Here is a 141344-nt window from a genome sequence, read left to right as displayed (position 1 = left end):
GGCACTACGGCCTACTCTTATATCGAATTCCATCTGTCAAGGGATCTTTTACGTCCACGCCAATGTATACACGGGACCTCGGTTTTTCGTCCCATCCGAAAGACTAGACAGCTGTCCTTGTCCGCCTCGAAAAGAATAGAGTCCCTATATATGATATGAACGTAGAAAGGGGATGCGATGGGGCCGGGGTGTGTGTGAGGTATTTGACATTTTCATGTGGCCTCGTCCAGTCGATAAAATCAGTCAGTTAGTTCAGTCGAATAATCCAGTCGAATAATTCAGTCGAATAGTTCAGTCGAATAAACAAGTCGCTCAATATTAAGCAGCGGTGGCAGCGGGCTAAGATAATTAGTAGCAAATCATGCTCGTAGCCATAGCTGAAGGAGCCGGGGGCATGGGGTAGGGACCGGGGGGCTTCCCAACTAGTTTCAAGAAATGAAAAGAAATGAAATGGGGTTTTAACGTCCTACTGTTCTGCTTGGAACTGGGCTTATGAAGACGGGCATACGCCATACACTATGCGATTAGGGAAATTTTGCCCGGACAGCGGCACTACGGCATACTCTTATATCGAATTCCATCTGTCAAGGGATCTTTTACGTCCACGCCAATGTATACACGGGACCTCGGTTTTTCGTCCCACCCGAAAGACTAGACAGCTGTCCTTGTCCGCCTCGAAAAGAATAGAGTCCCTATATATGATATGAACGAAGAAAGGGGGTGGGGTGGGGCGGCGGGGGGGGGGGGCGTGTCGGGATGTGGTATTTGACATTTTCATGTGGCCTCATCCAGTCGATAAAATCAGTCAGTTAGTTCAGTCGAATAATCCAGTCGAATAAACTAGTCAAAAAGTTCGGTCGAATACTTCAGTCGAATAGTTCAGTCGAATAAACAAGTCGCTCAATATTAAGCAGCGGTGGCAGCGGGCTAAGATAATTAGTTGCAAATCATGCTCGTAGCCATGGCTGAAGGAGCCGGGGGCATGGGGTAGGGACTGGGGGGCTTCCCAACTAGTTTCAAGAAATGAAATGGGGTTTTAACGTCCTACTGTTCTGCTTGGAACTGGGCTAATGAAGACGGGCATACGCCATACACTGTGCGATGAGGGAAATTTTGCCCGGACAGCGGCACTACGGCATACTCTTATATCGAATTCCATCTGTCAAGGGATCTTTTACGTCCACGCCAATGTATACACGGGACCTCGGTTTTTCGTCCCATCCGAAAGACTAGACAGCTGTCCTTGTCCGCCTCGAAAAGAATAGAGTCCCTGTATATGATATGAACGAAGAAAGGGGATGGGGTGGGGCGGGGGGGGGGGGTATTTGACATTTTCATGTGGCCTCATCCAGTCGATAAAATCAGTCAGTTAGTTCAGTCGAATAATCCAGTCGAATAAACCAGTCGAATAATTCAGTCGAAAAGTTCAGTCGAATAGTTCAGTCGAATAATTCAGTCGAATAGTTCAGTCGAATAAACAAGTCGCTCAATATTAAGCAGCGGTGGCAGCGGGCTAAGATAATATAGTAGCAAATCATGCTCGTAGACATAGCTGAAGGAGCCGAGGCATGGGGTAGGGACCGGGGGGCTTCCCAACTAGTTTCAAGAAATGAAAAGAAATGAAATGGGGTTTTAACGTCCTACTGTTCTGCTTGGAACTGGGCTTATGAAGACGGGCATACGCCATACACTATGCGATTAGGGAAATTTTGCCCGGACAGCGGCACTACGGCATACTCTTATATCGAATTCCATCTGTCAAGGTATCTTTTACGTCCACGCCAATGTATACACGGGACCTCGGTTTTTCGTCCCATCCGAAAGACTAGACAGCTGTCCTTGTCCGCCTCGAAAAGAATAGAGTCCCTATATATGATATGAACGAAGAAAGGGGGTGGGGCGGGGGGGGTGAGGTATTTGACATTTTCATGTGGCCTCGTCCAGTCGATAAAATCAGTCAGTTAGTTCAGTCGAATAATCCAGTCGAATAAACCAGTCGAATACTTCAGTCGAATACTCCAGTCGAATAATTCAGTCGAATAAACAAGTCGCTCAATATTAAGCAGCGGTGGCAGCGGGCTAAGATAATTAGTAGCAAGTCATGCTCGTAGCCATAGCTGAAGGAGCCGAGGGCATGGGGTAGGGACCGGGGGGCTTCCCAACCGGTTTCAAGAAATGAAAAGAAATGAAATGGGGTTTTAACGTCCTACTGTTCTGCTTGGAACTGGGCTAATGAAGACGGGCATACGCCATACACTTTTCTATGAGGGAAATTTTGCCCGGACAGCGGCACTACGGCCTACTCTTATATCGAATTCCATCTGTCAAAGGATCTTTTACGTCCACGCGAATGTGTACACGGGACCTCGGTTTTTCATCCCATCCGAACGACTAGACAGCTGTCCTTGTCCGCCTCGAAAAGAAGAGAATCCCTATATATGATATGAACGAAGAAAGGGGATGGGGTGGGGCGAGGGGGGTCTGTATTTGACATTTTCATGTGGCCTCGTCCAGTCGATAAAATCAGTCAGTTAGTTCAGTCGAATAATCCAGTCGAATAAACCAGTCGAATAATTCAGTCGAAAAGTTCAGTCGAATACTTCAGTCGAATAATTCAGTCGAATAAACAAGTCGCTCAATATTAAGCAGCGGTGGCAGCGGGCTAAGATAATATAGTAGCAAATCATGCTCGTAGACATAGCTGAAGGAGCCGAGGCATGGGGGTAGGGACCGGGGGGGCTTCCCAACTAGTTTCAAGAAATGAAAAGAAATGAAATGGGGGTTTTAACGTCCTACTGTTCTGCTTGGAACTGGGCTTATGAAGACGGGCATACGCCATACACTATGCGATTAGGGAAATTTTGCCCGGACAGCGGCACTACGGCATAGGAACTGGGCTTATGAAGACGGGCATACGCCATACACTATGCGATTAGGGAAATTTTGCCCGGACAGCGGCACTACGGCATACTCTTATATCGAATTCCGGTAGTGCCGCTGTCCGGGCAAAATTTCCCTCATAGAAAAGTGTATGGCGTATGCCCGTCTTCATTAGCCCAGTTCCAAGCAGAACAGTAGGACGTTAAAACCCCATTTCATTTCTTTTCATTTCTTGAAACCGGTTGGGAAGCCCCCCGGTCCCTACCCCATGCCCTCGGCTCCTTCAGCTATGGCTACGAGCATGACTTGCTACTAATTATCTTAGCCCGCTGCCACCGCTGCTTAATATTGAGCGACTTGTTTATTCGACTGAATTATTCGACTGAAGTATTCGACTGGTTTATTCGACTGGATTATTCGACTGAACTAACTGACTGATTTTATCGACTGGACGAGGCCACATGAAAATGTCAAATACCTCACCCCCCCCCCCCCCGCCCACCCCCCTTTCTTCGTTCATATCATATATAGGGACTCTATTCTTTTCGAGGCGGACAAGGACAGCTGTCTAGTCTTTCGGATGGGACGAAAAACCGAGGTCCCGTGTATACATTGGCGTGGACGTAAAAGATACCTTGACAGATGGAATTCGATATAAGAGTATGCCGTAGTGCCGCTGTCCGGGCAAAATTTCCCTAATCGCATAGTGTATGGCGTATGCCCGTCTTCATAAGCCCAGTTCCAAGCAGAACAGTAGGACGTTAAAACCCCATTTCATTTCTTTTCATTTCTTGAAACTAGTTGGGAAGCCCCCCGGTCCCTACCCCATGCCTCGGCTCCTTCAGCTATGTCTACGAGCATGATTTGCTACTATATTATCTTAGCCCGCTGCCACCGCTGCTTAATATTGAGCGACTTGTTTATTCGACTGAACTATTCGACTGAATTATTCGACTGAACTATTCGACTGAACTTTTCGACTGAATTATTCGACTGGTTTATTCGACTGGATTATTCGACTGAACTAACTGACTGATTTTATCGACTGGATGAGGCCACATGAAAATGTCAAATACCCCCCCCCCCCCGCCCCACCCCATCCCCTTTCTTCGTTCATATCATATACAGGGACTCTATTCTTTTCGAGGCGGACAAGGACAGCTGTCTAGTCTTTCGGGTGGGACGAAAAACCGAGGTCCCGTGTATACATTGGCGTGGACGTAAAAGATCCCTTGACAGATGGAATTCGATATAAGAGTATGCCGTAGTGCCGCTGTCCGGGCAAAATTTCCCTAATCGCATAGTGTATGGCGTATGCCCGTCTTCATAAGCCCAGTTCCAAGCAGAACAGTAGGACGTTAAAACCCCATTTCATTTCTTTTCATTTCTTGAAACTAGTTGGGAAGCCCCCCGGTCCCTACCCCATGCCCCCGGCTCCTTCAGCTATGGCTACGAGCATGATTTGCTACTAATTATCTTAGCCCGCTGCCACCGCTGCTTAATATTGAGCGACTTGTTTATTCGACTGAACTATTCGACTGGATTATTCGACTGAACTAACTGACTGATTTTATCGACTGGACGAGGCCACATGAAAATGTCAAATACCTCACACACACCCCGGCCCCATCGCATCCCCTTTCTACGTTCATATCATATATAGGGACTCTATTCTTTTCGAGGCGGACAAGGACAGCTGTCTAGTCTTTCGGATGGGACGAAAAACCGAGGTCCCGTGTATACATTGGCGTGGACGTAAAAGATCCCTTGACAGATGGAATTCGATATAAGAGTAGGCCGTAGTGCCGCTGTCCGGGCAAAATTTCCCTCATAGCACAGTGTATGGCGTAGGCCCGTCTTCATTAGCAAATCATGCTCGTAGCCATAACTGAAGGATCCGGGGGCATTGGGAAGGGGCCGGGGGGCTTCCCAACTAGTTTCAAGTCTTAAGTGATACATGTACTTTAGATACTAGTATTTTCGCTCCCACGCACAGGGCCCCTCCCATTCCACCAACACCCCGTTTCTATGGTCATATATAGGGACTATTCTTTTCGAGGTGGGGGCCGACAATATATTAGTATCTACTTAAGTACAATTATCTCCTGCGACGGGTGAGGACCAAACCCCGCCCAAGCCCTCGGCTCCTACAGCTATGGCAACGAACATTGAGCTGTTTTTCCGACTGGTTTCATCGACTGAAGTATTTGACTGATTTTATCGACTGAGATATGTGTGGGATTTTATCGTCTGGACGAGGCCACGTTAAAATGTCAGATTTATGTAAGATGAATCATTACTTGGAGATACCTAGGAAACCTATATACTACATGTAATTGGGGATCCGATTTATAGGAAGTTATAAGTTGTTTAATTGTTGCTGTTATGTAGGCACTATTTGCTCCTGAAATAAAGTGTTGAAGATCCAGTCCAAGAATCTGTATTCATTTCTGATCCTAACAGAACACACGTCGAAGAGCTACATTCCCTGCTAGTCAAATTGTACATAATATATTGAAGAAGAAGGCATGGATATCAACTTTATTCTTCCTTCAGCAGCAGTAGCAGCAATAAGAAATCTTGATCAAATATCAGTGTCTTGGAGTCTCAAACAGGGGTTTAAATGGGCTTTAAAAGGGACTTCTCAGAAAATTAATTACCTAGTCCGGAAAAGAAATATCGTTTTTTTGTCCAAATACAAAGGGATAGACAGCGACAGCTGGAATTTTTTGCAAAGGGTGCCCAAAAAGTACAGGTTTCTGTGACCTCCAGTAAAAAGGATGCGGGTGTTCAAAATGTTCTGGATACTAACGATGTATCTTTTTTTAATAACCTTGTGTTAATGGTGTCATCCTGCCAATTGCCATGATAAAGGTTGCAGCCATGCGAGATGTTTCAAGTTTTAGTGCCAAATGCACCAGCCGTCAAGACTCAAGATCACAGATTTAGACATGTTAGGCCTTACAACAGGAATCCTTTGTACAGGAATAGAAATTATTATCGTGAAAATAATTATAGATTATGTTATTTTGAATAATGGAAAAATAAGGATTTTGATTGTATTAATGATTAAAACATGGGGTCATGTTTTTGTTTGAAATAATTTTAAGGTGGATACACATGACTAATGTATAGGTCATATGTTATTTTATTATTGTTTAATTCTATTTTTAATTTCAAATCTATATTTTAACATTCATTAATGCTTGGTTAGTCATTAGAAGCAGACAACAATTAATTTGTCACTCCATATAAATTATGACAGGCTGGCAACTAGAGTGTTTGATCTCTTCAGTTTCTTTAACTATTGTTTTAAATGGCTTAAGACTTAATCCTTCAATAATTATATGCTTATTTCAACACTTTCATAGTAACTAATTTATATAAAAAGACAAGTGTATGTAGGATGAATTATACAGTAGTTGGAGAGACCAACTTAGTTGCAGGACTGATTTATAGGAAGTTATAAGTTATAAGTTGTTTACTTGTTGCTGTTATTTATTTGCTCCTGAAATAAAGTGTTGAAGATCTATTCAAAGAATCTGTAGTCATTTCCAATACTTAGAGAACACACTCCACACTCCCTGAAAGTCGAACTATGTTATGAGCATGAAAGGGCTACTTAATAATATGAAATGAAATGGAGTTTAACGTCCTACTGTTGGGCTAATGAAGACGGACATACGCCATACAGTGTGCCATGAGGGAAATTTTGTCTGGATAGTGCACTACAGCCTACTCTTATATCGAATTCCACCTGTCAAGGAATCTTTTACGTTTATTCCAATGTGTACACAGGACCTCGTTTTGTCATCCCATCCGAATGACTACACAGCTAACCTTGTCAGGCCCTCTGTCCTGCATCACTGACAAAGGGGAATCACACCGGACAATCTGGATGAACTCTTTCGGGCAATGCAGGGATCGAACACCTACATGTAACCTCCAGACTAGCGAGCCGGCGTCTTACCCACTTAATCACTCCCGCTACATAATGAAGTGAAATGGGGTTTAACATCCTTCTGTTGTGCACCGACTAGGCTAATGAAGATGGGCATATGCCATACAGTGTGCTACAAGGGAAATTTTGCCCCGACAGTAGCGCTACAGCCTACTCTTATATATTGAATTCCAACTGCCAAGGGATATTTTACATGCACGCCAATGTGTACATGGGACCTTGGTTTTTCATGCCACCCGAAAGACTAGACAGCTGTAGTTTTTGTCACACCCTCCGTCCTGCCCTACGGACAAGGGGAAACCACCTGGATAAAATCCTGAGGAACTGTCTCCGCCAATACCGAGAACGAACCCGCGACCTCCAGGCTAGCGAACCAGCGCCTTACTCACTTAGCCACTGTTGTTCCAGGCTACTTATTGATCTTGGTTCACTTGGTTAGTCATTAGAAGCAGACAGCAATTAATTTGTCAGTCGATTTAAATAACTAAAGTGGGTGGTCTGTTAAGTTTCTTTTACTATAGTTTAAATGACTTAATCCTTCAATAATTATATGTTTATGTCAATACTTTCATAGTAACTAATTTATATAAAAAGAAAAATGTATGTAAGATGAATTATAGTTGGAGAGACCAGCTGAGGGAACCTATGTACCAGTTGGAGGACCAATTTATAGGAAGATATAAGTTGTTTACTTGTTGCTGTTATTTATTTGCTCTTGAAATAAAGTGTTGAAGATCTATTCGAAAAATCTGTATTCATTTCCGATACTTAGAGAACACACTCGACCAGATACATTCCCTGAAAGTGGAACCGTGTTATGAGCATGAAAGGGCTACTCAATGAAATAAAATGGGCTTTAACGTCCTACTGTTGTGCACCGACTGAGCTAATAAAGTCAGGCATATGCCATACAGGGGATCTTTTACATGCATGCCAATGTGTACATGGGACCTTGGTTTTTCATCCCATCCAAACGACTGCCCCACTGACAGGGGGAAACCACCCGGAAAATCCTGAGGAACTTTTTCGGCCAATACCAGGAACAAACCTCCAGGCTAGCGAGCCAGTGTCTTACTCACTTAGCCACCGTGGCTCCAGGCTACTTATTGTTATCTTAGTTCACTCCAATTAGTGATTCATAAAGTATGGTCCTCCACCATCAAGTCAAGCGACTGCTTTTTTTCGACTGAAATATACACTGAAATATTCGACTTGACGAGGTCACAAAAAAAAACCTGACTCGTCCAATACCCCCAGCCCCTGACTACAGGCCTATGTAGGATTCTATTCACTTAGATGACGGGCCAAAAACATTACTCTCCGTTTAGTACATGTATCAACTAAATACCTAGATCATAAGACTTTTGCCCGAAAAATCTGACTTTAAAGTAGTTGGGAGGGGCGGGGGGTGAAGCCCCTGGCTACGACCATGATTGGGCTATTCTATATTACCTTAGCTCACTGCCACCGATACTTAATATTGAGCGACTGGTTTTATCGACTGGGATATTTGACTGTTTTTTCGCCAGGATTATTCAACTGGTTTTGTTGACTAGATTATTTGACTGGTTTTTTTCAACTGGATTATTTGACTGGTTTTGTTGGCTGAATTATTCGACTGGTTCTGTCAACTGAATTATTTGACTGATTTTATTGTCGAAAAAAGTCAAATATCCCAGTCAATAAAACTATTTTATTGTGGCCTCATCCAGACGATAAAGCCAGTCAAATATCTCAGTCAATAAAACGAGTCAAATAATTCAGTCGATAAAACCAGTCCGATAAAATAAGTCGAATATCTCAGTCGATAAAATAAGTCAAATACCTCAGTCGATAAAACCATGGACCTTATAATACCATGATAAAACCAGTCGAATATCACAGTCAATAAAACAAGTCGAATATCTCAGTCAATAAAACTAGACGAATATCACTGTCGATAAATCCACATCCCAGATCAAGTTGGGTCTTCATACCAGATCAAGTTGACAAAATGTGCTTTTGACAGTTATATGATGAGAAGTTAAAAACAGCCGTTCAATAATAATAAGCAGGAATTGCAGTGAACTAAGATAATACCGAGTAGTTCAGTCATACCCATAGCCATAGCTGTAAAAGAGCCGGGAGCTTGCACCTCCCTCCCCTGCAAAATAGTTTCAAGTTCAATTAATGGGGCAAAAGTAGTCTGATAAATAGGTATTTAGGGCCGGGGATAGCCGAAAAAACAGTCAAATAATCCGGTCGAAAAAAAAATCAAGCAGATAATTCAGTCGAATAATCCAGTCGCTCAATATGACGAGGAAAAACGTAAAGCTTGACTTTATTAAGCAGTGGTGGCAGTAACTAAGATAACAACATGTAGCCTACTCCTCTATAAATCCCTCCACACGGTTGTTTTTATTCCGAAGCGACTAGATACTATGCTGTCATCAATTTTATGCATCGGACACAGACTTAATTCAAGTTGTTTATATTAGTACGGCCATTGTTTTCAGTTGATGACGTCAGTCGTTGACCCTTAACCCTAGATGACGACCTTACTCGCAAAGAGAGGTCAACACGTTGTTTAGGGGATTGCTATTGGAAGGAAAATCTCAATAAAGTTGTGACTTCAACTGTCAGATTTGAACTTGGGGGAAAATAATCAAAATAGACAAAAAACGATGTAATCATATTTGAGTTAGTGCGTTTTTTATTTCAGTCAAACAAACTATTCCCAAATTTTAGCCCAACCATCGACCGAGTTTGTTGACTGGAAATTCTAGTGGTACTTAGGGGTAATTGTCATTCTCGCCGGTTGTTGCCAAGAGTTATCCCTGTGTAGTCTCGGTTAACAGGCCGTAACTAATTCATTCACGACTGGCACTACCGGTCAAAAAGGCCACACTAAGGCTAATTTACTCATCTTTTTAAAAATCTTCAGACGTTAAAAATATTTTATTTGAAATATTCGAATAGCATTTTCTTTCATAATTTATTTACCAGCGACCCAAGACTCATCAAGCATTTTAAAATTGAATTTATCTTCGCTTGGATTCGACCACTAATTCGACACACCTCGGTTAAAACGGAAATACGATTCTATTTTGATGGAGTTGTTATTGATAGGAACTGAAACACTTCGTATCCCGTTTCATGCAATTTTCTTGCAGGGACCCATTAGACCACCCAATTTTCTTACCCGGAAATGCTTTTTTTCTTTCAGAACTCTGTTAGACTACCCAATTTTCTTACCCGGAAATGCTTTTTTTCTTGCAGAACTCTTAGACCACCCAATTTTCTTACCCGGAAATGCTTTTTTTCTTGCAGAACTCCGTTAGACCACCCAATTTTCTTACGCGGAAATGCACTTTTTCATGCACTTTTTTTCGGCTGACAGACCCACCCCACCCCCCAGTTGCTGTTTGCATTTTTTTTTACAGTTGCCCCCTGTTTACTCCACAGTCCTTTGAAACCACAGGTTCTGTGTCGGTTCGTGCACACTTTTCACACGGAACTGTTCTTTGATGTTGAGAGGCAGACACAGTTAGCTGTGCTCTTTGATGTTGAGAGGCGAGCTGTTTCAATAAGTACAACAAAGATAGGTTGCCAGGCAACGAACCATACCCCAACAGCAGCTAAATCGTCCGGGCAGTCAACAAGAGTTGTCGCATATTTTTACTTTTTTCGGTAATGAAACATTTATAATACACTAAAATCTGATTAAGAGCAACAACTCAGAAAACCATTAGAATTTGTTTGGTTTTTATAAAGTTCTGCCCCATGCTAACGTTTTGTATACAAAACTTTTAATACTGTATCATGGATTTAGCTCTTCCAAGTCATAAAAATTCTTTGAAAATCAACATACTTGTTCGTCTCAAGATCTTAAACTCTGTGTATCAATCTGAAGTCAATCGGATATTAACTTTGGCCTCTTAGTGTGGTATGTTATGTCATCAAAACAGCTCCCGTAGGATTTGTATGTTAAAACAGATTTTTTTGTTGTTTTGGGTTGATTAGGGACCAAGCTATCCAAAAATGTTGGGGTTCAATTTTCTGACCCCTTGAGCCCTCTGGGGGGGGGGGGGCATTTTTGAAATCGGGACCCCTCTGAACGAGAACATGGCCAATAATGGTCAATAAGCATGGCCAATAAGCGGGCGGCATGATGAAAAAAACCACCCAGAATGAACTTCAGATACTGAAAATCCAAAGATTATTGGCTGAAATAAATCCGAGTTTGACACTGGAAATTGGTATTTACCACAGGAAGTCAATGGAAACTACTTCCATTCGCTTCAAGTGTATCATAGATGGTGTCAGACTGATAAAATAAAAACCAGAATAAACTTCAGATCATGAAAATCCAAAGATTATTGGCTGAAATCAATCCGCGTTTGACACCGGAAATTGGTATTCCCCACCGGAAGTCAATGAAAACTACTTCCAATCGCTTTAGGTGTACCATAGATGGGATCGGCATGATGAAAAAACACGATAATGAACTTCAGATCATGAAAATCCAACCATTATTGGCGGAGATAGCCATGTCCTCGTTCATAGGGGTCCCGATTTCAAAAATGCCTCTCCCAGGGGGGGTCAAGGGGTCGGAAAATTTGAACCCCAACATTTTTGGATAGCTTGGTCCAAGACCAACCCAAAACAACAAATAAATCAATTTTGGCATACAAATCCTACGGGATGACATGTTATACCACACTATCTAGAGCGTCCACAAGATTTTTCAAGGGCCATAACACTGGCAGTAATTATCAGAAATCGTTGAAAATCAATAGGCCTCTTCGTCTAATGACCTTAAATACTGTGTATAAACATAAAATCAATCAGATATTACCTTTAGCCTCTAGAGTGTTCTCAAGATTTTTCAGAATGATCAAGGGCCATAACTTTGGCAGTAATTATCAGAAATTTTTGAAAATCAATAGGATTCTTTGCCTCGTGACCTCAAACACTGTTTATAAATTCAAAGCATCCACAAGGTTTTTTGAAGTGATCAAGGGCCATAACTCTGGCAGTAATTATTGAAAATCACTGAAAATAAATAGACTTCTTCGTCTCATGACCTTAAACACTGTGTATAAATTTAAAGTCAATCGGATATTAACTTTAGACTCTAGAGAGTCCACAAGATTTTTTTGAAGTGATCAAGAGCCATAACTCTGGCAGTAATTATCAGAAATCGCTGAAAATGAATAGGATTCTTCGTCTCATGACCTTAAACACTGTGTATAAATTTAAAGTCAATAGGATATTAACTTTGGCCTCTAGAGAGTCCACAAGATTTTTTTGAAGTGATCAAGAGCCATAACTCTGGCAGTAATTATCAGAAATCGCTGAAAATGAATAGGCTTCTTCGTCTCATGACCTTAAACACTGTGTATAAATTTAAAGTCAATCGGATATTAACTTTCGCCTCTAGAGCATCCAAAAGATTTTTTGAAGTGATCAAGGGCCATAACTCTGGCAGTAATTATTGGAAATCGCTGAAAATCAATAGGCTTCTTCGTCTCATGACCTTAAACACTGTGTATAAATTTAAGATAGGTTGCCAGGCAACAAAACATACGCCCACAGCAGCTAAATCGTCTGAGCTGTCGACAAGGGTTGTCGAATATTTATTCCTTTGTAGGTAATTGGGGGTCTTTACAAGACAATTCCATACAAATCAGATTATAAATTTTGTTGTTTTGAGGGTTTACAAGGTTCTACAAACTGAAACAAGGGTCTCAACTCTGGAAGTAATCTACAGAAATTGTTGAAATTTGACAGGCTTTTTCGTTTTACTAATTTAAATAATGCATATAAATTTCATACATATCGGATGATAACTTTCATCAATCGAGCATTAACAAGGTTTAACAAAATGAAACAAGGGCAATAACTCTAGAATTAATTATTGTAAATTGCTGAAATTCAATAGGCTTTTTCGTTTCACTAATTTAAATCATGCATATAAATTTCACAAAGATTGGGTGATAACTTTTGGCGTTAGAGCGTTCACAAGGATCAATAAAGTGAAACAAGAGCCATAACTCTAGGCGTAATAAACGGAAATTGCTGAAATTCAATAGGCTTTTTCGTTTCAATAATCTAAATAATGCATATACATTTCACAAAGATTCGGTGATAACTTTTGGTGATGGAGCGTTCACAAGGTTCAATAAAGTGAAACAAGGGCCATAACTCTAAGACGTAATTAACGGAAATTGCTGAAATTCAATAGGCTTTTTCGTCTCACTAATTTAAATAATGCATATAATTTTCAGAAAGATCGAATGATAACTTTTGACGTTAGAGCGTTCACAAGGATCAATAAAGTGAAACAAGGACCATAACTCTAGACGTAATTAACGGAAATTGCTGAAATTCAATAGGCTTCTTCGTTTCAGTAATCTAAATAATGCAAATAAATTTCAGAAAGATCGGATGATAACTTTTGACGTTAGAGCATTCACAAGGATCAATAAAGTGAAACAAGGGCCTTAACTCTAGACGTAATAAACGGAAATTGCTGACATTCAATAGGCTTCTTCGTTTCAGTAATCTAAATAATGCATATAAATTTCAGAAAGATCGGAAGATAACTTTTGGCGTTAGAGCGTTCACAAGGTTCAATAAAGTGAAACAAGGGCCATAACTCTAGACATAATAAACAGAAATTATTGAAATTAAATAGGCTTCTTCATCTCACTAATGTAAACAACATATATTAATTTTAAAACAATTGGATGATAACTTTTGGCGTTAGAGCGTTCACAAGAAATTGTGGACGATGGACGGACGGACCGACAGACGGACGGGGGCGACGGCAATATATGTCCACATTTCAATGTGGGCATATAAAAATCAATCGGATATTAACTTTGGCCTCTAGAGTGTCCACAAGATTTTTTGAAGTGATCAAGGGCCATAACTCTGGCAGTAATTATCGGAAATCGCTGAAAATCAATAGGCTTCTTCGTCCCATGTCCTTAAATACTGTGTATAAATGTAAAGTCAATCGGGTATTGAAGTGATCAAGGGCCATAACTCTGGCAGTAATTATCGGAAATCGCTGAAAATGAATAGGATTCTTCGTCTCATGACCTTAAATACCGTGTATAAATTTAAAGTCAATCGGATATTAACTTTGGTCTCTAGAGCGTCCACAAGATTTTTTGAAGTGATCAAGGGCCATAACTCTGGCAGTAATTATCGGAAATCGCTGAAAATCAATAGGCTTCTTCGTCTCATGGCCTTAAACACTGTATATAAATTTAAAGTCAATCAGATATTAACTTTAGCCTCTAGAGCGTCCACAAGCAATTGTGGACGCCGGAACAACGACAATATAGGACCACATTTCAATGTGGGCGTACAAAAAGGACAATTTTGTAATGTGGGTGAATACTGAGGTATATTCAATTTTGATTTTATTGCAATGGATAAATGTGTGGTTCCCTTTTCGAGCATCTCATTTAAATAAAACTTATTCTATTAACATAATATGTATATATTATATTCATTTCATTTTTTTTCTCATAGGAAATTTCAGCTAGCATCTGAAACGAAAAAACTGTCCAAGTCATTATATTATGTTGTAATGAGAAAAATGTTCAAACAAAAAAATGAACTAGACAAGATAAATAGTATAAGCAATACCATTATTTGTTGTCACATATTGATGTTTATATGTGTTCATAATTAAATGTTTTAATTAAATCGTAACGTATGAATTGTGTGCTTTATTTTTCATCGAATTGGCAACTGGTATTAGCCAAGACATTCGCTGCTACACGCATATTTGCTCCAATAATGATAGTTTGTGGAATTTTATGGGGTTTTAAAAGAAACATAGTCAATGGGTGGAATTTAAAACTGGGCAGGGCGAAGACGGGAAAAAATTATCAAGTTGTTATTCAAATTATTCAAATAAATATAAGGCCAAGAAATACGCGATGACATTGAAAAGGAGAAATGCTTGTGCTACTATGCCGACATTATCACGGCGTACGTGGACTAATGCTAAATCATAGGACTATGATATTTTGCTATAGCATATTCCCCCCCACCCCCCCCAAAAAAAATCTTTATTATTTTTTGTTTGGTTGTTCTTCTTTTTGAATTTGTTAAATTATTAAAAGGAATTTCCAATTCACATAGTAAGAATTTACATTTCTAATTATAATCACCAAACTGACACCAGAGCACGAACTATTTTTTTTTTTTAATAAAATGAATTTTTATTCATTTCTCATACAATTGCCATGTTTAACTTCCTCTAACATTAAACCGAACAGAACTTGCAAGATAAATGATGTTGACTGACACGATAATATAATTGTCTTTCTGTGATATAATAGTGTGAAATGTTCATTGGTTTTATTTCAAAGCAAATTGTGATGTTGCAGATGGGCTCTATTTCAGCTGGTTTCCATGGTGTCTGGTTCCCCAACTTCATTGAACATGTACTCTTCTTGATATTCTTTTAGAAACTGTGTTGATCTAGATTCATCAAGGAATAAACTATAGACTCGCTTTATATCATCGACTTCAACTTCTGTACCCTTGCGTTTTCGACATACAAGGTTAGCTGTGGTAATCAGCTGTATACCATAACGTAAAGATGTTTCCATACCAATACGTGTTAAAACAGTCAACGCATCGTCACTCATTTCTACATCTTCTTCTTCACATCTTATTTTTAAAATTTGTTTAATTTCTTTTTCTGCATAAGGAGAAGTGGAAATAATTAATAATCTGTCAAGCAAATCTATCGGCACACCATGGGGGCTAGTATACTGTGTACCTCGAATTTTAGTGATTCCTCTATTGGTGGCCATAATTAAAATGGGTGCCATATCACTTTCTAAAGCTCTGTTTAGGAAGGAAAAACATTCTATATCCAACATGTGTACTTCATCAATAAATAATACTCCAGGAACAATTTCTGCTTTTCCTTCTTCTCTCCATTCTGCTACTTTAGCATTAATTTGTTCTCTAACCTCTGATTTTATTTCACCAGTATCGCCTGAGAATAGAGCTAGAAAGCCTTGTGTTCTACTGTTAATAACATCTATTTCATGTAATGTCACAGTATGTACAACTTCTTTTCTCTTCTGTAATTCACCTTCTGGACACTGTACAAACTTTGTCTGTGGTCCCATAGCATCATAATCTCTTGCTCGTGTAAATGATCTTCCTAATTTGGTAATTTTACCAGATGCTTTATCAATGGTAATGATATCTCCAGCTTGAACTTTCTCTTTTGTCAATGATTCAATCATTTTCTGGCCCAAATCATATATAGTTTCCATTTCTGTTGTTTTTAATGTCAATTTTCCTACTTTTGCACCAGTTCCTGTTGCTGGTCTGTCTATCTGAATTTCAACAACTTCACCCTCAATAATCTCAGTTTCTTCTTTTATTCTGACACCAATAGATTTACGGAAAGCTTGTGTTAATGCTTCTGTTTTACTCATTTCCAAAGAAAATATTTCACTGCCAGCCATACTGGTGAATGGTGTATCAGCTCCTAAAGCCTGAGCCATGCCCATTGCAATGGCTGTCTTTCCTGTACCAGGTTGGCCAGCAATGAGAATTGCTCGACCAGCAATTTTACCCTCCTTAATCATTTCTAATATAACACCTGCAGCTCGCCTAGCAGCCGCCTGTCCAACCATACCCTGGGATATCGCACGAGCCTCCAATGCATCATCTAACCCAAGTCCACGTATATGGGAATGTGCACCGATTCTTTCTATTCTAGTGACATCTCTAACCTCCTGAACTTTTTCTGCTGTTACCGAAGCCATGTTGTCTAACATAAATATGCGCCCTCTGTTTACTGATCAAGGGAAACAACTCTGGCTTATTTTAATACAGGGCGGACAACACACTGATCCGCAGTGAATATTTGCTTGGCCGCGACAATTACTGATAAGGATGACATTGATGCGGCTTAATGAGCTAGAAATATTAACTTTTTTCCTGCGACAAATTAAATTCTAAAACATTTTTTGTATATATTGGAAAAATAAATAAAGGCGTTTGACGTATTTGTAGGTAAAAATTATTTCCTATTTAGTGTAAATGGGTATTAAAATGACTAAAATGCAGCATTCTCTCCGAAGCAGTTATATGAACCAATGCACGCGTCATTCAGCCAATGATTCACACCGCGTGCTGTGACAGCACGTGTTAAGGCAGTCATCTATGACAGAGGTATTATACGAGACTCGTAATTCTCTGTGAAACAGATTGGGCGGACAAAAGGACACAGCTCAGCAAATATTTATACGCCGTCACCCAGTCTTCCTCTCCCTTTCCCCCCTTTTTGACTTTTTGGTGTAGAATCGAAGAAAAGGGTTTGAAAATACATTTTCTACCAGGTTTTGGTGAATATTCATGACTTTGAGGCGGAAAGATACATGAGTTGAGAGGTTGGTTAGGTTGAAATGTGGGGTCCAAAATTGCATGTTTTCTTGTCTCTACTTCCAGCTTGTGTATCTCAAGTTTTTTATGGTGAACCTCATACGTGCTTTTGGGCAAGAGGTTGCCACATGTTGCTCCATCTGTGGTAAAAAGCGTTCTACCCAACGAAAATTTGGGAAAAAGTTAGAGCCGGTCTAAGAGACGAGAATTAACATTAAAGTCAATGAGCAAATGTTTAGTGATCTGTGGCCTGTCTATATGTGTGACAGGCTGAGACTGATATGCCTTAGTTTTGAAAATATGAAGATTAAACTCTCAGAAAATATGAATAAAATATTTTGAGTACTGAAAAACTAAAAAAAGTTAAATTTAAAAAAAAAAAAAAAATCAAAATTTGGAGAAAAATTGTGATTTTACTGCAAATTTCTCAATTTTCAGTTTTTATTTAATTTCTAATATAGTAAGAAAAATATTTTAATGCCCAATTTTGGCTTATTCAACCTCAGAAAACACAGATACAGTGAACAGTATTGTAATTTCACCAAATTTTGTCTAAAAATCAGGAATATTCACAGAAAATCTTTGGATTCCCCCAATTTCAATGTAGAAATTAATCCTTTCATGACTACTCAAATGAGTCAAAATGTCTAAAATGCCCTGATTTTCATTGCTAATATAACTTAAATGGGATCTACAAGTTTATCAGGTTTAGAAATAGCCCCAGCTTTCCTACAGAAAATTGAAAATTTGTAAAACTGAGTTAATAATGTACAGCAGATGGGTTTGTACAAAATGTTCAAAACAGGGGTTGGCTCAATTTTGCTACTGTTTTACCCAGAACAAGCATTTTTTTCTTTTTTGTAACATTAAATTCTTGCATTTCCTTCACTAGAAAGCAATATTCTAATCTTTCTAGCCATTTTTAACTCCACCATTTCCTTAGGAGAGGTTATAAATGCCCCACCCCACCCTTTTTTATTAATGTGTTTTGAGAGATTTAATTGCACCCGTGCTGACAATTAAATGATAGTAATTGGAATTTGTGGTTGAATTACAGCTAGGAATGTTGTTTTTCACTAATAAATAGCTATTTTGTACATTTCAAAGATTTCTAAGCCTTTTTGTTTAAAGTCAAACTTAGAACCCAGAGACATGTCAGGCCAATGAGACCACACCCTAATATAAAACTGGTGTAGATGTGTAAATGTCAGCTTAATGTTCAATATTTTCTTATCAAAGTCTAGGATTTGTGGTGATTGTTGCATTTATGTTACTTATAGAACAGTTAAATGTTAATATTGCTCCTTTTCAGGCCTCCTTCATCTTGTCAACTCTGTCATAATTACTTTTTGGACTTCATTTTTTCACGCAATTGATGTAAAGGTCCAGACATCTTGCTTCAGCACAAGAATTGCAATAGAGAGTTGTATGGTGCCTCTGAGCCTTGAGATGTTGAAAACATTGAAATTTTCCCAAATTTGTGAAAATTGTGTATTCTGTGACCCTTTTGTTAGAGAGGGGTGGTCATAGACCAAATATGGCAATTTTTTCTTTCATCAAGGCCTATTTTTAACCATAATTCATATTTATTGCACATATATTAGTTTATATGTACATATGGTAGCCAGGGATGGTAAAACATAGCTATTAGACAGATTGCTTTGATGATGTTACTTCTGCAACCAAAGATTAGATTCATTCAGTCAGTGACATATTTAGGGGGTGGCGATACATGTTTAAGTATAGATCTCTAATATTACAATCAATGCAGCTGATTTGTGATTTTTCTGTTTGTATATTGGCCAGGGTTTCTAAAAATATATCCCTTTTCGGTCTGGCTATCTAAAAAGTGGAAAATAATTGTTTTTTTTTGAAAGATGCTACATGTAAATTTTGTACATTTTTCATGACATGGCAGTAAAAAATTATATTTTTGAAAAAAAAATCCAGCTCATGAGTGTTTTTTGTGTAATTTGTTTGTAACTTGTCTAATTTTTTCACAGAACTCAAATACTGCCTTTAATAAGAAAGATTTTTAAATTTTAGCACAAAAGGCCCATGGACCTGAGATGCACTACTGTACATAAAGCGGCATGTATACTTAAAGGGCCATCATTTTTGCAGTTATTCTTTGATTTTGATTTCCTTTCACCAGTATGTTACCAGAACATATGGGAAGCATATAAAAAAGACTTTTTGTGATACCTGAAGTTTTACCCCTAAATAGGACACAGCTCAGCAAATATTTCTACGCCGTCACCCACGAATGTAGGGCGAAAGTTATTTATAGTCTTTCTTTCCCTTTCCCTTTTCCCCCCTTTTGCATGGCGATTTTTGTTGACTTTTTGGTGTAGAATCGAAGAAAAGGGTTTGAAAATACATTTTCTACCAGGTTTTGGTGAATATTCATGATTTTAAGGCGGAAGGATACAAGAGTTGAGAGGTTGGTTAAGTTGAAACGTAGGGTCCAAAATTGCATGTTTTCTTGTCTCTACTTCCAGCTTGTGTATCTCAAGTTTTTCATGGTGAACCTCATACGTGCTTTTGGACAAGCGGTTGCCACATGTTGCTCCATCTGTGGTAGAAAGCGTTCTACCCAACGAAAATTTGGGAAAAAGTTAGAGCCGGTCTAAGAGATGAGAATTAACATTAAAGTCAATGAGCAAATGTTTAGTGATCTGTGGCCAAAAACCTGAAAAAACAGGAACTTGCTTAAACTTCTTGCTTAATACTTATTAATAGCAATAAAAAGAAAAAGGACGAACTATACGCTTCGCTGATCACCAACTTGTAACAACGTTGACCTAGATGTTATATAACTGCTGCCAGACTTTATTAGGGGCAATAAATGGACACTCAATTCCATTGTAACTGTATAATGTGTATTATAAACCAAAGGTAAATTTATAGATTTCAGAACAGGACAATAATATTCCAAATACATTCACTGTCTTGTTATATGATGACTTTGGTTTAATAAAATTTAAAATTCGTCATGACTCTGTAAGTTAATAACGATGTGTTGTGTATCCTATTTTATTTAAAAACTGTAATTTGTCAGCGACACAAACGCCTCAATGGATTATGTACATAAGCTATAGATATTTTAATTACATCAAAGGTGTATTAGAAATTACTGTTGATCTGAAATAGTTTCTTTTTATACGCCCACATTTTCATGTGGACGTATTATGCCTTTGCCCCAGTCCGTCCGTCCAAAATTGTTTGTGGACTCTCTACAGGTCACAATTCTTATCCGATTTCGACGAAACTTGAAATATAGGTTTATTCCCAAAAGATCTCGGCTGCTTTTGATATTGGCATGTATCGGATCGAAACTTCATGGATTATGGCCCCTGTTTGTACGAAAAATCACGTTTTTAGCTTGTGGACCCTATAGAGGTCACAATTTTTATCCGATTTTGTTTAAACTTGAAATGTAAGTTTATAACCCAAAGATCTCAGTTCCTTTCGCTATTTGCGCATATCGGACAGTAACTTCCTGAATTATGGCCCCTGATTGTACGAAAAATCACGTTTTTAGCTTGTGGACCCTATAGAAGTCATAATTTTTATCCGATTTAAAAAAACGTTCTATTATATCACCGTTACACCCTAAGGATGACTGAGTTCGAATTTCGTGAAAATCGGCCCAAAATTGACAGACAAAATGGCAGCCGTTCGTTCCCAAATAGCGTAAGAATATGGTATATCAAGGTTGTGGACCCTATAGGGGTCACAATTTTTATCCGATTTTGTTGAAACTTGAAATGTAAGTTTATAACCCAAAGATCTCAGTTCCTTTCGATATTTGCGCATATCGGACAGTAACTTCCTAAATTATGGCCCCTGATTGTACGAAAAATCACGTTTTTAGCTTGTGGACCCTATAGAGGTCATAATTTTTATCCGATTTAAAAAAACGTTCTATTATATCACCGTTTCACCCTAAGGACGACTGAGTTTGAATTTCGTGAAAATCGGCCCAAAATTGACAGACAAAATGGCTGCCGTTCTTTCTCAAATAGCGTAAAAATATGGTATATCAAGGTTGTGGACCCTAAAGAGGTCACAATTTTTATCCGATTTTGTTGAAACTTGAAATGTAAGTTTATAACCCAAAGATCTCGGTTCCTTTCGATATTCACGCATATCGAATTGTAATTTCCTGAATTATGGCCCTTGATTGTAGGAAAAATCACTTTCTTGTTAGCTTGTTCTCTATCCATCTCTCGAAAATGTGGGCGTATCCTGCCTGGCAGCCGCTGATTAAACAAGCGGTTGCCATGCAAGATATGCCCACATTTTGCAAGAGATGGACAGAGAACAAGCTCAAAAAAAGAAGTGATTTTTTCGTACAATCAAGGGCCATAATTCAGGAAGTTATGATCCAATATGTGCGAATATCGAAAGGAACCAAGATCTTTGGGTTATAAATATGTATTTCAAGTTTCATCAAAATCGGATCAAAATTGTGACCTCTATAGGGTCCACAACCTTGATATACCATATTTTTACGCTATTTGAGAACGAACGACGGCCATTTTGTCTGTCAATTTTGGGCCAATTTTCACGAAATTCGAACTCAGTCGACCCTAGGGTGTAACGGTGATATAATAATACGTTTTTTTATATCGGATAAAAATTATGACCTCTACAGGGTCCACAAGCTAAAAATGAGATTTTTCGTACAATCAGGGGCCATAACTCAGGAAGTTATGGGCCGATATATGCAAATATCGAAAGGATCCAAGATCTTTGTTTTATAAACTTACATTTCAAGTTTCAACAAAATCGGATAAAAATTGTGACCTCTTTAGGGTCCACAACCTTGATATACCATATTTTTACGCTATTTGAGAACGAACGGCAGCCATTTTGTCTGTCAATTTTGGGCCGATTTACACGAAATTCAAACTCGGTCGTCCTTAGGGTGTAACGGTGATATAATAGTACGGGTTTTTAAATTGGATAAAAATTATGACTTCTACAGGGTACACAAGCTAAAAACGCGATTTTTTGTACAATCAGGGGCCATAATTCAGGAAGTTACAGTCCGATATGCGCGAATATCGAAAGGAACCGAGATCTTTGGGTTATAAACTTATATTTCAAGTTTCAACAAAATCGTATAAAAATTGTGACCTCTATAGGGTCCACAACCTTGATATACCATATTTTTACGCTATTTGAGAACGAACGGCGGCCATTTTGTCTGTCAATTTTGGGTCGATTTTCACGAAATTCGACCTCAGTCGTCTTTAGGGTGTAACGGTGATATAATAATAGGGTTTTTTAAATCAGATAAAAATTATGACTTCTATAGGGTCCAATATGCGGGAATATCGAAAGGAACTGAGATCTTTGGGTTACAAACTTACATTTCAAGTTTCAACAAAATCGGATAAAAATTGTGACCTCTATAGGGTCCACAAGCTAAAAACGTGATTTTTCGTACAAACAGGGGCCATAATCCATGAAGTTTCGATCCGATACATGCCAATATCGAAAGCAGCCAAGATTTTTTTGGGATAAAGCTATATTTCAAGTTTCGTCAAAATTGGACAAGAATTGTGACTTGTAGAGAGTCCACAAACAAATTGTGGACAGACGGACGTCCGGACGGACAGGGGCGACGACAATATACGTCCACATGAAAATGTGGGCGTATAAAAATTCATAACGTGGAACTCAATATAGAATAATAAATAGCCAGAAATATTGAAAATGAAGCTATATAGGTTTAAAACTATGACTTTAAAATATAGTGAATATGTCGAAATGGGTAACTGCAGCAATAAATTATTATTGCCTAATTATATAAACATATTCCTATAAAGGTAGAGGCCTAATTCTTTCAGGCAATTTAACGTGTCGATGTGAATAGAATACATAACAAATATAGTGAAATTTACTGAAATATACATGACAAACCATCTCTTTATGCAAAAACTTTGGTGTGCATCATTATTTTTTTTTATGAGTTATCACATTGTTAATGCCCCACGCCCCCTTTATGTTTATAATATTTTCTCTGATTGTAACAGCTTTAAGTGATTTCTCGGTATCATTTAAAATAACAAGTCTTAATTGCTCTGCAAAAGGAGATCAAACGTTATGAATGGGATTTAGACAAAAGGGAAACATATTTACGCATATACTTGAAGACTTTCTGTTTCAAATCTATGTTGTATTATTCATCTGTTTTATGTGATTTATTTTTGATATACGGACACATATTTAATATTCCATATTGTTCATACTGTATTAACAGGCCTTTAACAAATAGATCATGCTATAACCCTATTCTAAACCCGTATCCATGATTTGTTTTACGTCAAGTTTTTAGATTTCGAAGCGCACACAATTAAGCAGAATTGGCAGTAAAAAAAAAATTAAAAATTACTACGGCTTATTATGAAAATCGTTTCAAATAAAGCAACCGAAATAAAAAAAAAGACACCAAAGTGATTTCCAAAGGCGATTGCATGCTTTTAGAATAGAACAAGCTAGGCGACACATGGAGCCGTGCCTAGTCCGTGCTTTCGATTTATACATGAAACGGATGCGGGACCGAGAGTTAGATTTCTTTACGTTTGACTAATTGTCCAAGAAGGGTCATCTGACTAATTGTCCAAGAGGGGTCATCTAAGCTGTTGAAAGAAGGGAACCAAACATACCCTAATGCGAATATATCGGGAAGACGTCATGTAAATTGGCGAAAAGCTGTTTTGTATGAAAATATGATTACAATATAATATCTGCTTCGAAAACAGATTGGTTAATCTGATAACAATGGCGATTAGAATATATCGGATAATCAAATTGGGGTTGGTTATGATATCAGGAAATGACGGTACTGCGTGTGATCAATTTTAAGATACAAGCATTTATATAGTGGTACGCACGATAATTTGTAAACAAATTAAACCCACAAAAAAGATCAAATATATAAATAACTGCAGTCCGACTATGGTACGAAGTACAAAACACGTAGTATTCATCAAGAAATGAAATACGTATAAGAAAGGATATACGTACCTATCCCACGTATAAATCCATGTATAAAGACCTACACTTAACAAAGACCGATCTGCGTAAAACACACGGTCGAACAAAAAATCGCACGGTAAATTAGATTTAACACCTACGCGTCAGATAAAGCCTGCTGGTCCTTGATAAATCACCTTTGCTGCAGTTATAACATGCTTTCGGGAAAACTCACCAAACAAAGAATACACACCGTGTCGGTCGTTTTTAACCCGTTCGCTAATTAACACACCAGTACAGAAAACGCACCGTCGCCAAGATTATCACCCCTAGCGATAATTATATCCCCTTTCAGTCAATTTCTCACACCTGTTAATTAACACACTGTACCTACAGAGTTTAGCCTCTTCGTATTAGATTTGTTGCGATAATTAGAATTTTACCGATATTGGTACAAACTTACTAAAAAGCGAGAAATTTGTACTGTAAACGTACGAATCCCACCTTTACTACTTCTCAGTGTCAGCAGTGAATATTCACTTGGCTCCTTGAGAGGAATGACATCGGTGCGGATTAATTAGCTCGCAATATTAACTTTGTTCCTTCTGCAAATTTAATTCTAGAACATTTATTTTTAAGTATTAGAAAAATAGATATAGGTGTTTGAAGTATATCTAGATAAAAAAATATTTCCTATTTAATGTAATGGGTATATAAAATGAGTAATTAAGGGTACCATATTTACATCTCCATGGCTTCGAACAGTTTATGCTACGATGTGGGGTCTTACTTATCAATTAAATACCAGTTGTTTCAAAGTCTCGACCAATCAAATTGCTTATCATTCTGTTTACCCTCTGCAGAAAATTTCTTTATCGAACTTAGTCAAGGTATTGATGTGATGAAACCATGCACCAAGTTTCATCACTCTCACTTAATTCGAACTCCATCAAGGCATCGACCTAATAAACACCTACACCAAGTTTAGAAGGAGAGTTATTGTTTCCCAAAGAGTGCGACGGGCGGACAGACAGAGAGAGAGGCGGGCGCTTTCTTCGAAAGGCGGGGGACAATAACAAAAGTCAGACATATAGATCTTTTTCATATTTGACACAGGGCCGTAAGTAGACCAGAGCAATGTGAATGAGGGGGCGGGAAGTGTTCTCAGGGGTTCTGTTAAAATGATGGACAATGTATTGTAGTGAACTGGATCTCTTGATAGAGCGGATTACTGTTGTAGAGTGGGCCCGGTGTGGCAGTTTCAAATGGTCCTTGGTGTGTGATTACCGTTTGGCGCATGCGCAGTTGTAGGAGTCACCCCACACCGTTACAGACGCGGTGTGCATTGACTCCTCGTGATAGGATTTCTCCTAAGATGTTCTTACGGTCAAATCAATATATTATAGACTATTTTATATTTACAATATTACCACTAAAAGAGGATGCAAATTGACGATCTTTATTATTATTATTTAGTATATATACCCGTCCACAATGCGAACATTCTCTCTTGTATTTGGGCTGTCTACATGCATGTTTGAATGTACGTATGGGATGGTGTAATAAATCTATATTTATGTTAAAGAAATCGGAATAAGAAATTCCATACTTTTATATTTGTGTTAAATGAAGCCACGAAATTGATAATTTCAAGCCAATCATCAATTTGTATGGTTTCCACTGATCGTACGTGTGTAGAACGACTAACCACTAAAAAAAACCAACGGCAACAAATCACGAACGAAGTATCAATTTCAAGCCAATCAACTTAGATCCGTTGATCGTGTAACTACTGATCACTAAAACAACAGCTAATCACGTCAACAAGTATTTTATTAATGACAAAACTCTAATCAAGTACATGATATATTTTTTCCTGTACTGACCAGTGGTCAGGAACCAACTCGCAATGCAGGAAGTAGATAGTTTCGTTGTTAAGGCAAACATCAGTTTCGGACATGCGCAAGTGCCCAGGAGAAAACACACACCAGGAGTCAACTCAAACTATCACACCGGCTCTATCCGTTAGTTCCGTTGAGGGTTCACTACTGTAGAGGTGTTGGAGTAGCCAACCAAGCAGCTGGCTCAGAAAGACTAACGCCAGAATAATCAGCAACCATAGTGCTCCGTGGTCAGTCCTTATCTCAAATTTTCTTCCATACAAATACGGCTTGAAATATTTTACGAAATGTACTACAGCCAAGAGTTCCCTTCTGTTTACACAGTAAAACCGAGATTTTTTGGAGATAGACCTATCTTTCAAGTTTCGTCAAAATAGGATAAAAATTGTGGTCTGTAGTGTCCACAAACAAATTGTGGACTGACGTACAGGGGTGACGGCATAATACGTCCACATGAAAATCTCAGCGTATAAAAATGAAAAACCAAAGATCCGTTGATAAATAACCGAGATATGGGCAGTCTAACAGTAACAGTCTAAGATTATTTTTTGTCACATCCATAAAACACTTCCTGTTTGTCAAAAATGACCCAAGTCTCTCAGAAATTCGCCCGTGTATCTATTATCGCTGGTTACTCCAGTCAGTCATATAGAAGGATAACTTGTGTTTTCCTTTTGCTTTCCTCACTCCCGTTTCTCCAACTCTTTGTTACGCATATATCGTAGCAATGATCCCTGTGTTAAAATTATTTTTGGAACGTGTTTAACCAATTCCATCACATATGTGATAACGGCTGATACCAATATTGCCCTTTAATAAATAGTTTAATTTTACTTTGTATTTTGTCAATGAATAAGCTCTTGCATTGCATAAAAGCCTATTACTTTCTTGAAATGTTGTATACAGGTTACTACTGCAGATAGGTTGCCCGGCAACGAAACATACGCTCACAGCAGCTAAATCGTCTGATCAGTCAACATGAGTGTTGCATATTTTTACTTTTGTTGGTAATGAAACATTTATAATACACTAAAATCTGATTAAGAGTAACAAGTCATTAAGTAATTATCAGAAAATCCTTAGAATTTGTTTGACCCATGCTAACGTTTAGTATACAAAACATTTAATACCATGGATTTAGCTGTTCAAGTTACCAAAAATCATTGAAAATCAATATACTTGTTCATCTCAAGACCTTAAATTCTGTGTATCAATCTTAAGTCAATCGAAACGATAATAAATAGGCGTAAACACGGTGTATAAATATAAAATCAATCAGATAATAACTATGGTCTCTAAAGCATCCACAAGATTTCTCAAAGTGATCAAGGGCCATAACTCTGGCAGTAATTATCGGAAATCGTTGAAAACCAATAGGTTTCTTCGTCTGATGACCTTAATAAATTTAAGGTCAATCGGATATTAACTTTAGTCTCTAGAGCATCCACAAGATTTTTCAAAGTGATCAAGGGCCATAACTCTGGCAGTAATTATCATAAATCGTTGAAAATCAATAGGCCTCTTCGTCTAATGACCTTAAACACTGTGTATAAACATAAAATCAATCAGATATTACCTTTAGCCTCTAGAGTGTTCTCAAGATTTTTCAGAATGATCAAGGGCCATAGCTCTAGCAGTAATTATTGGAAATCAAGGGCCATAACTCTGGCAGTAATTATCGGAAATCAGTGAAAATCAATAGGATTCCTCATCCCATGACCTTAAACAATGTGTATAAATTGCTTGTGGACGCTCTAGAGGCTAAAGTTAATATCTGATTGACTTAAAATTTATACACAGTGTTTAAGGTCATGAGACGAAGAAACCTATTGATTTACGATAATTACCGACAGAGTTATGGCCTCTGATCACTTTGAAAAATCTTGTGGCCGCTCTAGAGGTTAAAGTTAATATCCGATTGACTTTGAATTTATACACAGTGTTTAAGGTCATGAGACGAAGAAGCCTAGTGATTTTTACCGATTTCCGATAATTACTGCCAGAGTTATGGCCCTTGATCATGTTGAAAAATTGTGGACGCTGGACGGGGGTGACAACAATATACGACCACATTTCAATGTGGGTGTATAAAAATGATATAGCACAGGTTGCAATTCTGATGAATTGTAGTTCACAATAAGCCATTTACGTTAGAATAGTTTTGCCCACACCAAGAATTAGACTATTTGTTGCAGACAGTTTAGTCTGTCTTTGTCTGTCTGAAATGAAATAAAATGGGGTTTAACATCCTACTGCTCTGTTTCGATTGGGCTAATGAAGCTGGTCATACACCATGCAGGGTGCTATGAGGGAAATTTAGCCAGGGCAGCGGCACCTATGGCCTACACTTACATCAAATTCCAACTGCCAAGGGATCTTTTACGTGCATGCCAATGTATGCACGGGTCCTCGGTTTTTCCGTGCCATCCGATTGACTAGACAGCTGACCTTATTAGGCCCACCGTCCTGCACCCTTTGTCTGGCTGCAACAATCTGGTGAGAAAAATAATCTGACCAGTTCCTCGTCACTGAATTATAACCTATTTTTATTATCATATATCATTATAAATATCTGGAGTTTGCAGTGAAATAAATGCATAATTACAATCAAATACTACCTGTCATGTTTGCATGTCACAATTGTTCAACAGTTCTGTTCATATCAATAAATTTCATTCCTTATATGAATAATATCAACTATTTAAGCACTAATTACTCTGAATACCACACTTCACAGATTCACTAAACACACCTAAAACATCATTCAGCTTACATCTCATCCAAACTAAATAATCATCATTTTTTATAATGGAATTTATGGAATGACTAGTTATATTTGGTAAAATATAAGATGATGTTGTATTAGATTTGACATGATAAAACCATAAATCATATGACAAAGATTCCTGAACTAAATACTGTATATTCCATGGTATGTTCCAACTTATTGATGCTTTATGTTCTCGAATAGTGCACTTAATGTTAGAAACTGTACCTGGTACTAACTGGTTCCTGTTACCGGTATATGATTTTGATTCAGATTTTAAAAGTGCTGATTGAATTAATTGTATGATTTCTGGTATGTGAACTATAGTGTCTTGATAAATATGAAACAACCAAGAAGGATCATCACAGCATAAATGTTTGGGAACTTCTTTTTGATCCATGATTTCTTGTTGGTTTTCTAAATGCTGTATTCCTCCTAATGCTGGTGACCAATCAGGATGCATCTGAGTATTATTAATATGTGTATTAACCCAAGATTTATAGACTATTCCCATGTTAGGCAACTCTGCTAATGTCTTATATGGTGTGTAGTGCGATGGATTGATCGCAAAGGGAAACAACTCCATTAAAATACTACCCGGTAGCAGAAATGCAGCTGTCACTAATAATGAACCGTGCATTCCTATAATACCCTTAGAATGATGAACAATATTCACAATCTCTTCAAGAGAATGAGTTTCTAAGCTAACTGACATAACTCGCAATCCTATTTTCTGAGCTACTGCTACACTTAGATCCATTTCATTTATGATGAGTCGATTGTTTTTCCTAGATATTAGCACTAAATACTGACCAATGTTACAGAGTGGACAGTCACTGTTTATATTGGCTAGAATGTAGTTAATAGATTGATGAATATGAAATCCAGTCACAGATGTATCTAAAGGTCCTTGTGGTTCATGAAATCCATATTGGTACCAAGTTGTTAATTTTGAAATTCCAACATAAGCATCATTAAAACAGACCATTTCACTCATTTGTTGAATCGCTTCTCGTGTTAGCAGATTATGATTTGAAAATATATTATACATCAATAAAGAATCTTCGTCTTCTTCTAATCCATCCATTGCAACAAGCTGAATATCAAACTTTTGATGAAGATTTGAATCACTAGTCGTTATAAAGTTTGTAGAATTATTAGTATTAAATGAGATTTGTTTAAGTGTATGATGAAGTGGTAATATATCATCGTGTATAACATGCATAACATTATCAAGTTTAAAACGATTAAATATTAAACTAATAGGCTTTATCCACTTGATTGTAAAATTATTTATTGCATGACTGGGTAAAGTAGTCAGTGAAAAGTAATGTAAATTATGGTTCGCAACTGAAGACATGTCTAATATATTCATAAAGTTATTTTCGAGGGGAAGATTTTCGTGAAAACTATTTTTATCTTGAAAGAAAATAAAATCCTTGTGTTTTGTATGATAGCACAGATTGTGGAAATGGCAGATTCTGTCTTTGGTACTGGCTCCATGGCACCAAACAGAAGTATATGGGGTGGGTGTCACTTTACTTTCACTTATAGGTTGCTTTTCTTGTACCTCTGATGGATTAACAATAGCTTCTGGGTGCTGTTGATTGGTGTGTGAGGTGCTTGGTAAAATATATTTTGATGTTGATTCAGAAATCAAAACCTTTTCTTCAGACCTTGGAGTAAATTGTGTTCCTGTATAATCATTGACCAATTCATCAGTCAAATAATCATCACTACCACTAGTCATAAGATTATCAAAATACTCCATTTCTTTTGTATTATCAAATTTGTTCAGATTATCTCCTAATCCTAATCTGACTTCCATTGTTTCTTCTTCCAGGTATTTATTATGAAATTGATTCGATTCTGTGCCATGGCTCTTAAAACCAGGTTGTTTACCTTCAATGTGGTTTGTACATGATTCATATAATATTTCTAATTCTTCATATTGGTAACTGATGTAGAGGTATTTACGTATTAATGTAGCAATAACAGCTGCACATACAGCATGGGTTATCAGATGGAAGCTCATACTATATTTATATAATGGTCACATCACAACTAAACTGCCATTATTACCAACTCCTACACATCTGAAAGTGATATCAGAATCATGTTAATAATTTTAACTCATTTGGCTAAAGTTAAAGTTAATGTTAAGTCAATTAACCATTGAAGCATTTAAATTTATGTGTACCCAAAACCCATTAGTACTGCCATGACTACTGTCTACATTACATGGATGACAAATCACAAGTTTTCTTACATACTCAGGAACTACAAATATCAAGAACGTTTTTTAAAAAAAAATATAATAATTATATATTCAATTCCATTTCAACATAATGCCTAAAGTATCCATAAAGATAGGTTGCCAGGCAACAAAACATATTTCGACTATACTGTAACTAAGGAATCCAGGAGATCCATAAAATCTGTTGACTTTGAATTTTGAAGTAGCCTAAATGAAAAGCATAAGCTAACTGTATCATACAAGGTGAGTTGACAAAATTCTAAGACATAATAAGGACAATAACTCTCAGAGTAATTATCAGAAAGTGTTGTGATTGTTATTCATTGCAATAATCAAAACAATACAGGCTTTATAATTTTAAGTAGATCAGATGATGACTTTTAAACAATTCTACATTGTTTAAAAGACTCATAACAATAACACTAGCAGTAATAAATAAGCTTACATAAATATATTTCATTGTGGCCATATAAAAAATGGATTGATTTTAGAATCTGTCCACTAAACATTTTTTAGCACTACAATTATATAAACACAGATCAGGCAGGTAGCCTACATTTAATACTCTCAGTAGCGGACAGATTCTGTTTTTTAATGAATAAAAGAGCCATTTTAAGAAGGGTAGGCCTAAACTTTTTTTGTTAGCCTAATCTTTGTCGGTCATTAACTTGATTAAGATCACTGGAATGCATGACTATAGACGTTTCATCTTTTGATCTTTCAAATTTGTAAACAAAGCAACTCTTTTCAACCTAGCTACTATACTGATACATGTTTTAAGAACACTAGTTCAGCTTTGAACGTAGGTTTCATTACACTTGCCACGTGAAATTATGTAGGCCTACAATGTAAAGGAACATTTTAGTGAGCAAATAAGACCTTGCTTACCTCCCTCTCCAGTCAGTATGTGAAATCTAAATATAGGGTACCGGTAACACATAAATTTATGTAACTTGGCCATTTATGACAAAACAAAATTTAGGTAAGCAGGGGGGAAACAATTGGAATGTTTGCAAAATTGAGAATCTTCAGTCATTTATTGTTTTGCCTAGCCCAATTACAGTCAAATTTTTTCACAAATTCCAATTTTGATTCACCTGATATGGCCGATATACGTAAATTTGTGCGTTACCCTATATTTAGATTTCAAGCACGATACTAGATCTTCCCGATCTGAGAAATATCTTTGATTCTTTCCGTGTTTATACCCACAATTCTAACCCTAACCCTTCAGAATAGTTTTAGCCACAATCCAACACTGTTACAGCTTCAATTTGTACGTTTGACATGTAATTTATAAACCTAACCTGAACCCTAACCCTAGAGAAAGATATTTCTCAGATCATACAAAGATCTAGTATTGTGCAGATTTCAATGGTTTCTGCCAAGCTGTTTAGCAGAATGGGACGTATTTTTAAAACAGCATGTTGTGTCGCACATCTATAGCGTGGTAAGCCAGGTCTTATTTTCTCAATAAACTAAAATAAAATATTCTTTTACATTGTACAGGTGTTCAAATAGTTACCATACTTGTAACGTTAAACTGTGTGTTTAACGTTACAATTGATACAGTCTAAGACTCCTTACGCAAGTTCAAATAGGTTCAAACGCACAATTGTCAGCACATATCATTACAGTTTGTATTGGAATAAGTAATTCTATGACAAATAGTGAAGACACTGGCCAGTTGAAATTTCGCGTAGCAGTTGGGTTTCTTCAAATCAAATAATTATGCGGTAATTAAGGCTTCACCTTTATTTCAATGGGAAGTGATTTATTATATGTTAAGCTATGTGCAGTACGGTTTTGGGTCAGTTTATGTGTAAATTAAGGGAGCTGTAGGCCAGTAACCTTTTTGTAGTCATTTGACTAAAAAACTTGCGCAAGGGAACTCTGTAGGACGAGCCACTACTGTGGCTGGTGTAAGGCGGAAGACATCAGTAGTGGAAACATTTCTATTTCTACAATTTCTAGTGTTCAAACGGACTGACACGCAACCGTTTAGCACTAGCAGTAAAAAGTTCCCCAGTAAGATTTACTGGAACTGAAATTTTTTTGACAAAGAGTCAATAGGCCGGTTCCCCTGAACGTACTGGGCGAGTGTAACGAGAACTTACGTTCACACATACAGCTGAACTAGAAGAACACAACTTAGAAGATAGGTTATCAATTTCCGACTTCATTAGAATAATTAGCCCAGTCGGAGCAGAAAAGTAGGACGTGTCTTGAAATTTTATCTTCTATACCAGATTCTTACTATATATCAAACAGACTCCCGTATACTTTCTTTAAAAAGCTAATACGTTTATGCAGAAAACAATCAGATATTGAGATAACTCATTCACCGATGATGGAGGCAGACATGTTTGTTGACATCCCGGGTGAAGGTCACCTGTATCGCGTTCGATTACTTGCTTCGGGCTTACTCGACCAAGATCCTCGAGTACACTTAGACATGCGCAGCTCAGTTCTGCGATAGAATGTGCCTTTGGGCAACTGAAAGGACACTGGGTGACCTTTTCTAACTCCTGGAAACGTTGCACCAAGTTGTAGAATCATTAAAATAAACACAACACTACTGTGGAATGGAAATATGGTATTTTTAATCGGAGCAAAGTGTCAACAATAATTCTTCCGTCGCCTAAATTTAATCTTCAAATATAACTTCGATCAAAAAATTTATTTGCTGCCATGTTGAATAATTGAATTATGGGATACTTCCCAAAGTAACCGGCTCCTTGGGGCCAAAGCCGTGTATAGATAAAGTTGCGACAACTGTGAAGCCAGGAATTTCATATGACGTCATGCAAATATGACGTCAATTGTACAAAGACGCCATCTTGGGTCCCAAGTAACTCTACCAACCCATTATTATTATTATTATTATTACAGCATATTTATAGTGCACCCTTTCATATAACATGTTCAGGGGCACTTTACAAAGTGACAATGTAAATCACACATAAACAACAAGATTATGGGCATGTTAACGATTGTATACAGAGTCAGTTAAAAGCCTGATTAAATAAATGTGTTTTAAGTTGTTTTTTAAAAGAATATAGAGATGTCATGTACAACATCTTAAACTAAATAGTAGATTATTCCATAAAACAGGTGCTTGATAACTAAAAGAGGCTGACCATAAGAGACTAGTTGACAGTTTTGGGCTTTAAAAGTAGTTTATCTGATGTACGTAATGTTCGGCCAGGTGTATAAAGTTCTAAAAGATCTGAGAGGTAAACAGGAGCTAAATTATTTAAACATTTAAAAGTAAGTAATAAAATCTTAAAATCAATTCGATATTTAACAGTTACCAGTGTAAATTATATAAAACAGGAGTTATGTGGTCACATTTCTTAGTTAAAGTAACAAGTCTAGCCGCAGTATTCTGTACTTTTTGTAATTTATCTATAAGCTTTAAAGGTAAACCAACTAAAAGTGAATTAAAGTTATCTAATCGAGAAGTGACCAGAGAATTAACAAGTGACTTAGTGGCCTCTACAGTTACACATTTACGTATTTTACCTATGTTTCTAATATTAAAATAGCACAATTTACAAATATTATTTACTTGAGCTCCCATCAGCATAAAACTATCAAAGATAGCGCCAATATTACGAGCAGAATAAGATGAAAATATATCACAATTACCAATTACAACAGGGGGGTTATCTTGTGCAGATTTACTTAATTGATGCCTTGAGCCTAATAACAAATATTCGGTTTTATCATCATTCAATTTTAGAAAGTTCTTTGACATCCATTTTCTAATTTCACTAATACAGTTCTCAAGTTGCAAGTTTGATAAATTGAAAGAAGATGGACAATTAGGTGTAAATGAAATATATAATTGAGTATCATCGGCATACAAATGAAAGCTGAGACCATATTTTCTGACAATATCTCCTAATGGTGACGTATAGAGGGTAAATAAAATCGGACCAAGAACAGAACCTTGGGGAACCCCAGATGACAAAACAGATTCAGACGACGATTTGCAATTAACAATACACTGTTTTCTACCCACAAGATAGCTCTCTAAAAGATTTTTTGCAGAGCCACAAATACCGAATTTAAATTGAAGTCTACGTAGAAGAATGGAAGGGTCCACCGTGTCGAAAGCAGCAGATAAATCTATAAAATTAAAAATGTACATTTTCTATTATCAATTTCCATTAAAATATCATTTGAAACCCGGGTTAAACCTGTTTCGGTACTGTGAAATTGTTTATAAGCACTTTGAAATGGTTCATACAAACAGTTATCATCTAGATGGGCCTTTATCTGAGAAGCAATACATTTCTCCAATATTTTAGAAATAAAACTTAAGTTAGAGACTGGCCTGTAATTTTTAAAAACATTAGGATCCAGTGTAGACTTTTTAATTAAAGGGGTAACATAAGCTCGCTTGAAAACGTTGGGAATAGTAGCGGATGATATACAAGAATTAATAATATTGGTAAAAACTGGAATAACGTCATCTAGACAGTCCTTAAGAACAGAAGTCGGAACGGGATCTAATGAACAAGATTTAGGAGCAGACGATTTAAATAGCTTTAAAACAAAAGATTCACTAACCAAGTTAAAATTTTCTAAATAAACATTCCGCTACCCAACCCCCTGTAAGAGAGTATAAGATTACATTTATTTAAAGAAAGAAATTAAAAAAAATTAACAAATGCAATTATATAAATTTCCTCGTACACAACAATACCATACACCACTAGTATTAATGAAAAATGTATATAATAATAATAATAACATCATCATTTTTTAAAGTGTATTAATACTGGAGAACGGTTTCTAATGTGCTGTTCAGGTTCTTATATTCACAGAATACATGTATTTACACAGAGATCAGGTCTTGTGCCCATATACACTGTACAAAATTGAAAGATATATACCAACCAGTAAATAAAAGTACATATAAGAGAAAAACAAACAGTAATTACCTAAGTTCTAGTAAAATGAATTCGAAATGAAATGGTCTAATGAAGATGGGCATATACGCCATACAGTGTGCTATAAAGCAAATTTTGCCTGGGCACAGCACTATGGCCTATGTTTATATCAAATTACAACTGCCAAGGGATTTTTTTACGTGCACACCAATGTATACACAGGACCTCGACTAAACTGCTGTCCTTGTGCCTTGTCAGCTCTCCGCCTGCACCACTGACAAGGGGAAACCGTCGGAAATGAATTAGAATAAAAAAGTAAAATAAAAACATATAGTAAGCATAAAGTGACAAAATATATGAAAATTTATTGACATGTACAGTACATTCAAGTAAAACATATTTAAAATATGTAATATTAAAAAACCACTGACAAAAATACATGTATACAGGTGTAGGCCTACTCACATAATTTCATCAATATCATCATCACTATTAAAATCAATGTCACTGTCAGCATATGTTTGGCTGTCACTTTTATATTCGAACAATATACACAAAACCATACAAGAAAGTTTTCACTTGTAACAAGTACATCTATTATTGATCTATCTGTAAAAGTGTAATGCAGCTTGATTTACATTCACATTGAAAATTTTGTTTGGTGCTTGATCTCTGGTCACCCTAACCCTGTCATTTGTTCAATAGAGTTTAACAAGAGGGGTTTAACATTCCACAGCTACAGTCAGGCAACCTGGGAGGAATGCCCCCTTTTTGACTGGTGATGCAAAGGCAGAAATAATTCTTCATACATATTTTTTTCAAAAAAAGTAAGTGCACTTGTACCAACTCATCTATTTCGGTTCTTATTTTCTCCATAACATTGGGGTTGGAAGGCCGAATTGTTAGCACGTGCGCACTGTATCATAAAGTCTGTCATTGAGTCAACAAGCGTGGTTTCGAATCCCCGGTTGTACGTGACAAGGAGTAGGGTCGCCTGTCCAACCTCGTGGATTTTCTCTGGGTCCTCCCCTTTCCTCCCACTGCTAAAGACCCCTACGCGCAAGCGAATTATTGAAATAAAAAAATTAAACCATATGTAAGTCCCAAAATGACCTAGTTTGTGTCGAGTGGACGTTAAACTCCATTTCTCTCTCTCCATAACAACTTGTTGGGTATGAGTACTGCACATTGTATTTCACCTCAATAATGATGACACAGTCTTAACCATAGTGGTCTTCTGTCTTTGACTGAGTGGACTTATCTATTGGTCTGAGTGGTCTTGGGCGGAGTAGTCCTTGGTCTGGGTTGTCATGCATTTGGGAGAATATCTTCATCAGCTTACATTTGCAAGAAAATGGGGAAAATGTTAAGATATGATCCGATCCCCTTAAACAAATTAACCAGACCTATTATTTTATTCTCTTTCTCTTTTTTTTGCTGCTTGTTTCTAAACAGCATCACGGGGACTAGCCATGACCTCACACGAAATTTCAGCCGAATCGGCCAATAACTTTTTTATTTTACCGTAGTTTAGCTTCTATAAGAGATAAATTTATCCGATTTTGACGCCATTTTGTTTGTTGATTGGAGGGGCAAAGCTGTTGCAAAGTCCAAGGTTAAGGGGGCAAAGGCACGAGCTTCAACTAGGGGTAGGGGGCCTCCCCCAGAAAATTTTGAAAAACAGGTTGCCGGAAATGCAGCCTGGCAGTATTTCAGGCACTGATCGATGAGGTAAAGTGTCAAACGAACGGACTTGCGAATAAAGACGAAGCCCACTAACGAGCGTCAAAGTAGGGAGTCCTTCCCCAGAAAATTTTGAAAAATAGACTCCAGGAAATGCTGTTTTACAGTATTCCCAGGCACCTATCGTCGACATAAATAGATCTGACCAGATACCATCCGTCACCTGATCACTAGTTTATCCGACTAGAGAACAAAATGTCAAACGAACGGACTTGCGAACCTCAACGAATTCCCCTTGTGAGCGCCAAAGTAGCGAGTCCATTGGGGACCTCGCCAAGAAAATTTTGAAAAATAGACTGTCGGAAATGCTCTACAACATGCAAGTTTATGACTGAGTGGGGATGTGGGATTTATTCTCCGTAGAAGGTATTGATTACCGAAAGGTATCACAAATACTTTTTTTATTTTCTAAAATTATTGGGGGTGGGGGGGGGCAAACAGAGGGCAGACCAGATTAATGCCCCCCCCCCCCCTGGTGCCGCCACTGTATGAGATGCTTTTTTATTATACCAAATTTATGGGTATTTTGTTAAATGGCCTTATATTGCCAAATTCGGCAGCCATTTTAAAAGAAATGCCCGGCACCACATGAAGAATACATTTCTTTAATTGATGTTTGTCAAATTCGATTTCCGCTCATTTCGCGTACATAACCACGATATATGAGATCATGGACCTTATATCCTTTTAAAAAACAACTTAAAACACATTTATTTAATGGGGCTTTTAACTGACTTTGTATACAATCGTTAAGATGTCCATAATCTTGTTGTTTATTTATGATTATATTGTCACTTTGTAAAGTGCCCCTGAACATGTTTTATGAAAGGGCGCGATATAAATATGCTGTAATAATAATAATAATAATAATAATATTACCAAATTTGGCGGCCATTATGAAAGAAACACCCGGCACCATATAAAAATACTTTTTTTAAATTGATGTTTATCAAATTCGATTCTTCGGCACATTTCGCTTGCATAACCACTCTGTGTTTGGGTAATTTTAAAATGAAATCATTTATAATCCCACCAGTAAATAGTAAAACACACTGATTACGAGATATCGCTCTCAGAAAGTTCCCCGATTTTGAGTATGATTTTGTGTGATAAGCCTATATTTATCACGGAACGAAACTGCATTGGTTTCTTTTGCATTTTGTTTAGGGTAAAACGTTATTCCTCAACGCCTAATACTACAAGAAAAAAACAAATTTTGGTATGTAAACCTGTATGAAGCCATGACGTCATAGCTTTTATGGCGTCATAATTGGGACCCAAAATGGCGCCTGGAAATGAGTTGTCGTAACTTTCCCTATATACAGGGCTTTGCTTGGGGCAGTTCAATGACGTTATAGACGTCATTGGGGCAGGTTACTTCGGCCTGGCGCGTGTAAGCCGTTTTAATGACGTCATCGGTAACCCGAACGCACTCGTGGAGACCCGAGTAAGCGCGGTACCACTGATTCGCAATGGTATGACCACAGATCACTAATGATTAAAATGTTAATTCTCGTCTCTTAGACCGGCTCTAACTTTTCCCAAAATTTTCGTTGGACAGAACGCTTTCTACCACAGATGGAGCAACATGTGGCAAACTCTTGCCCAAAAGCATGTAGGTTCACCATGAAAAACTTGAGATAGGCCTACACAAGCTGGAAGTAAAGAGAAGTAAACATGCAATTTTCGGCCTTACATTTCAACCTAAACAACCTGTCAACTCTTGTATCCTTCCGCCTCAAAATCATCGGGTCACAAAGTCGATAGCCTAAAACATTCACGGGGTCATGCTGGTTACTTTGATACCACACAGAGCGGCTAGGAAGGGTGATTCGCCCGGGGTCAATATTCATTGCATATAAAAGACAATTTTGCCTTTAATCGCCGTCCATTTACCATAAATATCGAAGCCTCAGTAAATTAATCTGGGTTTTTTCCTCGCCCACTTCATTTTCCGCAGTTTAGTGTCAGAATCCGTTGTATGTTTAAGTCTCTCATAATCATGTTCATCAACATATAGGCCTATGTTAATTTAAGTGCTCACTAAAGCAAAGAGGTAAGACAATCTACGCGTGCAACCTTTGAACTTTGACGTCATTCGAGTAGACAGCCCTAATCGTCGGGCTGTCAATTACTGGGACACTCTTATTTTTGTTCTGTGTCCCCTCCATGGTTGTTTTTCAGGGAATTCAGTATTGAGTGTCTCTACTTTCCATATATACCAAAACTGACACATTTTTGGGGGGCAATAACCACCCGATAAATACTTTTGTGGGAATGTATCTTTGAAGGTAGGTTGCCAGGCAACGAAACGTACGTCCCCGGCATCTAAATCGTCCGAGCAGTCAATAAATGTTGTTGCATATTTTTACTTTTGTCGGTAACGAAAAATTTATCATACACTAAAAACTGATTAAGAGAAACAGCTCATTAATTATCAGAAAATCGTTAGAATTTGTTTGGCCCATGCTAATGTTTAGTGATCAAGGGTCATAACTCTGGCAGTAATTATCGGAATCGTTGAAAATCAATAGGCGTCCTGGTCCCATGACCTTAAACACTTTGTATAAATCTAAAGTCAATCGGATATTAACTTTAGTTGCTAGAGCGTCCACAAGGTTTTTTCCAAAGTGATCAAGGGTCATAACTCTTGCATTGAATATCGACTTTTTCGTCTCATGACCTTAAGCACTGTATATAAATTTCAAGTCAATCGGATATTAACTTTAGACGGATGGACGGGGGCGACGACAATATCGGTAACTATAGCCGGTATAGACTGGATATCCTGCTCTAATACGTCAGACTCGCTCCTATGTCACTCCTTTTCTGACTTGCATATAGAGACAGGTAGTGGGCAGCCATGTTTTGACGTTGTGTTACTAAAAATAGACGGGTATCCCTAATGATGGCGTTCAGCGTTAAAATGAGTAAGCTAGAAAATTTGTTAAGCTTTTCTTTAATGTCTAAGAATAGCTCGGTGACGTAGGAACCAGCCTGACGTCATTTAGAGCAGGTTGTCCAGGCTATAGCCGGTATGGCGTTCAAAAGGTTTATGGCAAAGGGGGATAATTCCAGAACAAAAAGTCGTAGAACACTGAATATGATAGAGTTCATCCTCTCATGGCCCCAATTCTAAACATGAAATTTTAAATAAATTCCATAAAAACTAAAGGATCTATCTCCATCACAAGGTTTTTGACAAACGGGGGATATCTCCGGAATGGAAAGACGCAGAACGTTGAATATAGCTAGTGTTCACCCATTCATAACCCCAATCCTTCCTATCAAATTTGTAAAAATCCGGTAAAAACTATAGCCTCCATCGAGGTCGCAAGGTTTTCGGCAAAAGGAGGATAACCCTGCATTAGAAATTCGTTGAACATTGAATATCGACATGTTACGTCCTCTCGTGACAATACTTCACACAAAATTTGAAAAGAATTGGGAGATATCGTTCAATATCGATAGGACTCGTCCTTTCATGACAACGAGGCTTCACACCAAATTTGAAAAGAATCCGTCCATAACTGTAGTCTGGACCGACGGACTGGGAGGCAACATTCCATAAAAAGTGGGAGTTTATTCAGTAAAAAAAAGTCATTAAAATTAGATAAAAACAATTGGGTTTTGCAAGCGATTTAAAATGAGATAAAGTGTCACTTTGTCTAATAAAAAGTGGGAGCTTATTTCATAAAAAGTGGAAGCGTATTCGCCAAAAAGTGGAAGCGTATTCGCCAAAAAATGGAAGCGTATTCGATAAAAATTGGAAGCGTATTCCATAAAAAGTGGAAGCGTATTCCATAAAAAGTGTATGTTTATTCCATAAAAATGAAGTCTCCAAAGGAAAGAGCGTTCACTCCGTCGTGATTTAAGGTATATATATTTGTCTAGATGGACATTTAAGTTGTAAAATATCACATAAATAAGATGGGGTAACACTATTATGGTGATAACAGATAATGATTTATTTACATATCAGTAACATAAAAATAAAACAGCTACATAAATTAAACAGGAACATAAATTAAACAGGTGCTAAACTACATCTGGGCCCGATTCCTAGAAAATTCTTAAGCACGTTCTTGTGCTTAGATTTAAGTAGACTTTGCATTTAAGTAAACTTGCCTTATTTTGTGTTCCCAGAAAATTCTTAAGAACGTTCTTGTGCTTAGATTTTAAACTTCATTGTAAGCACGAGAACGTTATTATGCGTTCCAAGAAAAAACTTAAGCACAACTTCGTTCTTAAACATAGTCAATCTAAGCACAAGTCCCAAGCAAGGTATACGGCTTGCTTACCAACCTTAAATCTGGTTGTGCTTCAAAAAGATGGCTGACCGTAGAGTTATTCGACGGTATTTCCGACACCTTTTGATACCAAAGAGACAATTACAAGACAGAGAAAATCCTTCTCCAGAAGAAATTTCAAATTAAGAATGCTATAGAAAAATACGCTTCTAGGCCTACCCTGAAACCATTTTATTTATTTGCCAATTAGTAAACAATAGGCTACAAACACACAGGCTAGTTTAACATCGCAGGCACGGCGCTCTCACAATTATTCAGTTAGTTTGTATGTGTCTGCGGTTTATTTTTATCTTGTGGCACATTTTATATGTGAATAGGGAACATGTCAAATGCCAATCTGTTTCACAGAGAATTACGAGTCTCGTATAATATCTCTGTCATAGATGACTGCCTTAACACGTGCTGTCACAGCACGCGGTGTGAATCATTGGCTGAATGGCGCGTGCATTGTTTACATAAGACATAACTGCTTCGGAGAGAATGCTGCATTTTAGTCATTTTAATACCCATTTACACTAAATCGGAAATAATTTTTAACTACAAATACGTCAAACGCCTTTATTTATCTTTCCAATATATACAAAAATGTTTTAGAATTTAATTTGTCGCAGGAAAAAAGTTAATATTTCTAGCTCATTAAGCCGCATCAATGTCATCCTTATCAGTGATTGTCGCGGCTAAGCAAATATTCACTGCGGATCAGCGTGGTCAAATGCATCGAAATGAACCATATATATATATATATATATATATATATATATATATATATATGACGTCAATGAAGCAGACGACAAATTTAAAACATAATTCGCATACCAAAGTTGTTTTTATGACGTTAAAGAGCATCGTAGTCTCAGTTTATGGTCAACTTTGCCAGTCACAATGTGCTTAGACTTATACTCGACTTGTGCTTTCGTAAGAATGGTCTTGAGAATTTTCTAGGGACGGCATTTTTATAAGTTTCTTACGTAAGAAAAAGTGAAGCATGACTTTGTGCTTACTTTAAGAATTTTCTAGCAACCGGGCCCAGGAACATAAACAATAATATCAACACAGTACATGAATAGTTTAAGATAAAAACCATTCCGGCTCTCTGTCATGGCAGCGGCTGAACTCGGGTGAGTCCATGCACCGGTCTCCGCTCTCCCCTGCTCCTATCCGCTCGTCTCTCTCTCCTCTGTCTAATTGTCAGCAAACTTATGGTTATATAACTTACAACTGGTTCTACGCACACCAGATCATGACTATATATGGAGTTTACAAGTTACCTTAATTTCGCTGACTGGTAAAGATGTATACAGGTCATATCTAAATTGTCCATACATGTGGAATTGATTCATTATTTAATTACGTTCTTATAGATGAATAACAATATCTTATAGTATCAAAACGAGCTGGGTGTCAATAAGTTCTATGATGCACCTAAATAATTGTTATAGAGCACTTGGTCACAGTGGTGCAAAATTATTCGAAGCAACAATCATGGATCGCTGACATGGAAATCACCGAATAATGAATAGGAGCATTGTCCTGGTGTAACAGTACGTCTTTGGTGAGCATTCCCAGTCGCTTAGGTTTGATAGCTTCAAGCAACTGTCTCAGTAGATCGGCATGACATCTTCCATTGATAGTCTTACCTTTTTTAAGATAGTCAATCAGCAGAATACCAGCTTCTCTTTATATCCAAAATACAAAAATATCCACAACTCTCACTTTAATTTTGGCTACTTAAAAATACTGGAAACCACAGCAAATCAAGTTACTTAATAGAAAAAAATGTGCGACTTATTTCTAAGCTATTGCCTCTGAACATTTGATCTTTTTATTAAGAAGACAACAAAATGTCACAGAAAGAACACAGCCAAGATGCTACATGTATGTCTGTATCTAGATTATTTCGAGGATATGGCAATCGTTTGAAGGCCCACAGTGACGATGGTAAGCTACAGTTGTTGACTGTAATTGGAACAATTTTTGACAAACGTTTCTTATTCTGTATTGCCTCCAGTGCTGAACCTACAAGGTACTCACGGTAGTCGGTCTCCTTCTCTTGCTCAGCTATGATAAAAATAACAGCTTCACTATTAGAGATGATTTCAATCTGTCCAAGTTTTCTAAGATGATTTATTGGAACGTTGTCGTCATTTTTGGTTATCTTCAGCCCAGAAAGTTTTTGCAGCCAACCAAAGATCTGACCCCCAACAGTCTCTTCGTCGTAAATGACTACTATATCGTCATCGTCTCCGTCATATTCTTTCAAACGACGATAAATGTCGAAAACTGATTTAATCACATTGGTATTTTCATTGTTGATAGCCGATTTAATTATCTCCAGCAACACTTCCAGGATGAAAGCTTTACTTTCAAATCCTTCTCGACTATTGACTAAAATCAGAATCAAATCCAGAACATCACTAAAGTTTCCAAGTTTTACATTATTTTTTATTATACCTTTAGTTATATCCAAATCTTTAGCATCATTGGAACGTTCAAGTTTGACTTTCAGTTCTTTATACAGCCCTAATGATTCGCCATATTCTCGTACACAGTAGTGTAGATCAGCTACTTCTTTAACCTTCTTAGTTCTCGACCGTCCTTCTTCCCCCAAAATAAGTTGTCTAATTGACTTCAGGGAGTGTAGATGTTGATTTGGGTTATGGAATATTGGCGTAGCCTTCTGACACAATCCCCAGCATCGTATGGCCCGTTTAAACATTTCGAAAGCATCCTTTTCATGGTCATTTCGCTTGCTATCCGATTCTTGACTCATGTGAACCAAACATATACCGGATTGTTCAAATCCTCTATACCGACTTAAAGGAGAATTGCAATCGAATGTTTTTCTGAACGCTTCTCGGGCTTTTTCATATTGGGGCGGAGTCATTTGCAAATACGTTAGGCCCATATCGTATGCGGCGTTCCTATTACGACCTTGACTAATATCATAAGATTTTTGAAACATTGTGAGGCATTCCTCTAACTGATACTTGCTATTTTTATCATAAATGGCCACTTGATCATGTCCCGGAGATTTGAGTATTCTACTAAATAATCCCATTGACGATCCATATTCTAGGATAGGTGAACTATGGGCCCGCAAATACCTAATTTGTGTGTCACAAGCTACGGATAGTTTTGTGGAAGGTACAAACGGCTTGGCATCTGGCGACAGTGAACTGACTATGCCCGGATATTTTTCCTTGAAATCCATTTGCATTGATTTAGCCTTCGTTAAAGTCTTGTTTTCATGATCCACGTCAAAGTCCTTGTCTCGATTTGCAGTATCCGCAGCTTTATTTGCGTCACTCAAGTCTTTTCCTTGGTTCGATTTAACTTCCGTAACTTTGTTTATAGTATCATCGCTATAATTAAAAATGACTTCTTTAATTACAGTAACTTCAATATCTTGAACATCCTTTTCTTGAAATTTAGTAGTGCTATCAACTATCTCAGTAGTGCTATCAATTGTCTCAGTAGTTATATCACCTGTCTCAGTAGTTATATCAACTGTCTCAGTAGTGCTATCAACTGTCCCAGTAGTGCTATCAACTGTCTCAGTATTAAATGGGGTATCAACTGTCTTAGTAGTGCTATCAACTGTCTCAGTAGTGCTATCAACTGTCTCAGTGGTGCTATCAACTGTCTCAGTAGTGTTATCAACTGTCTCAGTAGTGCTATCAACTGTCTCAGTAGTGCTATCAACTGTCTCAGTATTAAATGGGGTAATTAAAGAGGAGGAACTTTTGATATCTTTGTATTCGTTTTCGTCCCCTTTACACAAAGCATCTGCAGGAAAGATATATGCACCTTTTTCAGGGACTTGGTTATTTGCTCGGTACTTACTCTCTGGATATTTATGATGCGGTGTTGAACCTAAACGAATTTCCTGTGAGTAAGGATGTTCAAAAATATCGGTCATTTCTGAATCTTCTTCAATATCACATTTGGTATCGATAACACATTTTACTGTTAAGGACTCTTTGTGTGATTCATCAACAGCTGTTGGCCCAGCATATGTTTGTAGATTCAATACATCTGATTGTGTTCTATCCACTGTTGGTTGTATGTCTGTGGATACGTGTGTCACATTGCTTGGTCCCGAGTTGTCCAATACTTGATGATATGAAATAATATCCTGTGCTTTCTTTGGTTCCAGTGATAGACTAGCTAACTCAGGACAAATCTCCATTATCGGGTGGGAATTAAGTTTGTCATCCTTATACACTGTGGATTTCATGTTTTTGCTTTCCGGTATCGGATTGTCTGACGTGTTTACCAGTACCGGTTTTGACGAACCTTTGTCGTTTTCATCTTCCAAAGTAAACCCTCCTCTCTTAGGCATTGACTGCCTATCTGACATGGATTCTTTTGCTAAGCTACCAAAGGGAAGAATTTTCAAATGTGGGTCTGATTTTGACCCATCTTTGAGCCCAGGATTGTGTTGAGGGCTAGTTTCATTAGAGGTTGACATACATGAAAATAGCCTTATGGGTTTAACAGATTTATTTCTTTGGGTTTGGCGTGGTGGTGGTCGTGAAATTGGTGAAGTAGGTAACATGAACTGAGGAACACACGTGCTATTATAGTTAGTTCTGTTATATTCCACAAGGGAGTTTGTGCGAGACCATGACTTCCATGACCCTCGACCAGTTCCTCGACCCCTCCCTCGGCTATTATTTTTTTCCCGCTTCTGTCGTGCTTTCAATTTCCCCTTTAAAAGCAAACCTAACTGATGTAGAGCTAGCGATGTTTCACGTATATGAACAGATTTACGTAAATATTCTTCTGCTTCGCGAAATTTGTATATGTGTCTCATAAGTCTGCCAGCTTTGGCCAGTATAACATGGTCATTTGGTGCTTTGTTCACTCCTTCTTTTATTAAACTTTCAACTAACTGTTTATCAATGTGTGTACGCGAATCAACGAAATTCGAACATAAATTCGCCCGTTCAATGCAGGCCCTAGCAATATAAACATCGTTTCTACAATTGTCTATTATATCAATCAAAAGGTCATCAGCTCTTTTAGACGTTTTGTCAGGAATTATATCAGGATGGAGTGTTCTAAGATCCAAATGATTACATCGTCTTAATGTTAAAGCCAAACCAAATTTCCATATAAAAACAAAGTCCTTATGTTGAGTTGATTGTCTTTTGCAGATTACATCTTCAAAATAATCTACAGCTTTGGTGTAATACTTTGCGTCGATTCGTGAGTATCCATACGCCATTTCAGCGAAAGCTTCATCAATAAGGAAAGTATCCCCACTGTCTTTTAGTGTCTCTAACTGTCCCATTATATTATCACTTTCGGCAAACATTCCATTTTTATATTGAATCAAAGCCATCATTGCACTGGCATTGACGTTTGTGTTTCTAGAGCTTTTCAGAACTTCTCCAATTAACCTGTCAGCCGTTTCACAATCACCCAATTCATAATAAACGCACGCCTTCAGGTTTTTATCCCTATGTATTTCCATATCTGACTGGCATGTATGAGCCTCTTCCTCTTCTGCTTCTAATTTTTGTTTTACGTTTTTCCACGTGTTGCGACTGACCTTCTGCAGTTCAAGTTGAAAATAATTTGGAAAGGGTTCAAGTCTTTTTTTCAGATCTTCAAATTCTTGATCATCTTCCATGATTTCACTTTCTGAAATATAGAATAGAACAGTTTGTCAAATCTACAACAGAATCTGTTATAACTTATAGAGAATAACATAAATCGCACATGAAACCAAGCTAGGCCAGTGAAACGCCCACAAGGAGCAAAGTCATTCATATTTGGTTTATAATTATTGCCAACTAATAAAATGGGGTTTAACGTCTTACTGTTACGCTCCTATACTGGGCTAATGAAGACGAGCATTGTCAACAAACCCACGTAGTGATTGTTTAAAACAAAATGTATGGGTTTTAAAGTCAGAAATACGAAACCCCTTCGAAATCGACAATCTGAAAATTCACTGTGCCCTGATGAGCAATCTTGTCATATGATTTCATAATTTAAAAAAGTCGCAAATCGTGTGTCCAGTAACGCCATCACAAACATTAAAAATCAAAATATGATCGGAAAAATAACTCCATAATACACATTCCAAATTTACGAACTAAAATTTTAAATTAGATTGGGTTTTCTTATACGAAAATAAACAGTGCTATTTTAAAAGACATTTGAAAGTTTAAATGATATATTGGATATTCGAGCTGTATTTAAAAAATTAAACCCTGTTAGAAATGTTGTTGCCTCCAGGCGCTCGACTAATCATTTATTTTACATTTAGATGTTTTCGCGTAGCCACGTGCAATATAGCACATATTACATATAATAATATAGAATAAGATTCAAAACTTTAATAAGCGCAATAAAAACACCCCTGAAGATTAGCCCATGCTATATAAACTTAGATGCCCTACACTTGTGCGTTGTGTAATAGAGCGCAATATATACTATTCAAAAAAAGTAGGGGATATTTGATTTTGGGGGCATAATACTAAAATATGCAAATGACTACGAAAAAAGTCACTATAGAACCTAACAGAAGAAACATTTCCAGTTACATGTGACGCCCAAACGCACCAATAGCTACCGCATGGAATGCAGGTGATGCTTGGGATCATCATGGGGGTCCAACCCAAGATTTGCACGACTCTGACTTTGAATGTTACAGTCATTGTGGCATTGAATTCCAGGGTGGAAACATCAGTTTAATTGTTTTAGGGACCAGAAAACAAATTTTGATATGCGTCGGCTTACCCAAAATGAAAGGTTACGTGCCCTTGGCATGCTACAGATCGGCACAACACAGGCGGTTGTGGCGCGGACGATGAATGTTTCTCAGTCTGTCATAAGCAGGCTATGGTCCAGATACCGTGATACACAATCTGTACAGGACAGACCACGCTCAGGTCGACCAAGGGCGACAACTCAAGCCCAGGATCGATTTATCCGTACCTTGGCCTTGAGAAATCGTGTCATCACAGCAAATCAGATCAACGCTCGTCTTCAAACAGACACTGGTGTGAGAGTGAGTGGCCAGACGATTCGGAATCGACTGCATAGGGGTCACCTTCGCGCCCGACGTCCTCGCGTGATCCCTTGTTTGAGAGATCATCACATTCAGGCAAGACGTCGTTGGTGTAGGGATCGTCAACACTGGGATAATCGACGCTGGAGCAATGTGATGTTTTCAGATGAGTCAAGGTTCACTGTTGATTTTTTGGACAGACGTAGGAGGGTGTGGCGTCGTCGAAACGAGCGCTTCCAAGACGTTAACGTCATCAGACATGATCGATTTGGGGGTGGTTCTGTTATGGTGTGGGGAGGCATCACTGTTGCTGGAAGAACGGCTTTACATGTTGTTGCAGGGCGTGTTACAGGCCAGTACTACCGGGACAACATCTTGGCAGTCCATGTTGTGCCGTTCGCACGACGTCATGGCCGCCGTTTCATCTTCCAGGATGACAACGCAAGATGTCACAGGGCCAGGATCGTTACAGGTTACCTCCAACAACAGAACATCACCACATTACCTTGGCCAGCACTGAGTCCCGACCTCTCCCCCATCGAGCATGTCTGGGACATGCTTGGACAGAGGTTACGTCAACGTCAACAATGTCCTGCCAATGTCCAAGAACTTGCTGCTGCGTTGCAACAGGAATGGGACAATCTGGACCAAAATGACCTTAGACGTCTCATTAGGAGTATGCCACGTCGGATCAATGCTTGTTTGGCAAACAGAGGAGGATTTACCCGTTACTGACTTGGTTGTGATGCTGTGGTAACTTTGCTGTTTGACCCCGGGTATCATTTTACCCTTATAATGGTCAGTCTGTGCCTTACTTAGTCTAACGATCATTTGGAATAAATCGATGAATGTGAACTTCATTTCATTTTGTCATTTGTTTCTTCGTCAGTTTCATTAGGTGACTTTAATAACACTTAAAAATCAAATATCCCCTACTTTTTTTGAATAGTATACTTATTAAATAACCTAATACAATAACGATGTATCAGTATAAGCGACTGAAGTGGTATATTGTGGGCTATACATTGTAGGCTATGTTGTGATCTACATGCTAAATACATAAGTTATATAAAGAATTAGGATGGGCTTATTGCTTATGTGGAAGAGACTGTTTTATAAATTCTGACAGGCCCAAGGAGAGGGGGATAGAAGTGCATCGCTCCGGGGTCCATGACCCCCCCCCCCCAAGGAGCTAGATGGGGTGCAATCGGTACTTCGATCGGGTGGGGGCATAAATAAGGGGGGGGGGGCTCCGGCATATAAAATAAACTCTAAGCAGCCCTGATCTCAGTTGTATTAATACCGTGGTTCCAACCTTGTTCGAGACGTTCCCCCATATCAGTTTTGCTCCCCCGTCCTTTACACACACCATCTTCCGATATTCAGATAGAAATAGGCACCGAACGTCGACTGGCCACAATTTTGAAAATGTCCCATAGCATTTCTTGGACGATCACATTCCCCCACCCTCCCTCCTCCGGGTTTAAAGCACGTTTTAATGACTGTGCTTATTACTAGTAAACTTGTAATCGTTCTAAACCCATAAACATGGCATATACACATAAATGTACATGTATAATATATAGCAATCTCTAGACAGGTTCTATTTTAATACGTATCCTAGTGGACCGGATAATTGTAACGATGAAGAGATTGCATTTATGAGTCCGATCCAATGCCAAGCTTCCATTTCCTAAATATTAGCTCATTAAAATGTGGCTTTAAAAATCTTACCAGATCTTATCTAAAATTATCATGGCTTCCATATTTCTAATAATCCTATTTTCGTTTTAGTATATGTATCACGTGTGTTCACGCTTTAAGCGGGAAATTTAAGAACTAGAATGTATACAGTTGGGTTATACATATATACTTAAAGTAGCTAAGTCTCTACCTCAATATCATCCTAAGTCTTCGACATTGAAAACACGAATTATTTGTCAATTTAAATCAAAATTGATGCTGTGATCTTACCGGAAACGATGGGCTTCAGATATCCACGCAATACTTAAGACAAAAAAAAAAGTTTACCATTGGTACACGAATCGGGTACCATAATGCGTTTCAGCACCATTTGTAACAAGGAACTCGAAAAACAAGGCTAGACATATTCCACAAGTCATGTCGAACAGTGACGTTATATTCTTATCTGGAGAGCATGCGCAATAAATACGGGGAAGTCAATAAGTTCATAGAAGTGGGGGGATCACGTGGCTAAGTGGGTAAGACGCTAGCTCGCTAGCCTGGAGGCCGGGTGTTTGATCCCTGCATTGGCCGAGAAAGTTCATCCAGATTTTCCGGCGTGGTTTCCCCTTGTCAGTGATGCAGGATGGAGGGCCTGACAAGGACAGCTGTCTAGTCGTTCGGATGGGACGAATAACCGAGGTCCCGTGTACATATTGGCGTGCACGTAAAAGATCCCTTGGCAGTTGGAATTCGATATAAGAGTAGGCTGTAGCGCCGCTGCCCGGGCAAAATTTCCCTCATAGCACACTGTATGGCGTATGCCCGTCTTCATTAGCCCAGTTTAGGAGCAGAACAGGGGGTCGTTAAACCCCATTTCATTTCATTTCATTTCATTTCATAGAAGTGGATATAAAACAGAAGCCAATGGTTGTGATATTGATTTTATTTTTCAATATAATCTCCCTGAACCTCGATGCACTTTGCCCATTTGTCTGTGAGACTGTCTATGCCAATGCGGTAGAAGTCTTCTGACTGGGCCCTCAGCCACCCCTCATACGTAGCTGCCTTGAGATCATCAGCATTGCCAAATCTTGTACCACACAAGTGTGATTTCAAATTGCAAAAAAGATAGAAGTCGCTTGGGACCAGATCTGGACTGTAGGGGGGTGGGGGTGGGTGGGGGTAGTTAAGTTGTTCAAAGCCACATTGTTGAAATGCAGCCTGTGCAATACGACTTTTGTGCAGTGGAGCATTGTCATGAAGAAGCATAACTCCAGCAGTCAACATGCTCTGCCTCTTATCGGGATCAGCATTGTAGATGTCCAAAAGCTCACGACTGGATTCAACCCTCTGGTGTCGATCTTGTGTATTTAAGATTCGTGGCACCCATCTTGCACACACCTTGGACATGTGCAAGTGCTCATAAATTATGGTGTAAACACTTCCATGAGAAATGTCACCCTCTGAAGATATCTCATCCACCTTTATTCTACGATCAGACATGATTAAGCCCTGGACCCATGCAACCATATCATCTGTAATGGCTTCAACAGGCCTTCCTGGCCGTGGGTCATCGTCCAAGGAGCTGCGACCCTGCTTACACTCAGCTGACCATTTTGCAGCAGTAGAATATTGGGGGGGGGGGGGGGGCTTCCTTCCCATACACATTGGTCATACGTTTATGTATTTCGGTCTCATTCACCCCTTCCTTCGTGAGAAACTTGATAACCGCACGATGCTCAGTTTTAGAACTTTCCATGATTACAGGAGGGTACCTGTGTTCAACAGGTTGTAAATCTCAAATAAATGATCGGGAAGGGTTGTTTATGTCTGTTAACTGTTAATTAACTTGTCAAGACCATAATCAACTCTCGCTGCCACCAAATGGCTCCGATTTAGGTAGATTTAAATACGATTTGCAATGAAATGAAATGAAATGTTCTGCTCCGACTGGGCAAATGGAGACAGGCATACGTCATAGTGTGCTATGAGGGAAATTTTGCCCGGGCAGTGGCACTATGACCTACTCTTATATTGAATTCCAACTGCCAAGGGATCTTTTACATGCACGCCAATGTATACACAGGACCTCGGTTTTTCGTATCATCCAAATGACCAGACAGCTGTCCTGCACCACTGAACTGACAAGGGGAAACCACGTCAGAAAAATATGATTTGCGGTTGATGATTTAACTTAATAATGAATAATCAAGACTTTGTTTATTATTGTAACAAAGGTGGCAATGAGAATCGAGTCTTTCGCTGTAATTGTATCAGCGATAACTTGGCTCAGAGTGAAATTATTTGACTGAAATTTTCAACATATTCCCTTTTTATTATCTATGTTTTAACTTTTATAGCGAAAACTGTCAGCTCTTTATCTATGCTTCTAAAAAAATACATTCAACTCACAGAGCTCATTAGCGAGCTACGATAGATGTCACACTAGTGTTTGCCTAATCTACTCTAATGGAATTTTTTCTATTTATTAACATTGGCTCCAATAGGACTGTGCCTCTATTCCCCTAGGGGTTAACACTGATGTCAAAAGTAAGATTTAAAGTGTTTTCTAATTTTCATAAAATGTTGTTCTTTTTTTTCACCTGATATTATTCAAGATTAACAGCTCTTCAATTCTTTAGAAATAATTCAAGAGATTATTTGGGGTCAAAAGTTAGAAAAGGAGTTACACTAGTGCATCCACACTGATCAGCAGTGAATATTCGCTAGACCACTGCAATCACTGAGAGGGATGTCTTGGTGCTTGTTAATTAGCTCGCAATATTAACTTAGTTCCTTCTTCAAATTAAATTCTAGAACATTTTTTTCAAGTATTAGAAAAATAGATAAAGGTGTTTGAAGTATATCTGGTTAAAAAATATTTCCCATTTAGTGTAAATGGGTATATGAAATGAATAAAGGGAACCATATATACAACTCCATGGCTTGGACCAGATTACCATAACGTCAAGAGCCATATAGCCAGTGATCGAGGCTTTGTGATGTTTAATGTCACATGTAGAAGGAATACTTGAACATCTAAAGGTCAGTCATCTTATACTACCTAAGCCTAACCCTAGCTTTTGCAATACCCCTGTGAAACAGATTGTACAAACACAACACAAACTATTTTATTACCTTAATGTATGACGTTTATTACCTTATATATTTACATTACATACAATATAAAGAAAGTATGTAAAATTACACAAATTATTCTTTTGTAATAATTCAATAAATTCAAAGAAACTATAAAGAAATCAAAAGTAATACAGTGGTATTTTCAGGAGGCAGGGGTGAGGTGGGTGTAATGGGTTCCATCCATGGACACGACATTGGGTTCTTACTTACTACTTCTTACTAATCAATTAAATACCGGGCTAGAGAGAGAGACAGAGAGGAGGGGCCAGAATTGTCCTTTCAAATATCAATACAGGTACATGTAATTTAAAAATATTGTCTTAAAACTGTCAACTTTTGAAAATCCTGCATAGGCCTACGCTAAATGTTTGACATTATCCATGCATTCTTCTATTATCGATATTTTCATCTACACACTGTCAAGGTTATGGGCCTACAACATGAGCCTGAACAAACATTATCTGCACTAGTCAACAAGATTATCGTACATTGGCACTAACATAACATAAGCTTGAACAGTGTTTGCACTGGTCGACAAGATTATCGTACATTGACATGAAGGAAAGACATACATACACTTGATTTTATTCACAGCATCTCTCATGTGCAATGTTAATGAGGGGAAATTTTGCAATGATGTGCATTTCCACTGACTGTCAAGGGTTCAAAAGGTGGATACAGCTTTTTTTTTTGTTCCATCCAAACTACTAGGCAACAGTTCCTTGTGGTATGTAGAAACCAGACTTGAAATATTTTGACCCTTTACCCACACCGGATGCAGATAAGGATATTTTAGTGGAGATTCCAGTGCACTAGTTTGAGATATGTAACAACTGCGGAAAAGTCGCCTTAATTGCCCTGCTGCGCTGATTGGCAATTCACTCCATGATAGGTGTGACAGATAAAGCAGTTTGTTAAGAACCCTCTGACTGGTGCTATAAGTGAATTTTTATCGCAATTTCTGTAGTAAAACCGAATAAGCCAATGTAGTCAAGGTAGCCTCTGTGATGTACCCTGTAATAAAATGACACAACCTAGGTCATTTCGGACTTTGCACATGGTACTATTTTATTTCAATAATTTCCTTGCGCAGAGGGGTCTTTAGCTGTGTGAGGAACCTGGAGACCTTGAGAAAATCTATGTGGTTTGGCAGGGAAACCTACTCCTTGTAACGTACAAGTGGGGGTTGGAAACCACGCCACTTGACTCAAGGGCAGACTTAGGATCTAATTAAAGTGCACTCGTAAGACCATTTTGCCACCCAGTACTCTCTAAGAAGAAAATTTAACAGGAAAATACTTGGTCCTATACCTATTAACGGCTATAAGTTGCCTACTTAAGTTACGAATGTGTTTTTAGTTTTATATGGTACAAAATAACAATTTGTTATAATCTTTGAGCAGGATTTAGTAACTGGATAGAGCAATAAACTATAACACATGCTTATATATTTGGGCGACAATTGTACACACCAAATTCATGAATTTCAAATTGAGGAATATAATTTTCTAAGACGGAAGCCAGACAGGAAAAACACTAACAAAAGTCCTCACCTGTAAAATGTATATATTAAAGATACATTATGTAAGATTTAGATAAAGAGCTGGCTGTTCTTGCTATAATTGTTCAAAAATAGATAATGCAAAATAAATATATTGAAAAATTTCATACATATTACTTTATTCTGAGCCAAATTATCACCTGTAGTTTTGACAAGATATGTGCATTGATAGTTTATTATCTTAACACGGTACTGGTATATTCGAGACATTGCCTCGCTTTCCCACTTTTAAATTAAATCATTAAATCGCCCAACCATTCTAATCTACTTAAAATCGGAGAAATCCGATGACATCGAGAGTTGATTATGGTCTTGTTTTGTTAATAAATGTCTAATTAAACATTTATTTAAAATTTAACCCCTAAAGAAAGACCCGCAATAGGCAAGATTTAGCTCTTGAATAATGTTTCTTTAAATGGCAAATAGACTGATGGGCAGGATGGAAGAATGGATTTTTGCAGCCTAATCCTCTACCCATCTCAAATAAAGTTATTATCAATATTATTATAATAAATAAGAGTACCAGTAACTGAAGTTTAAATTTGACCTTTTGACCTATACTTTTATGTCTTGCACTAAGTTTGCACTAAGTTCAATATGACTGATATAAAGATCCAGCAGTCATCTAGATTTTTAAAAAAAAAAAAATTTCTTTTGGTATAAATGTTTTAAGACATCCTTCAGTATTCAGTAAATGATCAAGGAAATTTATCACACGTCAAAATATTCTTAAAGTAGTATAGAAATACAAAAACTTAAATCGAATAATATGTAAAAAGCCTAGCTAAACATTCACATTTACAATAAAGTATAGAAATATGCCAACTTTAAATCAATAAGGTAAGATGTAAACATAGCTGAACATTCACATTTAATCTACACAGCATTAAAAATGGAAGAATTCTTTATATTATAGACAACTGCAGTCAAGAGAAAATTAATTCATAATAGAACAAGATGATCTTAAAGATAATTTATAATGAATTTAAAATCTGTAATTTGTACACATACTGTCTACAACAACTACATCTCGAATCACATGTACAGTGCTAGAAACAAATACAAAACTGAAGAGCTAAAAAGAGCTTAAAATATCAAAGTTAAAGGGTTGCAAATCTTATAAAACAATTCCATTATCAACAAATGAAACCAAAAAAGCACAAGACAAAAAAATAAAACAAATAATGGAGGCAATAATAATTTAAAAATTCCCTGAACCAAATGTTTACCTCATGAAATCACGAAAACCAAAATATTTTAAGGATTATGCAATATCATTGGCTGAGACTTAAAATTATAATACAAATTGCAGTTCTTAGCCAATGAAAAGACTGCATTCTTAAAATATTTTAGGTAAGTATTAGTAAACAAAGCCCCAGAGCACTATATTAGATCTACTTAATTATTTTGGTACATTTAGTTATTACCAAAATTTTACACAATTAATGGGATAAACTTTGTTTTATAAGTAAAAGAAACTCTGAGCTTATTTCTAAAATAATAATGCCTTTGTATACTCTATTTCTTATCAAATATTATATAGAAACTGATTAGTATTACCCAAATATTATAATTTATAGCTGTTGATTGTCATTTGAAATGAAAATTTTGAATTCTTTGTGAAAGTTGAATCTCTAAAAAGTTATCTTTCAAAAATGGTTAAATTTCATTCATTAGTTACAAAGATATTTTATAAAAATTTCCTAACATTTAGCATTCTCTTCAGGTGATATAAACAAGGCAGCCCAACCAATGGGTTTTGGGGAAAATATTTTGATAGGCCTCTCTTTAATTCGATTGAAATTATCCACCATTGATATTTTGATTTGACTTTCTTAATTAATTTGCATACCATGAATAAAGCTGTGAAACGAAAAAATTAGACATTGTCCGAAAAATGACAATTTTTAAAACAAAATATAGAAAATTTGAGCACAAATAAGACCTGTGCATATTCTAGCCCTAATTAAATATTCTGAGTGTAGAAAACTTGATTAGATATAAAATGAAATGAAATGAAATGGGGTTTAACGTCCTACTAAGAAATAAAATACACAAATAAAACTTTATAAAAAATACAATAAAAATATCTATACAGCTGATTGGTCCTGTTATAATCTTTCTATAGACATAGGGCTATCACTTCAAAATTTTACCAGTCAGTCAGACAGTTTTTGACAAATTTTGTTCTCCGCGGATTAGCATGATATATTTTCTAAAGAATAAGACAATTTATATCATTATCCTAATTGTTTTATATATATTTGTAAGTGTTTTTACAAATAAAAAAACTCTATTGATTGAACTCAAATGTTATAAATTCTTTGAAATTCTAATATTATGGCACGTAAATTAACTCCCATCCTCGGTATCCCCAGTGGTCTCATTCCGTTCTACTATATCCTGAGTTCATGCATGGGATATTCACATTATCTGCCCTTGATTGTAGCTTGTTTCTTTAAACCAATCATAAAACAGTTTACAAACCAGTCTTGGCCTCATTGTTTACATTCAGAGTAATATATGGCGGCTTGAAAGTTTGCAAGAAATTTAATATAAAAGAAGTGACATGCACACAAAAAGATCTCCTAAAACATCTTTTTAATGGAAATGATGTTTTATGTCAATCAAAACAGGCAGTGGCAAGTTGTTATGCTATCGAGTGTATTGGTCCATAAAAATAGCACAATGTCAAGGGCAGATAATTTGAATGGATGAACCCAGGGTATAGTGGAGTGTAGCGGAATAAGACCACTGGAGATGATTAACTCTAGTCACTGCCAGTCAGTCAAGACAGGTAAATAAGACTGAAATGTGAGCCCTAGTACAGAATAGGTTGTAAATAATTTTAAAACAGCTACTGTTAAGCAAGAAAACTTTGGACTATTAGAACCCATTTTTATTTTAGTTATTTCTTCATTTTCTCATTTTTTTTTACAACTGTTCATGTTTGATAATTAAAACTGGTACAGTGTTTATTGTCAGTTGTCGTCTCAACATATTTTAACTTGATTTCTATTTTAATAAAGTTTAACTTTAGTGAATGTGGGGAATGCTGCACCTGAATTCATCATACAGGGAATTAATATGACAAAAGTTTTCTTGTTCTTAGTATTCTATACCACACAAATACAGATGCACCCAGAAACAAAAGCATAAACATGCAGTGATTGTTGCTATTAAAGTGTCACTCAACATGTAATTTACAACATTAATTTGATTTTGAAAGATCATTGGTCTGAAGATCTGTCAAATTTACAAGTACTTCAACGCTGATTATAAAGTTTAACTTACAATTAATAATTTATAATAAATTCCAGGTATACACCTGGGTGTTTACATTAAAATTTAGCCACCCGGTTAAATTTTATTTACCTGGGATTAGCAAGATATTTTTTCTATTACAAAGAATTTGATAATATTCAACATTATTACATTTTTTTCCACATACAAAATCAACTGTATTTATTGTGATTTAAGAGCAAATTCTTTGAAATATTTAACCTTATTGTATGCAAATTGCCTGACAGACATTTGGTCAATTTCACTGCCAATCAGTCAAGACCGACAAATGTGATTATAACAAGAGCCCTGGAATACAAACTTACGGTACACCCGGTAAATAGCACTAGAAAATGTGTTTAGAAAGTTGCTGTCTTCTATTATAGTTTGTTCCATGTGCCTTGTTGTGCAGTTCTGTCCCATTGTCTATTAGAGCACTAACTGTGTTTTTCTGACTTTATCCTTTTCTTTGTTCTGCAAATTGATGCTTCCTATAACTGTTATTGGGAAGTCCAGCACTAGCGTACATGTTTTATAATGATGCTTGATTTGAAGGAATTATCCTTGAGTCCAGCACTAGCGCACATGTATTATAATGATGCTTGATTTGAAGGAATTATTCTGGAGGCCAGCACTAGCGTTCATGTATTATAATCATCTCTGATTCGATACAATTATTCTGAAGACAGCACTTATGTACATGTATTATAATAATTCTTGATTCGATATATTTATTCTGGAGGTCAGTCCTATTATCATAACTCTACACTAAGGTTTGATATAAATTTTAAGTATCACAATAAATTTTTAAATAGACGTTTCACAACCTTGCTTCATATCAAACCAGACCGGAATATTATTTCATGATATCAGCTAAGTCAACACAGATAATGCATTCATTTGATAAAAGTCAAAAAGCTTGTGTCACATTATTGACAGCATCGGGTTTGATCAAGTTTCTATATGTGATGATCTTGAGGATGATATTGATGCTGTCAAAACATAAATCACATTGCTTAAATTCTCGTTCGACGGAACATCCATGTTCTTTAACTTGAAATATTTCATCTACCACTGCGAGAACAGCACGGAGGGCATTGAATAACATCCTCTTTACCAGAATCTTCAATACCACCCCCAAATAACTTAATAAGCTGACAATGTACTCTGAAAAAATCATAGTACATGTATTTTAATTAACATACACAGGAAACAATATGACTCCATAATCAATAACCTGAACCCTGGCACAAAAACTAAAATCACATTTACTTCTAGAGAAACACAAAAACTATTCAACTGGGTAAATTTGCAATTAGCAATCGGAACAACTTCTATAATAGTTGTGGGGTTGGATGGCTGAATGGTTAGCACAGGCACGCTGTATCATAAGGTCTGTCATTGAGTCAACAACAGGCAAGGTTTCGAATCCCTGGTTGTACATGACAAGTATTAGGGTCGCCTGTCCAACCTCATGGGTTTTCTCTGGGTCCTCCGGTTTCCTCCCACTGCTAAAGACCCTGTGTTAGTCCCGAAATGACCTAGTTTGTGTTGAGTGGACGTTAAACCCCATTTCTCTCCCTCTATAATAGTTTAATGTGTACACAGTTTCATAAAGATATTGTGAGCAGAAATGACATTTTAGTAAACTGCTTTACAATGCCTAAACCCAAAAACATGGCAATTTAAAAAAAAAAACGTTTTGGAACTCCATACAAACGTGACATTTTATTTTTACCACGTTACAACGTGGCAAAACTGTGGCAAAAGTTTTAACACGTTTTTGCCACGCTTGGACAAAAATGCCGAACGAGGCATTCTGGGGTTTATAGCGTAATACTGGGTCATTCTGGGACTAACATTGTGGAATTCCAAAACTTACTTGACATGTAGACTTGGATGATCCAGTATTTCTCCATCACAGTTCCAGACACTATTTTTAATAGTTGGAGATCGTAGTTGAGATCGGCCTTCTTTATTTCTTGTCATGGTTTTGTCATCAGCAGTATCCTCCTTGGATATTGGCTCAAATTTAAATTCTTTTACTCGGAAAACTTGTATAAAATTAAAATCAAACTGAAAAAAATAATTGAGAAAACAAAACCTAAATAAGAAGCTACTATTTATTAAAAGCCAAATCATTCACATATATTGCTAAAGTAAAACATTTGCACTATGTGCAGACCATGGGATAAGTGAGAGGGACGCCATGACAAGCCTGTGTCATTATTTTGAGTTTTTGCGGCCCCCTTGAAATTTTGCACCCCCTCGCATATGGCAAAAAATCATGGGGTTTCAATGCGTTTTTCAACATTATAATCATAATCAAAATGCTCAACCAGTGTCAAACATACACCGTTGGTGAGATATGCTACAAATCGACACTAGCATGTTCCACACAGCCCAACATTACTAGGTAGCACTGGGAGGGACTGCCACCCCACCTCCTCCCCCCCACACACACATATAAATATTTTTGGGAGCCCGGATGGGATTTGTTTTCTCTACAAAATGATGGGTCACCTTGCCCCTGGTGCAGACTGGTGTTATTATGTAACTAAGCAAATCCTTGCCCCTCTAACAAGTACCATGCTGATATTTGAACCCAGGGGAATTTTTAGTCAAACGGCAAATGTCCTGACCTCAGGATTACGGCAGCTCCACATAGAGAGAGAGAGAGAGAGAGAGAGAGAGAGAGAGAAATGGGGTTTAAGTCCACTCTACACAAACTAGGTCATTTCGGGACTAACATATGGTTTAATTTTATTTCAATAATTCGCATGCACGTAGGGGTCTTTAGCTGTGGGAGGAAACAGGAGGACCCGAAGAAAACCCATGAGGTTGGACAGGCGACCCTACTCCTTGTCACGTACAACTGGGGATTCGAAACCACGCCAGTTGACTCAATGACAGGCCTTATGATACAGCACACACGTGCTAACCATTCGACATCCAACCCCCCGCAGCTCCACATCATTAATATTATATACCAAGCAATATCTAAACTCTACCTGGTCAGATGTTCTGTCGGCCGACCTGTACAAATGACGGAAGTAATTAACTCGTGAACAGTTGGATATAAGAATCAGATCAGCGCAGCCGTCACCTATATGAGATGATGGGGAGGCGCCTTCTGGACTCAAGGCACATCGACAACTCATTGTGTGAGAATTAATACAAATAAATCGCCCACAAACTTTCTGCCAATTTTCATTTTCTGTAAGAAATAAAAATCAATAAATAATTGATTTAATTGACTATTGATATACAAATAAAGTGGACTTGGTCATCCAGTATAACTGAGTCTTCAATATGGAACAAATGCTTCTTCTGGATATTCATTCATGAAACAGGCTTTTGAAGTGAATGCATCCTGGTAAAATCAAATTTTGTTTTTTCACATCAAAAATTCTTCATTACAACTGTTCTCTTAATTTAAAAAAAAAAAAAAGAAAAAATCTTCTGAAAATGTCGAGATTTTGCATCATGACATATTCTAGTTTCGGGCGATTGTCTTGTCTACATTTTCACATTATATAGTTTGGGTTAATCCTGATTTCATTGTTATGCTACCTTTGATTGGTTTTTGAAAAAGTTGTTAACCAATTACAATTTGACACAAAAATCATTAATCCATCAAGGTTTGTATTGAGGTTTCACAGAAAGGGAAGGAAGTTACTAGAGAAGCAATTACTTCAATTAACTTTGCAGGATCGGTACAGGGCCTTCCCAAATTAATTTTGTCAGTCAGTAAATAGGTTGCATATTTTGTGTACCTTAGATTAGAAAGATATCTTTTTAACATTAATCTAAATTTTTAGAATATATTTGTACATATTTTTACACATAAAAACTATAAATTCATCTGTATTTATTGTGTTTTAAGATTAAATTCCTTGAAATTCTAACTTTCAAAGCATGTAATTTGACTGACATGTAAGTTTTCTAGACGATCAACTTCATCAGGATTGACAATAGTGACAATTATGACTGGATTTTGCATTGGTGACCATTAGAGAAATAATAACATGGAAACAGGAAAGGGTACGGCAACACTCCCTTAGAGAGTAATTATAGCTGGACAGGCTGGTACATCTGCGTGGTGACGGCGGGACGGAGTAGAGAATAAAATTAAAAAAATAACAATTGTTTTACATACTTGTCTTTAACATCGTAGATTTTTCTCCAGGTTTACTTTTACTTTCACCAGCTTTTTTACATACTCGACACCTGTATAATAAATCAACAGTCAGAATTCAACATTCAGTACCTAAAATAACTAGACCTGGACTTTCACTTCAATTTTGAAGTGTATTAACACATAAAAACTATAAATTAATCTGATCACGGGCAACAGAATTAATTAAAATCTGATAGGTTTCTAGTTATTTTTTTAGAGCTAACACAGTGAGGCTGATGTCCCCCGCCACAATACCAACATAAATAGATGACACATATATATATATTGCATGTTTATCTTTTGGTAAAGCATCAAGCAATGAACCTGCTTATCTATATATAGCATAAGCAGAAAGTTCTCATGACTGAACTTGGTTAAGGTTTGGATGTGTTGATACTAAAAACCAAGTATTTTTCATGAACCAATATTTTTGCACAGTGAATTTAGCCATTCCCTTCACAAAATTTTTTTGAGTGATCAAGGGTCATAACTATGACAGTAATTATCAGAAATCGTTTAAAATCAATATCCAACCCCTGATGAAGTACATAAACATCTATTGTTTTTATCTGAGAAACAAAGTCTGGCTTACCCTTTTAGACATCGAACTCCATCTCTTGGGTGATGTGAAGGATCTGTCGAAGCAATAAACGAGACTTCACCTTCATAAGAATTTTTTGAAAGAAATTTCTTGAAACCTGAAAGTAACCAAAACTAAAAGTTATCTGCTTGTTGTCTACTTCATGTGTTCGGACAAAAATGCACAAATTCATTTTTTTTGAAAATTTAAAATATTTTGAAAGGATAGTCTGCTTCTCATATACAGCCCTTCTGCTTAGATTCCAAGATAAACAACAAGACTCAATCCCTGTATAACCGAAAACTAAGTCAAATTTGTTTCCATGGAAACACAACAATGATTAAATTCGATAAATCTCCAATTAGAAAAAGCACAACTATTATGTTAAGTTGATGTATGCACAAAGCGAGATGAAAAACAGAGAGAGGTTAACGTCTAATTGTGGGCTTATTCAAAATTACAAATAGGCAAGATAAATCACAAAACAACATACCACACCAGTTGTAGCGTTTTGGTCCCATCCATCGTAACCTTTCACTATCGGCAACCAAATCACCATAGTAACCATAACCAAGGAAAGAAACACTATATTTAAGAAATTCACCCCTTTGATGTACAGCCGAGACATCTAATCCTAAGGTATTACCTGCAATTACAAAAAAAAAAATAGAAATTTGCCAAACAATGAGATATACACACACTAACAATATAAGGCCATACAAAAAAACATATTATGGTTCAGAGACAATCCTACCTACGAGTTTTATTACGATTGGTAATATTGACTATTTACATGTGTTTAATATTTTATATTCAAAGTTTAACAACAGACATACACTGACCGAGAAAGTCACGCATTCCTGCTCCAGCCGAGCGCTGCGGTTAGTTTATAATTAGAGTTTTGTAAATCGAGACTAAGGAGAGCATCGCTCTTCGTTTCCGGTTAAATAAAAGTTTAAAAAGTATCTTGTCTCTCTCTACAGAACTGATGGCGATGCTGCTAAACATCATCTAAAATGAAGGAATAGAGCCCAAACCCAGGCCTTTACAGAGTCAACAAGCAAGACTCACCCCACTGCGCGGCCAGGTAGGGGTTACAGGTTCAAGGAACGTGTTGGCCTACCCAAATGTTCCAACTGGATATAAAAAATGTTGTGATTTAAGAGAAACATTAATGTCTATTAAGTTTATTATATACAATTACATAAATAGGATAGCTTAGATAAAAAGAAGAATTTTTGGGAAACAAATTTTGCTATATTTAATGTTATTTGTTTTTATTATTTGTTACTGACCTAATACAATATTAACAGCACAGGTAACAGGGTCATTGATCCCTTCTGTTGTATAAACTATACTATCTGTTGAACCTGAAATTAAATTAAAAAACATCCAATAGAATTGTCTGTTGGTCTGACATGGAAAGTGTGTCTAAGCGAGCAGAACAGTATGACGTTAAACCCATTTCATTTCACTTCCTGTCTATTTTTTTTTTATTTTGAGTGAAGCCTGTATCATAGCAGGCCCGAGGACTGTACGGCACAATGAAACATACAGATTAAAAACAGATACTAAAGGAATAATTAGGCCTACTGGCTGTCACACATTGTAACTGGTTAATAAAGACTAACCTGCAGGAATAATACCAACTGGAAGTCTGGGACTAACAGGATCACTGAGCGGTGTTTGAGCTATACCAGCATCCCTCATTGATCTGTCCAGCAGACCATTCAATATTTCAGAGAATGTCCCATCACCACCCACTGATATAACACTAAAATAAAAAGAAAGGTTATCAGGCAACGTAACATACGCCCCCAACAGCTAAACCATCTGAGCAGTCAACAAGGGTTGTCACATATTTATAGGAGCATCTACAAAACACTGATATCAGTTTCATACAGATCAAATTTTCACAAGGTTCATCAAAGTAAAACAAGGGTCATAACTCTGGAAGTAATCAATGGAAATTGCTGAAATTCAATAGGCGTCCTCGTTTTACTAATCTCAAAAATACATTTAAATTCAATACAGAACGGATGATAATTTTTGTCATTAAAGCGTTGACAAGAAATTGTGGATGGACGGAGGCAATGGCAATATACGACCACTCAGCCATAAGTTTGTGCCACCCGGGATGGATTATCCTTGAATTTACCAACCCCACCTCCAAGTGAAAAACACAACACAATACAATTCAAACATATTTCAACTGTTAACCAGTGATTTTATAGAAAAATCAAATTTTTTTCAAAGTGCCGCCCGCAAAGAAGTCACCCAGGCAAACATCGCCTCACACCCTGCTGTGACCATGCTATTCTATCTATATTTACACATAATACCTACAGATTCTAAAGTAGTAGTACCTAGAAAAACAGTTTTCTCTGTCATTTTACTGACTGTATTGCCAAATATTTTTTTTAATAGATTCTAAAGATAGGAACAGGGATTTAATATAGGCTATGCCTGTTCCTCTATCCCTAGTTTGATACAAATCTGAATAAAAATATTGTTTATAAAAAAAGAAAGCAGACCTAAAATCAACCCTTGACATTAAATGATGCTATAAATAACTTACCCATCAAATTTACTGAGATCATGATCTAATAAAACATCTCTAGCATGATACTGTCTTTTAGTGACTGAAATACATAGGATCAAGGACTAGTTAAACAAGGGTGAGCAGATAACTAGACATAGAATAAATTCTCACCATTAAAATGACAGTCTGTGACAGGCTATTAAAGATGTATTATGTAAGAGCTAAATCTGTTTAATTCTTTCTGTTGGTTTCAAATGTTATATAAATATTATTTAGACATTTATTAACATAACAAGCCTATAATCAGCTCTCTAGAACATTGGATGATTGAGATTTAAATGGATTTAAACATCCGCGAGATTTAAAAATTTAATTCTCACTTGTCAAGTACCATTGCTACCATAATAATCGATCTATGCTATATCTTTAGAAAAGGGGAATTTGAATGAAATTTTCAATTTATTCATTTTTCATTATCTATTTTTGAACTATTATAGCAAGAACAGCCAGCTCTTTATCTAAATCTTACATACATCTTTAAAAGAATTTAGTTAACAAGATATATCTATTTGAAAATAAATGAGGCATCATTAGACTTATGTCTTGTTTACATTTTGAAGGTAGTACTCAAAATTACAAAACAAACCTACTATATTGATCAAAGTAATTTACTCTCTTTTGTTATAGACTAACTTAAAGCAACATTAGGTAAGATATGACAGTTCTCACTATAATAGTTAAAAAATAGATAATGAAAAGCGAATATGCAGAAAATTTCAGTCAATTTATTTGACTCTGAGCCTTGATATTGGCGATACAATTATCATCTAGTCTCAATTGTCATCACTACTGTTGTTACGATAATAAACAAAGTCTTGATTATCCATTTTTATGGTAACAGCATCTAATTAATAATTTATATAACATTTCAGACCTAAAGAAAGACCTGCAATAGGCAGATTTAGCTCTTGCATAATGCCTTTTAAAAGCATTAACTCCCCCAATACAATGAAATTAATATTAACATAACACATAGATACAGATAACAATTACTAGGTGATTTTACTCACGAAAACAAGAAATTAAAAAGAATCAAATAAAAGGATGCAACGATAGAAAATTCATCGTTCGATGATATTATTTCAATCAACTTACCCCTTTGATTTAATTACATTAAAAATGCAAAATATCAATTCGAATTTCAATATCACAATGTCCTTTCATTTTATTTATTGCGAACCATCCCATCTTTAGTTAAAAAGACCCCGTACCCTTATTTCGGCTTCCTACGTTCTCAGCGGCCAATATGAATTTCATTCCGACAGTACATACACTGGACATAAAAAAACTTAGACAAAAGATCAATACCTATAACTTCTGTATAAATGCCGGCTATATCAAAGATTGGGGCAACCTTTTCACTGTAAATCTTGTTGGCACGTTTTTTACCACCAATAGGATTTATAAAAACAAGTAAACGTTTTGGTCTCTCTTGATCTGAAATACACAAAAGGTTAAATAATATTATTTCCATTCTTAAATATTTCACTTTTAATTATGCGCTGATCGTTATTCGCATTTTTCGGACAAGGTCTAATTTTTCTCAGCCTAATCCACGCTAAAATGTACTCTAAATTTAAATAGCAGATAATACTCCGGCTTGAATTCAATCAGATTATGGCCTTAGAGGATGCAGTACCAGGGGCGGATCCAGAGGGGGGTTTTGGGGGGTCCCCCCCCCCCTATACTCAGCCACATAAAATTTTTTTGAAAACAACCTTTTTTATGAGAAAAGTGTCATCCTTTATCGTCAGATGGTGCGACAGGATGGGCACTCAAAGCACGAGATAATGATATAGACATTTAATATGTGATATCACAATTAATGCTTTGCATCCATGAAATTGAATCACAATGTTATCCTATTAATTCATAATAAAAATTGACGTCAAACGAGGTGTTGAATTTCTCTGTTTAAAAAGCTCAATGTGTATGTGTATACAACAAAATGACGATAGAGACCATGCAGGAGGGGGGGGGGGGAGAGATACATTGTCTCGGGAACCTGGCAAACCCCCTCCTGCAAAAACTCCTGGATCCGCCCTGAATGTATTGCTAAATTTACAATTTATCATATCATTCTATTTAATTCTAAATACAAAATGGACCGATATTCGGACAAGGTAAAACCATACTTAAAAGTCTTGAGGAATTTTCTTGGCCAACACCAGGATCGGAGCCAGGACGGCAGGACCTCATGGCTAGTCAGCCACAAAACAAATCAACACATAAAATACAATGAAATCTATCATTATATTTTGGACACTTATCAATTAGAGAGTGACTATTAAAACATATATGTATCTGATGATAAATTAAAACTGACCCATATTGGCAAGAATTCTGCGTATACTGTCCACCCAGAGTTGACAGGTTGATTGATCCTTACAGATTATTGATATATCCTTGTAGCGCCACCTGTGTTTATTGACTTTAGTTAAATAATATATTGTAAATATATTCATCTGAAATATACATCATCATTATTATTATTATTATTATTATCAAAAACAAGAATAGAGCTCAATTTCAAAATAAATAATGGAATTGCTCTTTATTGGTGCAGCACTAACCAGGATGTTCTCTGGGTTCAATCTTGGTGTTGAACTTCACCTACTCTTTGACGATAGTGAAATTAAACAGGAAATGAAATGAAATGGGGTTAAACGTCCTACTGTTTGCTCCGAACTGGGCTAATGAAGATGGGCATACGCCATACAGTTAGCTATGAGTTAAATTTTGCCCAGACAGCGGCACTACGAATTCCAATTGTCAAGGGAACTTTTACGTGCAGGTCAATGTGTACACGGGACCACATTTTTTTGTGCCATCCGAACGACTAGATAGCTGTTTTTGTCAGGCCCTCCTGTCCTGCATTACTGACAAGGGGGAACCACACTGGAAAATCTGGATTAACTTTCTCGACCGATGCAGAGATCGAACACCCGACCTCCAGGCTAGTGAGCCAGCGTCTTACCCACTTAGCCACTGTAACCCCCCAAAATTAAACAGGCATTATTTAAGAGCTAATTCTGTCTATTGCAGGTCTTTCTTTAGGCCTTAAATGTTATATAAATTATTAATTAGACATTTATTAACATGACAAGACCATAAACAACTCTCGATGCCATCGGGTGGCTCCTATTTCAAGTAGATTAGAATGGTTCGACCATTTAATGATTTAATTTAAAACTGGAGAAGCAAGGTCAAGACTCTAATGTCTAATACGGTGGTTAAGATCAATGCACACATTGTGTCAAAACTACACCCATTGATAACTTCACTCAAAATAAAGTAATTTGAATTAAATTTTTGAAAGATTATTGAGAGAGAACATCTGGCTCTTTATCTAAATCTTACATAATGCCCCTTTAAATGAGACTTCTTTTTAATAAGCAACAATCTGCAATTTGTACAGAGCAGATGTCTCAGGTATATCTTACAAAATCAACCAAAGGCCTTTTGACAAAATGTGGTCATTAATACCCTGAAATTTACCAAAAAGTATCACTACCAGGGTATCATATAATATTGTGTGTCTTGCACTAATTTCTTTCACATTTGTTTAATATCAAATCTCTGTTTAAAAATTGGCAAAAATCATTTAAAATCACCCCAAATCATCTAATTTGTGCTTTTGTCTAGTTTAAAACTGACTTCACACTGTTCAAAAATTAACCATTATACATCAATAATCAATCTGGTTGTTTATTTTTTAACAGTGATCAAAAAATTAAACGCTTAAATTTGACCCTCATTATCAAAACTGAATAGTCAGCTTTAAACTGGACACAAGTACAAATTAGATGATTTTTGGTGATTTGAAACGATTTTTACGAAATTTTAAACAAAGATTTGATATTGAATAAATGTGAAAGAAATTAACGCTGATTAAACGATACCCTGGTTACAGAGAAGATTGTAAATATTGTAAAGTGGAGTATTGTAACACTATCTTACAGATAACAGAAAATCAGCATAATGTATAAAACATTTATTGAGAACATAAAATAGACATAAATCGGGAGAAGCTCTATTCCAAGTCTGACTTGCTGTCAGTAAACGCCTGCTTATATAGCGTCTAACAATTAGAGAAGATGGACAGGAGTGATAACCATATATGGTATTGTTTATTATCAAATTATGGTGTTTGTAATTACACTGCATATTTCTTTGGAAGTCATTGTCAGGTCAAGGCACTGACCACTAATACATTTTCTTTGAAGTTCTGTCTAGTGTTATACACGGATCACGTGTAGCTTGTAAAGATCATATTGAATAAACTAGATGTTTAATAAGAAGTGCCTTAACAGAAGTTATAGAGAGTTTAAACGTCATCTTCAGGTATACATCACTTTGTCACATTCCTTTCCCACCCACAGTTTATTTAATATAAATAAATAACGAACACAATTTAAACGTCATCTTCAGGTATACATCACTTTGTCACCGTATTTTAGAATTTTAAGCATCCAAAAGCAAGATTTAAATCTTAAACATTTTCTTTCTCACTGTCATACGACCATTCTAGAGACCACTAACCTGTAATGGCATCATCTCCATCACCATATAACCCTTGGATGGGTCTTTTACTCTGGCCCCTTCTGTTGCACATGATGAGTTATTTTCTAAACGTACACCAAGTACTTCTGTCAACTCTAAAACATCGCTACTCTCTCCTGTAAAAGATGTTTACAACAATATTACATAGATCTAATGAAACCACAGTAGCTCGGTATCCTGTGTCCGGAGTCAAACTGATCAGCAGTAGATATTCACTTGGCCGCTACTATCACTGAGAGAGATGACATCGGGGTGCGTTAATTAGCTCTCAATATTAACTTTATTTCTTCTGCAAATTAAATTCTAAATATTTTTTTAAATCGTTAAGAAAAAAAAAAAAAAGGCTGGAAAAATATTTCCTATTTAGTGTACATGGTTACCGTACATAAAATAAAATAGACAGAGGCATAAAATGATGTGACGTCGCAAGTAGACCTATACTGCATGTGGACTTAAAAATCAGTCATATTGTACAGTCGAGTTACCTCTATGAAACAAGATTGGTGCTGGGTTTGATCCGGGTTTTGGAACAGCAAGTTCCTCAGAATTTTTCCACCTGCATTCCCCTTGTCATTGCAAGACAGGGGTTCTGGCAATGATAAGTGTTCAGTTATTAAGATGGGATAAAAAAACAATTCTTGTGTAGACCATTAAATTGGCAGCATGTTAAAGATCGCCTGACAGATGGGAATCAAAATATGAGTAGGGCATAATGTCCCTTATAGCAATATGCATGGTGTATTGTCCGTTATAGCAATCTGAATGGCACATGAACACCTTCATTAGACCGGCTAGTACAGAAATATATGACTTTAAACATTGATTATGCAAGAGCTAAATCTGCCTAAATTGCAGGTCTTTCTTTAGGTCTGAAATTTTATCTAAATTATTAAATAGACATTAAATAACTTATCCAGACTATAATCAACTCTCGATGTCATCTCTAGTCTGTGATGTTTATTGGATTAGGTTCCGATTTGCTGTTCGACTTCCATTCATGATCTAATAAGGAAATGGATAATTGAGACTAAGTTTTTTATCGTACAGACTTTAGTAATGATGATCAAGCCTAGGCTCGCTAGCCTGGAGGTCAGGTGTTCGATCCCTGCATTGGCCGAGAAAGTTCATCCAGATTTTCTGGCGTGGTTCCCCCTTGTCAGTGATGCAGGATGGAGGACCTGACAAGGACAGCTGTCTAGTCCTTCGGATGATATGAAAAACCGAGGTCACGTGTATACATTAGAATGCACGTAAAAGATCCCTTGGCATGTTAGAATTCGGTATAAGAGTAGGCGATAGTGCCGCTGCCCGGGCAAAATTTCCCTCATAGCACACTGTATGGCGTATGCCCGTCTACATTAGCCCAGCATAGGAGCAGAACAGTAGGATGTTAAACCCCATTTCATTTCATTTCATTTCATTTCAAGCCTAGGCCGAAAATTCAATCGCTAAAATCTCGGTTCAGATTGGATCAATTTGACTGAAATTTTCAGCAAAGTCCCTTTACATTATCTAGTTTTTAACTATTATAGTGAAAACTGCCAGCTCTTATCTAATCTCCCATTATGTATCTTTAAACATTCATTTCATTTATTTTGAAATCCATCTTTAATCAAACAATTTCAAAACGATGGAAGTCTGGAGGGGGCAGACATTTTACTTTAATCCCCTTCTTGTGCAATAATAATATTTGTATTAATGGGGCCAACACCTACAGACCCCATAATTTTAAATTGCACCTGTGATTAGATTAAGTTACTGTGAATATGAATTTAATTAACCTTATTTTATTATTTATAGTTTTATCATAATGCTATATTGGGAGAGCGGTTATTAAATATGTAGCTTTACCATACAATATTCTATCATCTGATTTCATCACATATTTATACTATGTTTACGATCAGCTGTCAGTGTTGCAACAACAAAGAAGTACAATGTACAAACATTAGAATACAGTTTTACTTACTGATAAATGGTTCATAATTTCGGCCGTGAGACGTGGATACTTGTGAGACACCTTCAGTGATTAGTTGACTGTGAGTTAAAGTCACTAAATGCGGTTTGTGGTTGATTTCTAACGTTGATTGTAAAATAACGTTATCCGCATGAAGTACGGCAGCCATACTTGTTGTAGTATTAGGTCATTATGACCTATTAACCGAATTACATAAAGCGTTTTTTTAACAGTTATAACTTTTATATTAGTATTGATTTTTGCTTACATTATTCGATATAAACTATTTTGGGAATGGGAACATGTGAGGGTATTTGGGTTAAACAATTATAGAAAACAAAGGTGTAGGTAGACACCGCCATCGGTATTTATTTATAAAGGTTCAGTTCCATTCAAGGGACTTAACTCTTGCAGGAAATTATATTTGATTTCTTACGATTGTTTGGACATTATCAAATAAGACAGGATTGTAATGAAAACAATATTTATATCTTAAGATATGTTTAGGCATTCTATCACTGAACAAGTATATAAATAGTCGCTGTGTAAATCGGGGCTTGATCATCAAGCGATGCACATTTATCAAGGGAGGCAAATCCATTTGGATAAAAACTATGTTACAAACCCATTATTTCTACCTATTCCATTTAATGAAATTAAATTGTAAAGAGTTTCGTGTAATTTTAAAGCATGGGCAACTTTAAGGATTTTCCCATATATCACTTTTCTCAATTTACCAGTTTTGTAACAGACTAGGAGGACCAAAGTAGTCAAACAGTCTGGACACTGGACTAGTTCAAGCCTGGCTTACATGAATCATGTGTGTCTAGTTGATCACCTGTGTGTAACCATAGATTGAACTTATTTCTGTCTCAAAATGATAGAAGTATTATGTTAAAGAAGCATTTAACCCCAATCCAATCCAGTCCTAAACCTGTGATTGTGTTGTACACCTCATTAAGGGAAGGGTTTTTCCAGATATTTCACCTTTTATCTATGGGTACCCTACCTAGCTATCTTGACAGATATTTGGTTTGCACTTCTAAATGTAGAATAACAAGGGGGAAGTCTTGAAAGCTAACTTCTTATTTATATTTCTCGACAATAGTGGAAAAATACAATGTATCAGTAAAAATGAATAAGATAAAAACACAAAAGTTTTTCTTGTTTTAGTAAAATTGTATTTAAAAAAAAATAATATGGAGATGTATATACAATAAAAGTATGATTTTTAAAAAAAAAAAATTGACAAAATTATAATTTATTCACAGACAATAAATAAACCAACATTCTGTATCATACATACAACAGCCCTAAGAGTGACTCTTTATCAGAGAATTATTTGTTTGAAAAAACAGCTGTGTTACAGCGCAATCTGATTAAAATACAGATCTATTATTTCTTTTCGTTTTTTTTTTATACTTTCGATGGCCTACACTACATGAAGATCTGATCGGTTGTAGTGGAATCTCACATCAGGGTCATACGAGTGGCTTTTAACCCTAAGAAGTCATTGATTAATCAATCGGTGATGACGTTGCTGGTGGTTTACCCACAGTTCCCTGCATCGCAAGCCAAGAACTTGTCGTAACAGACTGTTTCATTGGCTAATCCCTCAGAACGTTGGTTATATAACGACTCTTCCAGATCCTAGTGTTATGAAGACAAGTATAACGAAATTTTGAACTATAAAAAGCGAAATGAAATAGGATCTGTGTTTTAATCAGATTGTTTTTAGCGATATGTGTAAAATAATAAATAAATATTTGAATTATAGCACACTCATTTACAGAACTCAAACAGCACTAAATGTATAAATTGTAAATACATACTAAAAAGAATAATCATTTGGTAAAATTGATATAAATTTATCAAAACCCTGAGTTAAAATTTTAATGTTGTGCATACATTCATTATGAGACTACATTTATTTAAAAATATACATATTGCACTGATCAGTGATTTTACTTGTCTAAAAGTAATGTATTCAGCGAAGAATGACTCAGATGAGATTTGTATGGGTTCTGTATATAAATCAAAGACGGCTGAAGATTAAAGCGGAAACTGCAAATTTTCTAAGAAAGTCAAAACATAATTATTTCTATGTCTTTTGCTCAATAGGTTGTCAACTCACAATTATACGATCATAGGTGTCATTCTCACACTTAAAATTCATTTACACAGGAAATAATAACACAATTACCTCCCAATTACCTCCCTTGTTTTCTATTCTCCACCATGGAGTAGCTTTTTTCAAACGTTTGAAAATGAAGAGGAAAATGATATTTTTGCCAATTTCTCAGATGGCAATAGTGAATTATAGGATTAATAGGATTATTCTTTAACAAGGTAGGGCTGTTTATGGATACCATCTATTTTCAGGCTTTATTTTAATAAATTTTAAAAATATAACTTAAAAATTTGCAATTTCCGCTTTAATATTTTCCAGTTAATTTCTTGCAAATATTCTATGCGTATGAATAAAATAGAATTTACCATGTGAAAAATATAAATAACCAATGTTTCGGTGTAAAGGGTTTGAAAAATTGGACTTTAATTTTCAGAGGAATTCTTGGAAAATTAAGTCATCCCTAAGGTATTAAAATTTTCCTGTAAGTCATACCATGGAGTTACATAGTGTTCTAGATGATTTTGTTCACATTAGGCTTACATTATTATCCAACATGGTTGTATTAGCCAAGGTAATTTATTTTCCTATTAGATTTTCAAATCGAAAATTACGTAAATAGAGATTCTTTTGAATATACAATGTACATGTACATACTATGGACCAGAAACCGAGCATGTCATCATTGCAGCAATTTTGGAATTTTGATGTCAAATCAAAAATGAAAGTCTGTCAAGAGATGCACAATCATCCAAGAAATAAGCATGTAGACCCTACATGAATTTGTGCTTTATACTTTTTTTCAAAGAGCACTGCCCCAAAAAACAACAATGTAATTAGTAGCACTAGAGGCCCAGTTCCTGGTCCATAAACATCATTCAGTCAGCACTTAGAAAAAAAAAAAAGAGATAGAAGATAATAATGAATGTAAGGATAAAATAAAAACAACTAAATATGATTAACTAACAAATCTAATAAAGACAATCTATAAATAATATTTAAAATTATATCATCTTTATAATATACTACTCTTTAACTTATAAACATTCTACATTGTAATCCAACAATAATCACACTGAAAAAACACACTGCACACCCTTATACATGTAGGTCATAAAGACCACACATGATAACAGGTGTCTTTTGATTGATAAATAATTTTGAAAGATGTTAAATTGTTTAAGCCGTATTATAGTAATTGGCCACATTACAAAAAAACCTCATCATTTTATGCGATAGAATTACTGAATTTTTCGTTACCAAGCCTTTGAAAATGGATAATCAAAATGATTTTTAACAAGTGAATCATTGTTATAACATTACTATTAAATTCAGTAATTGTATTCTATAATGTTTAGTGTTTTATGAAATCATATTTCTTTACTTATAACATTTCTAATTATTGAAAGTTGTCCTGATGATCAATGACAGATGAAATGTAGAATGTAAGCATGATTTAAATTATACCCAACAAACAAACATACACTTATTTATCCACTAACACATTCACAAACAAACATACAATTCATACATAAATATCTACATTTCTAGAGATATACAGCCACATTCATTTCCTGTTTGACAAATCAAATAAAATTCTATTCTTAAATAATTAAAAATCTGTAGATGATTTTTGCTCTAGCCTTGAAATAAGGCATACTAGTTCAATAGTGCCTTACAATTTGTCAGGTAGACCTACAACTAGAATCATTATTTCCAGGCCTGCATTTGCAAACAATTTTAGATTTACATTTAGAACCTTTCTCTATTTTTTTGGCATTGATATTTATCAGGAAATTATCAAATGTTCAGCTCATAAGACTACACGTACATGTAATTTTATACAGGATTTCTCTCAGTCTTTGGTTTTAAAGTGTAGTTCTTAGCACCAAACATGGCAAAATGTCAGCTCTACATAAATTGTCCCGAGATCTGCTATTCTACTCTTCCTTGAAAGTGTATGTTTTCAGGATTCAATGCACTATCATTTAAGAGCTCTGTTAATCAAGTTTCACTCTCCAAAACTAAAGTTTCCTTTTAATGGATTAAAAGATTCTGTTTACTGCATGTAAACATCAACACTATCAATCAATATTTTAATCATTTAACCAATCAAAGCTGTGTCAGGTGACATTCTTTATAGCCGTCATCTATTGGTTCACTTTTTATCGTGGGATAAGTGGCATTAGAGTTCGTTGATTGACGAGTTGCCATAGAGACCAAGTTAATGGGATCTGTGTCTGTGTGCATAGATTGACTGGTTGCCATGGAGACTAAGTTAATGTGATTTGAGTAATTGTTCATAGATTGACTGGTTGCCATGGTGACCAAGTTTACAGGGCTTGTATTTCTGTTTTCAGATTGACTAGAACTAGATGTAAGCATGTTATCAGGGCTGGTGCGGGAATCCCTCGATTGACTAGATGTTGGAACCTGGTTGCTGGGTTCTGTTATTTGATTGGTTGCATTGTTTTTTGGTAGTGGATAAGGGTAAGGAAGTGGCTGAAACTGATTCCAGTTTGGTTGGAAGCCATTATTAGACATGTGAGCCATCTGATGCTGTGTGTAGTCTGGTATTTGGGAAGGGTGTGGATTAAACATTAAGTTGGATTGTGTGATTGGAGGACGGAATGGAGGAAACGGATATGGAGCCTGGGACATAGCTTGTGACATTGCATATTGTGACGTCAAAGTAGATGGCAGTGTCATGCCGTTAGTTGTATATGGAAAGTTATTTGCATAATTAGCACCTCCATAGTCCTGAGATTGAAATGGTCTCTCCTGTTTAATGTATGGAACCGTTGGTCCACTTTGACATGTTATTGGTCCAGGATAATGTGGAGGTATTGCTCCTGAGTATGGTTGAGTAACCTCTCCTGAATAAGGATGATTTACTTCCCCTGAGTATGGTTTAGCTACTTCCCCGGATGTGACGGTTGCTTCAGCCGATTTACGATTTCGCTTTTTCTTTGGTTTAGGTTTTGATTGTTCCCCATTTTCCAATTTCACAGAAGTTCCTTGTAGCGCAGCATTGTAGCCTTCATCAGTAGGTTCCTCTTTCTTAACTTTCAGTTCTAATTTAGGAAACACAACTTCCGATTCATCTAATTCCTTGATATCGCCTTTCAGATGATCTCGTAATTTTTTCAGAGCTGCATAAAATGGAACTTTATCCACAGCCCGAGGTAGTTGAGCACATCTTGCACTGGATGAAGGCATCACATAAACAACCTACAAACATAGATGTCAAAATAATCAAATCACTACTGGAGACTCACGACCAGATTATATTAGTAGAAAATTTCTTCATTTTACTTCATGAAAGTTTACAAATTCATTTGATAATAAGAGGCACTGATTGTCATTTGAGGGATTTTTAATCCCTTGCAAACAGGAGTCTCGATAACTGGATTTGCATCACACTTTGCAAATCAAATCTTGCCCGTTGCTAATCAATATGCTACAAAGTAACGCTAATCAATTTGCTACAAAGTAGCTAACTTGATTCACACAAATGCTAATTATAGATTTATGTCCCTTTTTTAACTGTAAAAAGTTGTTGACAGCTTTTTCGACATTTCTTTGCTAGTTTAGTCCAGATCATCTAGTATCTAATACCTATTACTGCTAAAAGCAAAGTTTAAGCGCCCCATATATTATGCGTTGGCAGGGAATTTTCGATTGACAATAGTGATCTTTGTTGTAATGTCTGTCAAATTCTGTTAATCAAGTTCGAAAAGTTATCAAGACCATTGCTTGCAAACTACAATATTGTTTTCTTAATTAAATAATATATAATCAATCCGAGTACCTTTTAGCGTGGATTATGCCATCAAACGTATGTTATTCATTAGATATGATGTAAAACAGCTAAAAATAGTACTAAATTTTAAGTTCCAATCAATAAATCTCAGGATAAAAATGATAATTTTGATTTAATTTCAAGGTTTAGAAATGAAGAACACCACACTTACAGTATCTGTGCCTTCTAACTTTTCAGGTTGTTTTCCAATACTAAATTTTTTATGGCCGACAAACACTTCATAAATACCTGCAATAAAATATCAATATTCCAATCAAAATGGCAGAACAGTGAATGAATACTACCTCCAAATCATATCCCAACTGAAGACAATTTTTGTGTAGTCTCTCAGCAAGTCTGAATGAAAATATATGCTTACATCAATGTTGAGGGATTATTCACCGTATGTATTTGTATTCTTAATTTTGCAATGACTAAGTTCCATTCTATGATATAAACAACAACACCCCTCTCACCATCACTTCCCTCAAAAAATGATAAATAACAAACCTTTTCCATTAAATGCTGCTATTTTAGGTTTATATTTTAACAGTTTTTCTTTCAGTATAGCTCCACCCTCTTTAATTTCCTTCCTGGAAAAACAAGTGATTAAAATTCACAACTAATATCAGGCATCCATCTTAAACATACGTTATGCAAGAGTTAAATCTGCCTATTGCAGGTCCTTCTTTAAGCCTTAGATGTTATATAAACTATTAATTAGACTTTTATTAAAATGACAAGACCATAATCAACTCTCAATTTGAATCGGATCTACGGTTCAACGACAGTTGATGATTAATCGTAAAAATTGATAATCGAGACTTTGTTTATTATCATAACAAAGGTACCAATGACAATCAAGGCTACAGTGTTATTGAAATCAGAATTTCCCGTCTCAAATTAATTTAACTGAAATTTTCAGCATATTCCTTTTACATTATTTATTTTTTAAACATTATAGTGAGAACTGTTAGCTCTTTATCTAATTTGACATAATGCCGCTTTAATTAGGATAATTGTTTTGTGTTTCTGTATCAACCGGGCTAATGAAGATAAGCACACTGCTAATGCTATTCATGGAACATCAATTCCATTCCATCCAAACAACTGAACACTTTTTCTTTGTGAGACCTTCCACACTGCACCATTATAACGGGGAAACCTGCCGGGAAATTTTCGGCCAACACCGGAATTCCACCCAAGACTTCCTGGTTAGTCAGTCAGCATCTTACCCATCGAGTAACCATCAGTCCACACCAAAAAAAAATAGACCAAAGCGAAAAATTTCAAACTCTGACTACAGTGTAGTTTTCGAAAATAGAGAGAGAGAGAAATGGGGTTTAACGTCCACTCGACACAAACTAGGTCATTTCGGGACTAACATATGGTTTAATTTTATTAACATAATTCGCTTGCGCGTAGGGGTCTTTAGCAGTGGGAGGAAACCGGAGGACCCGGAGAAAACCCACGAGGTTGGACAGGCGAAGTTTTCGAAAAGATTTGCTGGCATATGATATAAAACTTACGTTTTGAGATCAGCACTTCCTCTCGTTGTTCGAGCGCACATGTTGGTAAATCCAATACCATGTTCTAATAATTTAAAATCTTCATAGGCGTTCATTGGTTCAGGTATCAGACCAGATAAATACAGACATTTCCCTGTTAATAGAAACCCCGTTTAATTAATATGTTCCTGCAAGGTAGATCAAGTCACTAATTGATTGCAAAAAATTATGTCTAAAACCTCTGATCGTCAATCACATTTTTCAGATAACATTTCAAATTTTTCACAGCTTGATCCATGCCAATATGTACTCATTGATTATTTAGAATTTAATTAAGAAAATATTAATAGGATATAATCTTCTGGCTTATATACAGTTGGATTTAAAAGGAAAGCATTTAGCCATAAAATCGTTTTAAGAAATTTGATGCGTGAGGGCGGTTTATGTTTTCTTGTTTTTATTTTGTCAAAATTTAGCTGTTTTTTCATTTTCAAGAAATACACATAATTATTATAAATTGAATATTTATTGAACACAAAAAAATAAGTAAGAATTTGAAATAAAGGCCGAATAATGTCAGTCATAGAGAAGTCTGGACATAAGGAACCTGTCACAGACTTTTTCAAGTACAAATGAACACAAGACATATACACAAACCTGGACATCAGACACTTGTTACAGACGTTGTCAGATACAAATATCACACAATGTATACTAATGTCCAAAAGAAAGTATACACTATACATTTCGTGCTGCATCAACCAAAGTCGTTTTCCATTGTACTAGGTCAATCTGTTTCGCTTTTTTATTTTGCTAAGAAATGTTGAGTTTGGACGCAAGAGACAAACTTAGTAATGTTTTATCAAATGTTTTTAATCTAAACAAAACTTAGTCATAATTTTAGTGTGTATACTTTCTTTTGGACATTAGTATATATACATGTATTATAATATAAATGTTTATGATAATTTTAGTCTGACATTGTCTGTGACAGGTGCCTTATGTCCCAACCTGATCAAAACACAGATCCTATTTTGTTTTGTTTTTATAGTTCAAAATTCCGTTTTACTTGTCTTTACTACACTAGGATCTGAAAGAATTGTTATCATTGACATGTTCTGAATGGTGTGAGGGCTTAGGCAATGAAACGGTCTGTAACGGCGAGCTATAGGCGCGTTTTGCACAGAACTGTGGGTAATCCACTAGTAACATCAACGCTGATTGGTTAATCAAATGTCTGACATCATAGGGTCAAAAGCCGCTCGTGTGACCTATGACGCGACCTATCGCTACAACCTGTCATATCTTCATGTAGTGTAGGCCATCGAAAGTATAAAAAAAAGAAACGAAATGTAGGTCTGTATTATAATCAGATTGCTTATGTCCAGACTTGGTCATAGAGAATAATCAAGTGTCTACTTACAGAAATGATTACCAGGACCAGCGTAATGATGTCCCACATACGCAGCAAATAACCCTGGATTAATCCCCACCTGGAGAAGAAAATGTTCAACATTATTAACAATATGTTTAATTGACCTCACAAATGCAAACATATGTTTTTTCATTCAACTGAAATCAAATATCATGAGTAAGTTTGAGTGTGAATTGTGCTTAAGGGGACGTGTTCAAAAACTTTCCCAGTAATTTGACTGCTTAAAGACAGACAAACAATTCAAAAATTATGTCTGACTATCCATTGTGTTCTGGTTTTTCAAAATCTTATGCAATAACAGGAATTATTGTGGCCCTAGATGCTTTAAAGGGACAATAACACTCTTGCTGGCTTGAAAGCTCCAGAAAATAAATAATATCTCTATCTAAGTACTAGATGTTTAAGTGTCCTACCTGTTATGTGAATTATCCATTACATCCAATTTTACTTGTCCAGAGGGTTCGAAAATATTTTTAAATTGAAGTTTCATTTGAAAAGGTTTACATTAGACGTTTCAAACCATTATGTTGAATTTTTCAAAAATTTTAAATAAGGTGTGTTAAGATGAAATTTGTATCATCAATTAATTGAAATATTCTAAAATAGTACAATTTGTTGACCAGAATAAAGATTGGGACATATTATTCAGTTACAACAAGAGTGGTATTGAGCCTTTAATACAGCTTAAAATAGAGACGTAATGTCATCCTTCTATCTTGGCATACAATTTTTTTCAAATAACAGTATGGGCTTTATTTATACAATATGGAGAGTGATGTGATGAGTTCAATGAAATGTACGTTTGTGTACTCTATTTTAAGGTCTTTGAGCAGCATCAATATTTTACTGTACTTATTGTCTTACTCTCAACCTTTAAATCACACTTATATCTACATGTACATCACAAACAGAAGATATGTTTAAGAGAGTTTGAAAAAATTAACTATGACCCTCTATCCTCCACCACTTACAAGGGGAAGCAGAAAACATGTTTTGAGAGAGTCTGAATGAATGAAATATTACTTGTCAGTCACTCTATCCTCCACCACTTACAAGGGGAAGCAAAAAACATGTTTTGAGAGAGTCTGAATGAATGAAATATTCCTTGTCAGTCACTTTCTCCTCCACCACTTACAAGGGGAAGCAAAAAACATGTTTTGAGAGAGTCTGAATGAATGAAATATTACTTGTCAGTCACTCTATCCTCCACCACTTACAAGGGGAAGCAAAAAAAGGGAAGTACTAGAAAACATGTTTGAGAGAGTTTGAAAGAATGAACAATTCCTTGTCAGTCCCTTCCATCCTCCACAACTGACATGGGGAAGCAGAAAATAGTTTGAGATTTAGAATGAATTAACTAATATTATTTTATATGTGTAACACTCACAATAACAATATCAAGATTCTCTGCTAGATGATCTGGTAACAATCTTTTGGCCACTTCTTCTTCAGGCATCCCGTGAAATCTGTCATGTTTCTTCTTAACTTTTGGTAAATGATCAGTTATCTTCTCTTGTTTCAGTTTTTTAATCGGAACTTCGCAGCCTTCTGGTAATTGTACCATACTTTCTGTATTGACATCAAACGCTGACCTGAAAATATCAGGAAATAAATCAGTCCAATACTTTTAGGGGGTTTGTTATTGACAATTTCAAAAGAAGTGACCATGGACCAAAGCAACATTTTTTTAATTCTTATTACTGCCTGGAATTAAGGATTTTAGTTATAACAGATATCAGGCAAAATGTCCAGAAATAACAATCTGATTTAAAACACAGATCCTTTTTCGTTTTTTTTTTTTTTTACAGTTCAAAATTTTGTTTTATTTGTCTGTACTACACCAGGATCATATGCCATACAGTGTGCTATGAGGGAAATTTTGCCCGAGCAGCAGCACTATGGCCTACTATTATATCAAATTCCAACTGCCAAAGGATCTTTTACATGCACACAAATGTATACACAGGTCCTCGACTAGACAGCTGTCCTTGTCAGGCCCTCCGTCCTGCACCACAGACAAGGGGAAACCACCCCGAAAAAGTCTGATGAACTTTCTCGGCCAATGCTAGGGTGACCCACCATAAATAAATATCTCCATATATCTCCTTATATCTCGACAATTACGCCACAATATTTATATATATGCCAAGCCTCAAATCAGTTTCACACAATTATAGTCACTAAATAAACGATCATGTTGTACTTAATAAGCTATGACCATTAATCATCTATAAATAATAGACTGAAAACTGGTTCCAAGTGTCGTCCATTACATCCAGACACTTTTGAGTAAAAGATAGGTTACGTGCCCTTGTTTTGAAATTAGTCTCGCTTAACCAGTCTATCGACCATTCTACGTCTGATTGACAGGTCGGGATAATCAAGACTACTTTTTTACGAAACATAACAGAAAGCTAGAACAAGAAATTGAATTTAGAAATAAGCACGTTAGGTAGCTCAACAATCGTTTTAAGAACCTTGTAAAAGTAAAATGAAACTACTGCAAGTATCATGTTCCTGTCTAATCCGAGTGATTCAGAGATATTATTTGTACTAAACCAAAAGATGCCGCTCTTAACGGTACAGTTAATGATAAAGCGATTTAAAAAATGAAACGAACGTAATTTCTAAATCTGCTGTAATAACCAAGAAGCTTAATTTCACTGCTATTCAAAATCGTCAACAATAAATTTTTTACGGCTGTAATAGTTGATAGATTTGTAGAGAATTGCACGTGCCATGGCTATTTATAGTATCATATTGTCAGAAAGTTGGTCTCGGCACGGCGAATGTGTACGCTTCAGTGGTAGTCTCGAACTATCAGCGGTGGACTTTATTTCTGTAGAGCACATGGGCCACCCTACCAATGCAGACTAGCGAGTCAGCTTCTTACCCACTTAGCCACCGTGGCTCCCATGTGACTAAATAATAAAGGAGAGAAATAATTTTCTTTGCACGAAAAATCTTGTTTACTTCCCAGACAATATCACTTCTTAAAATAGTCAAATTAAAATGATTTCAAGATATTTACCAGTCTGTAGGTTCTCTTTTTATACCAGGCTCTTGTTTTACTTTTGGCTTGCGTTTGGCTCGAGGTTTTTTAGGTGTTGTTTTTGACGTAGCTTGATTAAATACTGGCATCTGGGGAGTTCTTTCTTCTATAACCGCATTTAAGCTGAAATAAAAAAAACAATTGTCCCAATTCAATATTAACCTTGAAAATTCATTACATGAAGCCCCTGCACGGGATCATCTCACACTACATTGTACAGGACCAGACGCAATTCTGTTATCAGAATACCAATCCGCACATCAAGCTGGCATTCAATTTCCACTACAGAAACTATCCAGTTATCAGCTCCAAATTTAATGAGGGTTAAGAGATAATCTTGTACCAGGTCTTACGAGAGGGGGGTGCAGCTGGTGTGCCGCCCAAGGGCCAATATGAGTCTATTGGGCCCATGAATATCTAAGTTCAAAATTGATATGGGCAATTATGCATGAATTTTTTATTGTTCCTTTGAAGCTTATATAAGTATGTACAAATGTTTTTGCTTTATCACAATCTGCTAGTGAATCATCTAGATATGACTTAGTGTTGGAAAGGAGGGAGGGAGGGGTGGGGGCAAAAAAGTTCTCGCCCCAGCACATTTTTTTCCTCTGAAGGGCCCTGTCTTGTACCCACCAGTTTTATATCACACGTAATGTCTTTTCAATATGGAAATTATTTTTATCAAATGTATAAGCAATTTTAATTGAAATAAGAGCCACGAAAGGGTAATTTTCAGAGAATAACTCATTTAAATTTTTCAGTCAGTCTTGGTACAATGTCCACTAGACTGGATTACACATGAGAAAAATATTTCAGGTGCCAACTGTTCATACCTCTGTGATATAGAATCCTGATATAGCGATACCGGTATCGCTGCTGGAGCAGCCATCTTTTACCAAACTGTTGAAACCTACAATTACAAATAAACATATTGTCATGTATACAAGGATTATCGGTACTGAAAACTGTTATGAGCTAATTTTAAATTCTGTCTCTAATGGGGATCAATGGTGTTTTGACTGAGACACAACAAAACCTTTTTTTTTCAAAAATGAAATTTTGTCTGGTTTTGAAAAAGACAACATCTAAAACCCCAACATACCAGATTAAAATTTAATAATGAAGAATTCAGACCATAAGCTTACACAATCAAATGTTTATTACATACTATCATCAAATAACATAATGGACCAATATTATTTGGGCTAATGAAGACAGGCATATTCCATACAGTGTGCTATGAGGCAAATTTTGCACTACAGCCTACTCTTTTATCAAATTTCAACTATCGGTTCTTTTACATACATGCCGATGTGTATGCCGGACCTCAGGTTTTCGTCCCATCTGACGACTACATGTTGCCATGCCAGGCCATTGGTCTTGTACAATTGACAAGGAGAAATCAAGACGGAAAATCCTGATGAACTTTATTGGTCAACACAGGGTTTGAACACGATACCTCCAGTATCAGCAAGCAACTGGTTTAGTCACTGCACCGCCAATACTGATCTGAATTATGCGCATTTAAAGATTAGGACTATGGTACAATAGCAAATAAGCTTCTATTTCGAATTACAACTATGTAAGGGTTCTTTTACACATACACGCCAATACATTGTACCATGTTTTTTTGTCTATTTGAATGACTAGACAATGTTCCCTTCCAGGCCCTCCATCCAAGAACACTAACAAGGGGAAACCATGCTGGAAAACCCACAGACAACCAGTTGTCCAACAAGAAGATTGAACGCTAGACCTTCGTTTTCCAGGTTGGCTTACGATGCTGTGAAGTAAGCCAATTTGGTGGTTGAAAATTAAGAGAAAGACATTTAAATCAATTGAAAATAAGGTGATCAGGGCCAGTGAGTAAAAAAAATCTTATATTCTAATATTCAAAGAACTGAAAATGTCTTCTTCTCGTCTAAATTATGAGTTTTTAATGAAAAAAAAATATATAGAGTGTAGGTATCCTTAATCTCGAGTCAACATTTCCCGAAGTTAAATATAAACAGTCTGGAGACGTGTGGCTGGGTTTTGGGAATTGTGTTTTGACATACCGTAACATAAAAGAATGACTCAAGATAGCCTAGTCAATACTTCAATTGCTGACTTTTGTTTCTTGATCGCATCCCCATCAATGAAGTTATTGACTTCATCAAGCGATTGTTGAAAGCACAAGAAGGTATAAGTATCTATTAACGGATTAAAATTAGAACAATACTCACTTACACACCGTTATTTTTTCACAGATTTTCTTCGGCATAAAGCACCTTGCATTCAGCTTTGTTTGCAACCCAAATATTCTCTCCATGGATTTCATTGGTCAGAAAGTTGGCCTCTTAACCAATCAAACAACATTTACTGACGAGTTAGGAATATCGCGCATGCGGATTAACAAACAAGATGTCTGCGCCCTGTGAAGCATGAAGAAAACCGTTGGAGAGTTACGTAATGTTATTTAACGGGTTCTCGCCCCGTTGATTGCGTGTAGTATGGGTATCTGAAGACAGAAATTTATAGTTGACATCTAAAGAATGGTCTTTAGTAAAACTATTTTATATATTGTTGAAAAGTGGCCAGGAAAAGCTTTAGGAGTTTATCGTTTTTTGCCAGGATTCTTCGTTCTTGGGGCTGCCCTTGAATTTAGTATGGTAAATTGGAGAGTTGGGGAAACAAATTTCTGTTAGTATTTTAATACAGGTTATAATTATTACATGTTATTATTATTGATTGGTCGATTTTTCTCGGAAATCCACACCGAAAACTTTGTTTTTATCAAAACTGATGTTACAATATATTTAAAATGAAAGTAGACATGTAGCCTGTTCTATTGACATTAAGTTGCCTAAAACATCTTAATATTGTGGTAAGTCGACCCGTAGATTTCTCGAGTCATTCAAATTTTATTGTATGTAATGAATATGGGCTATCAGTTGATTTAAGGTTATGTAATCAGGTTTTTTAGGCTTTGGTGCTCAAACATATAATCGATTTGAGTCTGAGAAAAAAACGTGATCAGAGAGACTTCATAATTATTGTAGTAAATTTGATGAAAGATTGAAACATCCCACCTTGAAATCTTAAGTGTTTTTATAATATCGTTTATGCTTTCAGATAAAGTTTATAAAAGAAGAAAAGCAAGGGAATTAGCTGAAGGGGAAATAGCTGAACAACAGAAATCAGTCAAGCATAAGATTTAAATTCTTAAGATTACTATAAAATACAAGAATGCCAGCTGGTGTTAGTTTAACTCGTTATTTTAGCTTCTCGGCTGCAGCTTTATTTTCAATGTTTCTTGGATCTCAGGCCGTTCACCTTTATTATAAACCACTACAGGTAATTCTGAGACACAATTACAAATTTCATACCAAACCCACTCTACAAATACATGTACAGTACAATGTACTTAATTCCAACCCAACATGTAGGTATATTAAAATGGAATAGCCCTGAGCAAAACAATGAATGGAGTGTACAGTTATCTGTATACAACTGTATATATTGTTAAATAACAGAGGAGTAGTTATATCTCTATATACCTGGTGTTGTATTTTGTTGTGAATTGTGCATCTATTGTAAGTGAGGACTGGAGTTATAGGTTTTCTATAGCATATTTAGAGAGCAATATGGAGATTGAAGGAAGTCATGCCTGCATGCTTTCTAATGGTTTCTCAGATAAATGTACATAATGATGTATTTTTAAAGAAGCTTTTCAATTTATTTAACAGGACATGGATGATTTGGTGGCTAAAGAAAAGGAAAGAATTCTGAAGGCCCCTGAAACAAACCAAACATAACGTGTATACATGTGATTAATTTCATTGGGGTGTGACCATTGATCAAACATTATTTAAAACAGTCTGCATTATAAACCTGGATACATGTTCATATGTCAAATGGATTTGTGAAGGTGACCAGTTAAATATGTCATTTAATCATGTTAGTGTAGAATAGAATACAATTTGATTGCATTGAAATGCCTTTTGAGGGAAGCATACAAAATGCAAAGGTGAAAAAGAGTATGATTAAGAGGTGGAAGTATCTGTTATTGCAGTAATTGCACATGTGTTTATTTCCACCAATCGTGCATTACATGTACATGTGTTATAAAAGGCATATTTACTTCAGCTTTGGGGGTTTTCAAGTGGAAATCTGTTTCTTTATGTTCTGAATAGTTTAGGAGTTAATTTAAAAAAACAACAAACTCAACAAGTTATAACAGTGTGATAGAATATTTATTAATGGATAAATGCTGTGTGTATAAACAATGAGATATAAATTGAATGATTTTTTTTAACAATGTCAATAAAATAACTTGAGCATTTAGAATTTTGTTCAATATATTCACAACCCTGTCATTTCCTAGATGAATGATTAAGCAGTGAAAACTAATTGTCTGAAAAATGCAATTGATGATCAGCAGCTTCAGGCATACTAAACTTAGACTGCCTGTCTACAGTTAGCTCCATTGATTTAATCCCTTGCCATTCGCTTAATGTCTGGTTTGGTGATTTAATTGCATTTAGAAAATAGCTTTACATCTACATTTCTATAATGAATCAATAATGGTATCCCTGATATTAGTCTACAAATTGCATAGTACAATGCAGAATACACATGAAAATAAAAAAAATGAAAGAAATAGTAATAGAGGTTTAATATTAAACCAACTGAGAGGGGTGGTTGTGGAGCTCGGGCAAATAATCTAACATATAAAATCCATTAACAGAACACAGTTTTTATGGGATACAATCACTAGTTTATTCTAAAAGCATGACGTTTTCCCACATTATTGTTGATTGCTGAAGGCCTTTGTTCATGGAAGATTTCTAACCTGGGATGACAATGATTAATTAATGTACTTTTTTTATGTGGAGATGCTGGAAGATAAAACCACTGTCCTTTTAATAGTGATGCATAAATCCTGGACATACCAGTACAGCACATTAATCATGAAACAATAAAAATCTAATATTCATATGTACATCAAATTCTAAATATACAAATATCTATTAAGAGCACCATTTGTTTAATTACATTATTAATAAATTGTTCTAGAGAATTTCAAACTTTTAAACCCAATTTTCTCAAAAGCAGAAAAATGTTGAAAGCAATCTTAATTTTAGGTTGACAAAATATACCAGTAACAACAAGATGCAGATGAAGCTAAGCAACATATCATCTTTTCCAAGTCTGGTGTAGACATAATTCTAAAATATCCAGGAGAGCTAGCCTCAAAGTAATTACAAAAAAGCTAACAAAGTAATTAAGTTCGACTAATGAAGTACTCGCAATTACAATTCAACTAATAAAGTACTGGCAATTACAAATTAGCTGCCAAAGTAATTCATTTCAAATTAGCTAATGAAGTACTGGCAATTACAAATTAGTAAGCAAAGTAATTATAATTCAGCTTATTAAGTACTGACAATTCTTCCCAAGGTAATTACGAATGGTTAAATCTGTTGACCAATTCAAACGCGAGTTGAAAACATACCTATTCAACAATTAGTTCTTTCATAGTCTTAGTTAAATGAAAGCACATTACAAACTTTAGTGTAATCTTGCGCCATATAAATCTCTTATTATTAATTCAGCTAATGAAGTACTGGCAATTACAAATTAGCTAGCAAAGTAAATGCTATGCAGCTGATGGAAATAATTATAAATCAGCAAACAAAATAATTACATAGTTTCGACAATAAAATGTTTACTGGTTGTTGCATCATCTGGTTTCATCTGTCTCCGTGGCCACGATAAAGCCACATCATTAGCTGGTTCTTCCTCTTTTTTTGTTTTCTTATTTTTACGAACAGGTACTTCTTGTTTCTCCTTCACAACTGCTTCCTGGTAGAGGGGGAAAAAAAAAAGAAATCGAAATTAATATAGACATTTCTACCAATCATAGGAATTAATCATTAGACTGAAAAATTATTATTATATGGCGATAACCCGGCAAATGATGTGCCCTTATGATAATAACAGTCCTTCACGTTTAAGGGGAGCTTTCGCTTCTGCTCCTCTCGACGCACGTCGGCTTTCCTTCGAAGGAGTCATTAAAGACTCCTGCAAATTAGCTAAATCGCTCTCCTAAATTTTGAGATTAATAAACTACTTTCAGTTTTTGTTTACTTTTAAACTGCATATATTCAAGGTATCAGGAGCTTTTTATGGCTCCCGCACAATTTTATAAACACGAAGGACTGTAATAATAATCCATCTTTTTAAATACAGGTATTGTGCAATATCCATGCATGATCATTTTCAAGGCACAGTCCAAAAACTATCACAAATAAATGCTTTCTTAAACTAAAAATGTTAAAATCTGGATCTAAACACAAAATATGGACAATTCCTTATTTCCTGTGGCAGATCATTCCAATCTGTTGGGACGGAGCAGGAAAAAGTCCTTTGACCAAATGAAATGAAGTTAAATGTCCTACTGTTCTGCTCTGACTGGGCTTATGAAGAAATGAAATGGGGTTTAACGTCCTACTGTTCTGCTCCTAACCTGGGCAAATGAAGACGGGCATACGCCATACAGTGTGCTATGAGGGAAATTTTGGCCGGACAGCGGCACTACGGCCTACTCTTATATCGAATTCCAACTGCCAAGGGATCTTTTACGTGCACGCCAATGTGCACACGGGACCTCGGTTTTTCGTCCCATCCGAACGACTAGACAGCTTTCCTTGTCAGGCCCTCCGTCCTGCATCACTGACAAGGGAGAACCACGTCGGAAAATCTGGATGAACTTTCTCGGCCAATGCAGGGATCGAACACCCGACCTCCAGGCTAGCGAGCTAGCGTCTTACCCACTTAGCCATGTGATTCCCGGCTTATGAAGACAGGCATACGCCATACAGTGTGCTATGAGGGAAATTTTGCCTGGGCATCGGCACTATGGCCTACTCTTATATCGAATTCCAACTGCCAAGTTTTTTTTTTACGTGCTTGCCAATGTGTACACGGGACCCCCGTTTTTCGTCCCATCCGAACGACTAGACAGCTGTCCTTGTCAGACCCTCCGTCATGCACCACCGACAAGGAGAAACCACACCAGAAAATCCCGATGAACTTTCTCGGCCAAGGCCGTGGCTTCCGTCCTTTGACCAATACGGGATCTTTTGTGCATAGGTACTACATAGAGTTTCTTATTTACAGATCTAAGCACAAGAAAAATTTGTTATCTACCGAGAAGTGAACTCCTCAATTGAGAAGTGGTTTTGGGTGAGACTGTAAGATTTTTTGACTTACCTGTAGATCAAATTTACGTTTTAATTTATCTTTGATCAACAAGCCTCTGATTAATAACTTCCAGTTACCTACAACCCTCTTCTCTCTTTTCTGCAAATATAAATATATATTTCAATCTATTAGCCCATAACTAAGCCATGACAACCGGGATATTGAGGACAGCCATACATAATGGAATGACTATTTAGAGATATTTACACAGTGGCATTTCAGCATGTTCTTACTTTGATTTGCAACTGTCAAGAAATCTTTAACATGCTCCCAGTGGTCTACACAGGACGTTTGATTTCGGTACCATCCGGACAACTAGATGCTTTTCCTTTTAAGGCCCTCTGTCCTGCATCACTGACAAGGGAAACCAGGCTGGAAAATCCTGAAGAAATTCCGGATTTGTGAGCCAGCCCCATACTCACAGGTGATTAAATATACATTATGCAAGAGCTAAATCTGTCTTTATGCCTGAAAAGTTATCTAAATTATTTATTAGACATTAATTAACTTATCCAGACCATAATCACCTCTCGATGTCCTCGCTAGCCTGCGATATTTACTGGATTAGGATCCAATTTGCTGCTCAACTTTCATTCATGATAAATAATGAAATGGATAATCAAGACTATGTTTTTTTATCATACCGACTTTAGTAATGATGATCGAGATTAGGCCGAAAAATTGAATTGCTAAATTCTCAGTTCAGAGTGGATCAATTTGACTGAAATTTTCAGCAAATTCCCTTTACTTTATCTAGTTTTTAACTATTATAATGAGAACTGCCAGCTCTTTATCTAATCTCCCATAATGTATCTTTATTTCTATTATACCCATTCTAATAATAGAACTGTACCCAGTGAGCAAGATCTACAGAAATCTTAATTAGTGTTTGGTGACCGTGCCTCATATAATTAAAATTCGCTTACGGTCTTGGTGACCTCCTGTTTACTTTGCTTGTTTGTGAAATGTGATGAACCTGTCACCATGTCATAAAGGGTTAATATGTGTAGGTTACATGTGTACTTACTTCTGCTTCTTTTTCTTGTTGTATAAGCTGATCTTCTTCCCAGGCAGCCATTAAAGCTTCAGAATGTTCCTCACATACTATCCATCCTTCTAGGCTACAATTCAAATATAAGATATTCATTTAAATGTCAAACTAAACCCCTGGAGAAAACAATAACAAAGGTTTACAATTATACAATTTCTTTGTTTTTATGACTTAAAATTTGAGTACACTTCAGCATGGATTCAGCCATGACAAATAAAACATTGCCTGAAAAATGCATGATTAGGATCAGGAACAAAAGAATATACGTTTACTATTAACTGTTGTTTAGAATATTTAGTCAATCTGATTCAAATTAGATTTTGATTAGTTTTACAACAGATTCCACATTTGAAAGTCATATAATGATCAGGACAAATTAAACTTTATAAATTAGGATTTGAAGTTACAACCACTTACAGAGCATGTGAAAATCCACCATGATAATCCCAGCCTGTCATAGCAGCAACGCAATCAACACCTAACTTTTTGGCTATTCTATTTAATGCTGTTACTGTAAATAAAAATATCATATTAAAAGTTACTATGAATATTCTGACTTTTCTCTTCACAACATTCAATATAGATTATAGATAACTTTTGCACCTCAACAAAAGTACAGATATCAAATGTATACATTTGGGATCAGAAAAGATATATTGCCTAAATCACCCACAGGGAGCAACATAAAATTCCACAATCACAATGTAACAACAAACATATTATTATGTATGTATAATATAGAACAGGGAGTTAATAAGCTTATTTCTTTAAACACTGAAATATATTCTCAAAGTACATAGTTGTTTGTGCGAAGAATAATGATGCTGATGTTGAAAGCCCACTTAATTTCAAATCTTCCACAGAAAAATTATGTTTTAAGCTCTCAACACACAAGAAACGAGAATTGCTGAAATTCCTGCTATTCATGTCTTGGCTTGGTAGTATATATTCTTCCTAATATCAAGGACCTTTGGTGCAATACTTACATCAACAAGCATTTTTAAGTATTAAATTGATGTTGCTAGGTCGGTCTAAATATATACTATTCAAAAAAAGTAGGGGATATTTGATTTTGGGGGCATAATACTAAAATATGCAAATGACTACGAAAAAAGTCACTATAGAACCTAACAGAAGAAACATTTCCAGTTACATGTGACGCCCAAACGCACCAATAGCTACCGCATGGAATGCAGGTGATGCTTGGGATCATCATGGGGGTCCAACCCAAGATTTGCACGACTCTGACTTTGAATGTTACAGTCATTGTGGCATTGAATTCCAGGGTGGAAACATCAGTTTAATTGTTTTAGTGACCAGAAAACAAATTTTGATATGCGTCGGCTTACCCAAAATGAAAGGTTACGTGCCCTTGGCATGCTACAGATCGGCACAACACAGGCGGTTGTGGCGCGGACGATGAATGTTTCTCAGTCTGTCATAAGCAGGCTATGGTCCAGATACCGTGATACACAATCTGTACAGGACAGACCACGCTCAGGTCGACCAAGGGCGACAACTCAAGCCCAGGATCGATTTATCGGTACCTTGGCCTTGAGAAATCGTGTCGTCACAGCAAATCAGATCAGCGCTCGTCTTCAAACAGACACTGGTGTGAGAGTGAGTGGCCAGACGATTCGGAATCGACTGCATAGGGGTCACCTTCGCGCCCGACGTCCTCGCGTGATCCCTTGTTTGAGAGATCATCACATTCAGGCAAGACGTCGTTGGTGTAGGGATCGTCAACACTGGGATAATCGACGCTGGAGCAATGTGATGTTTTCAGATGAGTCAAGGTTCACTGTTGATTTTTTGGACAGACGTAGGAGGGTGTGGCGTCGTCGAAACGAGCGCTTCCAAGACGTTAACGTCATCAGACATGATCGATTTGGGGGTGGTTCTGTTATGGTGTGGGGAGGCATCACTGTTGCTGGAAGAACGGCTTTACATGTTGTTGCAGGGCGTGTTACAGGCCAGTACTACCGGGACAACATCTTGGCAGTCCATGTTGTGCCGTTCGCACGACGTCATGGACGCCGTTTCATCTTCCAGGATGACAACGCAAGATGTCACAGGGCCAGGATCGTTACAGGTTACCTCCAACAACAGAACATCACCACATTACCTTGGCCAACACTGAGTCCCGACCTCTCCCCCATCGAGCATGTCGGGGACATGCTTGGACAGAGGTTACGTCAACGTCAACAACGTCCGCCAATGTCCAAGAACTTGCTGCTGCGTTGCAACAGGAATGGGACAATCTGGACCAAAATGACCTTAGACGTCTCATTAGGAGTATGCCACGTCGGATCAATGCTTGTTTGGCAAACAGAGGAGGATTTACCCGTTACTGACTTGGTTGTGATGCTGTGGTAACTTTGCTGTTTGACCCCGGGTATCATTTTACCCTTATAATGGTCAGTCTGTGCCTTACTTAGTCTAATGATCATTTGGAAAAAATCGATGAATGTGAACTTCATTTCATTTTGTCATTTGTTTCTTCGTCAGTTTCATTAGGTGACTTTAATAACACTTAAAAATCAAATATCCCCTACTTTTTTTGAATAGTATATTAACCCCATCAGAAAGAAAGAACTTTATAGCTTGCTTACCTTTTATATGAACTGTACCAGCAGGTAACATCCATGGTTTAAAGAGCTCAACATTACCATACTCATTTCTCGGTATCTTTCCCTGAAATTATAAAACAATCAAGTAAAATCACAAACTGAATTGCACATCACAAGAACTATCCTTACTCAAATTAATGAAATGAAATGGGGGTTGGGCGTCTAATTTTTTTGCTAATGAAGATGTCTTACTCAAATAGAGAGAGATAGTGATATGGGGTTTAACGTCCACTAGACACAAACTAGGTCATTTCGGGACTAACATATGGTTCAATTTTATTTCAATAATTCACTTGTGCGTAGGGTTCTTTAGCAGTGGGAGGAAACCAGAGGGCCCAGAAAAAACCCAATAGGTTGGACAGGCGACCCTACTCCTTGTCACGTACAACTGGGGAATCGAAACTCCGCCAGTTGACTCAATGACAAATTTTATGATACAGAGCGCACATGCTAACCATTCAGCCATCCAAACCCCCTTTACTCAAACAGCCAAGATGAAACCATATTAACACAAACAATGCTTGTTTATCTTTAAAATGTCTTTCAAATTAGACTTTGTTTGCCTGAATTGTTTATTAGTTATCCAATGAAAATAGGCCTTACATCAACTACTGGTGGTGGAATATAGATCTCTGTCTGCCATTCGCCAAACAACTCCAAATCCAATGCATCTGGATTTTCCTTGGGTTTATTCTGGAAATAAAATTAAACGTCACCATAAAAAATATTCAATTAATTATTTAAGGCATGATATTTATTATGGTTGAAGAGAAGAGCAGTAGTGCTGCACGATATATTGTTGAATTGATGCATTGAATCACAAGATACTGATTCGATTCGATTGTTTTTTATTTGGAAATATGGCTTGGGTCATGTCCTCAACTTCAGATGATAAAACAATGGTATATATGTTGTATAATGACTACACCCGAGTGGAGAATGGAAAAGTGAAGTGTACGCTTAAGAAAGTTTGTTTACTTTTAGCCACCATGTCCTAGTACTTTTCTCCGCCGACTGGACTAATGAAGACAGTGCTATAATATAAAATTTTGCCAGGACAGCGACACTACGGCCTACATTTAGTTTGAATTCCAGCTGTCAAGGGTTCTTTTTCATGCTGATCAACATGTAGACAGAAACTGGTTTTTCATCCCATCCAAACAACTAGACTCTGTACCCTGCAAGGTCCACCGTCCTAAACCACTGGAGAATCCTGAGATACTTGATATATAGGATATAATTGGCAAGATGAGCTAAAATCAATATTGCATGAAAAATATATATACAGCAAGTGATTCCAGAACATCAATGTAAATTTTGTGTCCCATGTATCAATCAGGGTTATAAAATGGAAATCATTAAGCAAATTCTGAAGACCAATATTAACTTGTATACTTACCCATTTAGGTCTAGATTTCACCATTTTGTATGGTTCTTCACCAATCTAAATAAAAACCAAATATATTAATAACCATTAGGAAGATATGGTGAGCTCTGGCAACAAGGCTAAAAATTTACCTATTATTTGTGTTGACACTTAAATGACACTTAAATCACTTATTAGTAAACTAATAATAATACAGAGAGCCTGATGCCATGTTCTCTTCCCAAAACCCTCTAGGCAGAAGTATCTCTTCCCGCCCTGAACACTGCGCATGCACAAATACATAATTATAGAAGGTAATTTACCATAAATATTATGATTATGATTACAATAAAGGCTAACAATTTGCATAATCAATATCTTGCTCATTCAAAGTAAATACGACCTATTATTTGTAGTCAACCTTGCTCATTTAAAGTAAATACAACCTATTATTTGTATAATTCATATCTTGCTAATTCAAAGTAAATAAAAAAAGTCCCAGAATGCGTGACAAATTTTGATTTTGAAGGGAAAGTCATGTTTTAGGGTGTTATGATTGAATTGATAGAACTGGATCTTACCATAACAGATCTGCCTTCCTTTCTCCAATTTTCTCGAGAATGCAGCTGAAACAAACAAATTAACATATTGTACAATTTGTAGTTGTATTGTGTATTAATACTGTCGATCCCACTTAGCATCCAGTTGGATAATGTCTGCATCTGTCATTTCCAATTGAAGACTCATCACGAAACTGCTACACGTACAGCACAGGGAGAGACAAAAACTATAGGTTATTTCAGGATTAATATATCATATTTTCATTTCCATAATTTACTTGTGCACAGTGGTGACTTGATTGCTTGTCACTTAAAAATGTGAAGTCGAACTTGTGACAAGGGAGAGACAAAAATTAGGTCATTTGAGGATTAATGTATCGTATTATTATTTCCATAATTTGCTCTTCACTTGGGTCGAAATTGTTATATTTGTGATGATGACAGATCACTTGGACATCCACCCAGCTGCATCGCAGCACAATCTATCACCTACAACTGTTAGAAGTGAGAGAGAGAAATGGAGTCTAATGTTCACTCAACACAAACTAGGTCATATGGGTCTTTAGCAAGTGAGAGGAACCAGAGGACCCGGAGAAAACCCATGAGGGGAAACGAACTGTTAAAAGTAACTAGTACAATTATAATAAATATATTCTTACCACATACACACATTCCCGGGGGTAAACTGGTTCTTTACGGACAAAGCCACAAGGAGCAGCATCATGTGGATAAATAGCTTCAAACTTTAATAGATGGCGCTGTAGAACATATCTAAAATTATATAAATAAATGTCACTGTAGTAGATATCTAAGCACTGTGCATCATATCTAAGATTATATAAATAAATGGCACTATGCATCTTATCTAAAATTATATAAATATATGACGCTGTAGCATATCTAAAATCATATAAATAAATGGCACTATGCATCATATCTAAAGTTATATAAATGTCACGGTAGAAGATATCTAAAATTATATTTATAGATGTAGCTGTAGAAGATGTCTAAAATTATATAAATATATGATGTATTTAATAATTTAAATTAAAATACAAAGGTACAACAGAAAGTGTTATCTGTATGAACTTCATAAACAACTTAGAAGTGGTATCAGGGGGTCTAGGGATTAATATGCCAGACACGTGTTACTAAATTACTGATGAATAATAATTTGATGATAATTTGAAGGTATAAGAGTTTGTTACTTACAATGGATGGTTTTTAAACTGTGAGATACTGGTTGGTAAAGGTCTGTTGACTAACTGATCTAAAACATCATATCATTAATTTTATTTATACCGTCATTTTACTCATTGTTAATTAACAATTAAAATTTTCATTTATGAAACAAAATTCAAGAAGTTAATGCTGGTTCCTAAACTTGAAGATCTGCCACAAATGAGAAATGAAATGAAATGGGCTTTAATGTCCTACTGTTCTGCTCCGAACTGGGCTAATGAAAACGGGCATACGCAATACAGTGTGCTATGAGGGAAATTTTGCCCAGACAGTGGTACTACGGCCTTCTCTTATATCAAATTCCAACTGCCAAGGGATCTTTTATGTGCACGGCAATGTGTACACAGGACCTTGTCAGGCCCTCCGTCCTGCATCACTGACAAGGGGGAACCACGCCAGAAAATCTGGATGAACTTTCTCGGCAAATGCTGGGATCGAACACCCGACCTCCAGGCTAGCGAGCCAGCATCTTACCCACTTTGCCACCTTCACCCCACCACAAATGTGGGAGGAACAGGTAAAATATTATCACACCAACTAATATAGCTTCATCATATTCAAATTCAAACAGGTAATAGATAAGTCTTAAAAGATGAAAGTTGCCCCCTGTTTTGGGAGTTGGGGAACAGAGAGATATAAATGGAAATATCATTTTCAGGATAAACAATTTTATTTCAATAATTCGCGTGTGCCTAGATGTCTTTAGCAATAGGAGGAAACCGGAGAACCCCAAGAAAACCCACAACGTTAGGCAGATGCCCCTACTCCATGTGACATACAAGCTTTAGATCGAAACTCAATGACAAACCTTCTGATCTAAAGTGCACACATTTCACCACTCAATTCAACAAGAGGTTATAGGAATAAGTGGTTGTGAGTACTTGATTTGTCACCTAATAATTTCTTTTGAGGGTCTACAGCAGGGAGCCAGGGCCCAACCATACTAAATATGACAGAGAATAGGGAAAATTCCCCCCTCATTAAAAATAGGCATCTATTCTACCTTTTATATTTTCGTCATCTTGTTGATTATGTTCTTCTTGACTTCGATACACGGCCAGTGTTTCTCTCCACCAATCAGAATCAACTCGTAATTTACGTGTCTGTGACATCCAGTTTGAAGCATAGCGAGCGGTCACATCTTTAACACTTCCATCTAAAATTACATAGACAACAGGTATTATTTTCTAAATGCTCTTTAAGTTAAAATTTGATAAGAAAAATTTATCATTTTGAAACGGAGGACAGAGGTGTGACCAGGGATGCAGTTTCAAATTTTGCTCGTCGGACATGCGTTTGTCAGATACTTGTAATACCTACCATTACTGTAAGCCAGACAGTAGTGTAGAGGTGGGGGTGAAGCTGTTATTTGTAATACCTACCACTACTATAAGCCAGACATGAGTGTAGAGGGGGTGGGGCCGTTAATTGTAATACCTACCATTACTGTAAGCTAGACAGTAGTGTAGAGATGGGGGGGGGGAGGCTGTTACTTGTAATACCTACCATTACTATAAGCCAGATATGAGTGTAGAGGGGGTGGGGCCGTTAATTGTAATACCTACCATTACTGTAAGCTAGACAGTAGTGTAGAGATGGGGGGGGGGAGGCTGTTACTTGTAATACCTACCATTACTATAAGCCAGACATGTGTGTGGAGGGGGTGGGGCCGTTATTTCTAAAACCTACCATTACTGTAAGCTAGACAATAGTGTAGAGGGGGTGTGGCTGTTGCTTCTATTTCATAAGGTTTATTTATAACTTCACTGATACAATCAATACCTGAAATACAAATAACACTTAATATTGTATGTTATTCGATCAGACAATAGATTATTGTGCAAAGTGGCAGGGGGGGGGGGGGGATAATATTGCTTTTATTTCTGAGGAGAGATGGGTGTCTGGAATACCTGGTATATATAATTTATTCAAGGTACACAAATCTCAATGAAAGTGTAAAAGTATGTGTACTTACATATCCACTGTTTTTCTTCTGGTAAATAAACTTCGGCCCATAAATCTGTCCCTAAAATATATTTAGAAGAATTTCACATTAGATATAAATATTTACTCAATTAATATATAGACATGTATCTTTAACAGTAACATTAACCATAGACATCTAACCTGTAACTATGGAAAGTTAAATTGTTACTATGGATATCTGACCTTTAGCTTTGGAACGTTAAACTGTAACTATGAACATGCTAAACAGTAACTATGGACATATTAAACAGTAACTATGGGCAGCTAATCTGTAACTATGGGCTTATTAAACAATAACCATAGCCATCTAACCTGGCCGAACATTACGTACATCAGATAAACTACTTTTAAAGCCCAAAACTGTTCAACTAGTCTCTTATGGTCAGCGCTCTTTTAGTTATAAAGCACCTGTTTTATGGAATAATCTACTATTTAGTTTAAGATGTTGTACATCTCTACTTTCTTTTAAAAAACAACGTAAAACACATTTATTTAATGAGGCTTTTAACTGACTCTGTATACAATCGTTAACATGTCCATAATCTTGTTGTTTATTTATGATTACATTGTCACTTTGTAAAGTGCCCCTGAACATGTTATATGAAAGGGCACACTATACATATGCTGTAATAATAATAATAATAACCACTAACTGTGGATATCTAACCTGTAACTATACACATCTAACCTGGACATACTTAACAGTAACTATGGATTACTAGCCTGTAACTACGATAACTATATAACCTGTAACTATGGACAACTAACCTGTAACTATGGACATGCTAAACAGTAACTATGGATTGCTAGCTTGTAACTACGATAACTATATAACCTGTAACTATGGACATATTAAACAGTAATCATAAACATATTAAACAACAACTATAGACACCTAGTAACCATGGACAACTTACCTGTAACTATGGGCAAGGGCAAGGACAACTAACCTGTAACTATGGACAACTAACCTGCTACTATGGACATTAAAAGTAACCTTATAAATTTTACCTGTAATTTCAGGTGTTTTGATGTCTGTCGAATCATTGGAATCACTGGACAAAATCTTGCGATTTTTCTTTATCGGCCGTTTAATTCTATCTGCTGTTGGACTTCGATATTCTATTGTCTCTTCTTCGAAATCACTTTAATTTAAAATCAGAATTTAATTTAAATGCGGTAATCATTCGCATGAAATATTGTTCCATTTTAAAATATAAATACATGTAGTTTGAAATAGATGCACGAGGTAGTATCAGGTGATCAAAAAAACAATTACAATATCTGAAATGAAATGAAATGAAATGGGGTTTAATGTCCTACTGTTCTGCTCCGAACTCAGCTAATGAAGATGGGCATACGCCATACAGTGTGCTACGAGGGAAATTTTGCCCGGACAGCGGCACTACAGCCTACTCTTATATCGAATTCCAACTGTCAAGGGATCTTTTACGTGTGTACACAGGTCTTTGGTTTTTCATCCCATCCGAACGACTAGACAGCTGTCCTTGTCAGGCCCTCCGTCCTGCATCATTGACAAGGGAGAACCACGCCGGAAAATCTGGATGAACTTTCTCGACCAATGCAGGGATTGAACACCCGACCTCCAGGCTAGTGAGCCAGCATCTTACCCACTTAGATTACGATATCTAGCAATAAGGGAGCCATGGTGATCAAGCGGTAGGAAAATGGCCTCTCAACTTAATGGTCAGAGATTCAGGATTCATCAAGCTGGGCTCTAAGTTTTGAGGGGTGCCAAAGTCTGTGTACACACTGGCATGCCCGTACAAGAACCCTTGGTGGTGGGAATGATAAGGCTAAGAGGAGTAAGCAGAAACGCTGCTGTCCTTAAGAATATCATGTTTATTTATCAAGACTAAATTACACATACTTACCACGAACTTTCAATACTGCTTGTGTCTTCTTTATTTCGAGTAGAAGTTGATTTCCTTTTTGCATTTGTTGATTTTCCTGAGTTTTTGCGTTGTTTACCACAGCTTTCTTCATCGGAATAATTACTCTCATTGTCACTGCTAGGTACAAAATCATCTGAGCCAGAATCTGAATCAACATCACTTTGTTTTAAAACTTTAGAAGCACTTCGTCTTTTCCGCAGGTTTTTAGTTTTAAGTTTTGGGTTTGTTTTTGCTTCCTTAGTTTTTACTGAATTATTTTTTGGTTTTGATTTTTCTGGGTGAAGCTTATTTTGTGTTCTTTGTTTTTCTGGGGTTTTTTTCTTTAGCTTAGACATTGACGGTTTATTTTTCTGAAAATAATAAAAAGTCTTTTAATAGAAGAATGGCAACACAGTTGATACCCCTATTCCATTCCCATCCATCCCAGCATACATGATACCACTATCCCATCCCATTATACATGATACTATCCCATCCCATTATACATGATACCACCATCTCATCTCAGGATACATGATACTATTATCCCATTCCAGTATACATGATACCACAATCCCATCCCAGTAAACATGATACCACCATCACATCTCAATATACATGATACTACTATCCCATCTCAATATACATGATACTACTATCCCATCTCAATATACATGATACTACTATCCCATCCAAGTATACATGATACCACAATCCCACCCCAGTATACATGATACCACCATCCCATCCCATTATACATGATACTACTATCCCATCCCAGTATATATGTTACTACTATTCCATCCCAGTATATATGATACCACTATCCCACCCAAGTATACATGATATTACTATCCCATCCAAGGATACATGATTGATTCTATGTGGATATATATTTAATTAAACTGGATCTTTTCTTATTCACCCAGTAGATTTTCTTTTTCCTGATTGGCATATTTTTTTTTATGTATACCAACATCATTCTTGGCATATTTTTTTTTATGTATACCAACATCATTCTTTCACAGATTTTTGATCTTTCACAGATTTTTGATCTTTCACAGATTTTTGATCTTTCACAGATTTTTGATCTTTTTATATACACTTCCTCCCTAAAATGATCTTTAAAAGTTGAGGAAGCTATATTTATTTGTACAAACCTTTGTGGGGGATTTCACGTTTTCTTTGATTGGTAGAGGTTGAAATGATAGGACAAGTCTGACATCAAATCCTATAGCTCTCATTAGTATAATAAATATCTGAAAAATATAAAAGTCCTAGAGATCTTATTACTATTATAATTAGCTGAAAAACATGAAAATTCTATAGCTCTTATTACTATTACAAATAGCTGAAAATCCTAGAGCTCTTACTATTACACATAGCTGAAAAATAAGATATCTAAAAAATATAAAATCCTAGAGCTCTTATTACTATTACAAATATCTGAATATTCAATTCAAATCAAATCAAATTTGAAACACTTTGGTGCATTTTTCAGATTTCTATTTTCTTGAAAATGATAATTCCTGTATAAGTGTTAAATAATTTTTTAATCATAAATTGTAAGTTTTTAATACAGACAGGTATAAGTAGGCTTACTTACCAAGATCAGTTGTTTTTCACTAGTTGTTTGTTTTGAGTTAAAACCAGCTTCTAGCACTGAACACTGTACCTACAAATATATACAAAATAAATCTTATTAACATTGTTGATAACTAAATCAATGTTTTTTTTTAAAAAACTAGGAGACGCAGTGGCTAAGTGAGTAAGGCTCTGGCACGCTAACCACATGGTCAAGGGTTTAATCCTGGTGTTGACTGAGAAAGTTCCTCTGGATAACTCTGGTAACCAGAGAGACAGACGAGTGTGATGACAATGACGGCATATAAAAATTAATCTTAATTCAAGTGACATCACGTGATCCACTTCAATGACACTAATGTTATGCCATTAAGTTGTTTTCCTATCCGTGGTTCATAACACATTGTATTACAGTCTATACAAACAAAAACTCACCAATCCTGATCCTTCATCTGTAGCTGTTGAATCGTAGCCAATCAAACCTTTAAACCATTTAACCAATCGTTTTAATCCATTAACATCCTGCGACATTATATTACCTTTACTTATATTCACCGGAGCAAGAGATAATGCCTGACCAATCAGACTCGAGTTGTTACAGATTGCATTCTGTTGCATTCCATGGGACAATAAACACAGCAGCTCCACCTGGGAATAAATATATATGGGAAACTCCTTTTGAACGGAAACCAAAAAACTTCCACTAGATATTTAAATTTTTTTTTATATATTTTACATACATGGGGTGGCAGCAGTTGTAATTCCTATTGAACTGAAACTTAAAAACTCCCATCAAACATTTATAATTTGTGTGGTTAGGATATGGGGCCAAGAAGAATCTCTAGTTTTATTCAAGCCCATTTTCAACTTGCTAGGAGTCATGTCTGAGAGGATGATAATAAAAGTGTGTCTGGCCATTTGGATCGAATGACAAACAAAGGTCCTGTGTGAAAATTGGTGGGTGACGTTAGTTAAAGCTAGCTGCCTTGGTAATTAAATGTTTATCAAAGAAGAGCATGTGGAAACACCACTGACAGGTAAAGTTCACTTATTGGAGGAGGTATATTTTGCTTTTTGGAACAAATATATTTCAATTTTGAGGCTTGTCAGGTTTTTGTTTTTGAAAGAACTGGATATATTATCTTACCTTATGTACACTAATACGAACATCTTTCTGGAATCGTCGTATCTTTCTCTGTACCCATGCCTTCCAATCAAACTTCTTACGTCTATGATAAAAAACATATTTATTGAAAGATATCAATAATGTAAATACAAATCATGCTTACACTGTTATCGTTAGCCATAAATAGGTCATTTTAGGACTAACATATGGTTCAATTTTATTTCAATACCAGTAATTTGCTTGCACGTAGAAATCTTTAGCAGTAGAAGGAAAGCAGAGGACCTGGAGAAAACCCACAAGGTTGGTCAGGCGACCCTATTTCTTGTCACATACAAGCAGGGAATCAAAACCACACCACTTGACTCAATGACAGACTTTATTAAGCAACGTGCACATATTAACCATTCTGCCACCCAACCCCCCCTCTAACTCAAGAGTACCAATTTCTACCATTCTGACTTCTAGTTAGTAAGACACTTGCTTGCTAATTATGTGATCGCGGGTTTGTTGTCGATGTTGACCGAGAAAGTTCTGGCCTGGCAAGGACAGTGTCTAGTAGTTCGGAGGCTACAAAAAAACCAAGGTTCAGTGTACACATTGACATGCACATACAAGAACACTTGACAGTTGGAATTCGTAATAAATTCTAGGGCGTAGTGAGGCTGCCTGGACAAAATTCCCCTCATAGCACACTGTATCGCGTATGCCTGTCTTCATTATACCAGACGGTGCAGAAAAGTAGGACGTTAAAACCACTTTCATCTCATATGATTTCTAACTTCTAGTTACACAAACCTTTCCCATGGTAGGGCAAGAAGGGCTGAATTAGAGAAAAATTTCAATGAAGTCACTTTTTCAATGAAATCTGCACTATTTAGGGATTTCCTAAAATGACAGGAGACAGGTCATTTAATTAAGGGACAGAAAAATATTTAATTCCTAATAAGTCTCACTTTTTCTTTTTAAGGATGTCTGGTACATCAAGAGTGATCTCGACAGGATTAGCAGGAATCTGAGATTTAACTGGACTGTGGTGATCTAAAATAAATAATTCAATATAAAATAATATCTAGAAAGGACTGAAATGAAATGAACAGTTTGCTCGCAGGGGGCTGTACAGCTGTATGAGGCAACAGGAGAACCCAGATAAAACACACAAGGTTAGAGACAATGATCATGTTCATATCTACATGGGATTGAAAATGCACCATATTTATTATTATATGACAGACTGCGAGAGAGAGATAAATGGGGTTTAACATCCACTTGACACAAACTAGGTCATTTTGGGACTAACATATGGTTATTTCATTTCAATAATTCGCTTGCGTGTAGAGGTCTTTCAACGTGGGAGGAAACCGGAGGACCCGGAGAAAACCCACGAGGTTGAAGACAGACTAGGAACAAGGCAGATCAATAAATATAAAGTAAAAAATATATATAGTACCTGCCACTTCTTCCCAATTTGATTCTTCATCACTATCACTGCTGTCTAGAGAAGAGTTATCTGTCCCGGTTACTGTAGTTGTTGTTTGTGATTGTCCTTCCATTCGCAATAAAACAGAGGTAACATCAGATTCATCAAAACCTGGCTGAGGTAGTTTCTCAATTTTAAAATTTTCTTTTTTACCACTTTCCGTTTTTAACTTTTTCTTCATTTCTTTCTTTTTTATAGTTTTTGTAGATTTTGACCGAGATTCTTTTTTAACTTTAGGACTTTGGGAGACCATGGTGTCAGCGTTTGTTTCACATGAATCTTTTTTCCTCTTCTTTGAAACTTGACTTTCCGATTTTTCAGATGTATTGGAAGACTTAGAAGATTTCTTGATTTCTTTCCTGTTCGATTTAGCTGGAATCTTTTCCAATTTGACAAAAGAATTTGAGATGGAAGTCAACTTTGGATGTTTACTGTGCGGTGAGTTATCATTTTCATCAGAACTCTTTCGTTTCACAGCTTTAGCACTATTTTTATTTTGAACTTTTGGGGTATTTCTTACATCTTCAGAATCAGAATCATCGGAGTCTGAGTCACTCATAAAAGAGATATCATCTGAATTAGCCGAATCCTCTGATTTTACTATCAAACTGTCATTGCTCTGTCTTTCCCCTTTTGTTAAATTAACAACAATTTTAGTTTTCTTTTCATGAGATTTTTTGTTTTTAACTTTTGAAGAAGTTACAGAAGATTTCGATGGCTTTATTTCACTGTTTTTAGCTTTAATTCTTGGTGATCTATTTGATGCGGTTTGAACTGTAGATTTATTTGAGTTAATTCCAGTAACCAACCTTAGATTTCTGTCTTCAGTTTGAGGAACTTTGTTGTTTGGCTTGACATCTGTTTTTGCGTTTGCATTTTTGGAAGTTCTCTGAACTTTGGCCGACTTTGACTTTGTAGGTTCTTTTGACTGAGCAACAAATTTGGGTTCTTTTTTCGAATTTGTCACATTTTCATCATCCATTCTAGATAAGTGTGAATTGGATTTTGTTCTTCCAGAATGATCATCAATAATTTCATTATTTTTCAATTTATTCTTCCCTCTTGTTTTAGAAATTTTTGCAACTGCTACTTTATTGGTTGTTTTTTTCTGTCTCTCCACTTTCTCTCTATTTTTTGTGTCATTTTGTAATTTATTGTTTGATTTTATTCTTTTCAGCGCTGGCGGCATCTGAAAATCAAAAGAATACATGTGACGTACATGTATATGCAATTTATTGGTTAGCACACATAAATTCCTGTATGTGACTTCAAAACACTGTGTTTTAAAATACCTGTATATATTTATTTATACAATATAGCAAAGAAACAATTATGTTTCCCCACTGTCAGTCACCTAATGCTATTAATAGAACTGGTGCAAGATGGACGGAAACCATACAATATGGGGTTAAATGATCGATGTATTTTTCTAAAACTTTTTCGGATATTTTGGCTTTATTAGGTGCATTTTAGAGGGCCTATATATACCCATCTGTCCACTACACCGAAACCATCAGATCGTGACCCTGTGGAGCAATTTCCCGCCATATTTTTACATAACATTGCTACAGCACGTGTTGGCCTATTATATAACCTTGTATTGTCAGTCAGAAATAACGTAATATCTGAACGTATCAGTGCAACAGCATTATTAAATCGTACCGAAGTGTTGGAGATGACAATTATTAAACATTTTAACATCTGTCTCAGAAATTCATTGACAATGATGTAAATATACAACTGACAATACATCCCTCGATTACCCAGTAATTTCATCGAAATACACTTGATCTCAAACAGTTTGTCAAGCTGTTATTGAATATAAATTGTTTCTTGCATTAGGTCTAGATACATGTGCAAAAACTTACCACAACAATATGTTCGGTTCGATAAACGGGTTATTAAACAGTACGTGGAGTTATATTAAATTTTTGCTTCTGATACACGAGAGAAAATCTGCAATTTCAGCAGTAGTCACACTTGACCAGACCCAAATTGAATTTGTAGGAAGTTAGAAATAACACAGGCTGTCACTGACAGGAGCATTATACATGTCATATGTAGGCCACAATATGTGGATGCAGACCACCATTAATTCCCTGTTGACTTCAGTGTTAATTCTGCATGGTTGGCTCCAACTTTTTTAAAAATTTTGTTGGGCTGAATGATTTTCCCTCTACGGATAGAGCAAAAATTTAATTGCCATGTCTTTGCTCTAAAGTTTGTATGAGGTTGCATGACCATGGACCTTATGAAGGTCCATGGGTTGACCACTGAAATTTAGAGATGGACAAACTTGAAGTAGCTTATACTAAAAACATGTAACCATCTGCTGTACATATAATAGTAACCAAACTCTTAACTCTGTTATCTTTGCGTCTCTCAACCATGAACATTCACCAAAACCTGAAAGAAAATTTTAATTCAAACCATATTCTTCAATTCTTGACCCAAAAATCAACAAAAATGGCCACCCAAATGGGGAGCTGTATATAGACAAAATACAAATCGTAGGTGCAGAGATGGCGAAATCTAAGAGAGAGAGAGAGAGATTAATGGGGTTTAACGTCTACTCGACACAAACTAGGTCATTTCGGGACTAACATATGGTTAAATTTTTTTTCAACTATTCGCTTGCGCGTAGGGGTCTTTAGCAATGGGAGGAAACCGGAGGACCCGGAGAAAACCCACAAGGTTGGACAGGCGACCCTACTCCTTGTCACGTACAACCGGGGATTCGAAACCACGCCAGTTGACTCAATGACAGGCTTTATGATACAGCGTGCGCATGCTAACCATTCGGCCATCCCCCCCCCCCCCCCCGAAATCTAAGGGTGGTGTCTTCCTCCATATGGAGGCTGTCACTTACACCTTACTATAAGAGTCAATGAAACTTTAATTGTACATTATAAAAGACAAAGAGGTTAAAGATATAATTTTATTTAACAATTCTCTACAGCAGAGCACCAGGAATCAGTTTTATTTAAAATAATCAACAATAACAATATTAATCAATAAAAATATTCAAATAATACTATAAATTTTTTAAATTTTAAAAATTATCTTTACATTTTAAAAATGTCCATTTTAATTTTCAAAACAGCCAGGAACAATATCAGTTTTGTGCCGCCAACAAACAACTTTTGTGTAGCAATTAAATTGCACAAATGTTCGACATGATATTGTTTTCCAGACAAGTGTATAACATGACCCAGATCAACAATACACAAAAATTAATATCAATAACTGCCAGCAGTAAACAAAAATAAGCACTGTTCCGTGTAAATTTTATTTATATAAAATTGCAGTGCAACTTGCCCCAGAATATTAATGTCTCTCAGGATACCAAGACTATAGACAATTAAATAAATTCGAAAAGAGACTTTTTTTGAAGGGAAATTGGCGATAAACGATTGAATTTGATCTGTTCACTTCTCTACTGCAATACAGTCAATTGCGAAAAAGATGAAATGCACCTGTCATTATTACCAACTGTCACATGAATAAACAATAGATCAAAAAAAAAAGAAGAAAAAAATATCCTGTAGTCTAAATCCCCCAGTCCAAACTTAATGTGTTTCAGGACGAATATTATAACCATATTGTTTCTATTTATGATCAGTATTGTATTGTTATCCCTCTAATATAAACTAATTTAAAAAAAATACATGGTATAGAAGGTATTCAAGATATAATTTAAAAATACACAGTACATGAAACTTTGTATATAAAAATATAAGCTGCAATATTCTAAACAATGTGGTATAATTTATTTATTCCATGACAGATATATAAATTAGCAAAGCAAGAAAGTAAATATACCATAAATGTATTTTCTATTCCATATACAAGGATTGGTATTAAGAGATAAATTGTTACATGTACATGTATTGATTTAAAATTATATAAAATATACTTTACTTAAAAATATACAATTTATACAAAGTTATGAAGACAATATGTGTGGTTTTATTTCATTAATATATAATTTTAAATAATAGTAGTAGTAAAGGACATCACTTATATAGCTTAGTGATTTTTTGTTCATTGTATCTATTTAAGATAAAAAAATAAGGAAACACAATAAAATCTGGCGTAACGCTAATGAAGACGGGTATACAGCATGCAGTGTGATATGAGGAACATTTTGCCAGGACATCAGTGTTTCTGCTTCCTCTTTGTCGAATTCTAAGTGCTAAGGAGTCTTTTATGTGCATGGGACCTCATGTTTTTGTCCCCATCGATTGACTAGATGCTGTTCCTCTAACAAGGGTAAATCACACTGAAAAATCCCGAGTAACTTTCTGGGCCAACACTGGAATCAAAGGAAAGACGTTTCTAAGCCAGCATGGCTCCATAATAAAAGCTAATTCATATGCAAACTAAGACAATTAAATATTCATATAATAAACGGAGAAGACCTTTGATGCAAATTCTAGTGTTTGGTAACTGCTTGTATACAAAAAAGACTTGATAAATATTTGAATTCAGAATTTATTTAAGTCTCTTCTGACTTGCATGGCACAGAGCATTGGATTATAAACCATCATTCATTGTCAAATTGTAATTGCCATTTAGATCGACACACTGATGTCAGTGAGTATAAATGCACATGTTACATTTCATGACATTTTTTAATGAGGTATTTAAGATAATAAATACAATAGTAAAATCTAATTACAATGAAAATATATAAGACAAGTAAATATTCAAATAATAATAAATGGAGAAGAGCTTTGTGAAAATTGCTGTGAAATTACTCCTTGTCTACAACATAAGACTTAATAAAAGTATGGATTCAGGATTTACATTGGCAAAAAGCATGTGTTTATAAACCATAATTTCTTTTCAAATTTGTATTAAGAGCCATTTACATTCACACTTTATTGTGATCTTTTTATTAATTCCTTGAAACCTCAAATAATAAAACAGTATCTTTTAGAAAAATAAAATGAATTATTTTTATAAAAACATTTATATACAGATCTACGAATTACTGTTTTTTTTTTTTTTTTTTTTTTTATAAAGAGATCAAAAATTAATATATTATCAGGGGAGGATCCAGGGATTTTTGTAGGAGGGGTTTTGCCAGGGTCCTGTTAAAGAAATTTTATAATTGACAAAGCACGATGCCATTGTCGTTTCCAAATTATGTAAGCATACATATACACCAAACTTTTTAAAGAGAGAAATCCAACAGCCCACTTGTCTTCCATTTTTATTATGTCTATATCATTATCTCACGCTTTGAATGCCCATCACATCTGATGATAAAGGATAAAGCACGCGATAGTGACACTTTTCTAATAAAAGCATTGTTTTACAAAAAAGATTTTAATTTGCTGAGCATAACCCTCCCTCTGAATCCGCCCCTGCATAATTTTGGAAAAGAGCTCAAAATATATATACATGAAGGTCACATCAGGTGAAGTTGAAATAAAATATTAGTATACAATATCATCATCACTGAACACAGACACTATTTATATTTGAGCATTTAACAATTATGAAACTTGCCAAAACAAATAATTATTAATTAAATAATAATAATAATAATACTATAATAATACTAATAAACTTTGATACTAAAGAATACCACTTTTAAAACAATAATCAAGCTAGATCTACATAGATGAAATAACCAACATACAGATAGAAGAAATCCAATTCCTAAGGCAGATGACCTACTCAACTGTGTAAAGGTGACCTACTCAATCCTAAAGACAGATGACCCACTCAAATCTAAAGATGAACTTCTTAACTATAAAGCCAGATGAACTACTCAACTATAAGACAGATGACCTACTCAACTATAAGACAGATGACCTACTCAACTCTTAAAGACAGATGAACTACTCAACTATAAGACAGATGAACTACTTAACTCTATAGACAGATGAACTACTCAACTCTAAAGACAGATGAATTACTCAACTCTAAAGACAGATGAACACGATGTAAGATAAATACTCTACAATGAAAGACAAACTCTAGAAATAAAACTCTAAAGTCACATGAATTGCTCAAAATGAGAGACTCCAGCTCAAAAGACACATGAGGAACTCAACACTTAAGACAGATGAACTACTCAACTCCAAATAGATAGCTGACCAAATGAACTCTTAAAAACATAAAAACCACTCAACTAAAAGTCTGAACACCTAAACCTAGTGATCCAAAAGGAATTCCCCACGATTTATTCAGGTTAACACATATATGAAATATATGAACAAAATAACATATCCCTGGAGCACCCTCTTTAAATACTGTAGTTTCGGTATTTGCCAGCCAAGGGGCATTGCTGAAGATAAAAACTATTCTGCTTTTGAAGTGTTGATCGATTTAGTTCAAAGTAACCCTGGTTGTGCTGTGATTTTGCGTAATGTCATCGTCTATTATATTTACACTGTTCTCTATAGATGAATCAGCTATACTGGTTTCTTCTTAAAAAAAAAAAAAAAAAAAAAAAAATAACAGGTTATATTTATTCGGCAATTTCGGTTTTTATTAGTCCAAGCTATCTTCTTTTTTTAAAAAAAAAAAAGAAAAGAAAACTTTGTATAAAGGATGTTAGAGGGTATAAATTCATTGCGCTTGACATGCTGATATGCAGTGCAACTAGTCATCCTTTGTTTTAGAGAGAGAAATAGAGAGAGAGAGTGAGCCATAGTTGCTAGTCTTGTCTAACAGGCAGTGAAAGGACAGGAGAACTTATGTGCTTACCTGTTAGTCAATATCAAAAATTTAAACTTAATGCACAAAATAGTTATATTTATAGTTTTTATGTGTAAAAATACTTAAAAACATTGGGATAAAGCTAAAAATTATGATAATAGGTGGAAAAAATATCTTTCTAACTGCAAACAAACAAAATACTTAAAAAAACTGATGTTAGCTTTTTCATTTATTATTAGTATATTTTATTTTATTACTAGGCTTGTACTTACCATGATGGTTATTATATACATGATTAGTATTAGTAGAACCATAATTAAGTGACTTTTTGTCTTTTTATTTTGTTAGAAGGCCTGCACTTACCATGATGGTTATTATAGACATGATTAGTAGTAGTAGAACCATAATTCAGTGGCTTTTTGTCTTTTTGTGGTGGAGTCCGTGTAGGTGTCGATGATCGTGAGATCGACTGGCCTAAGATTGATGTGAAGTAAACAAAACTCAACAACATCTGAAACAAAAGAACATTGAAAATCTGTCAGCTGTGTGAACTCCTCAAATACATTAAAAGTGATATCAAGTGTTCCTACTAGAAAGAGTACACACATCGGCCAGATTAGAACATGAGTAAAAGCAGATTAAAACAAAATTTAACGAGAGCATCGTTAACGCTGCAATATACGTCCACATTCCAGCTTTGATTGATATAGTACTTTTTAAAATGAAGATAATGAAATAACATAACGCTAACCACGGTCTAACCGATCCGGATGACGATAGATATATCACGCACGCCTGTCTGTCTGAATCTCACTCCCAGTCCTTTAAAAGATTGACAGTAGTGAAAGATTTGAAAATAAAGTACTTGGGACACATCGATTCTTACCTCAGATGATCTGCCGAAAAGTGCAAACTGCGAATGATGTACAATAAGGAAAGTGTCATTTGATGACTGAGATTCCTTGGTTTCACGCACGTTTTGTATTCCGCTTAAAATTAGAAGTATCGGGTACCGGACGTTTCGCCGAAACGAAATGAATAGACTTAACCTTGCCAAAGTCATGAAAAAATAGTTGGAGTCTACACATGTCAAATGCATTTGCATTTCTCAAAATACTGTAAACTGTGGTAATTTGATCTAGTCTAAACTTTTCAATTTCTACTGTCCGTTGGGGTTTGCTATTTTTATTATTAATCAATTATTAATAATAAATTTGGGACTAAATTTTAATGACGAATGACACCCAAACAAATAACCGGTATAAATGCTTGTAACACTTTTATTAATTTTCTCTGGTTACAAAGCGTTCTGAAACGTCAACAAATAACCGGCATAAATGCTTCTAACACTTATTAATTTTCTCTGGTTACAAAGCGTTCTGAAAAATAAGTTTAACAAAGGCTATCAGAAAACACTCACAAAAACCCGAATTTTACATGGGAGACAACTCTTTAAAGCATATCACGCCGAATTTTACATGGGAGACAACTCTTTAAAGCATATCACGCCAGTTTGACATTGTTAGACGGAGTTATCTCCTCCGAACCAAGTGAAACCGAAGTCTGAAATTAAATCCCAATCTGACAAAAGTACTTAATATTCTTAAAAGACAAATTATTAATAATAAATTTGGTACTAAATTATAATAACGAATGACACCCAAACATAAGACTTTTTAAAAATGTACATCCTGAAAACGCACATGTACTTGCAGTTACATGAATTTATAATTTATTTAGTGTGAGAGAGAGAGAGAGAGAGAGAGAGACATTGTCATTGCAGTACCAAAAGGTCTTTAGCAGTGGGAGGAAAGGGGGAGAAAACGGTGGTTTGAAACGTCAACAAATAACCGGTATAAATACTTCTAACACTTACAAAGCGTTCTGAAAAATAAGTTGAACAAAGGCTCTCAGAAACCACTCACAAAAACCCGAATGTTACATGGGTGACAACTATTTAAAGCATATCACATCAGTTTGACATTGTTAAATGGAGTTTGACATTGTTAAATGGAGTTATCTCCCCAAAATCGGGCATGCACCCAAAAGAAAAGGGACCAACCTCAGGGTATAAGGAATATGTATTTTAAGTTTCAAGATGATCGATTTAGAATTGTGGCCTGTAGGCGACACACAAAAAGAAAATTGGCATGGCTCTGCCCCTGGGGGTTGGGCATGTAGGGCCTACTCCAAATGATAAGGATGTTCCAAATGATAGGAATGTTCCTTAGGGTACAAAGAATAAGTATATAAAGTGTGGCTCTGCCCCTGGGGGTTGGGCATGTACCCCAAACGATAGGGATGTTCCTTAGGGTACAAAGAATGTGTATGCAAGATTATAAGTTAAGAAATGTGGCCTGTAGACGACAAACAAACAAATACTAGAAATGGGCGTGGCTCTGCCCCTGGGGGTCGGGCATGCACCAAAAACAATAGGGATCTTCCTTGGGGTATAAGGAATAAGTATACCAAGTTTGAAGAAAATCCAGTAAGAATTGCGCCCTGTAGGCGACACAAAGACACACGAAAAGAAAATGGGAAATGGGCGTGGCTCTGCCCCTGGGGGTTGGGCATGTACCCCAAACGATAGGGATGTTCCTTAGGGTACAAAGAATGTGTATGCAAGATTATAAGTTAAGAAATGTGGCCTGTAGACGACAAACAAACAAATACTAGAAATGGGCGTGGCTCTGCCCCTGGGGGTCGGGCATGCACCAAAAACAATAGGGATCTTCCTTGGGGTATAAGGAATAAGTATACCAAGTTTGAAGAAAATCCAGTAAGAATTGCGCCCTGTAGGCGACACAAAGACACACGAAAAGAAAATGGGCGTGGCTCTGCCCCTGGGGGTTGGGCATGCACCCCAAACGATAGGGATGTTCCTTAGGGTACAAAGAATGTGTATGCAAAGTTTCAAGATTATTAGTTAAGAAATGTGGCCTGTAGACGACAAACAAACAAATACTAGAAATGGGCGTGGCTCTGCCCCGGGGGGTCGGGCATGCACCAAAAACAATAGGGATCTTCCTTGGGGTATAAGGAATAAGTATACCAAGTTTGAAGAAAATCCATGAAGAATTGCGCCCTGTAGGCGAACCACAGACACACACACACACACACACACACACACACACACACACACACATACATACATACACACACACACACACACAGACAGGGGCGACGGCATAATACGTTCACATTATGAATGTGGACGTATAAAAATAAAAGAATTGAAAATAAAGTATGCCATTTGCCTGTTTTGGAAAATATCATGATTGACACTAAAATTTACTCAAATTGACTATTTAACATTTAATTAAGATAACAAAGTCAAAATATCAAAAGTAGATAATCTCCCAGCTTTTATTCAGTCAGATTAATAGGAAATGACATGGAGAGAGAGAGAAATGGGGTTTAACGTCCACTCGACACAAACTAGGTCATTTCGAGACTAACATATGGTTTAATTTTATTTCAATAATTTACATGTGCGTAGGGGTCTTTAGCAGTGGGAGGAAACTGGAGGACCTGGAGAAAACCCACGAGGTTGGACAGGCGACCCTACTCCTTGTCACGTACAACCGGGGATTCGAAACCACGCCAGTTGATTCAATGACAGGCTTTATGATACAGCACGCACGTGCTAACCATTCGGCCATCCAACCCCCCGAAATGACATGGGGTTTAACGTCCTACTATTCTGCCCCCGAACTAGGCTAATAAAGACAGGCATATGCCATACAGTGTGCTATGAGGGAAATTTTCCCGGACAGCGGCACTACGGTCTACTCTTATATCGAATTCCAACTGTCAAGGGATCTTTTACGTGCACGCCAATGTGTACACAGGACCTCAGTTTTTCGTCCCATTCTGCATCACTGACAAGGGGAACCACGCCGTAAAATCTGGATTAACTTTCTCAGCCAATGCAGGGATTGAACACCCGACCTCCAGGCTAGTGAGCCAGCGTCTTACCCACTTAGCCACCGTGCCCCCAGATTAATAGGCCCATTACAGGACTTCAGCAATGATTACATATTGGGCACTTGCTTTTGACCTTATGCTGATTATACCATTTACAAACTGTGGTATTTTTGGACTGACATTCCATTTAAAAATTAAACTTTTACAATATTGGAAGACATCTTACTTGAAATGAAGTAAAAATATAATTATACCACTCAGCTGGTAAGACATTGGCCGTTCCTGGAATGGAAAAAAATTCAACATGGAACAGATATGTGATGCATACAGTCTGTCTTTTGATTAGTCAATAGTGACAGGAGGTCAAATATATATATTAGCATTGGAGGAGCCATGGTGGCTTGGTGGGTGTGGCCCTGGCTCACCGACCATTGAAAACCACCATATATCACAGCAATGAAAACCATTTAAACCTTAGCAATGACAACCACTTAAACCTCAGCCATGAAAACTACTAAGGATTGTAATATTTAGTGGCAATAAATCACATTGGAAGAATTTGGTGTAACTGTAGGCTATCCATAAATTGAAAATCATTATCTACAACCGGCAAATATCTGTAAATATGTTGCTGTCTCTTTAAATTCAACTTACCAGAAAGTGTTGCCGTGGAAACGGAGAAAAAGAAAAGTTTGATGTACAGTACGATAACCAAGTCCGGACTGCTGTTTAAATCTTGCTGTATAAACTTCCATGATACAGGCTGATAAAATGAAAAATAATACAATTAGCTTTAAAGGAAATTAAATGAAATGGTGTATGACACTGTAACCCATGTATCATTTAATCTTGTTTATTATCAAAATTAATCAGTCAGCTTTAAACTGGACACAAATACAAATTAGATGATTTTTGGTGATTTTAAACGATTTTTACGAATTTTTAAACAAAGATTTGATATTAAACCAATGTGAAAGAAATTGGTGCTAGATACACAAGATTAAATGATACCTGGGTTACAGTGTGATGTCCTGCTGTTCACAATTGACTGGGCTAATGTACAAGGCCATACAGCACTGTAACCCGGGTATTATTTAATCTTGTGTATTTAACACTAATTTCTTCCACATCATTCAAGATAAGCGCTTAATTTCTCGATCACTGTAACAAAAATAAACAACTTAATTTATTATTCATGTATAATGATTAAAATTTGAACAGTGGTCAGGAAATCAAATGCTTGTAACTTGGACACTCATTATCAAAATTAATTGGTCAGCTTTAAACTGGACACAAGTACAAATAATTTTTATGAATTTTCAAACAAAGATTTGATATTGAAAGAATGTGAAAGAAATTAGTGGTAAATACACAAGATTAAATGATACCCTGGTTACAGTGCAGTGTGCTACGAGGAAAATTTTACCTGGACAGTGGAACTACAACCTATCCTTATATCAAATTCCAAATGACAAGGGTTCTTTTATATACACAGGACCTCTTTCTTTTCGTCCCATCCGAAAGACTATACATTTTCCCTTAAAATTCCCTCTGTCCTGAACCACTGACATGGGGGAACCATGCTGGAAAATCCTGATAAATTTTCTCAGCCAACACCGGGAGTTCCGTATTATCGAGATTACTTCGACAGGAAGTAAAGAGCAAACTATTGCTATGAAAGCCAATATTTGATTGGCTGAATCTAAACACTTTATTGTGTTCTAGCCAATCCAAAGTCTTGTATGAAATGCGCTTTATTGCTTCCAGTGCAGCAAAATAGGGGGTCTCAGAATAGCTACGTATAGAAGGCTTACTGCCATGAACTTAAGGATTATGAACGAAATTTTGCATTTATTTTGAAAAAAAAATGTGTGAAAAACATGGATTATTACGTGACTGCGACCTCTGCTCCCAGCCCACCCTCTATGTTGAATTAACACAGTATCTACATGTATCTGTGGGCCCAAAATTTTAAATGTAGACAGATTTCTACTTCAAAAGAGCAAATTAACAATCAAATTAATTTAAGCTGACAATTTTGCCGACAGGTTCAATCATTTTCAAGTTTGTGCGAGACAAGGAGTAGGGTCACTTGACTAACTTTGTAGGCTTTCTCCGCCAATTATTGCAATAAGGTCTTTCTTTAATTTTAACAAATTGATTGACAAAAATTAAATTAAATCAAACACAGACGAAAAAGAACAAGCCAACAGTGAGGCTGATGTCCCCCGCCGAAATCCCAAAATAAATAGATGACACATTAATTAATCGCACATTTATTTTTTTCAAAAGTATCGAGCAATCAAATTATACACTAAGTTTCAGCACTCTCTATCAGATAGAATCAAAGTTATCTTGTCCCAAAGCATCGACCAATGTTAATAATTGAACTCAGCCATGACATGACAGCAGAAAATACTCATTATCAAACTTAGTCAAGGTAATGATATAATAAAGCTATACACCAAGTGTCCTCACTCTCACTTAATTAGAACTAAAGTTATCGTGTCCCAAAGCATCAACCAATCAAATTGCTTATCCCTGCTTACTCTAAGCAAAAAATTCTCATCTTCACACTCCATCAAGGCATTCACCTAATAGCCACCTATGCCAAGTGTGAACATTCTAACTCAACTAAAGTCTCGACCAATCAAATTGCTTATCTCTGCTTAACCTAAGCACAAAATGCTCATCTTCGAACTCCATCAAGGCATTGACCTAATAAACACATACACCAAGTTTGAACATTCTAGCTCAATTAAAAGTTATCGTGTCCCAAAGCATCAACCAATCAAATTGCTTATCTCTGCTTACCCTAAGCGGAAAATGCTCATCTTCGAACTCCATCAAGGCATTGACCTAATCAACACATACACCAAGTTTGAACATTCTAGCCCAATTAGGAAGAGAGTTATCGTGTCCCAAAGCATCAACCAATCAAATTGCTTATCTCTGCTTACCCTAAGCGGAAAATGCTCATCTTCGAACTCCATCAAGGCATTGACCTAATAAACACATACACCAAGTTTGAACATTCTAGCTCAATTAGGAAGAGAGTTATTGTGTCCCAAAAAGTGTGACGGACAGACAGACGGACAGACAGACAGACAGACAGACAGACAGACAGACAGACGGACGAACCCATTTTAATAGTCCCCTGCTTTCTTCGAAAGGCGGGGAACAAAAATAAATATTTACAAACCTTGAGTCTGTATGTCAATATATATATACCAGTAAATAACAGAATGGTTGCTAGGTAACACTGTGCTAGTAGTATATTACTAACTGTTCGTTTAAACAACTGCCCTGCCAATTCAACTAATAAAATATTAAATATAATTTCAATTATTACATATTATCATAAATATTTTCCTGAAAAGATACAAATTAGGCATGTCCAAAAAATTATTCATGTCAATAAAGCAAAGGCCCCATGCACAAATTGGCTAGGATTCATCTAAATTAAGGTGACAATGAAAATCAATATTGTAAAATATATCCAGTTCGCTTCAATGGTTGATGTTATGAAGTAAAATATAGCACCACATACCACTTGTATAAACCAAGGCAATCAAGTTTAATAACTGGACAACAATCATAGTCACAGCACTCTAAAATAAACAAACAAATAATATTATTTAGTTAAAGGGGCATTAGGTAAGATTAGATAGAGAGCTGACAGTTCTCGCTATATAGTCATTGCTCCACTCTGAATCGAGATATTAGCGAATTAGTTTAAGGCTAGCCTCGATCATTACCAACGTTGGCACGATAATAAACAAAGTCCATATTATCCATTTTTACTTTAAATTATCTCCAACAAAATGTATTCAAATCCACTAAATATCGCAGGCTAACGCTGGCATCGAGAGTTGATTATGGTATTGATATGTTAATTAATGTCTAATTAATAATTTAGATAACATTTCAGGCCTAAAGAAAGACCTGCAAAAGGCAGATTTAGCTCCTGCATAATGTATGTTTAATTGGAAATCTGTAAGTGTTTGGTCACCGTCTCAGATTTCTCTCACGAAGCTACTAGTTTCGTTCTTATGCAAACTCTTCAGGCGTAAGAGAGATTGTGTAGCTGGTCTCTTGATATAGTCGTTTGGGACCGGAGCATAGTAGAAGTGGACTGGAGCAATTCTGTTTAACCAGAGTTGATGCTTCAGTAATTATGTTTACATTTATCATTTAGTTAAAGATACATTATGTAAGATTTAGATAAAGAACTAGCCATTCTTGCTATAATAGATCAAAAATAGATAATGTAAAATGAATAATTTGAAAATTTCATTCAAATTACTCTATTGCGAGCGAAGATATTAGCCTTTGAAGGTTTGACAAGACGTGTGCTAAGTCTCGCTCTTCCATTTTATGGCTGAACCGTTCTAATCTAATTAATATCGGAGAAATCCGATGCCATTATGAGTTGATTATGGTCTGGATAAGTTAATTAATGTCTAATTAATAATCTAGATAAGATTTCAGGCCTAAAGAAAGACCTGCAATAGGCAGATTTAGCTCTCGCATAATATATTTAAGATATATTTAACAGGTCCGGTCTATTCCTCAATCTGTGTTCGGGATTTAACAAAATGAACTATTGCTATAATAATACATGGGTGATTCTACCAGCAGTTAGTCATAAAAGTACTTATATTTTAGTTTGGCACAGTACATTACAAGGTTTGATCACAAAATAAGTGACATAAACCTCATTGGCATACACAATATTCAATACAGTACTCAATAGACACAATACTCTTAATATTCAATACAGTACTCAATAGACACAATACTCCTCATATTCAATACAGTATTCCATAATAATAGATCCAGAAATCTTTATTATTCAATACAGTATTCCATGGTAATAGATCCAAAACTCTTAATATTCAATAGACCCAATACTCATAATATATGTTACTAAAGTGGTAACTGTTGTTGATCTACCACCCTTCCATGCACATAGAGACCGAGCCAAACTGGATACCAGACAAACTTTGTATCGACCCAATTCATGACAATTTTATTCTCTACTGTATTGTTATACCCCCGTCAGACCAGGGTGGCGTCGTTACTGCGCTGCTACGGTTACGGAAAATGGTGTCAGAGCACGTCAAGATCGTGGTAAAAGCGTGGTGGAAACGCCAGATATCGTTCTGTGGTCTCCATGGTCGTCAATAATCGCATAGTTTTTGTTGAGCATGTTAAAACCAAACGCCAAGGTTCTGCGATCTGATCTGGGAAGCTGTGAGAACGTGACTTTTTCAAGTTTGTAATTTTTGGGGACATTTTCTTGCGTTGTGTTCACGTTTGCTGGCGATCATGTGTATTTTCTCCTTGCTGTACGGTCGCAGCAGCGCAGTAGGGACACCACCCCAGTCTGAGGGGGGCATTAGGTCGCGAGAGTTTTGTTAATTTGAAAACAAAAACATGCTCTTCATATTCAATATTAACAAAATCTTCAAATAAATATTATAACTTACTGTAACTATGACATCTTCTGAATCTTTTCTTGGCCAGATATCAATCAAAGACAAAATTAATAAATTTACAGCCTGTAGAAATAAAACAAGTAGAATATATAATGTGTATTTACAATCATTGATTATGTAATGGTATTATTAGGATTTTATCAGATGTAAATATTGTATTAGATGTTTAATTTACTCAATCTATTTGAGTAAATCTGATGCAGGTTCTTGCTTCTCATAACCTTTACTAGTAAGTGCAGGGAAACCCTACTACACACAAAAACAAACTGATAAGACAAACTGCAGACAAGACGATCTACACAGAATCATTTGCTGTGAGCCACTGTTAGATCCTGATGTTGGCCGCGAAACTTCTCCAGTATTTTCTAGCAATTTAGAGAGCATGTAGAAGATCATTAAAAGTTGGTATACAATCAATAAAGAGTAGGTAGGAACACATCTTCAATAGAAGGCTTGATCTAACTTCGTATATCCTATCAAGGCCTTCACGTAATACACTACATATTTCGGCACTAATGTTGATTGGGTATTCACCCAACTTGTGAGCCTATCAGATTCCTCGATCATCGTGAATACCAAGTCTCGTGCTTTCAAGCTAAAATATCAAAGTACGGTCAATCAATGTCAAGGTTTCTATGGAGGTCGCTATGTCACAACCTCTGATTGGATGCTACCGTTCACGTGCCTGCAGATAACGTAGCTATAAGTTCAGGAATTGAAAAGTAATCTAGCAATTTGTAGATGTTGTAAAACTCTCAGTCGTTGCTTCAGGAACATGGTGGAAATGCAGCTTTCTGGTCAGATTTTCGCTCATTGCACACTGCACGGTGTTTGGTCATCTTCATTAGTCTTTTTGGTGCAGAAAACTAGAATGTCAAAACCCAATTTCATGTCATCATTTGCAATTTTGGGACAATACATCAACGGCCGATTATCTCCTGGCTTGAATTCAAAAGGATAAAAAAAGAGGCACAGCAAAACATTTTATGCAACCCTTATAAGTGGCGTAGACTTGTTTATGTCAGCGCAAGAGAATATTCCAAATGTTGTGAAATTTTAAATTCATACTATATCTTTGTACATACTGAATGAAATTGAACCATTTTCGATTTGATATTCTTTCAAAGAGATAAATCTTTCACAATGTTGTAGTTTTAAAATTCCTTCAAATGTCAATCAGCCGCATTGAGGAGCAATTTGGACATACTGATAATAGTAGTTTAAGTATATTCTATCATTTTCAATAAGATAATGCTGTTTCAATTGCTCTATGTAAGTTTTTTGTAGTAAACGACTCAAATATGAGTAGCAAGCTTCACCATAATACAGTACTTATATCATTCCATATGTTTACTAATAATCTCTTTTATGCATCATTTTCAAAACTTTTCACGAATCATGTTCAGCTTCAGCATTTAAGCTTTGGGTATTTTTGTTTAAAATCAAAATTTAACCAATACCCTATTCTTTGTCGAGGATGAAGGCATCTGGTGTTTTCGACAATGTTTAATTCTATGTCAACTTCAGAATTGCTAGTATAAATATTGCATTTACTTGATGATTATGACAAATTTTATCAGGCCCTAAATCGAGTTATTGCAAACATTTTCCTTGGAACTCTCGGATTTTTGTTCCTGGCGTTGTAAGTTTTTCAAAAATGTATAGTTTGTTTAGTTTCTAGAAATTCTGGCTGCAGGTCTAGGATCAAAAACAAAATCCTCATGTTGAGTGGGCCAAGCCTTACTCACTGAACCACCCTGGCTCCGATATTAACCTACCTGAAGAATGATGGTTATAAAAACGATATTTCTGGCGATCCTAGGTAAAACATTTTTTCTGATTCTCAACCAACGTCCTGGTACAGGTATGACCACTGTTTCAACTACACTTGTTTCCTAAAATAACAGAGAAATGAAATGGGGTTTAATGTCCTACTGTTCTGCTCCTATACTGGGCTAATGAAGACGGGCATACGCCATACAGTGTGCTATGAGGGAAATTTTGACCGGGCAGCGGCACTATCGCCTACTCTTATATCAAATTCCAACTGCCAAGGGGTCTTTTACGTGCATTCCAATGTATACACGGGACCTCGGTTTTTCGTATTATCCGAAGGACTACTCCTTGTAATGTTTAAGCTGGGAATCGAAGCCACACCACTTGCCGTTAAATAACTAGACCACCAAACCCCCCTCCTAAAATAACAAAGCAGAATCTTTCTTGAATCAGTAATATGGTTACTGGGGAGAGAGAGAGAAATGGGGTTTAACGTCCACTCGACACAAACTAGGTTGTTTCAGGACTAACATATGGTTCAATTTTATGTCAATAATTCGCCTGCTCGTAGGGGTCTTTAGCAATGGGAGGAAACCGGAGGACTCAGAGAAAACCCATGAGGTTTGACACTGACAGAAGATCCTATTCCTTGCCACGTACAACCAGGGAATCGAAACCATGCCAGTTGACTCAATGACAGACCTTATGATACAGCCACACACGCTAACCATTCGGCCATCCAACCCCCCTGAATATGGTTACTAATTCATAAAAAACAAACACAGACCATCCTCAAAATTATTGAATATTACAAACTGTCATGAAAAATGGACTGGCTTATACGAAAGAGATGATACAATTACTATTACAATATTTGTCTTAAGCCTGTTTTCCATAACGCGTTTTCACCGGTACATGGAAATGGTATCATTAGATTTGCATTAGCCGGTGAAAAGCTGCAGAAACGTGTACATGGAAAACAGGCCTTAGAGAGATCAAGATGCTCATGTGAAATTAGCAGAAATTAATATCAACATAAAATGGCCATATCTAGTGGTGACATCCATTGAGAGGACTAGCAAGCTGTTACGCTCAAAAAAAGGGATAAAAAAAATGCTTGATTTTGTATGTCCCATTTTCTTCAAATACAGATTTTGACACAGAAGTGACTATAACTTTTTGTCAAAATATTTTCCCCTTTCCAACAGTATTTTGTAAAATGAAATGGGGTTTAACGTCCTACTGTTCTGCTCTGACTTGGCTAATGAAGACAGGCATACGCCATACAGTATGCCATGAGTGAAATTTTGCTCGGACAACAGCAATACGACCTACTCTTGTATTGAATTCCAATTGTCAATGGGTCTTTTAAGTGCACGCCAATATGTATAAGGAACCCTGTTTTTTTCATCCCATCTGAACAACTATACGTTGTCCCTTGCCAGGCCCTTTGTCCTGCACCACCGACAAGGAGGAACTACCCCAGAAAATCCTGATGAAACTTCTCGGCCAACACGGGATCTCCAGGTCAGCGAACTAACGTCTTACTCACTAAGCCACAGGTTGTATTTGGTAAATCATTCTGCCTCACAATGACACCTAGTATATACATGTAGGTCTACTTACATCAGCATTAGAAATATATTGTTGTAATTTGAATCTACTTGTGTCTAAAACAGTCAACAACTCCACAGCTTCTTCATAGGATAAATTAACACCACCAGATCTGTCAAACACAAATAAAAGGCCTGTTATAATTGGATCTGTAATAAACAGGCCTACAGGTATATATACATTCGTACAAAACATATATGTATTGTTTTACGGATTTTAGTCAGAGTTGCAACCAAAACTGTGCATGGTGCAAACGTTCTGCCATCGTTGATAGTATTGGCCTCCGTGGAACTATTTATTAAATATAAATTGTGTCAATTTTGACAAACAGGAAGTGTTTTATGGATGGGACAAAAAATAATCTCAGATTGTCCATATCTCGGTTATTTGTCAACAGATCTTCGTCCGGTTTTTTATTTTGGGATTCTTTGGACGAATCCCATACAGGCTCCGACTGAGGTTTTTCGAAATTCAAAAGTTTGCTCGATTAGTTTTAGCATGAAAGATTTGCGAAAATTTTCATCAGCATTTTATACGAATTTCAAGATGGCGTATCTCCATTAATATTTGTGGTATCAAGTTGAAACTTGGTAGGAATAAGGAACACATTGATGCCTTCAAAATGGTATATTACAATTTTTTGTGACAGCTTCCGGAAAGTTCCAGAAGTTACCACGGCCTTCAGATCTTTCCCCTAACATAAATAGTTCTCTCCACTTTAAAAAAAAGACTAAAAATGACATATGATTGCGTTAGCCCCGGATACTGTCTTTCATTTTATATTCAGTTCTTTAAAAATATTGTAATTTCTAATCAATTATTTTCGATAATCATGTACGCGAACAGTCCAAATTGAACAACAGTCGTTTTTGCCTGATTAGTACATTCTACACGTTTTTTGATCATTATTTTGTCGGTTGTGAATTAGCCATTACTAATATGTTTTGATTTGTTCATTACAAATGGCCCCTGAAACAATAGAATACACAATTTGTGTACTGATTATAAACTGTTCTGTGTGTCTTAAATATTGGGGGGGGGGGGATGGCCGAATGGTTAGCACGTACGCGCTGTATCATAAGGCCTGTCATTGAGTCAACTGGCGTGGTTTCGAATCCTTAGTTGTATGTGACAAGGAGTAGGGTCGCCTCTCCAACCTCATGGGTTTTTTCCGGGTCCTTGGGTTTCCTCCCACTGCTAAAGACCCCTACGTGCAAGCGAATTATTGAAATAAAAATTAAAAACCATATGTTAGTCCCGAAATGACCTAGTTTGTGTGGAGTGGACATTAAACCCTATTTCTCTCTCTCTCTCTTAAATATTGGATATTAGGATACTATATTTTTATGGCAATATATCAAGATCAACATTGACTGAAACAGACCAAGACTGAATACTAACAGTAGACGATGGTAGTAAGGTACCGGGTGGGGGTGGGTCTCTTCAGTGCATATTGAACCATTGAATTCAGACATGAACCAAGGAGAAACTTTGAATTATCAACACGACTCCAACTTGTAAACATAGTGTAGAAATAAAAGAACTTTTGACAATTGGGTTTTGATGAAAAGTAGGTGGTCATGTAGCTGCCTCGGCAAAATTCTCTTACCATATGATAGTTGAACAAAAACATATGTTTGTCTCAAAATACACAACATACTGCGATGACAAAATGTTAAACACATCAATTCCATTTCTGTCTTGATCTAGCCAGTTGAGGTGTAGGAATTTCATGCTTGGGGTTGCAAGTTTGATTCTAAACAGAAAATCCTGTCACATATATGTTGACAGAATGTATTTATTGTAGCTTTAATAACTTATCATTAAAAGTCTAAAAATTGACCCTGTCAGCTCATTACAGACATAACCTTGACCTTAGATTTATTTAATCAAGATAAAGTTACACAACCCGGTTTAATAAACAATAACCCTGGTCCCATAAATAAATTTGGAATTAAAGGAACACCTCTTCATAAACAAAATCTGAACACCAGCTTCAAAGAAAATATGTCAAATGGATCAATGCAGTTTATCACAAAAATAATGTACATGTAAGAAGAAAACCAGAAACCAACAAAAATAAACAAAAAAGGAATCACAGATACCAGTTGAAGTATGATGCGGCATCGCCGGATTTACACTGAATTATCAAATGTCAACCGCAACATGGACCCACCATGGAGTGAAGGGGTACCAATGTCAAGGACTTTAAAAATCCAATGGAGGTCTGAGGACCTCAGAGGACCCCATCATTGCTACTAGCAGATGGAGTACTTGGTCCGACCTTGCTTTTTGGGAAACTGAGATTTGGGGGAGGGGGGGGAAAGACCCTCAAATATCGTTACAAATTGTGATACGAGTTGAAATAATGTGGGATCTGGGTGGATTTGATTTTTAACTCAACTTTGAATTAAACATCGACTGAACCTTTTGATACCTTCCTAGTAAGCTTACATGTTTCTGGAACTGACATAAAAATTAACAGAAATGGCAAAGAACATTTGCAAGGTTTCCAAAAATCAGTCCTGGAATTAACGATTTTTGTTGTACTGGTACTCATCAAAATGTTAGACACTATCGAAATTCTATCTGACATTTTTTATCTTGCAGGACATGTATTAAATAATTTCAACAAAAACCTAAAAATTGGATAAATCACTGCCAGACAAAATGACAGGCACCTCCATAGACTACCACTAGTACTAGCCCTCAAAATAGCCATAAAAAGGCAAGGGATTGAGTTAGACAATTCAGTCCATGTCATTGATAACATGACATGTTAAAAGGATAAAGGATGCAGCAGGTTGCATTAAATGCACAACATTTATCATGTCCGGGAGATAGCTTTTTTTATGATAGCTTTTAATATTTATTACATTACATATGCATGTCGAAATTTTATCTTGATTAAATAAATCTAGGTCAAGGTTATGTCTGTAATGAGCTGACAGGGGCAATTTTTAGACTTTTAATGATAAGTTATTAAAGCTACAAGAAATACATTCAACCAACTTATTTGTGACAGGGTTCCCTTTTTGAGATCAAACTTGCAACCCCAAGCATGATATTCCAACACCTCAACTGACAAGGTCAAGAAAGAAATGAAATTGATGTGTTTAACATTTTGTCATTGCAGTACTTGTGCATTTTGAGACAAAAATATGTTTCTCTTCAGTTATCAGATGGGAAGAGAATTTTGCTGAGGCAGCTACATGACAATCTCTTATAACAACAGAATATAAATTCAAGACAATCTGTGTAATTTGCAGCCAAAAAGCCAACGAAAAACGCTTTGAAAATTGATCAGAATTCTATATGGGAAAGGCCTATCATACCACAATTAATATAGAGCGAAGCTCTAAAGCATCGCGCGAAGTGCGGTGCTTGAGCAAAGCTCTTTTCCGGTAACACAGGAGCGTAATTGAAAATGTCACCCACAGACTGTTGATTAAAAAAAAATTCAGACAGGAACCGGATACACTGGGGAAAACAGGCAATGCGCATGTCTGTCAATGCGCATGTCAGCGCATGTCAACTTACCAAATCTCGCCCAAGCGAGATTTTGGGTCTCTAAGAAATATTTCTATGACGCGTCGAATAAATGACGTCAGATAATTTTGACGTCAATGAAAATCCTCACACCTTTTTGTTCTTTTTTCAGTTGGGGAAACTTTATTATGAAGGTTTTATTTGACAACAATCACATCAGCTTCGCTCTACTCAGGCAAGGCCTGTTACATATTACGATACACACTATTGAATGAATCACTCAATTATTGTATAAAACTATAATATCCGTCCGGGAACTTTATTATGACTTTATTATAGTTTATCGAATGACGAATGTACATGTATGCTTTGTCGACAATTTTGTCGGAAATGCATTCAGAAAAATACATCTTAAGGCATTCGGAACTGTCCAGAAATAAACTTCGATTACTTACCTATAGGACATATCTCTCCCAGCTTTGTTTCTCTCCAATAGCGGATCTCTTTCACCAAAATCAGCAGCATGATCCCAATCTAATTCATTGTCCGCCATTTTGTTCATCAGCAATCACATGACATTTGTTTTGATGTACGAATTTCCCGCTGTAGATTAACCAATCAATTCTAAGAATTATCCAACGCGATCATCCAGACACTATAATAAATTTTGTCCTGGGTCGATTATGGAACAAATCGATATGCACCGAAAGAAGCGAGTGATCACCGAAATAAAATTCACAAATGATTCCGACCCAGACCGCCAAAGTCCCGCTATCAAATTTTTAAAATAGATTCATATGTCTGTTTTCTGAAAATGTATGATAGCAATTTGGATTTGACAGCTTTCGAAATGTTTTCACACACATCAGCAAATTCGCTAGGCCCCAATTATTGTCACGGAGATAATTTATAACATGTGCGTGTTTTGTAATGGCTGTTATGATTCCATAGCTTCATATAACAATCAACAATAATCCCAGAATCTTTGCACAAAAATAACAAAAACGTCCAAGATGGTGGTATGTCCAAACATGACCGCCTATAAATATATTAAAATTCATAGAAAACATGAAAAGAATTTGCTTAAAGGGGAATTATGGGAGATTAGATAAAATGTTGACAGTTCTTGCTGTAATAGTTAAAAAAAATAGATAATGTCAATACTGCAAAATTCAGTCACATTGCTCCACTCTAAACCGAGATATTAGCTTTCGAATTTTAGGCTAGCCTCGATCATCATTACTAAAGTCGGTACAATACCCCCCGAGTGGCGTTAAACCCGATTTCTTTCTCTCTTTTTTATGTGTCCGATTTACATTGGATTTGAATCCGATCTGCTGTTCAACGCCCGTCGGGCGTTGATGATAAACCGCAAAAAAATGGATAATCGAGACTTTGTTAATTATCGTGACAGTGGTAACAATGACAACTGAGGCTACAATGATTTCGAAGCACTTTGATTAAAATTTTCAGCACATTCCCTTTATATTATCTAGTTTTTAACTTTTATAGCGAGAACTGCCACCTCCTTATCTAATCTCCCATAATGTATCTTTAATATTACAAATATAATAACAAAAGCAATGAATGTAACAAATAACTTTAAAGAACACTTTTTATTTAAATTTTGATGCATGGGTTTCCCAAATATTTAAAAAAAGGGATTTAAACTACCTACTCTACATTAAAAATATCTTACAGTTACAAGTACATGTGTTTATATATGTGTATAAGCTAGGGATACTAGAACATGGCCGTTAGCCACATTCCCTTCGATATTATTACCACAGTGACATTTTAGGAGGTGGGCTTACACGATTCATTATAGTTCCCCAAACTTACTTTCAATGAAACCAATTTGCAGTTTATCTGCTTGTATGCTACTACAATTTTGTGTATATCAAAATTCTTTGGGTGGTCAACCTCATACAAAATTTGGGACACAGACATGACCATTTGTGAATCTCTGACTGTAGTGAAAAGCATTCAGTACAACAAAAATTTGGGAAAAAGTTGGAACCGGACAAAGAGACAAAGAGTGCTTCCAAAATTCAAAATGACGTCTATTCTATATCAACAGAAACACCATCATCTTTCATATCAACAGAGACGCCATTTTCTATATCAACAGAAATACCATCTTCATCGTCTTTTATATCAACAGAAATACCATTTTCTATATCAGCATCTTCTATCCCAACACCTTCTTCTATAGCAACGAAAACACCACCTTCTATACCAACAACATCTTTTACACCAACAGCATCTTCTATATCAACAGACACAACATCTTAAGTATCAACAGAAACAACATATCAACAGAAACAACATCTTCAATATCAACAGCATCCTTTATATCAACAGAAACACCGTATGTCATATCCACAGCTTCAACATCTTCTATATCAACAGAAAGAACATCTTCCACATCAACAGAAACAACATCTTCCACATCAACACAAGCAACATCTTCAATGAAAATAAACAGCATCTTCTATATCAACATAAACATCTTCCATATCAATCTTCTATATCAACAGCGGCATGCAGGTGATATGAGGAACAGCACGTTTAATCAAAAATTGATTTAATTTTTTGTAAGCCGTTTTTTTTTCAGGTAACCGTGTCTGGTGTCTGGTAAATTGTTGATCTACGTACATTATTAATGAGTAAATGGTACCTATATTTACAAAACACTAATGATTTCTTCGAACCATAATCACGCTTAGTCACCGATAGGTCTACAAAAAAAGCTATTCCCATCTTTTGTTATTCAGTTTCATCTGTCTGGCTTCACTCCAACAGCTTAGACTTCTCAAACAGGACCTCATCACATAATAGATCAACCATTAAAAAGACACTCACACGAAACACACGAAAACGGAGGTGACGACATAAAGGGAACAGGTGCGATGGCGATGAGATATGTTATCTATCTAGTGATGTTAATTACATCGAGCTGTGTGTCCAACTCAACAGACACCATCTTCACAAGAATAAGTTTAGATCATATGATAACCAAAGAATACTCCTTATTATTCGATGGTGTCTCATTGGGAGAATGTGGCATGAAATGTGCCTGGTATCCCGGATGTAGATTGTTTTACTATGATGACCATGCTTGTTATATTTTAAATATGGCGAATAGTGGACTGACTTCCATCAATATATCATCTTTTCACGTCGATCAACATCTGAAAGGTTTGTATACCATTATTACAATTACGTCAACTCGGACATTTTCTATTAGTGTACACGTTGACAGTTGGAAATCGGCAGATCGAGGGCGAAAACGCCGCTGCCGGGGCACAAGTTCCTCATAGCACATTGCATGGCCTATACCACATGTCTTTATTAGCCCCGATGGTTCAGAAAGGTTGACCTTTAACCCCCATTCCATTTAATCTATATGGCTAAGATTTAATATTTTCACCCTGCAAGCCCCCCAGTTTATTTTCCTGGTGGAGAAGAGTGCATATGCCTCGTCTAGAATATTCAGGGTTCGAATCCCACTAGTGGATTTTTCAAGTCTGGTTCACACTCAGGGCTTGCAAGGAACGCTTGTCTAGTCATTCGGAACACAAGGTACCAAATATGATTTACTTGTAATGTTCGTCCTCTCATTGTTCAAATGCTTCACATCAAATAAATGTGTTAAAAAACTGAAGCCTCTATCGCATTCACAAGGTATTTGGAAAACTTTGTACATATTTCACATTTACCGTAAAATGCATTGGGCATAACTCCGAAAGGTGAGGTCTGATGCGCACCAAATACATCTAAGATCTTTTGATTTTTAACACACATTTTAAGTTTCATGTAAAACTCTGTACATATTTCACATTTTGCGTAAAGGGCGCGGGGTATAACGGAATGCTGATGCGCTCCAAAATCGAACTCATCAACGACTTTTTGACTCCTAACGCATATGTCGATTTCCATCTAAACCGACGGTCCATAACATTGGTATACGTATTACATGCTTGTCCACTATTTGCGTAAACTGGGAGGTGAGGGTGGGGGGGGCGGCATTTCCAATTTTCACGGAATTCAAAATTAATCCTCTAGAGAGTCCACAAGCCCAAACGCGATTTTTCGTACAATCAGGTGCAATAATCCAGAAAATTACAGTAAGTCTTATAAGCGCAAATATCGAACGGAACCAAGACCGTTAGATAACTATATATTTTACGTTTCATCAAAATCGAATAACAATTGTAACCTCTAGAGATCCAAAAAGCTAATATTGTGATTTTTTTTTTCGTACAATCAGGGGCAATAACCTATGGAGTTACGGTCCGATATATACCAATGGGATATAAATCTATATTTCAAGTTTTGTGCCCCTTAGGGGGAACACAAACAAATGTGAACGGACACACGGACGAACTGATAAATATGGACGACGACATAATACGTCCACATGAAAATGTGGGCGGATAAAAATGTTTTGATTATGTCGTAATAACAAGATAATTGTGTCGTAATTACAAAATATGTCGCAAATCAAATGTGAACGGACACACGGGCGAAGAGATAAACAGGGGCGACGACATAATACGTCTACATGAACATGTGAGCGGATAAATTTTGATATGTCGTGATTATGGCGTAATTACAAGATACATGTAAGTATGTCGTAATTACCAAATAATTACGTAGTAACTACCAGAGAATTATGTCGTAATAACAATAAAATTATGTCGTAATTACGAGAAAATCAGAATACTTTGGTTTTTTTTATTTGATTGACCATTATTGACTTCCGCAGTCAAAATATTCAGTCTTATAAACAATATACAAACATTTCTTTTCGTGACTTTCTCGGGCTTGTTTTTGCGGGTTTTTTTTTTCTTTACCGCACTCCGTCCATCTAAATCTTTTGATAAACTTTGATTATCTAGTCAATTGACTGGATCTCTTACCCAGAACGCAGTTTCCTTAAAGAAGCGTGTCTTTAGATGTTTTAACAATGTGAATTTCTCATATGAGGAATATTGTCAGGTGTTCTATGTTCCTGTACCCGTGTATTTATATTTGCAGAACAATGCAATCATCTATCTGGATATGCATCGTACTTTGATGGACTGTTTTGTTTGAAAATCTACAACGAAAACGCAACGGATTGGTTGTCAGCCAAGACGATTTGTGAACAAGATGGTGGACAACTACTGACCTTAACAACGGAGAAATTCTCTTTTCTAGAAGATTTTCTTTCGAATCTTACAGGTTAGATGAACGATGCGTGTATGACGTATGTCCTGGCAAGAAATAGCGTCTAGTCGTTCGGATTGGAGAGAGAGAGAAATGGGGTTTAACGTCCACTCGACACAAACTAGGTCAATTCGGGACTAACATTTGGTTCAATTTTAGTTCAATACTTTTCTTGCGCGTAGAGGTCTTTAGCAGTGGGAAGAAACCGGAGGACCCGGAGAAAACTCACGAGGTTGGACAGGCGACCCTACTCCTTGTCACGTACAATCAACACCACGCCAGTTGACTCAATGACAGACCTTATGATACAGCGCGCACGCGCTAACCATTCGGTCATCCAACCCTCCTCGTTCGGATTGGACAAAAAACCGAGGCCCCATGTAGGTGTTGGCGTGCTCTTAAAAGAGCCCCTGACAGTTGTAATTCAATCGCTGTCAGGACAAAATTTCCTCATAGCATCCTGTATAATTATACCAGTCTTTATAAGCCCAATCGTTTACATTATCCCAGTTGGTACGGAACAGTAGGACATTATACCCCATTTTGAAGGCTCTTTCAACAACAATAGATTTTTATGATATTATATAAAATAATAATGATGGTTTTATGTAATAATGTTTCGTAGGTTTTATATAATAATTTTATTATTACATCAATGTTGTTTTCAGGTTGGAAATACTGGCTTGGGGCTAGTGATTTAGATGAAGAAGGTTCGGTGATGTGGGTAGATGGATCACCTTTTGCAATCGACATCTGGTATGACAATCAACCAGATGACCCAATCGATGGAACCGAGGATTGTGTAGAGATGTGGATAAGCTTAAAGACCAACGACCAGATATGTTCATTTCAAAATAATTTCATCTGTGAACACCCCCTTTCTATCAAGTTTTAAAATTCTAAAATTATAGAACATATATTTATATGTAAAATTATGCTAAATCGTACTCAAACTGGTGATTGTCATAAACAAATTATTTCGATTTTTATTCACTTAGTATTTATTGTATATTGTGTACCAATGCATTTCCTAATATATATACGACTCAATTAGAAACTGCAATGCTACTGAGGACAATAGATATAAAAGCCCCAAAGGTAGGTGATTGCTTAGATTTTCAAAGTAGGCGAATCGAGGTTCATGGCTATGTTTTACATGTAATATATAATTGATTAAGTTTATTTCTTTGGCCAAATAAATTGTAAAGCTACAGGAAAAATACAGACAGGAACAGAGAAGAGTAGCGATATAACCGAATTTGGAGAATTTGATGTGATATTTCATTAAAGCGAAGGCGATTACATTTTTGTTTTAAAAGATTAAGGGCAAGACCTTTACCTTTTGCTTATTGTGTGGAAACACAGAATCGATGTAGAACTATCGCTTTATCTATGGACGTATGGACGTATTATTTTGAACAACAGATTTGATCAACATAAAATTCAACAAAATCGATAATTTATATGTGACCCATTTCAAGGCAACCCTATTGACTACGTCATACTGAGAACACATAACGCCAGACGATTTCCAAATATTTAACGTCTATTGTAAAGTCATTTTGGGGCATAACATGTTGTTGACATTTGGCGGGCAATATCTAGTAAGAAAGAAATAAAGTTGTCGGTTGAGATATGTTTCAGTAACCTTTAAACGTTGTTCATATTGAATCTAAAAGCAATTTTTACGCCAACATGTTAATGAGGTCGAATATATATGGCCCTTAACTTCTACCGTCCAGTCCATATGCATGTAATCCCTCCGTTTTGTTTTTAAATATTGTTTGTATGGCACACCGCACATATATTTCAAAAGTCTTAGCCCAGCTTTAACATACGAAACTTACGCTGTCCGTCTACAATTAGCTCCGCTTGAGAACAGATAGTAGTTCATTCGGATTAAAAATGGCGGCGCCCAGGAAGACACCCGTGAAGACTATTTTATCTCAAGAAACTGTACATTGTTTGTTATGTACTTCCGATAGTAAATACTTACACTGCTTTACAAAGGACAACTTTGCAATGAAAACTTTACACACTCTTCGAACGATGCCATTTTGAGTAGGTCTTTCTATAAGCGGCAATTTTTTATTTCTAGTAACCGGTAGCCGCATCACAATTGTATGGATGTAGCTACATATCACTTACAGTCATACAGCTGAGGTTAGACGTAGGGTACCGGAGTCCACCGAGGTTGGGTGAATGATAGTAGTAGCGGGTAAAGTCTAAAAATTAGTGCCAACTGCAGATTTCATCAAGGTTAGGGCACGTGGCTAGGGCACGTGATTGTTGGCAAGATTATGGATTAGGGCAAGGCTTTTGACCAAATCTGCAGCTGGCTTTAATTTTTAACCTAACCAGTAGTCTGTGTGCAGAATGCAGCTTTAATATAATATTATTGTCGCCTAAAAGAAACAAAGAAATACAAAAGGTCATTTGAACCGGACATGACCACCGAAGCGGGTAGTATTAGTTTTATATTGCTTGTTCTAAATGTAAATAAAATGTTCTAGCCCCCCCCTCCCCCACCTTCCCCGGATAACCATGTCATTTTAATATGCACTAATCTAGTTTATAAAAAACGTGATGTATAAGTATACATAACCTATTTGTTCCATTAATTAATCAATTGTCTTGTAAATATTTCTTAAGGAAAATTAATAATGATGATCAATACAAAGTATTAAGTAATGAACCTTGAAAACTTGTCAAACATATTGATAACACTGTCTTTAATCCTTGTCCGTTATTGACAATAACTCAGTTAAAAAATCCAATACCTAATGTTTGCGAATTTCACTATAATGTACTTTTTAAAGGAAACGTTCCATCTTCCAAAGGATGACGTCCGCTAATTTAAGGCACGTCCTCCACATCGAACCCGGAACCACTCGGAAAACCTCAGCAAATTCCAGTACCCTACATCTGGCCTCGGCTGTATGGCGAAGTCCGCCATTGGAACTACTTTCAAGTTCCCGGATTACCAACGGCGTTGCCCATGACGACGCCTTTGAAGAATGTTTTATCATACAAATATTTCAAAGTCTGAAGCTGTTTTTCTTTCAAGTTTATCAGATTTTCTTTCAAACAAGTACAACTTTGCACCGAAGATTCTACACTGCAAACTCGAGGGGGTGGGGTGGGGGTGCTCGATTGCCAGTCCAGAACGTCCCGAATTTACAGAATTGCAGTCGAGTGAAGCGGAATTCAGTCCTGACACAGTACTGTCAACCCCGACGACTGAGCTGGTGTGAGTAGAATCGTGACGTAAATAAACACAACAAATATGTTTCAGGTGTCATGATTGGTTGAGATATTTCCTTTGTAGCTCGAAATCCCCTTTTTCACTAGATTGTGAATATTTTTGGGATTGCGAGAATTCAATTCCGGAACGTTCAATCGAGTATCCCCTAATGAACAACCCCTTTGTCTTGAATAGGTGATTCCGGTCACAAACGAATCCAATCTTTTTCACAGAGGTATTGTGAAAGCCTTCTTACTCTGTATTAGATGACTGACCTTCATAAGTTCAAGTATGCCTTCTTCAGGTGACGTCACATCACGGGGCGTGCGTCATTGGATTATAAATGATATAAGATCGCTACCGATTGTTCTTTGAACACCCTTCAGTTATCTGAAATATATTTAAATATTTATGATGTCAGACTGATTTTTTTTATTTAAACATTTTTCAAATATTAATTAACAATTAATCAATGTTACATCAATTAATGTGTGTGGAATTTTTATGGTTTACTTTTTTTCTGTATTTATTAATCCATGTCCATTATTGACAATAACTCAATTAAAAAATCCAATACTTAATGTTTGCAAATTTCACCATAATGTACTTTTTAAAGGAAACGTCCCATCTTCCAAAGGATGACGTCCGCTAATTGCACCCGATTAGATGCTAATTTAAGGCACATCCTTCACATCGAACCCGGAACCACTCGGCAAACCTCAGCAGAATTCAGTACCCTACATAACGGAATCTCCGAGGTTTGTCGAGTGACCCGGAACCTCCTGGTAAATTTGCCAGCGCCACCATAGTCAAAATTCAAAATATAACCAAAGTCTATTTTAGCTTGTTTTAGGACAAATTATTGAGCTGTTTGGAATTGCTAAAAACTTTCCCGAATTGTGTCGGGATCCTAAAGCTGTTGTGGGTTAGGGTTAGTGTAAGAGTTAAAGCTTGGTCTAGGGTTAGGGTTATTGCTAGCCCAGTTTTCATCTCGGGACCTTTCACCAAATCTGAAGTTGGCCTTAGATAGTTCTCTATGTGCAGAATTACGAGGAAAAGGAACCGACTAATCCGAAGGAAAAGGAATGGAATTTAACTTCGCGTTAAACAATACTTTGGTCATTTTGAGACTAACAAACTTCTAGAAGTGTCATTGAAATAACCAGCTATATGCAGGGTATTTCAGAAGTATCGATAAAATGCTGCAAAAACATTCCATCTTTTAGAAGTGTTGATAAAAGAAATACTTCGGTGGAGCTTTTTTTTTAAACACTTCACTTTTAGGAAGTCTAAAGTGATCATTTCGCTTGAAGTGTTCTTATATCAGTATTTTGAATCCAATCGACTGCAAACTCTAGGGGGTGGGGTGGGGTGCTCGATTGCCAGTCCAGAACGTCCCGAATTTACAGAATTGCAGTCGAGTGAAGCGGAATTCAGTCCTGACACAGTAGAATCGTGACGTAAATAAACACAAAAAATATGTTTCAGATGTCATGATTGGTTGCGATATTTCCTTATGCAGATCACACATGTGTTGTAGCTCGAAATCCCCCTTTTCACTAGATTGCCAATATTTTTGGGATGGGGAGAATTCAATACCGGAACGTCCAATCGAGTAACCCCTAATGAACAACCCCTTTGTCTTGAATAGCTGATTCCGGTCACAAGCGAATCCAATCTTTTTCACAGAGGTATTGTGAAAGCCTTCTTATAGCTCTGTATTAGATGGCTGACCTTCATAAGTTCAAGTATGCCTTCTTCAGGTGACGTCACATCACGGGGCGTGCGTCATTAGATTATAAATTATATAAGATCGCTACCGATTGTTCTTTGAACACCCTTCAGCACTCGGCAAATCTCGACAGATTCCGGTACCCTACATCTAATCTCGGCTGTATGACAGTAAGTGATATGTGCCTACGCCCATACATTTGCGATGCGGCTACCGGTTTACTTTAAACAGGAAAACGTGTCGCTTTTACAAAAAAGTCCCAAATTGCGTCTTTTGTAGAGTGTATATACCTAAATGAGCAGAGATATTGTCTCAAGGCTGCTGGTTTGATAAAATTCCCTGGTAATTCCCCAAACCCTATGCCAAACGTGACGTTTGTTGATATAATACACTCTCCACAGAAATCTCATTCGGAACCTTTAAAATAGTTCAAATATGGCGGAAATGGTCACACAGCCGAGATTAGATGCGTAGAATCTGTCGAGGTTTGCCGAATGCACCCTTCAGTTATCTGAAATATATTTAAATATTTATGCTGTCAGATTGATTTTTTTATTTAAACAATTTTTCAAATATTATTTAACAATTAATCAATGTTACATCAATTAATGTGTGTGGATTTTTTATGGTTTACTTTTTTTCTGTATTTATTAAAAGTACCAATAACCAACAAAAAAACTTGTTAAGTATTTTATAGATCGACGTTCCACGCGCACTTAAAGTAGTCAAGTCTCTAACTCAGTATCAACAAAGTTTTCGACATTGAAAAAATATGAATTACTAGTCAATTTAAATCAACATTGATGTTGTGAACTTACCGGGAAAAGATGGGCTTCTGATATCCAATATTTAAATCAAAATTTATATTTTACCATTGGTACATAAATCGTGTCCCATAATGCGTTTCAGCGCCATTTGTAACAAGGTTAGACATATTCCACAAGTCATATCAAACGGCGACGTCATATTCTTATCTGGAGAGCATGGGTAATAAAAACTAACGGTGCAGACTAGAATAACTAGACGCTAGAGATTGCCATTGGATTGAGGCTTCTGGCGTATTTCGCCGAACATAACTGATTAGAAATTACAGTAAAAACAGAAACGATTGAATGTAAATCAGTTTATATACATTATTGTATGCGTTGCGACCCATTTGTGCCAATTTCTAGGCCCCAAATATTAGCGATTTAGCTCCTTTAAACTGCAAAACATGTTCGCTTGATTGGAGTCTCATATTATTATGACGATTCTAGATCATCCCCACATTGACATTCAATTCTATCTAATATGTATCTGTAACAGTTGTTTGTCTGTTTTTTGGTTCGCCTTTTCTGTGTGGTCGGCTGCACTGTGGCTGTCCAGAGGCTGAAATGTTGG

At 36.4% G+C, this 141344-nt stretch overlaps 6 protein-coding genes across 14 annotated transcripts; all 6 read right to left on the bottom strand.

Annotated features, from left to right (window-relative positions):
- Window positions 1-28677: 28677 nt before the first annotated feature.
- Window positions 28678-33569, bottom strand: LOC126828254 (protein O-linked-mannose beta-1,4-N-acetylglucosaminyltransferase 2). Of its 4 annotated transcripts, none has more exons than XM_050557917.2 (2): window positions 33290-33569; window positions 28678-31011 (listed from the first exon to the last, which is right to left on the bottom strand). In XM_050557917.2, the coding sequence occupies exon 2, from the start codon at window positions 30948-30950 to the stop codon at window positions 28857-28859; it is 2094 nt and encodes a 697-aa protein (XP_050413874.2). In that variant the 5' UTR covers window positions 30951-31011; window positions 33290-33569; the 3' UTR covers window positions 28678-28856. The 4 variants fall into 4 exon arrangements, with proteins under 4 accessions (XP_050413874.2, XP_050413877.2, XP_050413876.2 ...); XM_050557920.2 differs by having other exon boundaries at window positions 33419-33569; XM_050557919.2 differs by having other exon boundaries at window positions 33430-33569.
- Window positions 33570-41663: 8094 nt separating this feature from the next.
- Window positions 41664-50921, bottom strand: LOC126828253 (uncharacterized). The gene is made up of 2 exons (XM_050557916.2): window positions 50885-50921; window positions 41664-47775 (listed from the first exon to the last, which is right to left on the bottom strand). Exon 2 carries the CDS (start codon window positions 47762-47764, stop codon window positions 43952-43954), a length of 3813 nt encoding a protein of 1270 aa, XP_050413873.2. The 5' UTR covers window positions 47765-47775; window positions 50885-50921; the 3' UTR covers window positions 41664-43951.
- A 5303-nt stretch (window positions 50922-56224) lies between these two features.
- LOC126828256 (ceramide kinase) lies at window positions 56225-72883 on the bottom strand. Of its 2 annotated transcripts, XM_050557925.2 has the most exons (13): window positions 72715-72883; window positions 70725-70861; window positions 68509-68647; window positions 67491-67619; window positions 66159-66222; window positions 65212-65354; window positions 64876-64950; window positions 64074-64226; window positions 63593-63698; window positions 62980-63050; window positions 61832-62037; window positions 60703-60896; window positions 56225-59987 (listed from the first exon to the last, which is right to left on the bottom strand). In XM_050557925.2, exons 1-13 carry the CDS (start codon window positions 72869-72871, stop codon window positions 59885-59887), a joined length of 1677 nt encoding a protein of 558 aa, XP_050413882.2. In that variant the 5' UTR covers window positions 72872-72883; the 3' UTR covers window positions 56225-59884. The 2 variants fall into 2 exon arrangements, with proteins under 2 accessions (XP_050413882.2, XP_050413883.2); XM_050557926.2 differs by lacking the exons at window positions 67491-67619; window positions 68509-68647 and having other exon boundaries at window positions 72715-72854.
- A 1001-nt stretch (window positions 72884-73884) lies between these two features.
- Window positions 73885-86913, bottom strand: LOC126828255 (uncharacterized). 2 transcript variants are annotated; one of them, XM_050557922.2, is made up of 9 exons: window positions 86853-86913; window positions 85461-85537; window positions 84607-84750; window positions 82963-83167; window positions 81564-81633; window positions 80162-80294; window positions 79143-79225; window positions 78805-78881; window positions 73885-78061 (listed from the first exon to the last, which is right to left on the bottom strand). In XM_050557922.2, the coding sequence occupies exons 2-9, from the start codon at window positions 85514-85516 to the stop codon at window positions 76943-76945; spliced, it is 1887 nt and encodes a 628-aa protein (XP_050413879.2). In that variant the 5' UTR covers window positions 85517-85537; window positions 86853-86913; the 3' UTR covers window positions 73885-76942. The 2 variants fall into 2 exon arrangements, with proteins under 2 accessions (XP_050413879.2, XP_050413880.2); XM_050557923.2 differs by having other exon boundaries at window positions 86861-86902.
- A 2685-nt stretch (window positions 86914-89598) lies between these two features.
- On the bottom strand, window positions 89599-108770 carry LOC126828259 (DNA repair protein complementing XP-C cells homolog). 3 transcript variants are annotated; one of them, XM_056102352.1, is made up of 22 exons: window positions 108661-108770; window positions 106763-107981; window positions 106269-106353; window positions 105337-105418; window positions 104625-104837; window positions 104212-104280; window positions 103766-103864; window positions 102606-102976; window positions 101722-101855; window positions 100700-100750; window positions 100414-100506; window positions 99728-99880; window positions 98695-98752; window positions 98142-98253; window positions 97504-97548; window positions 96956-97000; window positions 96160-96249; window positions 95539-95620; window positions 93344-93437; window positions 92903-92996; window positions 91885-91974; window positions 89599-90474 (listed from the first exon to the last, which is right to left on the bottom strand). In XM_056102352.1, the coding sequence occupies exons 2-22, from the start codon at window positions 107979-107981 to the stop codon at window positions 90313-90315; spliced, it is 3441 nt and encodes a 1146-aa protein (XP_055958327.1). In that variant the 5' UTR covers window positions 108661-108770; the 3' UTR covers window positions 89599-90312. The 3 variants fall into 3 exon arrangements, with proteins under 3 accessions (XP_055958327.1, XP_055958326.1, XP_055958328.1); XM_056102351.1 differs by lacking the exon at window positions 108661-108770 and adding an exon at window positions 108455-108541; XM_056102353.1 differs by lacking the exons at window positions 100414-100506; window positions 100700-100750; window positions 101722-101855; ... (6 more) ...; window positions 106763-107981; window positions 108661-108770 and adding an exon at window positions 100166-100178.
- A 946-nt stretch (window positions 108771-109716) lies between these two features.
- LOC126827797 (uncharacterized) lies at window positions 109717-130340 on the bottom strand. Of its 2 annotated transcripts, none has more exons than XM_050557337.2 (10): window positions 130230-130340; window positions 126298-126397; window positions 124674-124790; window positions 122887-122958; window positions 120945-121005; window positions 120597-120712; window positions 118049-118157; window positions 117621-117676; window positions 113831-113978; window positions 109717-113235 (listed from the first exon to the last, which is right to left on the bottom strand). In XM_050557337.2, exons 1-10 carry the CDS (start codon window positions 130334-130336, stop codon window positions 113135-113137), a joined length of 987 nt encoding a protein of 328 aa, XP_050413294.2. In that variant the 5' UTR covers window positions 130337-130340; the 3' UTR covers window positions 109717-113134. The 2 variants fall into 2 exon arrangements, with proteins under 2 accessions (XP_050413294.2, XP_050413295.2); XM_050557338.2 differs by having other exon boundaries at window positions 109717-113232.
- Window positions 130341-141344: the final 11004 nt, after the last annotated feature.

Source organism: Patella vulgata, chromosome 7 (assembly GCF_932274485.2).
Source record: "Patella vulgata chromosome 7, xgPatVulg1.2, whole genome shotgun sequence".
NCBI lineage: Eukaryota > Metazoa > Mollusca > Gastropoda > Patellidae > Patella > Patella vulgata.
This window is presented reverse-complemented; position numbering and strand designations above follow the sequence as displayed.

Coding starts and splice junctions, on each gene's coding strand:
- LOC126828256 (XM_050557925.2), bottom strand. CDS start 72,871: ATGGCTGCCGTACTTCATGCGGATAACGTTATTTTACAATCAACGTTA. Junction 62,038..62,979: donor ATCTACGATGTTAAAGACAA/GTATGTAAAACA, acceptor TATTTCTTACAG/AAAATGAAAATTGGCAGAAA. Junction 59,988..60,702: donor CATCCAAGTCTACATGTCAA/GTAAGTTTTGGA, acceptor TGATTTTTTCAG/AGTACATTGTCAGCTTATTA.
- LOC126828254 (XM_050557917.2), bottom strand. CDS start 30,950: ATGAGCTTCCATCTGATAACCCATGCTGTATGTGCAGCTGTTATTGCT.
- LOC126828253 (XM_050557916.2), bottom strand. CDS start 47,764: ATGGAAGATGATCAAGAATTTGAAGATCTGAAAAAAAGACTTGAACCC.
- LOC126827797 (XM_050557337.2), bottom strand. CDS start 130,336: ATGAACAAAATGGCGGACAATGAATTAGATTGGGATCATGCTGCTGAT. Junction 126,398..130,229: donor GGGAGAGATATGTCCTATAG/GTAAGTAATCGA, acceptor TGTGTTTGACAG/ATCTGGTGGTGTTAATTTAT. Junction 120,713..120,944: donor TGCCTTGGTTTATACAAGTG/GTATGTGGTGCT, acceptor ATATTTTATTAG/TTGAATTGGCAGGGCAGTTG.
- LOC126828259 (XM_056102351.1), bottom strand. CDS start 108,493: ATGTTAAAATGTTTAATAATTGTCATCTCCAACACTTCG. Junction 103,865..104,211: donor GTGAAAAACAACTGATCTTG/GTAAGTAAGCCT, acceptor TATATTTTTCAG/ATATTTATTATACTAATGAG. Junction 100,507..100,699: donor AGAAGAAAAACAGTGGATAT/GTAAGTACACAT, acceptor TTTGTATTTCAG/GTATTGATTGTATCAGTGAA.
- LOC126828255 (XM_050557922.2), bottom strand. CDS start 85,516: ATGGCTGCTCCAGCAGCGATACCGGTATCGCTATATCAGGATTCTATA. Junction 79,226..80,161: donor GGAAGTGCTGATCTCAAAAC/GTAAGTTTTATA, acceptor TTGTTTTTCCAG/GAAGGAAATTAAAGAGGGTG. Junction 78,062..78,804: donor AGTTAGAAGGCACAGATACT/GTAAGTGTGGTG, acceptor CTATGTTTGTAG/GTTGTTTATGTGATGCCTTC.